At 41.6% G+C, this 121,896-nt stretch overlaps 2 protein-coding genes and 1 non-coding gene across 4 annotated transcripts; 2 read left to right on the top strand and 1 right to left on the bottom strand.

Annotated features, from left to right (window-relative positions):
* The first annotated feature begins 351 nt into the window (after positions 1 to 351).
* THOC7 (THO complex subunit 7) lies at positions 352 to 23,787 on the top strand. 2 transcript variants are annotated; one of them, XM_056128943.1, is made up of 8 exons: positions 352 to 446; positions 15,478 to 15,595; positions 16,307 to 16,434; positions 17,069 to 17,155; positions 18,298 to 18,355; positions 22,507 to 22,573; positions 22,657 to 22,726; positions 23,372 to 23,787. In XM_056128943.1, exons 1-8 carry the CDS (start codon positions 428 to 430, stop codon positions 23,437 to 23,439), a joined length of 615 nt encoding a protein of 204 aa, XP_055984918.1. In that variant the 5' UTR covers positions 352 to 427; the 3' UTR covers positions 23,440 to 23,787. The 2 variants fall into 2 exon arrangements, with proteins under 2 accessions (XP_055984918.1, XP_055984919.1); XM_056128944.1 differs by lacking the exon at positions 352 to 446 and adding an exon at positions 5,901 to 5,925.
* LOC130037992 (small nucleolar RNA U109) lies at positions 13,327 to 13,464 on the top strand. Its single transcript, XR_008794561.1, has one exon. It is a non-coding gene; the product is annotated as a small nucleolar RNA U109 (small nucleolar RNA).
* A 1,137-nt stretch (positions 23,788 to 24,924) lies between the features above and the next one.
* CUNH3orf49 (chromosome unknown C3orf49 homolog) lies at positions 24,925 to 48,557 on the bottom strand. Its single transcript, XM_056128942.1, has 5 exons — positions 48,433 to 48,557; positions 34,088 to 34,407; positions 29,014 to 29,138; positions 25,617 to 25,730; positions 24,925 to 25,166 (listed from the first exon to the last, which is right to left on the bottom strand). The coding sequence occupies exons 1-5, from the start codon at positions 48,555 to 48,557 to the stop codon at positions 24,969 to 24,971; spliced, it is 882 nt and encodes a 293-aa protein (XP_055984917.1). The 3' UTR covers positions 24,925 to 24,968.
* Between the last annotated feature and the right edge of the window lie 73,339 nt (positions 48,558 to 121,896).

Raw genomic sequence — 121,896 nt, 5'->3', positions numbered from 1 at the left:
CACACGAGCCCCTTCCCCCGCCGCTGCGGCAGCCCGCGGTCCCCAGGGTGGGGGGCGTCAGGACCCCCGCCCCGCCCCCACCCGCCCCCCACCCCGGGGGCGCCGCGCGAGCTCACCTGGCGGCCTCCTCCGGGGCGGCCTCCGGCGCGGGCCGTGGCGCGGGCGCTGGCGGCGGGGCCGGGGCTGCTCCCGGGCCGCCGCCGCCGCCCGCCGGGCCTCGCCCCTCGCGTGCCGGCCGCGGCGCCCCCGGGGAGCGCGGGGCGCGCGGGGAGCGCGGGCGGCGCGGCGCGGCTCAGGCGTCGGAGCGGGCGGCCGCGGGCGCCGCCGCAGCCGCCTCCATGGCTGTTTACCCGGCTGCATTCTGGGAGTTTGACCCCCGCCAGCGCCAACGCCGCCAACGCCGCCGCCGCCAACGCCAGCCGCCGCCATGGGCGCCGTGACCGACGGTGAGGCCCGCCCGCCCGCGACCCCCGGGCCCCCTCGGGCCGTCCCCCGGCCTCCCCCGGCCCGCGCGGCTCCTCCGGGGGTCCCGGCACGCGTGGGGCGGGGTGGGGGCGGGGTGGGGGCCCGGCGGGAGGCGCCCGGGGAGGCCCGGGGCGCGCGGGACGGGCTCGCGCCGGGGGCCCGCGGGGGGGGCTCGACGAGGGGCCGCGGGGACCCCGGCCAGGCCGGACGGACGCGGGAAAGCCCCGGTCGGGCCCGACACGCGCGCCGGAGGCCCGGTCCGGGGGGTCGGCACCGACCGGGCGGAAGGGGGGTGGTCCCGGGCCTCAGCCTGCCGCGGGCGACTCCCGCGAGGGCCCTCGGGGCTCAGGGGTGGGGGTGGGGGTGGGGGTGGGGGGACGAGCAGCCCCCAGGACGCCCCGGCCCCGAGGCAGGTCTCGGCCGCGGGAACCGGGAGGAGCGGGGGGGGGAAACCGAGGCGGGCGCGGGAATCGGGAGGGTCGGGGGGGAAACCGAGGCCGGCGCGGGGTCTGGGAACAGGCGCGGGGACGGGGTGGAAGATCGCGGAGCGGGAGCCGGGCCGGGGACGGGACCCGGGCGGAGGCGACCGGCGTCCCGGGGAGGAAGCTGGGCCGCACGGATTGGGGGGGGGTCGGGGGTGGGGGGTGGGGGTCGAGGGTAGGGTCGCGTTGCGGGCGGCTGTGGGGGCAGTGAGTGAGCACCGCCGAGCCTAGGGGCGCCGAGTCGGGTCGGAGGGGGCGGTGGGGGGGCGAGGAGGGGGCGCGCAGGACGGGAAGCGCGGGGGGGGCCCGGTGGAGGGACCACCACCGCGGCTGGGACTCGGAAGTGGAACTGGGACCCCCGCGCGGCGATGGGATGGGAGGGCGGATGCCGGGCCCGGGTTCGTGGGGATTGAGGAAGGTCAAGGCCAGGCCGAGGGGTTCAGGGCATCTTAACTTTGCCTCGTTGAAGTTTTTACCTTGTCTGGATTAAAGCCTGGGATTAGGGTCCGGAAACAGCAGGCAGATCCCGCCCGCGGCCCCCTTCCACCCCCCACAAACACACGCACACAACCCCCACCCGCACCCCCACCCTCGCACTGAGGTTACGGTCTGGGGGTCTGGGGGGGAAACACTCCGGGTGATGAGCGTCCAGGACGGCCCCTCTTAGCCCGGGGAAGGGAGCAGCATCCGATCGCCAGCCTTTCTCCAAGACCAGAAGCCCCCCTGCAGAGTTTCTCCTGATCCTGTTCTTGAAGGGTAGTCAGGTATAATAGGGGGGGTGTTCCAGGTGGGAAACTGTGCAAAGACCCCCCCCAGTTGGAAAAGCTCAGCGATGACAGGCCGTGGCTGGAGTTTAGAAAGTGAGGAGCCAGAGATGTCTGAACGTGTTTGTGGTGGTTCGATGAAGTTTGCCTTGGAGAACAAACATTGTTACTATGTGAAGAAAGTAAGAGGAGCTAAGTGCCCTCTCCTTATTCTTTCATTTGTGCGGAGTTTCTGTAGGTGTTCTCAAGATTGCCCCCACTTTTGAGAATTGAATGCAATGAAGCGACACATGGCTTTTACACTGTTAGTGCCATGCTTTGCATTGCTATATAGACACCGTAGTAAGGTTCACTAAGTATTATGTTAAGAGTTGGTTTGTTTGTCCTTTCACTTTACTCTGATGAGGTCTGTGCCTTCTTTTTTTTTTTTTTCTTTATCGGCATTCCATGTCCTTTTTGCTGGTGTCTGTATTTCTTCTTAATGACCAACCTCAACTTCACCTTCATCTCCTTTGGGCCATTTGGTCGTTAACTTATTATTAGCAGCAGTATTTTGTGCTGCTAGATTTTAATGCTTACTTACTTATATGACAAGTTCCGGGAAGTATTTGAGGCAGTTTACCATAATAAGAAATCAAAAGTAAAACAAGAGTGGGGAGATGGGGCAAAGGAATGTTGAGACAGGGATAGAGACGTGTAGAAGTGAGAATGGAGGGGAAAGCAAGCATCTCTTGTTGCTGCACTAGTCCATGGAGAGATTGGCCATGGTCTCTGTCTCCTCTGGCTCTTCTGTGGTCCAGTATTCATGAAAGAGGCGAACGTAGCATAAGACACTCAGGACAAGAAATTGGTTCTGAGTTAAAAATTAAAAGGGGAAAAAAATCTTTAGAGTTCTCATGAGCAGAAACCAGTGATCCATCCTTGTCTCTTCTCAGCACTGAGGATCATGGGGTGTTTATTCAAGTAGTGTTTATAGTCCTTCCTCGGTCAAATAAAGCTAAAAATTGATAGTAGGCCTTGTGGCTTGTTTGGTAGTGCTGCTGGACTGTTTCAAATCCTAGCAAGGTCTTGCTTGGTTTTTTTGCTTTTGGTTTTGGTTTTGGTTTTTAAGAAACACGTATCGAGGAAAGGATGAAGTATAGCTAAACATGGTCTTTCTTAACTAAATTTTGCTTAAAATCAAGCAAAAGTGAGTGGCAAATGTAATAAGTTAATATGTGTATAGTTTCTAAGCACAGAGCAAGGTGTTGAACAGTAAATTATAGAGGGGGGTGTTCGGTTCCTGCTTCAGTAGCATTATGCAACGAAGTAAATGAAAAAATATCTGAGTAACATAAATTCTGAAATTAAAATAGGGAATAAACTTGATTCAGATGACAAAAAATAATGAGACAGGGCTGCTATCGTTCCCTTAAAATAGGGTGATCAGGTATAGTCTTTGCAAAGTGAGGTATGAAGGAATTAATCGAATGAAGAGCTCAGGAAAGCAGGGCAGATAATGCAGAGGTGAAAACAAGCACTGTTCCCTTTAGGGAAGAAGAGGGGTGTGATGCAGAAGCTCAGTGGGAGCGCTGCTGGCTATGGAAATGGAGATAGTTTTCTGTTAGCACGTGAGAAGGATCGAAAATTTTAAGCAGAATAAGGGATACCTCTTTTGGATAAATCTGAGGTGCTCTGTATAATGAATTCCAGGAAGGCGAGAACAAAAGGAAACGAGGGACGCTAAGGAGAATTCCAAGTGAGAGGTGAGGTGGGTTTGGATGAGTGCGTTGACAGTGAAAAGACTAAGAAGTGGACAGCCCCCATGTCTCAGTTACACTGAAAAGTTTTGGGGCGTACTGGTACCTATAACCAATTAGACGACGCTGATGGTCTCTTACGAATTTGAGGTGCCTTCGAAGATACTGTGCCCTCGTGTATTCTTCATCTGTGGCTCTGCCTGTCCAGTTGGACTGGGAGCTCCTGGAGGAGAAACTCATTATTTGCAAGCAGTGAAATGACACGTTGGTTAATTTGAGGAACTGCCTTATCTCAGGGGGTGGGAGGAAGGCATTGTTACCTATAGATACTCACTCTAACGCCTTTTCAGAATCACTTTTTTGCAGTATAGGGACATTGGATAGATGCAGTGTTATTATCGGAGCAACAGGTAGGGAGGAAAAAGGGGGTATTGAGAAGAAGGCTATGGCTATACATTTCATTCCGTGGAACTTACTGGTCTAAACAGTTTTTTTCCTTTTTTCCTCCAGCATAATGCGTGGATATATGCATTTTTGTCTGTAGACAAAACTCAGAGGCTCACACGTGCAGTTGTTTTGCATCTGAGCTACAATCCCCATCCCAAAATAAAAATCGAAATAATGGCATTTACTATGCCTGTGAACAGTGTGACAATAATGGAACCGTATTATGAATTCTAATAATGAGTGTATTTTCCCTGTGAACAAGAATTGACGGTATTCATTTATAAAAGGAACTTAATATACACTTGATGGGTCTGTTTTTTAAGGGTGAAGTGTAATAATATGTGTAGAGCACTTCAAAAGTTGAGTTACTGCTTGTTTGTCAGGAGACTCAAGAGTGAAAGGAGACTAGCTAGATGGTCACCAAGTAGTAGGTTTAAACACTGTGTAAGTATTGACTGCTGCTGTTACTCTTTCTTGTTTCAACTGCCTTTTGATGAAATCATCCATCGTTAATTGGGTACATTTGTGGGCATAGTTTGCTTGTTGGTGTTTTTGATTTTTGTTTGTTGTTGTTGTTTTAACTAATGCAAATGGAATTAGCCATTCTGTTAACCATGTCAGTTGCCCCAGCAGAGGGGCTGCCAATGCAGTTCAACGATTAAATAATGTTTCTTTAGCCAAGGTAAATGATTTTGCAAAGTAAATTAGTTTCAGCCTTTATTAGAACCTGCATCTAATTTTTAAACCTAAAGAAAAGGAAAGGCTCTCAGTGCTTTTCTTTATTTTTGTTTAAATTTCTAAATTTTGACTTAATTTACCATTATTTCAAAATTTGCCTACACTGGTTCTAAGATCTTTCCAAAAATCAATATTATGTAAAGGAATCAAACTATTTTCTTTTCACTTTTTATGTATCTTAATAGTTCTTTGTTGTTTTAAACTTAATTTGTTTTATTTTGGACTCTCACCTGGCTATACCGGGGCTTATTCCTGGCTCTGTGCTTGGGGATCACTCCTAGTTGGGCTCAGGGGACCATGTGGTACTAGGAATTGAACCTGGTGGTCTCTGTGTAAGGGTAGCACCTTAGCCATTATGCTATGTGGTTTGACTTTTTGGTTTTGGCTAGTTGGTTTTGGGGCCTCACCCAGCTGTTCTTGGGTTACTTATAGCTCTGCACTCAAGAGTTACTCCTGGAGTTACTAGGGGAGGGGGATGCTAAGGGGATTGACCCCAGCTGCTGGCAAGGCAAGCACCATACCCCTGTGGATGTACCTGGCAGTGTTGAGGGATTATGCTGGGTTAGGTGACACTCCTCGTGGTGTCCTGGAGACTATATGTGGTGCAGCAGATCAAACCAGACTCAGCCACATGGTAAGCAAGCACCTTGCCTACTGTAATGTCTTTCCAGCCCCTTGTGTTGTTTTTGTTTGAGGCCATACTTAGCTGTATTGAGGACCTATCCCAGCCTTTCAGCTCAGGGATCACTTTGGTGGGACCCTGGAGACAGTATGTGATGCCAGGGATTGAACCTGGGTAGACAGCATGCAAAGCAAGCACCTTGCCTGTTGTATGATTTTTAACTTTTTAAAGGAGAAGCTAGATGTTATTTCACAGAAAGGACTCTTAAGATGAGGAGATGTATATCATTCTCCTTAGTAACTTATGAGCAGTATTGCCCTAGTGATGAATCTAATATGCAGGAATCTGCATATATGCTATTACTACATACCTTATTCTCACTTCTTCATGGGTCAGGTAAGGCCTATTTCCTCCTGATACATCATAAATTTATTAAAGAACATTTTACTAACATAAAAAGATGTAAAATATCTCAAAACAGCCTACAAACTCTAGCCAGATAATTGCTTTTTAAAAAAGTAATACATGTCAGAGAAAATTAAAGAGACGTACAAAATAACAAGTGAAAACCTCCTCTTACTTGCCATTAGCAATCCCCTTTCCCCACATAGAATTGTAAACTATGTTTTTGTTATTCTCCCAGGATGATTTCTAAATGCCTACATTAGGTAAGAAGCACTTCTTCTACTATCATTTCCACCTTGTATTTCCTGTGATACTCAGTTTCGGGCAAGTAACTTCAGTTATTCCATAAGTAAAATATGGGTAATATCTAATAATCTAACATGTAGCATGTTGTAAGCTTATATATTGATTGGTCTGCCAGTATGTACATAATGCTTAAAATCTGTATACAATTTTATATACTCATGTAATTAATGCTGGATTTTGTAACTATTTTAGTGTATCTTGGAATTCCTCCTATCTTCTTATTTTTTTTTTACCAATGTGGAGTATGCTGGTTATAAAACTAATATACCATCTACTTATTTCAGTTTCTTATTCTCACAGAAAGTGTTACAATGAAGATATTCCACAGATATATTAAACTTTTGTGGGACTGATTTCTAGAAGACAGCCTAAAAGACAATTGGGTCTCAACTTTTGAATACTTCACATGACAGTGGCATAAATTTTTTTTGCTGTTTTTTTTCTACTGTAATCTAGTCATGAATTGTCATTCCTTTCTGTGCTTTTCAATTTGGATCCAGAGTATTAAGGAATATCAAGAAAAAGCCAGTGATGACTTTGAGAAACAACAAATTCTTTTGCTAACCTGATTTTATAGAGGAAATTAAGGTCCTTTTTGGTATATCATAGGATTGCTATCTCGTAAAAGCAGATGAGATTGCAGTGCTATGAAGTCTAGCAGCAGGGGAGGCTTATTTGAAGTAAATCAGCTCTAGGAGAAAGTTATATAACAGGAGGTTCTTGCCACTGGTTGTCAAGCCCTGACCTGTCCCTGAAGTGTTTTAGAAGTTGGTGCCCATAATCTTCCAAATTGCTTTCCTCTTTCCTTTTTTGAATACTTGCTTCAAATGTTCTGAACACTTGTTTTGTAATCAGAGTTTTAATAGCTACTGTGGGAGAATAACAATTACGGGTTTTGAAATAAATGTTCATCTGGTTTATGAGAAGTTGTCCTTTCCATGCTAAAATGAGAACAGAGCAAAACTCACTATGCCATCTGATTAGCGGCTCGAAAATTGAGTTAGCCTAATAAAGATAAAAGTCATTTCTTCCTGTGTTTAGACTTCCTGCACTTCCGGAAAATGAAGTCCTAAAGTCTAATTCCTTAAGAAGCCAGGAAGAGAAGTGGTAGAGCGGATACCTAGCATGTTTGAGGCCCCAAGTTTGATTCCTCGCACAGCAAGGGCTTAACACTGCTGGGCCAAGCACTGTCACTCCGTAGTGGTGCTCATTTGAAACAAAATCTGGGGTCGAAGAGAGATTGCAGGAATGAACACACTTACTTTGCATTCTGTAGACCCCGCTTCGTTTGCTGGTACCGCATCTGGTACCTGAAGCATCAGTAGAGATTATCCTGAGCAAGGAGGTAAGAGTAAGCCCTGAGCACTGACGGGCATGGCTCTCAAACTAAAAATTAAATATAATTCTTTGAAATAACTTACAGAAACTTATTTAGCACCTAATGTCATTTTATGTTTCTTCTAAATACAGGTTTCCATATGAGATAAAAGAGGTGTCTATAATACATCCCAATTTTGAAAAAAATACTAGATTATGAAGCATTAACAGGCCATAACTGATTTTAAAGTGATTTTACTTAGAGGGAAGAGTCACATCCAGAGAGGCTCAGGGGTTACTCCTGGCTCAGTACTCAGGAACTACTCCTGGCAGTATTCGGGGGACCATATGGGTTGCCTGGGATCAAACCTGGGTCAGCTGTATGTGAGGCAAATGCCCTACTCTCTCTACTGTCACTCTGGCTCCTTAAAGGGATTTTGAGTGGCAATTTATGGGCGCAAGGATGGTGTAAGACATAGACTTATAAACCTAAAGTTAGGTAGAAAACCACCATCTGCAGTCCTGGATGTTAAATATTTTAGTTTAAAAACCTGTCCTGGGCCAGGGACATAGTATAAGGATAAGGTATTGCCTTGCATTTAGCCACTGGGCACTGGAAGGTATGACCCAACAATGGACAGAAATACTTTCATGATGGCATTGATGACTAAAGAAAGTAATTATGAATGCTAAGGAATGATGTTAATAACATCAATAAAATAGTATCTAAGCCACCTTTACTATTATTATTTTCGTTTTAGGGCCACACCTGGCAGTGCTCAGGGCTCACTGTGCACTCACAGATCACTTCTGATGGGCATAGGGGACCATATGCAGTGCCACAGATCAAACCTGAGTCAGTGGCATTCAAGGCAAGGGGCCCTACTCACTGTACAATTGTTCTCGCACTGCTCTTACAATTTTTAAGGGTGGACCAGGCCCACTAGAATTATTAATATTAACATTCATATTGCTTACAGAAATCTTAAGGCATGGCAATAATTTATATAATGTTATTTACTACGCAAAAGTATTGTCTGGCTCAACTTAGAGCTAATTGATAAGATGCCGTTAAAAAAAATGCTATGTTGTTCATGTCAGAACTGTCAGCAAGAGGACACCTTTAAACTTAAAAAGAGTGAAGGTTGTTTACAAACTGACAACTTAGCCTTTATTTTGTTGCTATTTGTAGTTATGCTCTGTACTTTGTGTTTGTTATTTCAGTAGTTCTCATCCCTAGTGAACTTTCTAGGCAGCAACTTTGTGCTGTTTAAACTAGAAATACCATGACCTTGAAATGTGAAGTTTGAGACAGGAACAAATTTGAGAAATACCATAACTGGGCAAAACAGCATGGATAGGAGGTATATATTTACCTAGACTTTCAGATTAGAGACATGGCTTCAGTATTCGCTTTTTTAAAGTTTTTGGAATATACAAGTGTGGATTACATTCAGCAGAAAGACAGCTTCGTTTTTTTCTATGAATGGGGATTGTGTTCGTTTGAATACTTTTATTTCCCTACAGTTTCATCGCAGTCGAGCAAAGTAGATAATTTTACTTCCATTTTGTAAATGAAGTTGTTACACGCATATAAACATAAAACACTAAGAAACAACAATAACAGTGGCTCCAGTTTTGCACTTCTGTTCCAGGTTTTATGACTGGCTTGACAGGCAATCCCCTGGCACCAGAGCTAGTCAGACCACACTCCTACATGTGCCATCCAGTGTTGGCATTGGCCTCTGCCTTCTCTGCTCAGTCCTAACCTGCTTTCTAGGACTCTTGAGTCTCACCGCTTAGTCAGTCCATGCTCTTTTATTCCTACTGCTCCACCACAAACATGTCTAACTATCCTCCCTGCCTTTGGGCTGTTCCCAATTGCAATCTATTTTGTTCACTGTCCTCAGTTTATTCCTCCTAGAAAGCCGTGCATGTGTATTCTTAGCAATTCCCAGTAACCTACCAACAAGATCCAAGTCTACTGGTATTGCATTCACTAATGCAGACTTCCACGGTCTCTTATGTTTATTGTCTTTGCTCATTTGACCTTATGATGTACAAATGTTCTCATGTCCCAGATCTGTTCTTTCATTCCTCATTTCTGCTGCTGCCCACAACTTTCTTCCTATCTGAGTATAGGGATAAGTAAAGGACATTATCATTTTTGCTAGTTTCTTCAAAAAAGAGAAACAACTTTCGGGGCTAGTGTGATAGTACAACAGGTAGGGCCTTGCACATGGCCGACCCAGGTTCAATCCCCAGTCTCCTATATGATCCCCCAAGCATCACCAGGAGTACTTCCTGAGTGCAGAGCCAGGAGTAACCCATGAGCATCGCTGAGTGTGACCCAAAAAGCTAAAAAAGAATAAAAACAGAGAGAGAGACAACATGATTGCCACTCAATGCCTCTTTTGCAGACCGCAACACCCAAAAGGAGAGAGAAAACAAAAGGGAATGCCCTGCCACAGAGGCAGGGTGGAATGGGGGGGATGGGGGTGGGAGGGATACTGGGATACATGGTGGTGGAAAATGGGCACTGGTGGAGGGATGGGTATTTGATCATTGTATAATCGAAACCCAAGCACGAAAATTTGTGAGTCTACAACTGTACCTCATGGTGTTTCACTAATAAAAATATATATATAAAAAAAAACAGAGAGAGAGAGAGCAGCTCTATTGAAGTATAATTGATAAAGAACTAAACATTGAATGTTTGCAATTTGATGTTCCCATAATATATGCAAACATCTGTGATACCATCATCATGAACATACCTTTCCTATTCAAATAACAGCAAGTAGGTTAAGTACATATTGTTCAAAAATAAAATAAAAATTTTAAAAAATTACACAACTTTCAGCCTCTTCCCATCTATCTCATTCATACTGCCCTTCTTTCTTAACAACCATTTTGTTGTGCTTTTTATATATGTCATTTGAGGGGATCATGTGAACATAAGCACATGTGAATCTATTGGTTTTATCTCCACCACTTTAATATTTTATCTGAAAGTTAGCATGCCATACACACGTCCTTTTGTTCTTTTAATGAAATATTTTAAATGGTCTCTATGTCAATGCAGAATCTGTTATTATTTTTAATAGCTTCATAGTATTTTATCATATTCTTGTGCCAAAATTTATTTTTCTAGCCATTTATTATAACAGTTTAATAATCTGACGTAATATTACATATGTAAACCTATCCAAAGAAATGGTGAATGAAAAGCTGTTATTTGAATTTTGATAGTTTATCCCTTTCTAAATTGTTGATTATCGTGTATCAAAAGAACTCGAATTCCACTTTCCCTGGTCCCACCCAGTGAAAGGACACTAACCTCTGTGTGTGTCTGTGTGTGGGAGAGGGAGAGAGGGAGAGAGTTAATGTAACAAACGTAATCTGCTCATGTCTCCACCTGGAGCAAACGGTACATCTTTCATACCTTAGATTCATAAATTCCCCTAGTACATTTTGACTACATCTGCTCACTGATCAATGTGCATGTGTTTTGTGCAAATATAAACATCACCGCTCTTGCCCTGGAAGTAAGAGAGTTAGTTGCCTTCTCGTCCTTATTAGGCTTTACTGAGACAAAGCTCTTCGGAAGACAGAGACTCTTGATAAGCACTAAAGGATCCAATTTAAAATTATTCGTTGAGTTTCAGGAACTTTAAGACATAATGAGAGAATTAGAAGGAAACAGAATGAACACAGCATAGGACTAACCATCCTGAACTTTTCCTCCAAATTTATCGGACCTATATAGTATTTTAAACATTTTAGAAAAACATTTTAAGTTGGGATATTGTATATGTTTTATATAAAAGTACTCAAATCTTGCACTTGAGAGATGGTACAGTGAGTAGGGTGCTCACCTTGCATATGTGCAACCTAGACTCAACTGTTGTCACTCTATATGGGCTCCTGAACCCAACTGGAATTATTCCTGCGCACCACTGGATGTGACCCCAAAACAAAACCAGAAAGAGCACATCTAAAGTGTATAGCCTGGCGTTTGCCTTGCCGACCTGGGTTCAATTCCCCGCATCCCATATGGTCCCCTGAGCTACCGCCAGGAGTAATTCCTGAGTGCAGAGCCAGAAGTAACCCCTGTGCAGCACCAGCTGTGACCCAAAAAGCCAAAAAAAAAAAGTGTATAGCCAGAATGATCATAAAATGGTTTGAAGCATTTTCAGTCATTCATCAAACTTTAGAAATCTCTTGAAAAACTAGCTCTAACCTTAGTTAGGTAACTCTGAAGTTTCTCTAGGATGTTATCTGCTTATTCTGTGCATTTATGTTCAGAATTTCTAGACCCCGAGTAGGAAGCACAGGTATCTTGGAGAATAGCGAGGGGTGGGGGGTTCTGTGGTTTGTAGTAACAGAGATTGAAAACAGTAAGGGAATATTAGAGGCCATGCTTGCCAACAGACTGCTCAGCCCCGGGATGTTTACTTTTCTTTTGTTTTGGAACCACACCCTGCTGTGCTCAGGTATCACACCTGTGGGTGTGGGGGTCCAGAAGTGGTTCTGGCAATCAACCTGGGTTGACTGTGTGCAAGGCAGATATCTCACCTGCTGTGAAATCTCTGTGGAACCTAGATGTTTACTTTTAACAAAGCTAAATTATGTTCCTCGTTTTGAAATATTATTTTTCTCTATTTTAATCTCTTCTTAAATTTTTTGTTTGCTCGGGTAACATTATTGGTGGCTTTAAACTGACATTTGTTTGTGTTTTAAATGTATAAAATGAAAATACCTGACGAACCGATAGCTTCAGGAGCCTGTCAGAGCCATGACTGAGGAAAAAGCAGATTCTAAAAATGTCTGTTTGATGTCACAGAATGAATTTCATAACTGGAGCCATCTGCCTTCCAAAGTTTATCTCCGCTGCACCTGCGCTCAAAGATTCTTCTGCCTACACACAGGAACTATTGTTTAAAGATTTTGTTGTTGATTCATCATGCAGGCTCTCCAGGAATTATTCACACTTTAGAATTTGTTTTTAAAAAACAGGCTGAGGAGATAGCTTGGTGTTAGGGTTGCATGCTTTGCATTCACTGTGGTCTGACTTCTAACCCCTCCGCCACTTGTCTCCAATTTTGTCACCACTAAGTGTGACCCCGGATGCCCCTTGAGCACTGCTGGGGTGGCTCTAGTTGTCCCCAGCACTCCAGGACCCAAGCATCTCTCCATTCTCGAACCCCGCATTGAACTGTCCAGGATGGCTGAGAATCACAGGGAATGGTTCCCAGGTCCCCCGAGCATTGCTTGGGAGCCCAAAAATAAATAAACAATGTATATACGTGATTTAAAAAGAAAAAAACCAAAAAACTCCTCTACATTATTTTTTTCTGTCTTGATCTTTAGTCCCTATGACCAGAAACAACCACCATTACCAATTCCGTGGACATCCTTCCGAAAGAATTCTGAAGATACGCGAACATATGTATATGATGTGTTTGCTTGCACTTACACTCAAAAAAGCAGCCTCCCCCTTTTCTACACAAATTATTGTTAATTTTGTGTTTCTTTGTACCTGTTTTGTTTTCATTGACATAACACGACCAAAGAGATTGGAGCAGGGAAGAGAAGGGCAAGGACATCAGTATGTATAGTCTTAACTATTCTCTTGGCTTTGGAGAGATTATATCCCATGGATGTTTCTCTTAAGCGGTCTCTTACTGGTGACTGCTTAGGTTTGCAGTCATTTCTGCTACTAACAGCACTGTTCTGAGTGTCCCCTTAATTTATCCTTTTGTACGGAGTGCAGGTGTATATAGAGAGTTCCTAGAATTAATGGGATTTGAAACCTCCCTGCAGTCCAGTTTGAATATCATTTGCCATTGCCCAGTTGCCCAACAGTGTAGCAGTTTACGTTCCATCTTTGTATATGAGTACAGTGTCTTGCTAGTGCTTTTATTATCAGATCTTTAGATCTTTGCCAGTCTGATGGGTAAAAACGATGTATTTTATATTTTATTTTGCCTTTCTCTTTTATGACCCAGCGTTTTGTTTATCGAAAACACCAGCTTAATTTGCATGTGGAAATGCCTGCTCCTTATTCCTTTAGGGGCCAGGAAACATCTATAACATGCTACATTAAAAATTAAGGAGTTGTCAGGGCTACCAACCTTACAGTAGAGGTTGAGTAGTAGTATATTTCTCCTACAGTCTCTCTTTCTCTCTCTCTCTCTCTCTCATACACACACCAACCCCAGGTTAACACACACCGGGTCAAGGTGCCAGCTAAGCAAATTGAGCCTGATTTATTGTTTGTTGTTGTCTGCATTGCTTTTCTTTTTCTGTTTTTTCTTTACATAAATTAACCCACTTATTATAGACTAGCAGTGCTTCAGATGGCAGATCTATTGGTCTTTCATTTCCTTCAGTCTTCAGATGGTTGATTTGACTGTGACAGCAAAAGTGGTTTGGAGGTCCAGGTGCCCCCTGCTGCAGTTTTCATGCAGGAATCACAGAGCCAAGTGCCCACGGCCGTCTCTTCATCTTGGTCTTGCCGCAGGAGGAGCATGTGTAGTTGGCATACTGGCTGGCTTTGATTTTCTTCATCATCCAGAGGGAGGCGCCATTATCCGTCCCATGTTCCCCACCTTTTCAGTGTATTTAGCCGTCTCGCGGCCAACCAGCTCAGGACGCAGTTAGGATGCAATGCTTTTCTATCCCCTTTGTCCCTTGTAGCAAATATTAAATTAGAGATGTATTTTTTCTTTCCCATCTGATTTCTTCTCTCTCCCCTCCCTGAAACCACCCTCCTTTTGTACTGAGGCTCAGAGCCAGGGCTTTTTGCATGCAAGGTGTGAACTTTACACGGACTTATATCTCCAGCCTTATCTCATTCTTTTTCCTACTCTGGTATATAATTTTTAAATATTTATTTCTATTCCTTCTACTACTACCTCAGTTGTCCAGAGATATGAAAACTTTAGACTCCCTTCTCTCTGGACAGAATTTATTATTTTTCCCCATTTTAAACACTGTGATTTACAAAATTGTTCATGATGATTTATTATAGGCATTCAGTATTTGAACACCAATTCCACCACCACTGTCATCTTCCCCCATTGTCTCCATTTTCCAACCACCCTTCAAACCTACGCCTACATCAGGCCCACAATAATTTATTTTATATTGTTTGTTGACACTAAATGGCTAATGGAATGATCAAAAACTATTTCAGTTGAAGAAATTTCTTGAAAATTGTTGTATCTCGCCATGGGAACATTAAGTCGTTGTCTGAGAGTTTACTAAGCAGTTGTTGTAAGTTTAAGCCATCTGTGTTAATGTTTTTGTTAGTTGAGATTGGTTGACTTCTCTGTTACATCCCATTCAATCTGGTGTGCTACTACTGGGTTGTCAGTATTGTAGAGTTTAGAGATGTCCAGAAGATCCAGAATATTTAACTGGACAGACCGGCCAGGGAAATTTTAAATAAAATTTTTAGTAAAACTTGTTTAAAATAAATAAAAAAATTTAAAAGTTACATAGCAGAATAGGAAAAGGAATGAAATAGAATTGAACATGTAGCTCAGAGGTAAAGCTTTGGTGTGTGGGAGGAGCTTTGATAGGGTGGGAGCTGGCCAGCCCCCCCTCCCAAGATTACTCTGGAGATCTCAGCCAGGAATGGGATCTCTTGAGTTTCATTTATGAGTCTCTAGAACAGGGCGGTAGATGAGTGACAGTTGAGTGGCAGTTACGGTTGCAACAGGATATGGGTGTGGCTACCAGGACCTCTGGAAGTCAGAGGAGAGTGAGTGTGTGTGTGTGTGTGTGTGTGTGTGTGTGTGTGTGTGTGTGTGTTGGGGAGGGGAGTTCATCCTGGTTTCAAGGAGGTCTGAACAGAATTGTAGGGACAATATCTCTTATTTCTGCTAAATAACTCAGTAGAATACCCATTCTGTGAGGCAGAAGATTTTCACAACAGACCTCAGCCTCTTAAAGTGATGCTGAATACACAGTAGAGACTCAATAACTTTATATATGTTAAATAAGTGAAAATATGTATATAAGTGAAATTTGTATAATAAAAATTAATCATTTTTAAGTAGAACTGTGGCATTAAAAGCATTTATTCCTCAATGATTTCTTTGGGTGAATAAATGCATTATATTTTTCCCCTGAGCCAGTTACCAAGAACCAGACAGTCATTTTGATGTTTTCCTTTCCTCCAGACGAAGTCATACGAAAGCGTCTCCTGATTGATGGAGATGGTGCTGGAGATGACCGGAGAATTAATCTGCTTGTGAAAAGTTTCATTAAATGGTGCAATTCTGGATCCCAGGAAGAAGGGTATTTTATTTCCCTGTTGTTTCTAAGCTGATGTCCAGATGTGATTTTAGATTATAATTTATTGTTCTTTTAATATTTATAATATTTACTTACCTTAAATGTCCTATGGAAACATCTCTTTATTAATGAGGAATAGGTACTTCTGGTTTTATTTCTGGCCTTACAAGGCTTGAACATTTAGTAAAATGTTCAGAAGGCCAAATGGCAATGCAGACTGACAATCTGGTCACTTTAAGCAAATAAATCACAAAAAAAAAAAAAAAAGAATCTAAATGAAATTTTCTTTTCTTTAATAAGTAAATAACGTTACTGCAAGGTTTAATATGTTCTCTAATGTTCAAATTTGGACATTTTTCTTCATTTGATTTAGTTTTTCAACTAGAATAGAATGAGCTAATAGAAAATAATTAATGATAAAAATATAAATCAAAACACTTTTAAAAATACCTTAAAATAAAAGTAAATAATTGTTTGAATTGAGTTTACATTAATAAGGACCAGAATTCTGTCTGTAACGGAAGCCATCTATAAATTGAAGTGTTCTGTACAAGGGAAAAGAAAAGGCTATCAAAATTATTTTAAATAAAGGAAATGATTCAGTTAGAAGTTAGTGTAATTGGTATAACTTAATTAGCAAATCTTTTCCTGAACTGTAATTAACTTTGGCATTTCAAAAAAATCTTTAATTTTGTTTCTCTTTTTTTACACTAGATATAGCCAGTATCAACGTATGCTAAGTACATTGTCCCAATGTGAATTTTCAATGGGCAAAACACTGCTGGTATATGATATGAATCTCAGGGAAATGGAAAATTATGAAAAAATTTACAAGGAAATAGGTAAAGCACTAATTATATTTTCTGTAATTTTGTGTAATTTTTATTTATGTAATTTTGTGTAATTTTTATTTATGTAACCAATATCTGCTAACAATTTGGTGGTAAAATAATGGCAATAATATTTATAGAAACCATATAATAAATGTTAGCTAAAAAAATGTATCTCGGGACTGGAGTTAGAGCACAGTGGGTAGGGAGCTGTGCGGTCCACCCAGATTAAATCCCCATTACCTGATTGATATGGTTCCCCCAAGTCCTGCCAGGAGTGAACCCAGGGAGCAGAGCCAGGAATAGGGCTTGGGCACTGGCCAGTGTGACCCACCAAAACAACAACAACAAAAAATGTTTTAAGAACCAAAGAGATAGCACGGAGGGTAATGCCCGTAATGCCCTTGCCTTGCTCCTGGCAGCTCCATTTTAGTTCCTGGTACCACATGAAGGTCCCCTGAGCACAGGGCCAGGATAATATTAAGTACCACCAGGTATGGCCCCAAACAAAGTAACAGTATTCTGTGTTACAACAATTTTATAAATAACTTTTTAATCAGAATTTTAACTTAATTTTCAATTATTTTGTGATGGAAAATGTGTGGGGATTATATAAGTTATAATGATCTTTAAAAATTTTATACAGAATGTAGCATTGCTGGAGCACATGAAAAAATTGCTGAGTGCAAAAAGCAGATTCTTCAAGCAAAACGAATACGGAAAAACCGCCAAGGTAAGGGTTTTGTGGAAGTTACTATGCAAACACTTTATTACTGACCAGTCGTCTCATGCAATATTTAATAATGTGAAGGAAAATCTGCAGCTGTAGTCAACCCAAACTATAAAAAAGAATTAGGAGATAAGCTAATTTTTGAAATTTGTTATTTAACTAGAGAGGGAAGATTCTGCTTAGATTTTTTTTGCTGCAACATGCTGATTTTCTTGAGTATTGACTATTTTATTTTGGATCTTAGGTGTTCTCTTTTATTTTAAGTGTTTTTACTGTACACAGATCTGTTTGTTTCAACAGTTTTATGATTAATCAGCAAAGATGGTTAAATTAACTTAAATTCTCTGAAATTTTTATCATTATAAATGAAAAGTATTAAAAGTATTATTTTTCTGATGTCCAAGATCTTAAATAAATGGAATTATATATTCATACCACACATAGACTTTTTTTTATCCTGTGCAGGTCGCAAATAGGTGCAGTTCACAATTTCTTGGTGATCAATACTAAGAGGGTAGGGCGTTTGCCTTGCATGCGGCTCACCCAGGTTCTATTCCTCGGCCCCTCTTGGAGAGCCCAGCAAGTTGCCAAGAGTATCCCGCCCGCACAGCAGAGCCTGGCAAGCTACCCATGGCGTATTTGATATGCCAAAAATAGTAACAAGTCTCACAGTTTGTTGCGAGACACTACTGGTGCCCGCTTGAGCAAATCGATGAATAACAGGGAGGACAGTGCTACAGTGCTATGCTAATTCTTACTTTTTATTCTGACCAGAGATTAGTAATGGGGGGGGGGGGGGAGGGAGATCTAAAGTCCTCCTTTGGAGCACTTACTGTCTTCAGTGCAGAGACCATACCAGGTGGTGTGAGGGGTTGTGGCTTTGGATTGCTCACTCCTGGTGGTGCTGAGAAACCGTAGGGTGGGGAAAGAATCTGACTCACAAAACATGTTCTCCAGCCCTGTGACCTATGTCCCGTGCTCCCCTGTTCGGATACCTTTCGAATCATATCATTACAGTTGGAGTGAGCGTAATGAAATTGGCAGTGCTCTTTTAATATTTCAATCTATGTCTAGGAGACATTTTGACTTCATAATCCAAGCACGTGGAAAGAAAACCTTAATTTATTTGATTTTTTCTCTTTCAGAATATGATGCTTTGGCGAAAGTGATCCAGCATCACCCAGACAGACATGAAACACTGAAGTAAGTTTGATGGAGACATAATACAAGCCTTGCTTGTGGCCAGTCACTATTCAATTCCTGGCACTGCATATCTGAGCACCCCTGAGCACAGAGCCAGTTGTGGCTCCTGAGAATGGACCTGGCTCCCAAGCAAAAACAAAAGTGTAGATTCAAAGCTTCCTTTTGAAGAAATACTGTGGGGGAGGGGATTGAATAACTTCTGTTTTTGTTCTGTTTTTTTGTTCCTTTGTTTGTTTGTTTGGTAGGTTTTAGGGCCACACCCAGCGATGATCAGGGCTTACTCCTGGCTCTGCACTGAGTAATTATTCCTGGTGGTGCTTAAGGGAAGGGACTATATGGGATGCCAGGAATCCAACCTGGGTGCTCCTACCTGCTGTTTTATCACTCCAGCCCCATGATTAAACAATTTCTTCTTTTTTAAAAAATTTTTACTTTTTAGTGAAGCAAGATAGTTTTTATTGAACAAAACTTAGAAAGATGTGAGGAGAGAAGAAGAGGGAGATATTTGTTCCAGAGAGAACCTGGGCTTTTCCAGAGTTGAAAAAGCGACAGGTAAAGAGACATGGAGACTTGCAAACAAGATTCAAGGGCTTGAAGAGCAGGCCCATGCGCCATATTCTTATGGGAATGCATAGTGTGTTTCAGAAGAAGAGGATATTCAAAATTACCTAATGCATTCAAATATCTTTGAATTTTATCCTAACTCCTCTGTCCCAGACCTTTTTCATTTCTCTACTTGATTCTGACAATTATTATACAGTTCCAACCCTTTTTTAATATATTTTTTTTTTGTATTTTCGAGTAATATATAGTAAAGGCCCCCCCGTTGATCGTTGATTTGCTCGAGCGGGCCCAGTAACGTCTCCATTGGAGACTTTGTTGTTACTGTGTCTGGCATATCGGATACTCTCGGTAGCTTGCCGGGCTCTCCGAGAGGGGCGGAGGAATCGAACTCGGGTCGGCCATGTTGGCTGCGTGCAAGGCAGACGCCCTACCCGCTGTGCTATCGCTCCAGCCCTTAATATATAGTATTAAACATATTAATGTACAACTTTTGTTTATACATACATTTTTTCCTTTTCTATGTGATGTTGAGGGTTTTTTTAATATGCTATGGGTTATTTCTCTTTTTTTTTTTAATTTTTATTAGTGAAACACCATGAGGTACAGTTGTAGACTTACAAATTTTTGTGCTTGGGTTTCAATTATACAGTGATCGAGTACCCATCCCTCCACCACTGCCCATTTTCCACCACCACTTCTCTGTGTTTTTTTGAAAAATGCCTTTTTAGTTCTTGCATCTTTTTTTAGTTGCTGTTATTGTTGACTTTTGTGGTATGACTGCTTATATATGTATCTAAATAAATGTTAGGTATTTACATGCAGAAGTCTCCTAATAGCCACATTGTCCTTTTGTTTTTGTGGTGGATTCTCTTTCGCTTTATAAAAATTTATTAATTTGATGATAGTTCTGTTTGTTTATTCTTGATTTTTTTCCCCCCTTGCCAATGAAGTCTCCAAGACATCTCTGATGTCAAAGCCCAGGAGTGTCACTGTTTTCTTCCACATACTTTGGGAACTTTGGGATCTGCTATCTAAGTCTTTAGTCAATTATGAGTTAACTTTTGTGTATGGTGTTAAATAATAATCAAATTGTTTTCATTCCTCCCCCCCTTTTTGCATGTTTCAGTCCGGTTTTTCTAGCACCATTTGTGCTTTTCTTCCCTGTATTGTATGGATTTGGCTCTTTCATCACAGATGGGATGTGTACATGCATAGGCTTTTTTTCTGGGTCCTATTGCTTTGTTTACCTATTTTGTTTCAGTGTCACACTGTTTTAGTCACTATTTTATAATGTGGCTTGACATCAAGGGCTCATGATGCCTTAAGTTTTCTTTTCTCTCATTTAGCCTTTTGGAATGATTTGTTCTATAAAAAATGGCATTGTTGACTCCAAACCACAGCTTACGCGGCCGCGCGACATCTCCCTACATACAAAGTGATCAATAGAAAGTAAATCATCCAACGTTTCTCCCTGAAAATCAGGCTTAACTCTTGTACGAACCACAACACCCAATAGGGGAGAGAGAACAAAAGGGAATGCCCTGCCACAGAGACGGGGTTGGTGGGAGGGATACTGGGATCTGCGGTGGTGGGAAATGGTCACTGGTGGAGGGGTGGGTATTCAAAATAAATAAATGAATAGAAAAAAATGGCATTGTGATGGGAATCGTATTTAATCTGTAGATTGCATTAGATAAGATGGTGATTTGTAAAATGTTTATTCTTTGCATTCATGAGCATTTCATGTTTTTTATTTTAACTTAAAAAGAAATTAAGAGACTAAGATGGATATTATATATAGATCCAAGAAGAAAATCCAACAAGAAGTGACAACGTTCAGAAATATACAAAGTGCCCTTGGCCTTGGCCTATGGAGCCACTTACAGCTCCTGTTCTTGCAGCAAGACTATGTTAGTGTCATAGTCTCAAGCTGAGTATCAGTGGCTAAACTGCCCATGGTGGAGAGAGGAAAGGACTCAGCAGCTGCACACCAAGATTTCCTTTAATTTGGGGGAGGGAGGAGGGTTAAGTTTTTTTTCCTTCCCCCTTATCCCCCTTTTTTTGAGGGAGCAGCTATATTTTTTGTGATGACCAGGTGTCAGTACATTTGATGATGGTACTTACCAGGGGTCACATTCCTTTAGTCACGATTACACACATACTTTTTGGCGTCCTTGCCGAGGATGCTTTTCTCTCATATATGCTTGCCTAGAATTGTACTCCTAGCCATGGTGCTCACGCATCTTTTTGTTGTGCTTGCGGTGGGTTGCACACTTCAGTTGCTATAGTTCCACACACGCAGTTATAGTATTCTGGAGATTGCATACTAAATTGTGCCCAGGGTCCCAAACCATAGAGTCACCAGGCCAACACTCAGTACATGAAGGTGGCACTAGGAATTAAATTTTTGTCCTCATGCTTGCAGAGTGGACTATGCCACTATGCTCTCCCTTTGTGCCCCCGACTCAGTGATTTATTTTTTTCTTCTGGGCCTTGGGTTGTGCCAGTAGCACAATATTTCACCTGTCTGAATGCTGGACTATTATTTCTGTAGTCTTGCTCTTCCTCCTGTAAAGTCAAGGTCTGCCCATAGTTATAAGAATTGTTGTGTACCTTGGTAATCTGGGTTCATTTCATTAATCAGTTCTGGGTTTCCAGGTTTGGTACTTGAGATATCTGGGTGTATGTGTCTCAGACAAATCTGGCTATGAATGGATTCAGCTCTTTTCGTGTGTTGCTCAGTTGATTTTTTTATTGTACATTAGCAGGAAACTTTGCCATTATCTGGTCTGCCGTTTTGCTTTCCTTACTGTTGTTGTTGTTAAAAAAATAAATAAAAAGGCTTTGTGTATAACAAATTGTTAACAGTTACCAATTTGGGGTTTTGCTGTTCTGCTATCTGTACTTGAAATTTATCTAGGCCAGGTATTACTGGCGCCCACTCGAGCAAATCAATGAGTAACAGGATATCAAGTGATCAAGGCATTATTGAGAGTGGTTCCTGAGTCCATTCAGCAACACTGGGGATAGCCCCTATTTAAAAAAAAAAAAAATCTGAAAACTTTATTTTATTTAAAATAAATATCTTTAGAAATCATGGAATTTTTGTTTGTTTTGTTTTGGGCCACACATGACAGTGCTCAGGGGTTACTCCTGACTCTACACACAGGAATCACTCCTGGTGGGCTCGTTGAACCTGATGGAATGCCAAGAGTCAAAAACTCAAGTAGGCTGCTCACGTGAAAGGCAAGCGCCCTATCCACTGTTCTATCACTCTGCCCCCCCAAAGTTGAAAAATTAGCTTAAAAGACCCACATGGGGTTGATTCCTGGCATGATTTAAGTATAGTTGCTGAGCACTGCCAAGAATGATTCCAGCAGGCAGAGCCAGGAGTAAACTCTCAGCATTGCCAGGTATGGCCCAAAAATCCCAAATGAAAAAAAAAAAAACCTCCATAATGGAGGTTATAACCTTTTTTATTTTAAAAATACCATTTAGTTACTAAGAGTTTATTAAATTTGAGTTTTGTCTCTTTCCCCTTTCCCAGTTTTTGAAAATATAACTTCTACGCACTTTTTTTTTTCCAGGGAACTTGAAGCTCTGGGAAAAGAATTAGAGCATCTTTCACACATTAAAGAAAGTGTTGAAGATAAGGTACTTATATATGTATGTTAGCCTTTTTGTTTTTTAAATATGTTTATAGATTGGTATATATTAATTATTCTTTGTTAATACAGCTGGAATTGAGACGGAAACAATTTCATGTTCTTCTTAGTACCATCCATGAACTGCAGCAAACACTGGAAAGTAAGTAACGGTATTCATAATAAACCTTTTAGAGAAGTTTTAAATGAGAAGCCTGCCTTTTAAAATATATACCTTAAAGAGAGGCTTTCAGCGTCAGAACTGAAGTATGACTGGATGATATAAGAAGGGATTCATTTCCAACTTTATCTGAATTTTTAGTGATATATCAGTGGTTTAAATTACGATAAATTCAAGGGTGATAGATCTGTAATTTTCCAGGGGGAGTATTATTGCTTACTATTATAAATTAACAGTTCAGAATTGAAGTGAAGAGCTTGAAATAATCAGTACATAAGAACATCTGCATACTCCTAATGGTGACTGATTCTTTGGAAAACTGGAGACTTTCTCTTTGTTCTGACCGTATAGTCAGTTGGAAATTTGTGTTACCTCATCTGATTACTTTGAAGAAAGCCATAAGATTTAGAATTCTTAGTGAAATCTATCAAATAAAACTTACATTTTGGTTAAACTAATGAGCAAAAATCAAAGTAGCATGTTTGAAATCAAATATTTATATATGGACTGCATATAACCATAAATTGTCAATTCGCTGTCTTTGTTTTAAGTGTATTGGCTAATAAAACCAAAACTTTCTTAAATATTTTAAGCCACTTGAAGTAAAGCTTTATTTCTCCATTGCAGATGATGAAAAGCTCTCAGAAGTGGAAGAAGCTCAAGGAACAAGCATGGAAACAGATCCTAAACCATGATCATTCACCATTCCCACAAATATTGAAATAGTAATATGATCTTAGTGTGTTAGAATTTGTTGTGCTCTTTTGAGATAGTCTTGGTAGTAAGCTACTTACTTCACTTTTTAATTAATGCACAGGTCATATTCCTTTACATGGAGAAAAATTAGTATAGACGTATTGTTAAGGTACTGCCTTTTTTGTTAAATATGAAGGTTAGAACAGTATTCAAATATAATAAAATACTATCAAATCAAATATCATTGTGCTTATTAGTATTTAAGGTAGTCTTTAATGGGTAGCACTAATTTATTTACAAAATAAGTCGAAGACTAAAGGTGGTATTTTGGGGTATGCATGAGAAAATTAGTCCATTCTGGAAATTATTGTTACCTGTAAAAGTGGAGTCAATAAATGGTTTTCAGGTGAGCTGCAAACTTAGGAAATTATGTGGAAAATGTTTGTGATGTGTACCCGTTATGGAAGAGGTTGCATAATAAAAGCTGTGGAGGTGGGCTGAAGTGATGGTATAGCACTCACCTTGCATAAGACAACTGGGTTTAATCCCCAGCACCTCAGATGATATCCCCCCAGTCCACCAGGGGTGATCCCTGAGCACAGAACTTGGAATAAGCCCTGAGCTCCACTGGGTGCAGCCCAGAAATAAAAAAGAGTTGTAAAAGATGCAAAATGAATCGGTATGCATCACTTTCTAGATTTTTTCTTGATACTTGATCATTGTTAAATGAAAAGATTTATAAAATTAGTGCCGAGTCACTCAGTTTTCATAAGTATTGAATTGCTTGTTGAATACTTGTCAGGTTCTATCCTATCCATTTATTGTAGCCCAGAAATATGACACTTCACACTAATCCTTTACACTTACATTTTTATAATTATAGTAAGAATTCTTTAAAGTATAAAATAAGCTCAATAGTAGTCAAATTAAAAGTGACCTAATAGTTTCCACTATTTCCTCTAATTTCATCTGGCAAGTCATTACAGAAATTTCTTTGCAGAATTGTGATGCGCTAGTAAACATTTCTATTTTTCTTTCATTAGTGGGAATCATAAAGAAAAAATTTTATTTATATTGACAGTTAAAGATCAATTTTTACAAAGGTTATTCTTCTTCCCTACTCAAGGACCATAGACCGAGAGGTGGTCGGGATCACTTCAAGTGCGTGGTTGGCACTGGGGATTAAGCTTAGGGTATGTTCACGTTGCCTTCTGCACTTTCTAAGCCACTGAACCATCTTCTAGGCCCTTTGTTGCTGGGGAATCCCTAACAGCAGGGCCATCAGAACTGCCATGGTGCTGGCAGGGCACTGGAGTTGGAAATCTCAATCTCTGCTTGTTGGGGAAGTATCTTAAGACCTTGAGCCATCTTCCAGGCCCCTTAAAAGTACTTTCTAAGAATTCATTAGGCAGAATACTCTAAAACTTTCTTTCATTCCCCATTAGTTAATTCACTAAAAGATGCATTCAGGATTGAACCAAAAGATAAAAATCCCTCTAAAAGCAACTTTGTGTTATCGGGAGCACAATCAGAAGCAGCAGCAAGTACATGGGAAACATACATTTTTCAATTTATACTTCCTCATAGTTCTTTTGGAGATCCTCTGAAACTGTTTCGAAGACTGAAGAATTTCATCCCCTAGACACTCACACTGTTGAAGCTCAGCATGTCTTTGGGCCAGTAATTTCATGGACTTGTCAGCCACTGTTTCTATGAGATCATCTACCTATAACAGATAAAAAGAAATGAAGCCATGTATTGAAAAGCATTGTCGAAAACAAAAGTGATGGCTGTTAGTTGAGAGCCTGAACTGTTACTTCAGGAATTGGTAGACATTTTGCAAGTCCCAGAGTATTATTCTAATTCAAATCATAGCAAACAGAGCTTGAAAACATACATTTACCACCTAGTGGTAAAGACGATCTCATTTATCCTTAAAAGGACCCTGTGTGCTTGCCTTCATTTTAATTGAATCCACTTAATATTTATTAGGCGCACAGCATTATCCTAGGTGCCCTTCGCAATTCTTTATCTACTCAGAATGCCCCCCACTAATGCTATTTCGTAATGCTAATCATTAATTTTGCCCCACGTCCGTGTTGTCTAGCAGCCATGCATCCAGTTTAGCCTAACCTTTTGCTTCTGAAACACAAAAGTAAAAACCTTTGTCCAGTACCTGCATTTGAAGCTTTCCTACTGTCAAATCAGATTTTTGGAGGATCTTTTCCATGTTACGTTTCTTTTTTTTAAGTGCTGAAAAGTGTGGCCTCTTTTTCGATGCATATGGAACCTAGCATAAGGACAAAAACATCCAATTAGAAAAAAAAAAACATTTTTTCTGTGATAGGGCATCAATAACAGTTCTCACCCTAGGGACGTTTTCTTATAAACTGAACGTTTGCCACCTCACAACAGTCGACTGGAAAGCATATTCACATTATTCTCTACACTGCATGTATTCCTTTGTGCCCAGAACACTCTTTGAAGAGATCTACAGGGTGCAGAGAAATGAGACTGTCTCGTTCAGGGGCGGGGGAGGAGTGGGGGAACCATTAAAAAAGAGAAAAAGCAGGTCATTTTTAAGGGAAGAAATTGCTTCTGGGCTGCTAAGTACAGTGAGAGTAGAGCTGCTGTGGACGAGTGCCCCAGAAATCTCATTACCAGCTTTCCTTATTTTCATGGTAGGCATGTTTCTAAACAAACAAACAAAAAAAATGAAGTCTCTGGGTTCTTTTCACCCAGTGCTCAGTGATTTTCCTTGTCATCCCTGGATTGCTAGGTCTAAGTGCCTATTCTAATAGTGTTGCTATTGGAAATCACTGCTAGGTCATGGCTCCTGGCTAATGTGTCTTTAAGGCTTACTGGGCTCACTCTTCCTTTCCCTTGTGCTCAGGGATTAGCGTGAGGACTATTGTAGGAGCTGCACAAAATAAGGATCCCCAGGCACATCTCCATGGAACTTCCAGCTTGCCTAGAAAGCACTTACTGAATCTCCCCCCAAATCCATCTGAAGTTAGACTTACCTCTCAAACCCAAGGTTTGTTTTTAATCCTACTAAGCAATTGCCAAACTTGATAATTACTACGTGATTTCTGTGGTTGTTGAACAACAATTACAAAGTCAGATGGGTAAGGGCCAGGCCGGCTGTGTGAAAAAGGAATGAATGGTTGCCGTGGAGTATGTGTGGAGGGAAGGGATATGTTTCCTAAAAGAAGACATCCTCTGCTGTTTTGCTGTGGCCCTGGACCTTACAGCCTTAGTGTTTCCAAATTTTATCCTTTTTTTTTTTCCTGAAGAAAACTGAAAATTCTCATTTTTTATTTGAAAGACTTTTTATTCTTGGCTTTTGGGCTACACCTGGCTGTGCTCAGCGCTTTTTCCCTGTTAACTGAAGTTGTGAATCAATCCTAGTGGGGCTCGGGGAACCATATGGGGTGCTGGGGCTTGAACCTGGTCAGCCACATGCAAGGCTTATGATAAATGAAATTTTATAGGGGCCACACCCAACAATACGCAGGATCTGGGAGCCACTCCCAGTGGTTTGAGTGGTACGGTGCTTGGACCTAGTTCCACAGCGCTCCAGATTCAGATACTAGGGGTTACCAGGATTGCAGCGAGCAGTGCTGGGAGGAGGCACACAGTGCCATGCATTGAACTCTGGGTCTATCGCATATGAGACGTGTTCTTAGCACTTTGAGCTGTATCCCCAGCCCTGATGAACTAAAATTATTTATTCATTTATTTTTACGTTTGGACCACACCCCGCTGTGCTCATGGCTTGCTTCTGGCTCTGTGATCAGGGATCACTCCTAGAGGTGCTCGGGGACCAAAGGGGAAGCCGAAGATCAAACCCCGGTCAGCCATATGCAAGGCAAACACCCTGTCTGTTCTACTATCACACCGGCCCCTGGCCTTATTTTACATCTACTCTATTTAAGTTCCACAAAACATGTACATTGGCTACCTTCATAGTCCCCTAACTAGAAATTTCCAAGCACAATAGGAATATAATGAACGTAGCATAGAAGAGGCAAAACCTAAAATATTGGCACCTTCTGACATTGATTTCTGGAGCAGTGCTGTTCAGTATAGCTTTGTGGAAACTGTGGTGTCACGTGGGAGTTTTTTTTTTTCTTTTTTTAATGTTTTTGTTTTGGGAGCCACACCTGGTGGTGCTCAGAGCTTTCCCTTGCTCTGCACTCGGGGATCACTCCTGGCAGGCTTGGCAGCACTCCAGTGTGCTGGAGATGGGACCCAGGCCAGCTGTGGGCAAGGGGAGTACTCTACCAACTATACTATCTCTCCAGCCCTCTGACATGTGGATTTTGAGTTCCCAAAAGGCAGATAGTACAGCAGAGGACTCAATTTAATTTTAATCACCTCAAATAGTTACACGTGGTTATTGGCTATCATGATGGACAATAAAATTAGTATCTTGGTTAAGTCATTTAGAGAAATGAGTCTAGAGTTAGGTGTTCCTGTGTTTGAAGCCTAGCTCTGTCACTCGTCTGGACAGATGACTTAACCTCTCAGTGCCATCCCTGAAATAAGGATAGCGTCGCCACCTACCTCCTTGGGCTATTGTAAGGATTAGCTGGGTTGAGATTTATAGAACACGTACAGGGCCTACAATAGAGCCAGCTTTAGGTAAATGCTTGATAAAGTTAAAATAACGATAGCTTTTTTTTTTAATGTGTGGGCAAGTTAGCCTCATATTTAATGATTACAGATCAGTACAACCTTTGATTTGGAGAGCCCTAGGTCATTTTATGCTGTTCTGTCTATATGATATAGGTGCCTTTGTATTTATGCAGTATTAACATACATGTGTATGACATTAACTATGTTTTAATTTAGACTAAGATGAAATGAAAATGTTAATTCCTCTGCCACAGTGGCCATGATTTAAAGTCTCAAAGCAATTCATAGCTGTTGTATCAGGCGACATATATGCTAGGACCTTCACAGAGGGTGGTGCTGCTGGTCAAGTGAATTCTCCATAAAGCTGGCCTCAAGACCAGATATACCAACTTGATCATTGAACAGTGGACTCCATGGCATGAAACACGGCTGCCCAGATTGTACTAATAACCAATCGTAGCTAGAAGTAATTGAGCAGATTGCAGTGCTAAGTGAATTGCAGCAGTAACGTGTTCAGATTTAGAAACTGAACAATTTGAGCTCAGATACAGAGGGCTGGAGCGATAGCACAGCGGTAGGGCGTTCGCCTTGCACGCAGCCAACATGGCCGACCCGAGTTCGATGCCTCCACCCCTCTCGGAGAGCCCGGCAAGCTACCGAGAGTATTCGATATGCCAGACACAGTAACAACAAAGTCTCCAATGGAGACATTACTGGGCCCGCTCGAGCAAATCGGCGATCAACGGGAGGGCCTTTACCTTTACCTTTTACAGAGAAATCAAATCTGGAAAACCTACTTTTTATGCCTGAAGTTCTCAGAAGACACTCTGCAGATTTTATGGTATTAATGTGAGGAACTTGTGGTAGGAGGGAAGGTATTCCTAACATCCCTGAACGCAGACTTCTGTGTACATCTTTGAGAGCAGGTTTACCTTTTGCAGTCCCGAAGGCAAGGATGTCACAGACAGCCGCCTTGTGGTTCTCCTGGCTTGGAGAAGTGTATTTCCTTGGGTTATTGCCTCTGTCTCTGCTTCTACGACATCAAGTTGTATAGTCGCTTAGAAAGAAAGGGAGAAAGGGAGGGGGGAGAACCTATCAGAACATGATGATAAACATACTTTAGTAGAAAGCACTCCCAAAAGACTGCATCTTCTGCTCCCTCTAGAGCTGTTCCCCTGGACATTGGACACACAAGAGGGATTAACTTTCCCAAATCACACTGCGAATTCCTCACACATTCTGTGAGTATGACCTCAGAGACCTGTGCCAAATGACCTCCCTTTCTTTGATATTTCACTTCTGTCCTCCATGGCTTCTCCTCTTGACTATCAGGCAATCAAAAGTGTATCTAATTTTTAAGATAGTCCTTTGAATATTTGTTGTTGATGGAAAGAAAGTTTCAATCTAGTCTCAAGTCATGACTCCTTGCCTATTCATTCATAAGCCATCTTACACTTTTTCAAATATTCTCAAACTCTTGGGGTACCTGGATTCAATCATTTCCTTTTTTTTTTTAAATTCAGTTCTTAATGTAATGACCTTACTTTTTTTTTTTTTTTTTGCTTTTTGGGTCACACCTGGCTATGCACAGGTTACTCCTGATTCTGCTCTCAGGAATCACCCCTGGCGGTGCTTCCTGAGTGGGACCATACAGGATGCTGGGAATCGAACCCGGGTCGGCCGCATGTAAGGCAAATGCCCTACCCACTATGCTATTGCTCCAGCTCCATGACCTCACTTATAAACTAAACTTGAAAATTCTGCGATGAATCAAAAAACAGTATCACAGATAGAAACTAAAATCAATACAACAGAAAACAAAACCATGTTATTGGTGGCTGAAAGTACTAAACTTCCCTTTCAGTTAAAATTTTTGAAAGCGAAGAAAATGAGGCTTTTTCTTTGATATAGAGGAATTACGGGGCTCTGGGGAAATGGTGTTCGCAATTCTCTTGTTTCAGCATTTCCACGCTGTCTACACAATCATTTTGTATCGCAGGTCAGTGAAAGGGAAAGTGAACAGGACAGACAGGACAGAGATGGCGGGGGGGGGGGGGGGGGGCGGGGGGCTCCAACCAAAGATTTGTTCTTTACCACTCTCCACTATTAGCTTTTATGAAAATCTCATAACTTCTCCTGACCTTCACTGTCATGCTAACCCAAGCTAATATCATCCCTCGCCTGAATAAATGCAGGAACCTATTCAGTTTATCCACTACACATGCATCTGCTCTTGTCTTTCTCCAAGCTAGTCTCAGCTGGAACTCTTTTATTTTTGAATCAAGGTTTGTGTGTGTGTTTTAGGCAACCCCTTGCTGTGTTGTGGGCTAACTCCTGACCTGAGCCCAGGGGTGACTACTGGTGGAGCTCAGGGGTCCATATGGGGTGGCAGGAGTCCAACTGATTTAGTTGTTTGCAAGGCAAGCAACCCGGGTCTCATAAAATTGTAAAGCAGATGGGAAATGACACAGGGATGTGGATGGGAGTTCATGGGCACAATGGTGGGGTAAGGTAAGACCATAGATGCCAACACCACTGTAATCACTTGCGTTACCTTAAGTATGATTTTTTTTAAATGAAGGAAGATGTAGGAGGAAAGGAACCAAAAAAACAAAAAAGTTGCTAGTCAGAGGCCTAAGTGATGGGACTCACTAGCTTTGCCTTGCACAGCATGGACCAGGTTTGATCCCCAACACCCCATATGGTCTCCTGAGCCCCACCAGGAGTGATCTCTGAGCAAAGAGCCCGAAGTAAGCCCTAAACACCACTGGGCGCAGGCCTTTGAAAAAGCAAACAAGCAAACGAACAAAATAGTTGCTACTCAGATTGTATAAACCTGCAGTTTGAACGTTATTCAATGGTTTCTTATCACTTATAGAAGGAAGTTTAAAATTCTTTAAAAAAAAAAACAAACAAACAAACCAGGGTTGCTCCCTACAGAGTCTAGCACACATTAGTCATGCATTCTTAAAAATAATTGTTTCAATTTGGGACCACACCCAGTGATGTTCAAGCTTACTCCTGACTCTGCACTCAGAAATTACTCCTGGCAGTACCTGGGGAACCATCTGGGATACCTGGGAATTGAACCTGTTTCAGCCGTGTGTAAGGCAACCACCCTACCCACAATACTGTCATTGCAGCCTCCAAATTTAAAAAAAAAAAAAAAAAAAAAAGGTTGGGGCTGGAGGGATAGCACAGCGGGCAGGGCGTTGGCCTCAAAAAGAAAAAAATAAAAGTGGACTATATCTGATGATGCTACTTCTAGTTTTGTGTTCAGTTATTGGAGTTTCTTCTTAGTGGTACACGGAGAATCATGTAGTGCTGGGGAGTGAACCAGGGCCTCTAGCATGAAAACCTTCTGAGCTATTTCTCCCAGCCGAAGTTCAAAATTCTTACTGGGCCTTACAACACCCTTACCACCTGTTCACCAACCTTTCTCTACTTCAACGCCCCGGATTACTTCTAGTATTAATTATGCCTAGTGTTATCCTTCCCACTCTTTTGCTCCTGTTGCTCTTCAGATATCAAATGAATTGTCTGTTTTTATTCTCAGAGAACTTTCCTAGGATTCCCCCCCCCCCCCTAAAGTTAGAGCCCTTGTGGTATATTCCCACAGTGCCCTGTGACTAAATGTAATTTTCTGCATACCATTGCAATAGACTAATTAGACTGTAACTCCATGGGTACGAGGCTTGTTCTCTTTGGTACTCCATATCTAATATTGTGGCTGACATCTAATAGGGTGCCAGGAATTGAACATAGGTTAACAATACTTGTTTTAATATGTCAAGTGATCAATACGGAAGAGCACCCATCACTGAGTCACAGTTGAAACAGGATTATGCTGTTTGAGCTGTAGTCTGAAGGACGGGCACAGTTGCCTGGAAAATACTAGCAGAGAAATTTGTTATTCCAACTAAAAATGTATTTATATATTAACCCACAGATTGGGAGGAATTTGGTTCTGTATCCTGCTGATCTCTGCAAGGCTAGCCTGATGAGCATAGAAGACTGTCCTTTCAGTTATTTTCAACAGAAATAGGTCAAGTCATGCCAGGTAATTGCTAGATGCTAGGATGTTTGAAATAGTCACTGCTTTTTAAATTTTTTTCTTTTTCCATAATAGACTTTTTGTTAGAAAGGGCAACCGTTCGTTTAGAAACCCTCAGTTTTGTTAGTTTTCTTTTTTCTTTTCTGAAAAAACCTCACTAGCTTTGCAACCCTATCATGGTGAGAAATAGGTGATTATGTGTGTATTCCTTATCTATTCATAAGACCTGTACATGTTTGGGCTTTTTTTTTTTGCACTGTAAAAGGCGATTAAAGAGATCATTTAAGGCAGTGAGATTATTCGGTATGATAGTATAATGGTTACTACATGATATGATGAGCTGTAAAGGGGAAAGAACAAATCTGGATGAGAGCTATGGACTTTATTTTAATTTTTTGTCTTGGATCCACATCCAGTGGTGCTCAGAGCTTACTCCTTGCTCTGTGCTCAGGGGACCAGATAGGGTGCCAGCAATTGAACATAGGTTGACGGCTACATGTTAGGTGCTCTGGCCTTTAAACTATGTACTTTAATAACAGTATACTGATATTAACTTATAAACTGTAACAAATCTACCACATTAAGGCAGACCTTGGAGTTATTGTGGCTCAACCACTGTGATGTGACTAACACAAATCTTTGGTTTTCCACTGCATAAAGTCACATTATATCATACTATATAATGGGGCTGGAGCGATAGCACAGCGGTAGGGCGTTTGCCTTGCACGCAGCCAACATGGCCAACCCGAGTTCAATTCCTCCGCCCCTCTCGGAGAGCCCGGCAAGCTACCGAGAGTATCTCGCCCTCACGGCAGAGCCTGGCAAGCTCCCCGTGACGTATTCGATATGCCAGACACAGTAACAACAAAGTCTCCAATGGAGACGTTACTGGGCCCGCTCGAGCAAATCGATGATCAACGGGAGGGCCTTTACCTTTACCTTATACTGTCCCCAATAGCGCTGCATCCCCGAAAGATGGAAACACTAAGTAAAATGTGAGCACATGCCATTAGAAAAATGACACAAATAGATTTGGTTGGCACTTGGTAGCCACAAAATTTCCATTTTTTAAAAAAATAAAGTTTAAAAAAGCAAACCTGTTAACACTAAAACAAAATTAAAGGGACAATATCTGCTGAAAGATGTTAATAGTAAGGGAATGTGAGCATAAGGTAAGGATATGAAATGCATGGGTGTTCTGCTCAATTTTCCCAGCAAACCTAACAGTACACTAAAAAACAAGGGGCTTGTTAATTTTTCAAGCTATAAAGAAAAATAACTCAAATATTTGTAATATTGTTAACTATAACTATAACTCATAGGACCACTTCCAAAAAGTTACAAAAAAAAGATTTAAAACTAATAATTCGAACACAGATTCTTTCCAAAGTCAATTGGAAATAGACACAATAAAATAAGATGTCCTTTATAACTTAGCACTAATAAAATTGGGGCAAGGGGGCTTGTGCCCTACTTGGTAGAACTCAGGAGCTATTCCTGTCTCGGTGATCAGGAGTGACCTCTGGCACTTCTCAGGGGACCAGTTGCACTTCTAGATTCAAATAGGGGTTGGCCAATGTATGCATACTATTGAAATTAAAATGTAGGCATACTATTTAAATAAAAAGTATATTTATAAAAAGTATATTTATATTTATTTAAGTTAATATTCCAATGTATGTATACTACTTAAATAAAAAGGGACTTGAGACTGATTACACTGGACTAGACGGGGTTTTAATTGAAAGACAAATTCCCATATGTGCACATACAAATCACCTGGGGGTCTTTCTGAAATGTAGATTCTGACTCACTAAACCTGAATGGGACCTGGGAGTCTGCATTTCAGACAAGCTCCCCCAAAAGTCCTACATTGGACAGCAAGATCATTTGTTTTAATCTTACTATTTCACTTGAATTCAGCACTGAATAAAAAAAATGCCTCTGATTACCATTCTGAGAGTGTTTTCTTATTTTGGGTTTGGTAAATAACTTGGGAGATGGAAGCTCTTTGACAATTCTAGGAAGAAGGTTCTGTGAATCTGAAAGGACAGGTTCCTTGTGCTTCAAACTGTCTCCATTGGTATTTGCAGATTTACTTCTATGTTTGCAGGCCAGCACCTTCCGCCAAACGGTCTTCACTTTCTTCATCAAGTTTTTTTTCTCATTTTGTTGGCTTTCATGGAATTCCATGTCACTATCATTAGACAATTCATCTTTGGGAAATAGTATATTTTTATTTGCCAAATTGGTAGATACAGCTCTATGCCACCTACACAAAATAAAAATAATTTGTGTTAGGAAAATGAAAAGTAAGAAAATAATAACTTGAATCATCAATTTTGAAACAGCAAGTAGAAAAAAATGATGCAATTTTGAAATGGAAAACTGAAGATAAAAAATCAAATAACAGCAAAATAAATCCAAAGTCACTATTTGTCACTGAACTCTGGAGAGTTTAATGACAAAATACCCTGGCCAAGACTCATTTAATCCTCATAGCCCCATGATAAATTATATTGTTTTTATTTTACTAATAGGTGTAATATATTGTTTTAGTTTTACTAAAAATAAAATAGACTACATTGCTTTTACTAAACACTGTTTAGGAACTAAACACTGATAGCAAATATTGTTTAGGGCTGGAGCGATAGCACAGCGGTAGTGCGTTTGCCTTGCACGCAGCCAACATGGCCGACCCGAGTTCGATTCCTCCGCCCCTCTCGGAGAGCCCAGCAATCTACCGAGAGTATCTCGCCTGCACAGCAAAGCCTGGCAAGCTACCCTCGATGTATTCGATATGCCAAACACAGTAACAACAAAGTCTCCAATGGAGACGTTACTGGGCCCGCTCGAGCAAATCGATGAACAACGGGAGGACTTTCACTTACTTTACTTTAAACAGGTGTAGAGAAGATAAAGTGATTGACCAAAGACATAATTCAGATCATAATGCAGGCATAAATCTGTTAGAATAGTACTTCATATTGGCAAATTAACCATCTTGTTTCAATTTTTCAAGCAGGTCCAAGTAATTTCAGGTAGTTTTTGCTAGATTTGGTAGTTCCAAGGCTATGGTAATGAGAAATGAAAACCTACTTGGGTAATCAACAAGAAATGCTCTTTTGAGGGTAGTGGGGATTGGGGCATACCCTGAAGAGCTCATGGCTCTATGCCCAGGGATAACTCCTGGCAGTGCTGGCATGGGATGGGGGTGGGAGATATGTAGTGCCAGGGGTCAAACTGCATGCAAATCAGAGGCCTTGACCCCTGTACTATCTTGTCAGCACAGGAATATTGTTTTATTTTGTTGTTGTTGTTGTTTTTGCTTTTTGCATGAGATCCTGTGATGCTCAGGAGTTAATCTGACTCTGCACTCAGGAATCACTCCTGGCAGTGTTTGGGGTACCATATGGGATGTCAGGGATTGAACCAGGGTCAGCAGCATTCAAGGAAGCAAACACCATACTACGTGGTACTATGTAGTACTATGTAAGTACTATGGAGTACTATCACTCCAGCCCCAGGAATATTGTCTTACAGGTCTCATTTACACAGAGCACTCATTTAGCCTCAACAATCTGAAACATTATTTCCAAAGTTACCATTTTCACCATTTTTAGTAATAAAAAGATTACATTTCTTAAAATCTTTCTAAGAACTAATCTCTCAGTATCTATATTGCAAACCATGATGCCCAAAAGTAGAGAGAGAGAGTGAGGAATATTGTCTGCCATGGAGGCAGTGGGAGGTTGGAAAAGGGGAGGTATACTAGGGATGTTGGTGGTGGGAATGTGCACTGGTGGAGGAATGGGTGTTTGATCATTGTGTGATTGTAACTCGAACATGAAAGTTTATCTCACTGTGATTCAATAAAAATAATTTTTTTAAAAAAGAACTAATCCCTCTAAGTTCTTTAATGTGCACTATCTAATTTAACCATTAAACTGTCATTTCCAATTTACAAGGAAGGAAATCAAAGCTTGGAAAGATTAACTAATTTATGGCCAGGTTGATCTAATCCCAAGGATTACGTTGGTAATCTCTAGAGTGAACATCACATATGCCAGCATCTCTCAACCAGAGCCCATATGACTCCCAAGATACTTGAAGGGGGCTACAGGTGAAAAGGCAATAAACAGAGTTTACTATATGAGAATAAGGGTCCAACTGATAGGACAGAAGGACCGTAGAAAGGAAATAATGTTGAAGGGAGCTTTGGTTGGAAACATTGAAAAACACTAACCCCTGGTGACCATGAGCTTCTACAAGCATGGCTCTAGAGTGCGGGTACCAAGACTGTTTTCTGAACCACCACAGGGCCACCCTGGCTCCCAGGCAACCTCTGATTCTGAAGTCACACCCATAACCCATCCCCAGTGCCATTTTATAGCACACAGCAGCGAAGAAAAAAACTGGCTGGAGAGCTCCACGACTTCTGGAGAATTCTCCAGACCCCATCCAGAGCCGATATCACTGGGAGGACACAGATGGGGTAGGTGCTGTCTCCCCAACCTTCTCCAGATGGAATCCCGGTGACCATGATCTTCCACAATCATGGCTCTGGCATGTGGGTACCTGGACTATTTTCCAAACCGCACAGCTGTGTAAGTGGCCACGTGACATTTCCTGATATGCAAAGTGATCAATGGAAAGTAAATGATCTAGCATTTGTCCCTGAAAAACGGGCTTAAATGGTGATGGGAAAATCTGAGCAAAAGATAATGCCCAACCAAAATGTATCTGGACTGTGTATTTAACTATGGTGCTATGCCATCTTGGGAGGGGAAGGGTGTCTATCCCTCGGCCTGTTCCCCTCTGCAGTGGTGGCATAGTGCCCTTCATCTTTTAGAGTCTAATGAACAGCCAGGTATGAGACTGCATTGACGAGGCACATAGGGCTTCATGGGATGGGGGGTAGAATTGGCTCTGCTCCCTGCCATGACAATGCTCCGGGTTGCCACCCTCAAACACCTCCTTCGGCTCTGACTAACCATGAACCCAGAGGCACACATACCAATCTCGGAAGCCAGGGGCTTCTGGCAGTAATCCCTCTAGGTTTATTACTAAAATATCAGAAATCCAAATTCGCGTGGCCGCTATTGTGGCCACACGACATCATATGCTCTTCATAATCAGCAATAGAAAAAAAATTATCTAATGATGTCTTTGTGGCAGGTCTGAATGTTGGGGAAAATTCCAAATAACAATGTTAGGTCTTTTGTCGTAATATTGAATGCGATCAACAGAGAGAGAGAGAGAGAGAGAGAGAGAGAGAGAGAGAGAGAGAGAGAGAGAGAGAGAAAAGTGGAAATCTGCCACACAGGCAGGCAGTGGTGGTGGGGGCTATACTGGAGTTCTTGGTGGTGGAAAATGTGCACTCATGAAGGGACAGGTGTTTGATCATTGTATGACAGACTGAAAATTGAACTGAAAGGCTTTGTGACTGTTCTCAAGGTGATTCATTAAATAAAAAATAAATAAATAAATAAGAAAAACACTAACCCATACCATGTAATCACTGTTAAAATAATATTCTTTGTATTATTTCTTAAAGGGGCTGGAGTGATAGCACAGCGGGTAGGGCATTTGCCTTGCACACGACCAACCCTGGTTCAATTCCTCCGTCCCTCTTGGAGAGCCCGGCAAGCTACTGAGAGTATCCCACCTGTATGGCAAAGCCTGGCAAGCTACCATGACATATTCGATATGCCAAAAACAATAACAAGTCTCACAATGGAGACGTTACTGGTGCCCACTTGAGCAAATCAATGAACAACAGGAGGACGGTGCTAATAAAAATTATTTCTTAAAATTTAGCATTCTTATCTTTATTTGTTTGGGGTGGGGGAGTTGGGCTACATATATATCCAGCTTTGCTCAGGTCTTGCTCCTGACTTTGTGCTTAAGGATAAGCCCTGTGCTCCAGACAACAGTGCTGGAGATCAAACCAGCCTTGGCCACATGCAAGGCTAGTCTTACCTTCTGTATTCTCTCTCTAGTTAAAGATCCCTTTGAGTATTAATTTTAAGTCATTTTACTTTAGGCACCATGGTTTTCAATACTGTAAATGGTAGGGTTTCTTGCATGAATTATTCTAGCACCACAACCACCACCACAGTATCTGCTGCCCTGGACACCATGCCAGTGTCCCTACCCCATCTGTTTTCCCCCAGATCCCCCACGCATAAGTTTCTTCCTGATGACCAGTTCTCAGTTTCTATTGCCTTTGGGCATTTGTTACTCTCCTACTATACATTTTTATATCCCACATACTAAGGAGATCACTCTGTTCTGTCCCTCTCCTCTGACAAACTTTACTCAACGTGATTTTCTCCAAATCCATTCATGAAGCAGCAAATTGCATGATTTCATCTTTTCAATACGCAGGGGTTACTCCTGGATCTGCACTCAGGAATTACTCTTAGCAGCACTTGGGGGACCATATGGGATGCCAAGGATCAACCCCAGGTTGGCCGCATGCAAGGCAAATGCCCTACCCTCAGTACTATCTCTCTGGCCCCAATTTCATCTTTTTTTTTTTTTATCTCTGAGTCATATTCCATTGTACATATGTACCATAGTTTCTTTATCCATCGTCAGTTCTTGGGTATTTGGTTTGTTTCCAGATTTTGGCTATTGTGAATAGTGCCGCGAAAGTGCTACGAGTGGAATGTCTTTTCTGAATTTGGTTCTTGGGATAGACGCCAAGAAGTGTAATTGCTGGGTCACAGGGGAGTCATTTTCTAGGTTTTTTATTCAGAAGTGTCTGCCTTGTTTTCAGAAAAAGTGGAACCAGTTGATATTCCCAACTGATGAAAAGGGTTGAAGATCCCTTTTCCCCACATCCACTCCAATATTGATTGTTTCTGTTCTTTGTGAAATGCCAGTATCACTGGTGTAAGAAGATATCTTATTGCCGTTTTCATTTGCACTTCCCTGATGGTAGTAACGCTGAGCGTTTTTCACTGTCTCTTCCTGCCATTTGTATGTCTTCTTTGATGAAGTTTCTGTTCTCTTGTCCTCATTTTTTTTGATGCGATTGTTGTTTTAATTTTGTAAAGTTCTAATGCTTTATTTATTTTGGATCTTTAACCTGTTATCAGATAAGTGGTGGGTAAACATTCTCTCCCAGCGTCTTTTTAATTCTGGTCATTATTTGTTTTGTAGTGCAGAAGCCAACATGACCAAGTAGGATGTCTCCATGGGGTGCAAGGATGGTTTAATAAATGCAAGTCAATTAATGTATTACATTATATCTATGAGAGTAAAACTAAAAATCATTCGAGAATATCCATAGGTACAGAGAAAACACATGATAAGATCTAACATCATTCATGATAACACTCTCAATAAAATGGCTGTTGCAGAAACTTTCCCAGCATAGTTAAAACTATTTACCACAACCAAAAGCAAATATCGTACTTAATGGTGAAAAGCTGAAAGCCTTCCCTCTGAGATTAGGCACAGACAAGGTTGTTCACTCTCATCAAAGATATAAAAGGCATTCAGATTCGAAAGAAGTCAAACTCTCAATATTTGCATGTGACATGACACTGTGCTTAGAAAACCCTAAAGATGACAAAAATACAAAGAAATATCCTATAAATAATAGAACTATACAAGAAAATTGGCAAGCTACAAAATCAATGTGAAGAAATTCATGACTTTTCTGGGTACAAATGAAATCAAAGAGAAACTAAATTTTAAAAGGCCCATTCACAATTGTGCTTCAGAAAATAACGTACTTAGGAGTCAGTTTAACAAAAGAGGTAAAAGACTTATGCAAAGAAAACTTTATAAAATACTATCAAAGAAATGAGAGAACAAAAGCAAATGGAAAAAATCCCCATATTCCCTCTTCATGTATTGAAAGGGTTAATATTGTCAAAATGACAATCTTCCCCAAAGCATTAAACAGATTCAGTTCAGTCCCTATAAAATATTGTACATATTTTTATATTTTTTCATTTCATTTCATCATCCTGTCAATCGTCGATTGCCTCGAGCAGGCCCCAGTAACTTCTCTTTCATCCTAGCCCTGAGATTATATTCACGGCTCTTTAGGAGAATGAGACCCATCATTGTTACTGGTATTTGGCATATTTGGTACGCCACGGGGAGTTTGCCAGACTCTGCCCTGTGGGCAGGCTACATTCGATAGCCTGCAAGTTTGTCCAAAGTAGGAATGAGATAATAAGATGTCATAATAAAAAATTCTGATAAGAATTTTATATTATATGAATAATATATAAATGTACACACATACATACATATATACACTTGTATTTATATATAATATATATTATCATATTTAATCACTTCCCGTTAGTCGTCGATTTGCTCGAACGGGCGACAGTAACGTCTCCATTCGTCCCTGTCGCGTGCCAGTGTAGCTCAATGGCATCTGTTCGCTCTGGGAACATGAAGAGCCTCAAACCGATCATTCATGATCTTCACGAAGAAGTCTGACCATCTGGTAGGTGGGCGACCACGCGGTCTTTTGACATCCCATGGGATCCAGTCAGTAACAGCTCTAGTCCAGCGGTCATCTTTAAATCTCATTACGTGACCAGCCCATCTGATTTTTGACACCTTGGCAAACGAGACAGCGTCCCTGATTCTTGATCGTCGACGGAGGTCAGAACTCCGGATTCTTTCTCTCATTTGAGTGAAATGTGATATTCCAAGCATAGCTCTTTCTATTCTTCTTTGGGAGACCTGAATAGCGTTCTAATCTTGTTTGCGTAGGGCCCAGGTTTCTGAGGCATATGATAATGCAGGAAGAACAGTGGAATCAAAGAGATGTGCCCGGAGCCGGAGGTTCTTCGTCCTCTTAGCTATTTCTTCGACGTTCTTGAAGGCGTTCCAAGCCGCTCTCTTCCTCCTGCGCAGCTCGGGTGCCAGGTCATTTGTCATGTTGACCTCTCGACCTAGGTACACATAGCTGTTGCATTCGGAGATGGTCGTTCCATTGAGAGCGAATGGGGCGTCAGGAACAAGGCTGTTTCTCATAAATATTGTCTTCGTAAGATTCAGCTGTAGTCCTACCTTTCCACACTCACGGTCAAAGTCGGCCAGCATTTGTGCCGCTTGGCTGATGTTTGGTGTTATTAAAACAATGTCATCAGCAAAGCGGAGGTGGTGTAGTTGCCGACCATCTATCTTCACTCCCATTCCTTCCCATTCCAGTCGTCGCATGATATTCTTGAGGGTAGCACTGAAGAGTTTCGGTGAAATGGTATCACCCTGCCGCACCCCTCTCTTGACATCAACGATCACTTCTTTGTAGAATGGTGAGATCCTGGTAGTGAATCCGCAATACAGCTCACGGAGGATCCTGATGTATTGGGCTTGAATGCCCTGATTGGCTAGGGCTTCAATGACCGCTTCCGTCTCAACAGAATCAAAGGCCTTCTTTAAATCAATGAACGTTAAACAGAGCGGCATCTTGAACTCCCGAGAAACCTCAATGAGCTTGGTTATCGTGTGGATATGGTCGATGGTGCTGAATCCTTTGTGGAACCCTGCTTGCTCGCATGGTTGTCCTTCATCTAGTGTTCTGCCAATCCTATTTAGGATGACTCGAGTGAACAACTTGTAGATGACAGACAATAGGCAGATTGGGCGATAGTTGCCAATGTCATGGATGTCTCCCTTCTTGAACAGTAGTACGGTCCTGCTGGTTTTCCATTGGGACGGAACCTGCATTCAGACAGGTAGCGTGTGAAGAACCGAGCCAGTGTATTGATGAGTACTGACGGCAGGTTCTTCAGGTGTTCAGGTCTGACCTTGTCTGGGCCGGGTGCTGTTTGTTTCTTTACCAACAAAATGGCGTGTCGGATTTCAGAAGGGAGAACGTTGGGAACGACATATCCATCCTGTGGAATTTGTTATGTCGGCAAGTGGACATGGCTATCGAAGAGATTTGAGTAGAAGTCATGGATAATCTTCTCCATTGCCGTTCTGGAGGATGTGATGGATCCATCAGGACGTCGGAGGGCAGTCATCTTGTTCTTGTAGTTGGCGAAGGACAGGCGGGCGTTACGAATACTTTTCCCGGCTTCTGCTCTTCTCTCTTTGAGGTCTTCCTTGATCGCATCTCTGCACTGCCTTGCGAGCTCGGATGTTAGCTTGCGGTTGTCTGAGTCATGCGCCAAACCACATTGGCGAATAAGCTCAAGAGTTTTCGAAGACAGGCGTTTTTTGTGGCTATCTCTCTCTTGGCGTTCCTTGCACAATCATGGAGGTGCTGAACCAGTAGATCATATTCCTCGTCAATGTTGTCAACAATGGCATCTTCCCATGTTGCCGCAATAGTGCCAAAGAGCTCCCAGTTGGTGGTCGTTCTGGGAGTTCTCTTTTTAAACTTTGCAGCCCTTTCTCCCCGCTCTGTAAAGTAAAATTTTGCATGAAGGAGATGGTGGTCCGATCCCGTTCGGAATTTTGGGACAACAGCGACATCGGTCAGGCAAAACCGTCGATTGAATATGATGTGGTCTATTTCGTTTTGGAATCTCCACCGGGAGACTCCCATGTCCATCGTTTAGATTCTGCCTTCTGGAACTGTGAGTTACCATGGATGGTCTTGGTCGACATGATGAACTCAGACAGTCTCTCACCCTGTTCCTTCCATTCTAGGCCATGGGTCCCGATATGAAGTTCTTCAGCTGATCTTCTCGGTCCTATCTTGGCATTAAAATCACCCACAATGATCTTTTAGAAGGTGTGGACACTACCTCCACTACCCAGCCGCTGCGACACTCCAGGACGCTTTCCGGACCCGCGTGGCCGCTTTTAACTGAATACCCATCTTCCAGAATTGCCGTACCATATTTGATAGGGTTCAAATATGGTAACACCTACGAGGGCGATTAGAGGTCGCCCCAAAAGCCTCTATCCCTCTCGGAAAGACTGGCAAGCTGCCGAGAGTATTCCGCCCACACGGAAGAGCCTGGCAAGCTATCCGTTGTGTATTCGATATGCCAAAACCAGTAATTACAACTGGTCTCATTCACCTGACCCTGAAGGCTTCACCGACATGGCAGCACTGAGAAGGATGAGAAAGGAGAGGCCAATAAAATCTCAAGGCCGAACTAGGCTGCCACAATGAAGGAAGACAAAAATGATCGTCTGTACTTTCAATGCACGTAGGTAGCATCAGATGCATCCATCGAGGACCTGATGGTACAAGCGCCAACGATCAAGTACGACATCTGACGGAGACAAGAAGGCACGAATCTCACCATGCCGTTTTCGACACTGGAGAAGAATTGTTCCTCGGAACATGCGATAAAATAGGTGTCGGAGGCATCGGTGTCCTTGTCAACACAAACTTGGCCATGAGCATTGATTCATTCGAATGCCTAACAACCCGAATCGAACGTTTACATTTGAATAGATATGGCTCACTGCCAGCAGTTTCTATCTCGTTGTCTACACACCAACATCTCATTATGATGAAAGAGAAATCGAGAAGTTCTACATGGAGCTGGAGAAATTCTATAAAGAAAACCACACCTTCTACAAGAACATATATTATAGTATGTGCATATATATATATATATATATATATAGAGAGAGAGAGAGAGAGAGAGAGAGTTTTGGGGTCACACCTGGCAATGTTCAGGCCTTACTCCAGGCTCTGCACAGGGATCACTCCTGGTGGATTCAGGGGACCATATGTAGTGCTGGGGATCAAACCCAGGTCAGCTTCATTTAGTGCAAGCACTCCCATCTGCTATACTATCTATCTGCCTCCTCTCATGATATTTTTAAGAGACATAGAAATTTATTCAGAGTAATTAAAACCCCTCAAAGAGCTAAAGCAATCCTACAGAAAAAAAAAAAAAGATAAGAAGTTCCTCTTTTTCCCAACTTCAAATTATACTAGAAGTTCTAGTAATCAAAACAGTGTGATACTAGAATTAGGACAAACTTTAAGACCAATGTTATAGATTTGAAAGTCCAGAGAGGGCTCTTCAGGTATATGAACAGATAATCTTTGATAAAGGGGCCAAAAATTAAAGTGGAGTAAGGAAAACCTATTCAGCAAATGGTGGTAAGAAAACTAGTGGTGAAATGCAAAATAAGACAAAAAAAAAAAAAACCCAAAAAACGAGCCATGGACTTCTTTCAGCCCTGAGCAATGGTGGGCATGGTCCCAAAATAAAATAAAACAAAGTGACACCACATGCATATGACCCTTTAGGATTTACTTTTCATAGCACTGTAGCACAGTCCTCCTGTTGTTCATCGATTTTCTCGAGCGGGCACCAATAATGTCTCCATTGTGAGACTTGTTACTGTTTTTAGCATATCATATATGACACAGATAGCTTGCCAGGCTCTGCTGTGCGGGCAGGATACTCTGGGTAGCTTGCCGGGCTCTCCAAGAGGGACAGAGGAATCAAACCTGGGTCGGCCGCATGCAAGGCAAACACCCTACCTGCTGTGCTATGGCTCCAACTCTATTCAGCATAATTCTCTGGGGATTAATCTAGACTGTTGGATACACCAACAACGTGATCCTTGTTTTTAATTCATTTCCAAGATGTGATTGTATCACACAGTTTAAACATTCACTCAATGGAAGATATTTAGATTGTTTACAATTTGGGGCTAACATACATAAATCTGTCATAAACATTTGTCCATAGGTTTTTGTTTCATTTTGTTTTTCTACTTGTAGATTTTTTTAAATTTCTAAATTATATAACATTATATACCATATTCACGGCTGCTTCTACTGGAAGGGAGCATAAAAGGAGGTCCCCATAACCATGCCACCAGACTCCACACCAGGCTATTTTCACTCAGAAAGACCGGGAAAGGGGTGCTGGTGAAAGCCCTCCCCACCCCAAGGGACCCACCCTCGACAGCCGACCTCCACTACCCAATTGCTGCCACACTCCGGGCTGCTTTCCACATGCTGGAGCTGAGCCTCACACATGAGTGAACATATTCCTGGACCGCACAGCCGCAAAAGCATCATAAGACACATCATAAGACACTTCCCACCCATTGTCCATAATTACCACACCATATTTGATGGGGTTCAGATAGGGTTCAGATAGTAGGCAACAAATCATAGAGGGAAATATATATATGCCTCTCAGAGAGACTGGAAAACTACCAAGAGTATTCCGCCTGCACGGAAGAGCCTGGCAAGCTACCCATGGTGTATTTGATATGCCAAAAACAGTAAGGAAAGCAGGTCTCATTCCCCTGACCCTGAAAGGGCCTCCAATATGGCAGCATTGGGAAAGACGAATAACGAGAGGCTGCTAAAATTTCAGGGCTGGGACAAATGGAGACTTACTGGCACACACACAAGTAAATCTATGAACAACGGGATGACAGTGATACAGTGATACAGTGATATTCTTTTTTAAGTCTTTGTTTTTATTGAATGACCATGAACTTTAAGTTACAGAGATATTTGTGATCGTTTCAAGTGTACAATGCTTCAACACCAATCCCGTCACCAGTGTCTACTACCCTCCACCAATGTCCCCAGTTTCCCTTCTGCCCCCCCGTCTGCCTCTGTCGTTGGCACATTTCCCCTCCCACGTTGTCCTAGTGTTCCCTCCCCTAATATATCCCCCTCGCCCCTGCCCCACTTCCTACTGAAGACCTGCTCTTCATTTCTATTGCCATTGGGTATTTAATTTTCCCCTGTGAATTTTCTTGTTAGTTCATACATGAGAGAGATCATTCTCAGTCTCTTCCCCTCCCTCTGATTTCATTCAACATGTACTCTCCAGACCCATACATGTAGCAGCAAATTGCATGATTCATTTTTTCTTATGGTCAAGTAATCTTCCATTGTGTATATGTACCATAACTTCTTTATTCAGTTATCTGTTCTTTGACACTTGGGTTATTTTGTCTTTTTGCCACACTAGGCAGTGCTCAAGGTTACTCCTCACTCTCTGATCAGGGATAACTCCTCATAATGCTTGGGGGACCATATATGAGATACTGAGGATTGAATTAGGTCAACCTCATGCAAGGCCAACAACTTATCTGCCATACTCTCCCTCTGCCTCGTGTGCCCAGATGTTTAATAAGAATATAGGTCTTCATTTCTTGGGTGAAAGCTTATGTTTTATATTACTTTATATTATATCCTACGAAAACAGGATGAGAACGCTATTCGGGTCTCCTAAAGAGGAATCGAAAGAGCTATGCTTGGAATATCACGATTCACTCAAATGAGAGATAGAATCCGGAGTTCTGATCTTCGTCAACGCTCAAGAATTGGGGATGCTGTCTCATTTGCCAAGGCATCAAAAATCAGATGGGCTGGACACGTAATGAGGTTTACAGACAACCGCTGGACTAGAGCCATTACTGATTGGATTCCACGGGACATCAAAAGATCACGTGGACACCCACCTACAAGATGGTCAGACTTCTTCGTCAAGACCCTGAATGATCGGTTTGAGGCTCTGCATGTTCCTAGAACCAACAGATACCATTGGGCTACGCTAGCACGCAACAGGGATGAATGGAGACGTTACTGGCACCCGCTCAAGTAAATCGATGAATAACGGGGATTAAGTGATTAAGTGATTATATCCCATTCTATTCCATATTTGTGTTACATATATTTTAATATGGATTAGAATAAATTAATATGCATTAAAATGTTCAAGTACTACCTAAAATAGCTTGATATCTCTAGTAGGACACATAATATTACAGTATAACATATTCTAAACTGTACATTCAGCTTTTCTGTAATCACGATAGGAAATATTTTGTAAGAGACTAACCACCTACTTACACTTATAGTCACTTTCCTCAAAGATCATTAATGAGATAAGATTAATCTCCCATGAATCTTTCTGAGAACCTTTCATCAACCCCTACCATCATAAATACACTGACAAGCAGTTGGAACACAATCCAACTATGGAAACACGCCAGGAGACTGAGAAACTTTAAAGGCCATTTACGCAAGCTCTTAGGTAGAACGGACAGAGGTAAGGAAACTGAGTCTCAGAAATGAATCTACTATTTCCTTCCCCATTCCCAATCTAGTTCTAACGATTCACAATAGTTATTTATGAAGCATATGTAACTTCCACAATTTCTATTCAGAAAAAAAAAAACCCTCCGCTTCTTAAGTCGTTGAAAATCTTGGTAGTAAGTTACTTGATTAAATTGCTTTCCCTTCACCTCAATTTCATACTGGCACTTGAAATCTCTGCAATCTTAATTTTACTCATGGAAATTCAGAAGTTTGATGTTTCAGGTCTCATGAAAACACTTGACTTCAATGTCAAGTTGAAGCTAATGCTGATGAATCTGTTGAGAAGGAAGCTCAAAGACATTTGAGAATGAATCACCACCCCACACTTCCAATTTTAAATATATGTTTTGCGTTTTCATATTTCTATGATTGTTTCCATGGCAAAATGATCAGGTATGGCAGTTTTAACAATATAAGAAAGAACTTGCATATAGTATATATGGAATATGATTGTAGTATGTAGCCTGCCCACACGGCAGAGCCTGCCCACACGGCAGAGTCTGGCAAACTCCCTGTGTCGTACCCAATATGCCAAATACCAGTAACAATGATGGATCTCATTCTCCTAAAGAGCCTTGAATATAATCTCAGGGCTAGGATGAAGGAGACGTTACTGGGGCCTGCTCGAGGCAATCGATGAATAACAGGATGATTTGTGATTTGTGATTGTAATATGTATTTCAGCAGTAAAGATTACTGGCAAAAGGAACAGAAAGCGTTGACCAGAGACTTACCTGAAAGACTGTATTGTTGGATTTTCAAAATGATACTTGAAAGAAATGAACGATATATTAAATACTGAGACCAAATTAATATTAGTCAATATTAATTTATTTCAGTTTCATGCCATATTAAAATAAAAATTAAGAAATTTATTGAAAAGGAGAGATTTTCTCTATTACAATTAAGATTTTTTTCTGATCAGGGTGAGTGGGAGGGCCTTCGGTGGAGGGAGGTTGACACTGATGAAGGAATTAGAGCTGAAACATTTGCATTCCTGAACCCAATAGTGAATAACTTTGTAATTCATGGTGAATTGATAAAAAAAATTTAAACATAGACACAAAGATTTTTCTGAGCATGAAATGAGTCTTTAGTGGTTGCACTAGGCTTCCTGATCCAAAGAATAAATGCAGCCTCCCTGTCTAGCCTTCATTTCTAAATGCGCAATACTAATTTCATCCCAATGAGTATTGATTAATGCAAACTCCAAAGATTCTCATTCAATATAGAATAGGACAAATCCCAGTTACCTACCTTTCAATCCCCTTCCTTTTAAACGAACTGTTTTTCTTTCTTGGTTGCTGGAATCTTCCGTATTGGCCAACTTTTCTGTAAGTAACCCTGAAGGGTTCTGGTAGGCATAGCTGAGGGTGGTCCATTGCTGTCAACTTATAATAAAAGTTTCGGATTGGGTGGATGGTGGGCTTGTTTTAGCTTTTAAGTCCACTGAAAAATCATTCCGTCACTACTGAGGCAGTTTGAACTTACGGGCTGTTTAGGAAAAGCTTGCAGAAAAGATTTGGAACCTCTATTTTATTCCCTTCCAGGTGTGACAGACATCATTTGTGGGGCCCGGCCCTGTTTGCCATTTAACTGTGGGTGCCAATGATGCATTTGACGCAGTGGTGGGAAATTCCATGCCACCATGTGGAACACGTTTGCAGGTTACCAGGCAAGGCAAATGTAGGCTAGATTGCCTAACCACTGGCACAGTAAGAAAATAACCTTCCAACCAATAGATCACCACATTCGGACGTGCATGTTTGAATTCCAAAGAAGAAAAGAATTTATATAAATATCAGTGGTGCCCAATTTAAATTTTTTTTAAATTGAATAACCGTGAGACAAATACTTACAAAGTTGTTCATGATTGAGATTCAGTCTTACAAAGTTTCAACACCCGCCCCTTTCCCAAAGCTTATTTCCTACCATCAGTGTCCCCAGTTCCTCTTCACACTCACCCCATATCCCCCACCCTCACGCCCCCGCCCCGCTGCCTGCCCTGCAGCCTGCCTTCATGATGCCCAACTTTTGTTAGATCTCTCCAATGGAGTTAGTGAATTTTCTCTTGCTTGGGTGCCACAAAAAATTCAATTGTTATTTGATCATCTAACAGTATCCCTGTGTGTGTGTGTGTGTGTGTGTGTGTGTGTGAGGGGGGTATTCTATTTGAATTTGGAATTTTGTAGTGGTGTTTCAAATCACATGAATGAAAAGGTTGAGATAAACCACTTCCAACGACCACTTCCTCTCAAAGAACAAATTTTGTTGAAACTTGTTGAAACTTTCGGACACAAGGTGGCAGCAGACACTAGGATTTATTCCTGGCACTGTCATTGCTACTGAGTTTTTCAAGCTGCTTTAACTGGATTGTAAGAAGGAAGCTCCCATCTCTTGTTTTTTGTTTTATTTGGGGGCCTCACCAGGCGGTGTGCAGGCTTACTCCTGACTCTGCATGCAGGGATCATTACCGGCTGGGTCAGGACTGGGAAAGTCGGCTATGAGCACCAAAAAGGCACAGGTACTCATATCATAAATGACCCCTTGGTGCCACCACGCACGTTCAGACAGACACTGGCAGGGCTTCGATCTGTGATTCCTGGCGCTGCAAGGGATTTCTAGCTCATTGTAGGCAGCTGTGTGAGGGCAGCACTCGAGCCAGAATGTGTGTGAGGACCAGATGGTGGCTGAGTGTGAGAGTCCTTCAAGCTGACGTGACCCCTGATGAACACTGCTACTAAATGTGTGAACACCACAGTCAGGTGTGTAAACACAAAAAGGGCAGCGGTGCTCCATCTCTCCCGCCGCCCGCGTTCGGTAGTCTCAGGCCATATCTCCACCCTGGGGAGGTTGATGGCGATGGGCAGGCAAAGGAAGGAATGAGAGCCAGGCTGGTTGGTCTCAACTGCAGTTTATTCCAATCCCCTCTCCATTCTCCTCTGATTCTCCTGCTTCTTCTTCTCCGTGCTACTTCATTCTTCTCATTCTCCCTTCATTTTCCTTCTGGCTCTGGCTCTGTATTCCCCAACCCCCTCTCAATGCCTAGTTAAATCCCCAGAGCATGAGGGGTTGGGATAACAATTACGCATAGGTATCATCCTACAATCAGCAGATGAAGGTCCTTCCCTTAGGAAAAGCTACTTTCAGGACAGATTCTTATCCAGCAAGACGACTGGCCTAAAGGTAAATATGGGTGTGTTTCTCCTTTCCGGAGCCCAATAAGCATATAAACATTCATAATATTAATCATTTTGTATGGACACAGAGATACATTAAGCTCACAGAATTGCTCTCCTGGGGCCATCTTGATCTCAGACTACAGTGCTCAGGCCTGATTAGTCTTTCCTATCCCTAGCAAGGTTCTAATCTCGTCGTTACTTTTTGGATCATGACAGTGTTTGTCCATGACCAAGCTCTCAACTTATAGTTGAGTATCGTGGCACTTTGGCCTGGCTCATTTTGGTGCCAGGATAGCCCACAGCTTGCCCTGGGTCCATTCAGTCCCTTGTTGGTACCCTGCTTTTGGGGTGCTAGGAACTAAGGACAACTGAGGCTTACGTCGAGAAAGCAGATGCCCGGGAGTGAATAATATTCGAAGCCAATTAAATCCTAAATTACAAACCATCCATCCTTCCATTGTTCATGGATTTGCTCGTGCGGGCCCAGTAACATCTCCATTTTGAGACTTGTTACTGTGTTTGGCATATTGAATATATGCGGGTGAGATACTCTAAGTAGCTTGCCGGGCTCTCGGAGAGGGGTGGAGGAATCGAACCCAGCTCTGCTGGGCCGGCTGCGCGCAAGGCAAATGCCCTACCGCTGTGCTATCGCTCCAGCCCAGAAATCCTAAGTTACAAGAGCATAATAATAACAACTTGTTTTCTTGTGTCTATACAAAAAGGACATTGCTTTAAAGTAAACTATTCAAAACACATAAGGAGAGGAGAGAGGCAATATTTCATTCACATATATAAAATCATAGATTTCTGAGGAATCTGATCTTACAAGTTAACAGAGTCTGATTAGGGGGAAAAGCTGATTAATTGGTTGGGGAGGAGAGCATAGAGAAGAGTTGACAGATAAACACAATGGAATGGAAGTGCCTCAGGAGCACTGTGATAAACCTGAACTCCCAGTGGCAAGGGAAACAGACATACCAGTGTAATCCTAAAATGTTTAGAGCTACATTTAAATAAACACCGAGGAATGGAGGTGCTTCAGGAGCACTGGTGGGCATCACCTGAAAAACCTAAGCTCTCTGTAGCAAGGGAGAAAGGACAACCAATGTTATCCTACAGTCAGGTATGTGTGTGAACCCCCAGTCACAGGAACAACATTAACAAGATCCACAAGAATGAAAATGAAGAAAGGAAGAACTCTTAATGAGTTGATACTTGGTTTTGTTTTTAATTAAATAACTGTGAGATACACAGTTACAAAATGCTCAGGGTTTACTCCTACTTCTGCACTCAGGCACTTCTCCTGGGGGCAGGGGTGAGGTGATGAGATGCTGGGCATGGAACCTGGGTAGCCTGCATGCCAGGCAAGTGTCTTACCTCTGTACTTTTACGCTGGTCCCAGTGAGTTGGTACTAGTGAGGTGAGATCTTTTTTCGTGCTGGAAAGGTTATTATCGATGATAAGAGCTGAGAAAAAAATATATTAAAAAATGTATTCTAGGGGCTGGAGCGATAGCACAGCGGGTAGGGTGTTTGCCTTGCACGAAGCCAACCTGAGTTTGATTCCCAGCGTCCCACGTGGTCCCCCGAGTACCGCCAGGAATGATTCCTGTGTGCATGAGTCAGGAGTAATCCCCGTGCATCACTGGTGTTACCCAAAAGCAATAAATAAATAAAGTATTCTAAAGATGGAAAATAAGGACACGCAGAAAGGAAACCAAGTGGTGACAAACTAGATGATGAGGCAAAGCTCTGCTTTGTGTTTTAAAAAGGTAGCTGTGTGGAGTTTGGGAAAATGCATGGGCGCAGGGGGAAGATGCGATTCTTAAAAAGACATTAGGGAATTTCATTTGATTTCTATGGGAATATCAATCTTTTGAAAATTGTCATCAAGCCTTTTCCAAACTTAGGGGAAATGTGTTAAACCGTGGGTAAAACCCATTGCTGTCGAGCAAAAGAGAACTGTTTTTGTTTTTTAATTGATTAAAACTTGTAGCAGCTCATTGGAATCAAAATAAAAGCTGTAATTACAGTATTTAAGAATTTGATTGAGCATTATGAAATTCCTGTATTTTTAATTTTTTGTTAAAAACATTAGGAAGGCTGGAGGCGATGGTGGTTTAGAGTAATGAGCAGTTTTAGGAAATATTTAGAGGCTATAACATAGAAAAGAACTGGCTTTGAGAGGTGAGAGGTCAGAGAGATTTTGTCAAATGTGAGATTGTGGTAGTTTAAAGTACCAGAAGGCCCCCCATTTGTCTACTTTCTGTTTCCATCTTTCATGGGCGTGATTTAGAGCAGTTCTCTTGAAATCATTTCCTGAACATTGTTAAAAATTCTTCGGAAAAGTTAAAAAGCCGAAGCAGGGCAAAGTTGGGTCAAAACACAATTGTTTTTTTGTGCTCAACCTTATCCTGTTGAACACGTCTTAGTATCATAATCCCATGTCAGTAACCATAACAACAGTTGACTCCTATCGAGATAATCAGTGGGTTGAAAGCACTAAGCTAGGGACAGCGAGTAGGAAGGTAGGTAAATGTGAGAAGCTTGTAGGGTATAAGAGGGAGAGGTGGGAACTGTGGTAAATTGTAGACTATTGGATCTATCAGAGGCTATTGAACTTCCCAATTTTAAAGTTTTAAGAAGCTTCATGCTTTAAAAAATGTGGTGTATGAAAAATGCAGGTCATGGGATTGGAGTAGAGTGAGTAGAGAGTTTGTCTTGCATGCGGCCGACCCGGGTTCGATTCCTACATTTTATATGGTCCCCCGACCACCACCAGGAGTAATTCAGGAAATAAAAGAGGACATGAGGAAATGGAAAGATATCCCCTGCTCATGGGTCGGGAGACTTAACATTGTCAAAATGGCAATACTACCGAAAGCATTGTATAAATTCAATGCAATCCCTATAAGGATACCCATGACATTCTTCAAAGAAATGGAGCAAACACTCTTGAAATTTATATGGAACAATAAGCCCCCACGAATAGCTAAAGCTTTTGCCCTTTTGAGAGAAGAAGGTGTCATCTTACAGGTCACTTAGAGAGAGAGAACTGTGTCGTGAGGAGGTGTATGAAAAGTGCCTCGAGACAAAATGTTTCTCCAGAGAAGACTTGTCACCAAGAAGAGGCTATCCCCTAGAAGTGAGCAAAGGGGGCTGGAAGAGAGGGTCTCACGTGGCAAGAGAGCTTCAACTAAAAGATGTGTTCATTTCATTTGTTTTCTGTGTTGGATGCTGCTTCCGGTTGGTATCTATTACTTTGGACAGGTATAATCGAGCTTTGAAATTGTCACTTAAGTTGCTTTTAGTTTCTTCAGTAGCTTCTCAAAGTTGATCTTAAGCTGTTAGGTGCTCTGGACCACACCTGCTTTGAAAGCCTGCATTTTAATTCAGTTGTCCTGTCAGATGTAGGTGCTATGTTCATAAACTGGTCTAAGTCTTAGAGAAGTCATTTGGCATAGTTACTGGCTTGTGAAACCTGTGTGGTTTCTAAATCAGCGTTGTGCCTCTGGGAACCCAGTCTTACAAAATATCCTAATGGCAGGATTATTTGTAAGAGAAAATTTAGAATCAAACTGCACATCCAGATATGATTAAGTCAATGGCTCCACATATATACTATGGATACCAGAGTCATAAAAAAAAGAGGCAGATCTGTGTGAGATATGATACAGGTAGAAAGGTAATCCATAACAATCTTTATCAGTTCATGAATGTCTCTACAATGTAGCAGAAACAAAATGTATATACTATGGATGCAAAAGGATGTTACAAAAAATGTATATTTACATGTAAAGTTATAGCAAGGTCTGGAACAATGTGATCTAGAGATTTAAAAGGAGGTATTTTGAGTGATGAGGGGTGAAAACAGTTGCCGCACAGCAGCCATGGGGAGGAATAGGTCGATGATTTATTAGGAAGGAAAGACTTTATATCCAGTACTTTATATTGTTTGATTTAAAAAAAAATGAGTAAAGGGACTGGAGGCGATAACACAGTGGGTAGGGCCTTTGCCTTGCACGCATCAGACCCAGGTTCAATTCCCAGCAACCAATATGGTCCTCCGAGCACCACCAAGAGTAAGAGAGAGAGAACTGTTCATTCCTGAGTGCAGAGCCAGGAGTAACCCCTGAGCATTGCTGGGTGTGACCTAAAAAGCGAAAACAAAAAATTAAAATTAAAAAATTAAAAATGAGCAAAGGGGCTGAAGAGACAGTATAGGGGTTAAGGCAAATGCCTAGCATCAAGCTGGCCTGGGGTAGATTGATGGCACTGCATAGTACCATCAATGTACCACCAGGAGTGATCCCTGATAATAGCACTAGGGATAAGCTCTGTATAACTCCTGGTGTGTCTATCACTACAAAACAGTCTAAATTACATTTTTTCTGACATTTAATAATTTTTTTAAAATTACCTTTTTTGGGGGGGATGTTGAGAACAGTAGTACTACTCTTGCCTTGTTGCTCAGGGTCCCTGAGAAATAACCAGGCAGTATTCAAGGACCATATGGCGCCAGGAATGGAATCAGACCTGCATGCAAAGCATGCACTCTAGTCTGTTGAGTCCGTTCCAGCTCAGTTGCCTAAATTTTGAATATGAAATAACAAGACATTGGTTCAGTGATATTTTCATTGTCACATTGGTTGATTTCATAAAAGAACTCAGTTAATGAATTTAGCTACTTTAGAATCAGTCACTTCTAGAATTAGGTAAAATCCAAGCTATTGTGTATTATTAAAAAATAATAATATGTTTGGGCTGGAGCGATAGCACAGCGGGTAGGGCGTTCGCCTTACAAGCGGCCAACATGGCCGACCCGAGTTCGATTCCTCCGCCCCTCTCGGAGAGCCCGGCCAGCTACCGAGAGTATTTCGCCTGCACAGTAGAGCCTGGCAAGCTCCCCGTGAGGTATTGGATATGCCAGACACAGTAACAACAAAGTCTCCAATGGAGACGTTACTGGGCCCGCTCGAGCAAATCGATGATCAACGGGAGGGCCTTTACCTTTTAATAATATGTTTAATATTTTATGAATAAATGATGGGGGCTGGAGTGATAGCACAGCTGGTAGGGTTTTTGCCTAGCACGTGGCTGACCCTGGCTTGATTCCCAGGATCCCATATGGTCCCTGAGTACCGCCAGGAGTAATTCCTGAATGCAGAGCCAGGAGTAACCCCTATGCATTGCTGGGTGTGATCCAAAAAGCAAAAATAAATAAATAAATAAATAAAATGATGGGTTTTAATAAATGTCAGTTATGGGCACTAGCGATAGTATAGAACTTGTCTTGCACACGGCCCACTCAGGTTCCATATAGTCATTGGCGCCCCACCAGAAGTGATCACTGAGCACAGAGCCAGGAGTAAACCTTGAGCACCGTCAGGTCTGGCTCAACGAAAAAAAGATCAAATTTCAATTGTAGCATACTAAAACTGAGAAAGCTTTCTGAAACAACTTTCAACGTCTTACGTTTAACTATATTATGTTTTCAATGAGAATAAACAATTATATTTACAATTCTAATGAGGAAGTGCTATGACTTTGCTGCCTAGTTTGTAAGTAATCACCATCTACTTACTTCCCATCTACTTCCATGTCTGGTCTGAATTGAGATGCACAGTAGTGAAATTCTTATATAAATAATTGGATATAAAATATTAGAATTTTGATATGTTGCTAAAATGTTGAGTTGATATTTTAAATATATTGGATTAAAGAACAATAGTAGAATTAGTTTTACTGTTTTGTGGTCGTGGGGAGCCTACGAAGCAGTGTGCAGAGGAGGGGCAACTTTTGGTGATACTTGGCCAAGTGAACCAGATGATTTAATGTTCAGGAATGACTGGGTGCTCAGAGTGTCATAGGGGCACCAGATATTAATCACCAGTAGAGTCCAGGGTCCACGATGCCAGGGATGAAATTCAAGTTCCTGTGGACACCAGGACTGCACCCCCAACCACTGAGTCATCTCCTGACACCAAATTCCACCTTTTTTTCCAAGGAGATTTTAGGATTTTATTAAAGGTAAAGGCCCTCCCGTTGATCGTCGATTTGCTCGAGCGGGCCCAGTAACGTCTCCATTGGAGACTCTGTTGTTACTGTGTCTGGCATATCGAATACTCTCGGTAGCTTGCCGGGCTCTCCGAGAGGGGCGGAGGAATCGAACTCGGGTCGGCCATGTTGGCCGCTTATAAGGCGAACGCCCTACCCGTTGTGCTATCGCTCCAGCGATAGCACAGCGGGTAGGGAGTTCGCCTTACAAGGATTTTATTATTTATTATTATTATTAGGAGCGATAGCACAGCAGGTAGGGCGTTCGCCTTACAAGCGGCCAACATGGCCGACCCGAGTTCGATTCCTCCGCCCCTCTCGGAGAGCCTGGCAAGCTACCGAGAGTATCTTGCCCACACGGCAGAGCCTGGCAAGCTTCCCGTGACGTATTCGATATGCCAAACTCAGTAACAACAAAGTCTCCAATGGAGACGTTACTGGGCCTGCTCGAGCAAATCGACGATCAACGGGAGGGCCTTTACCTTTACCTTTACCTTTACCTATTATTTTTATTATTACTATAGTACAAGTTAGTGGATTCTTGGATCATTCTCGACAGCAGTGTTTAAAGAGGAGACAGAGAAGAAAAGAAATCAAGGGGAGTTGGGAAGAAGAGAACAAGAAGTAATGGGTGAACAGGCCTCAGAGTTTCAGTTATACCAGTGATATGAGTGAGGGGCATCACCATATACCCCAAACACAGATTCAACAGAACTGAAAATGGGAGGCGGCAACCACTGAAACCTTATAACGTGCCTCTCAAGTTGACAGGCAGGGGTAGAGCGAGGGTTGGGATAGGAAGGGAATCTGGGAACTCTGGTGGAGGGAAGTTGACACTGGTGGAGGGGCTGGTGTTGAATTATTGTATGCCTGAAACTCAGCTATTGGTAACTTTGTAAATCATGGCTCTTTAATAAAATTTTTTTAAAAAAATAACTAAATGGCCAAAAAAAAGTATTGAATCATCATGAATTACAAAGTTATGAAATGTTTCATGATTGAGTTCCAGGGGTATAATATTCTGGCACCAATTCCTTCACCAATGCCCGTTCCCCTCTGTCCCTGTCCCCAGCTTCCCACCCCTCCCCCAGTCTGCCTCTCTGCCAGGAAATTTTGTTTTCCCCTTCAGACACTGTGATTATGATATCTTTACATTCGTCCCAGCCCCGAGATTTTAACAGCCTTTCCTTACTCGTCTTTCCCCAACACTGCCGTATTGGAGACTCTTTCAGGGTCAGGGGAATGAGGCCCGTTATTGTTACTGTTTTTGGCATATCGAATACGCCACAGGTAGCTTGCCTGGCTCTGCAGAAAGATCTGTTGGAAAGAGAGAGAAAAGTATGTGCTCAGGAGAGAACACAGCTTCTCCAGAGCGGAAATAAGCAAATAAAGGGACATAGAGAAGCAAGTGATATGCGTGTTCAGGGAAGGGCAGAGGCTTGGAGAGCAAACCCATTCTACCTTTTAGTTTAATTTTGTTTTTGTCTTTGGTCCACACACAGTGATGCTCAGGGGTTACTAATGGGTTTTGCACTCAGAAATTCTTCTGGTGGCAGACTGCAAGGCAAATGCCCTACCCACTGGACTATTGCTCTGGCCCCAGTTATACCTCCTTATAATTTTTTTTTCTTTTTGGATCACACCCAGCAATGCACAGGGGTTACTTCTGGTTCTGGAGCAAAGAATTACTCTGGGCAGTGCTCAGGAGACCATATGGCATGCTGGGGATGGAACTCGGGTAGGCCGAGTGCAAGGCCAAAGTCCTACCCACTATACTATCGCTCCAACCCCTGAAAACATTTTAAAACAATACTTGCGATTTTTATTTAATGAACACAGTATTTTAAATTCTACATCCATATACCCTCTAATTTTGCTAACTACTCTTACAACAAAATATTAATAAATACGGGATAGTTATTCATGCCACTGGAGGGGAAACATACATATGCTTAAATGTGATAACTACAGAAATCAAGATCTAGGTACGCCATTTGCATGCTTACTATATTTACTGTAAATGGAAATATTTTCTAAGAAAAAAATAAAACAATGATAAATGAAGACATATAGGTCGGCCTAATCTCAGCAAAGCACCCACGTAGATGTCTATGTGTCAGCTTAAGTCAAAGTGTTGCAGCTACCAGCAAGAGCATTGACTTTGACTCTGTTTGGTACCAGGACACAGTTCAAAACCTTCAGGTCCTGGAACCGGAGGGATAGTTTAGTGGATATTCTGACACCAATTCCTTCACCGATGCCCGTTTCCCTCTGCCCCTGTACCCAGCTTCCCTCCCCTCCCCCAGCCTGTCTCTCTGCCAGGAACTTTTGTTTTCCACTTGACTTACATGCAACTAACCTGATTCGACCCCAACAGTTCTTATGGTTCCCCAAGCCCACAGGGAGTGATTCCTGTGCGCAGAGCCAGGAGTCATGCCTGACTATCACTGGTTGTGGCCCAAAACAAAACAAAACCAAACCCTTCAGATCCTAGAGATTGGCTTGAGGTCCTAGGGTCCTATAAACTCACATGTTTTCAGGGATGAGGGGTTGTCACTCCCACACATCACTATATTCTGTTTGCTTGTTTTTTTGGGGGGCCCACATTTAGTAATGTTCAGGTTACTCCTGGTTCTGTGCTCAGGAATCACTTCTGTCAGACTAGGCGGGACCATATCAGGTGCTGGGGATTGAGCCTGGGTTGATCTCATGCAAGATAAGCACCTTACCCACTGTATTATGGCACCAGTCCCAAAATTCTTTTTTTATTTTTGGTGGTAGTGGGGAAGGGAAACACACGCAGAGATGCTCCACCTGGCTTTGTGCTCAAGAACAACTCCTGGCATGATGCTGGAGATCAAACTGAGGTTTGCCACGTGTAAGGCAAATGTCCTATCCTCTGTACAATAACAGCTCAAGCCTCCCCACGTTTCCCTATAGAGAAAGCTGTCCCAGGCCAGATACAAATTTTTCCCTTCCTTCCTTCCTTCCTTCCTTCCTTCCTTCCTTCCTTCCTTCCTTCCTTCCTTCCTTCTTTTCTTCCTTCTTGCCTTCCTGCCTTCCTTCTCTCTGTTCCTCTCTCTTTCTTTCTCTATTCCTATTCCTTTCTTTCTTTCTTTCTTTCTTTCTTTCTTTCTTTCTTTCTTTCTTTCCTTCCTTCCTTCCTTCCTTCCTTCCTTCCTTCCTTCCTTCCTTTCTCTCTCTCTCTCTTTCTTTTTATGAGATTACTAAGAAACTTTAAATCACATATTGGACAAGACTATTCTATAATTCTATAAATGCTGTGTAAATAAACTTTCTCTTCTCAGGTTGCTTCTATTTTCCAGGATTGGGAGATTTATTTTTTAAATTAACTATTATTATTTTTTATTAGTGAAACACCAAGAGGTACAGTTGTAGACTTACAAACTTTCGTGCTTGGTTTCCGTTATACAATGATTGAGTACCCACCCCTCCACCAGTACCCAATCTCCATGACCAGTGATCTCAGTAGCCTCCCCCTCACCCCGACACCTCTATGGCAGGGCATACACTTTTGCTCTCTCTTTAGGATGTTGTGGTTTGTAATAGAGGTATTGAGTGGCCATCACGTTCAGTCTATAGTCTACTTTCAGCACGCATCTCGCATCCTGAGCGAAACCTCCAAACATCCTTTGCTTGGTGTTTCCTTCTCTATTTGAGCTGCCTTTCCCCCTCGCACGTGCTGCTGGTTTCTAAGCCCTGGAGAAATCTCCTGGCACTTATCTCAACGATTCTTGGGTGTTCACCTCCCATTCTGTTATTTTATATTCCCCAGATGAGTGTATTTTTTCTATGTCTGTCCCTCTCTTTCTGGATCATATCACTTAGCATGATACTTTCCATGTAGAACTACTTGTATGTAAATTTCATGACTTCATCTTTTCTAACAACTGAATAGTATTCCATTGTGTAGATGTATCAAAGTTTCTTTAACCAGTTCTCTGTTCTGGGCACTCAGGTTTTTTCCAGATTTTGACTATTGTGAACAGTACAGCAATGAACATAGAAGTACAGATGTCATTTCAACTGTACTTTTTTGCCTCTCTGGGATTTATTCCCAGGAGTGGTATTGCTGGGTCAAACGGGAGCTCAATTTGTAATTTTTTGAGAATCGTCCTTACTGTTTTCCAGAAGGGCTGAACCAGTTGGCATTCCCACCAGAAGTGAAGGAGGGTTCCTTTCTCGCCACATCCGCACCAACACTGGTTGCTTTTGTTCTTTTGGATGTGGGCCAGTTTCTATGGTGTAAGATGATATCTCATTGTTGTTTTGATCTGCATCTCCCTGATGATTAATGATGTAGAGCATTTCCTCATGTGCCTTTTAGCCATTTGGATTTCTTCTTTGAGAAAGTTTCTGTTCATTTCGTCACCTTATTTTTTTTGATGGGGTTGGATGTTTTCTTCTTGTGGAGTTCAACCAGTACTTTGTATATCCTTGATATCAACCCCTTATTGGATGGGTATTGGGTGAATATCCTTTCCCATTCTGTAGACTGTCTTTGTATTTTGGCCACTGTTTCTTTTGAGGTGTAGAAGCTTCTTTGTTTAAAATAGTCCCATTTGGACACCCTACCGAGGTTACAAGTTGTCCCCCACTAGTGGCTCTCCAGCACGGCCATGGCTCCAGAGGCAAGAGAACTTAATCTAGAGCCCAGAAACTTGCAGCAGAAAAGTGAATGGACTATGTGTTAAACTACGGTGCCATGCCTCCGCGGGAGGGAAAGGATGTCTCTCCCTTCCTCCTTCCCCCCCTAACCCAACCCCCTGGCAGCAAGGTGGCTGCTGCCTCAGAGCTTATTGGAAAGCCAGGTATGAGCTGGTGGTGACGGGGCAACTGCAGCCGCATGGGAAGTGGAGGGTGGTACCAGCTGGTCCTTCATGCCCTACCGCGGTCAAGAGTTACGCCCCATGAGTGGCTCTCCAGCACAGCCATGGCTTCAGACGCACAGAAACCAATCTCGCAATTATCTGGTTCTTGGCAGAAATCCCTCCGGACTTAATTAGTAAAATGTCAGAAATCCAAAATCGCACGGCCGCGATCATTTGGTTCTCATAACCAACTATAGAAAACAAATTATTTCACAATGCCTCTTCAGCAGTTCTGATTGTTGGGTGGAAACTCTCAACAATAATGGTGCATCTTTTGTCGAAGTGATGAATGTGATCAAAGTAGAGAGAGAGTTAAGTAGAAATCATCTGCCTCACAGGCATTGGGAGGACTGGGAGGGGGATATATTGGGGTTCTTGGTGGTGGAAAAATAAGTACTGGTGTAGGGAAAGGTGTTTGATCATTGTATGACCGAGACTTAAACCTGAAAGCTTTGTAACTTTTCCCACAGTGATTCAATAAACAAATATAACAACAACAAAAAGAATAGATGTGGAAGGAAATAAATATTTTAAGTGTGGTTAAAAAATAATAAAATAGTCCCATTTGTCTATCTCTGTTTTCATTTGGTTGGCCAGTGGCATGCCATCTTTGAAGATACAGTTAGCTTCAATATCGTGGAGGGTTTTGCCAACCTTGTCTTCAATGTACGTTATGGATTCTGGTCTGATGTTGAGGTTTTTAAACCATTTTGATCTTACCTTTGTACATGTGTTAGGTAGAGATCTGAGCCCATTTTTTTTTTTGCATGTAGCTGTCCAGTTTTGGCAGAATAATTTGTTAAAGAGGCATTCCTTGCTCCACTTCACATTTCTTGTTTCCTAATCAAAGATTAGCTGATCATATATTTGAGAGGGGGTGTCAGTATATTCAACCCTGTTCCATTGGTTTGCAGCTCTGCCTTTGTTCCAGTACCATGGTGTTTTAATTATTACTGCTTTGTAGTTGAGTTTGAGGTTGGGGAGGTTGATTCTGGAATGGGAGATTTCTTTTTGCCTCCCTCTCTATCTCCAATTTATCTATTCACCCATCCATTTGGTTAATAAAGGCTGGATGGGGAGAGTAAGAAGTTAGTATGTTTTTGTCTGGTTTTGTTCTGTGGTGCCAGGAATCAAAACCATGACTTTAAGACACTCTACCATTGAACCATCACTGTCACTATCGCTGTCCTCCCATTGTTCATCAATTTGCTCAAGCGGGCCCAGTAACATTGTGAGACTTGTTACTGTGTTTGGCGTTATAGAATACGTCACGGGTAGCTTGCCAGGCTTTGCCATGCGGGTGAGATACTCTCAGTAGCTTAGTGGGCTCTCCAAGAGGAGCAGAGGAATCGAACTCGGGTCGATCGTATTGGCCACATGCAAGGCAAACGCCCTATCCACTGTGCTATCACTCCAGCCCCTCACCATATATTCTAGATTCACTCATCTGTTGTTGGTACTTGGTTGTTTCCAATTCTTAACTATTATAAATAATGCCACAATGAGCACTGAACTGGAATTTCTGGATTCTAAGTTAGGATCACTGAAAATTGTTTGATAAATCTACTTTTCTTTATAGAGAACAAAATTGACTATATTCCTACCAACAGTAAATGAAGGTCTCTTTTCATTATGCCCTAAGCAGCACTTATTGTTCTTGTTCTTATTGTTGTAGGATATTCTCATAGAAGTCAGGTGATAAATAGCTTATTGTTGTTTGACTTGTATGTTTTGGTAAGCAGTAATGATGAACATTTTCTTATGCCCATTGGCCTTCTTTGTTTCTTTTTTTTTTTTGAGAAAATGCCTGATTTTTTTTTTATCTCCTCCATTTTTAATGGGGCTGTTTATTTGTTTTCGTTCTTATTTTGTCAGTGCTTTATATACTTTAGATATTAGTCCTTCATCAAAAGTATGGTGTGTTAATATTTACTCCCATCAGCAGAATTTTTGTTTGTTTTAGTGATACGTTTTGTACTTCATAAGTTTTTTTAGATGTAATTGCATTTGTTTATTTTGTTTTTATTTTATATTTTGCTTTTTAGATCACACCTGGCGATACACAGGGGTTACTCCTGGCTCTGCACTCAGGAATTGCCCCTAGTGGTGCTCAGGGGACCATATGTGATGCTGGGAATTGAACCCGGGTTGGCCGGGTTGCAAGGCAAACACCTTACGCGCTGTGCTATTGCTCCAGTCCTTTATTTTTATTTTACTTGCTAATGGAGTTGGGTTACTAAATACACCTCTGAAGTCCGTATCATGGAACATCTTGCCTTTGTTTTCTTCATTGTATTTTGTAGACTCAGCAGTACAGAGCTTGCTTTGCATGTGTAAGGCACTGGGATTGATTCCTAGTAATACACACACACACACACACACACACACACACACACACACACACACACACGCATGAACACACATTGTAGAATTGCCCCTGTTTTGTATGTGCATACACTTTTCTACAATGAAGTAGGTAAAGGTAAAGGTAAAGACCCTCCCGTTGTTCGTTGATTTGCTCAAGCGGGCCCAGTAACGTCTCCATTGGAGACTTTGTTGTTACTGTGTTTGGCATATCAAATACTCTCCGTAACTTGCCGGGCTCTCCGAGAGGGGCGGAGGAATCGAACTCGGGTCGGCCATGTTGGCTGCATGCAAGGCGAACGCCCTACTGCTGTGCTATCGCTCCAGCCCCACAATGAAGTAATGAATGAAATTATCATTCAACTCAGCAAGTAGATATTTATTAAAGTAAGGCTATAATGAAGTCTATAAATTTTTATTTCATTTTTTTATGTAGATTTTATTGTCTGTTGGTTTAATGTTATTTTCTGAAACCTGTGGTTTCAAACTAAAAGGTGCTCTTGGTATATAAGATGCTTTGGTTATTAAATGTTTTTTCATAAACACTTTCATGTTAGTTTCTTCCCAGTAAGATCTGGTCACTTAGCTCACATTCCTATAGAGGTTGAGTAGTTGCCGTTTCTATTAGATGGGAGCAAGCTCTCTTTTTCACACATATCCCACTACGTCCCAATGTCCTACACCTATTGATTGGGCATTTTACTATCCCTAGTAAAGGAGTATAGTACTAGTTTTTCAAAACCTCCTCTTATCTTTTTCTATAAAGACATACTTTCTCAGTCCTATCATTCTTACATTCTGAGTTACATGCCAGCATTATATATATATATATATATATATATATATATATATATATATATATGGAGCAATAGCACAGCGGGTAGGCTGTTTGCCTTGCACACAGCCAACTCGGGTTTGATTCCTCCACTCCTCCGCCCCTCTCGGAGATCCCGCAAGCTAATGAGAGTATCCCGCTCACATGGAGGGATATATATATATAATATTATATATATATTATATATATATATATATAGAGAGAGAGAGAGGCTTTTGGGGTCACCATTGGCGATGCATAGCAGTTACTCCTGGTTTTGCACTCAAGAATTACTCTTGGCGGTGCTTAGGAGATCCTATGGGATGCTGGGAATTGAACTCAGGTTGGCTGCAAGCAAGGCAAACACCCTACCTGCTGTACTATCATTCCAGCCCCTAGAATTTTTTATTTAAAAATTTTCTTTCTAATATCATCGAACTATTAGCCAACTATCATTCTAATCCTTTTTACTTTTTTGATTTTTGGGTCACACCCGGCATTGCACAGGCATCACACCTGGCTCTACACTCAGAAATTACTCCTGGTGGTGCTCAGGGGACGATATGGGATGCTGGGAATCAAACCCAGGTTGGCTGCGTGCAAGGCAAACGCCCTACCCGCTGTGCTATCACTCCAGCTCCTCTGGTCTTTTTTATTTTGGCATAGCACATTAATTTCTGAAAGTAAGGAATTTATTATGGAGCTATTCTGACAGTAAATGCATAACAAAATGACAACTCTGCTTAACCATGTGGTGAGTGGATTGAGATGCTCTGGAAATTACTGCCCTCTTAGAGATTTTTATATGTTTGAGGTATTGAGGTATTTTCACAATTATACCTGTAGCACCATAGTACTGTCCTCCCGTTGTTCAACGATTTGCTCAAGCGGGCACCAGTAATGTCTCCATTGTGAGTCTGTTTTTGGCATATCGAATGGGGAGCTTTCCAGAGTCTGCCATGTGGGCAGGATACTCTTGGTAGCTTGCTGGGCTCTCAGAGAGAGGCAGGGGAATTGAACCCAGGTCAGCCTAGTGCAAGATAAACACGCTACCCACTGTGCTATCGTTCCTAGTAGAAAATTAAGTGTTCTCAATTTTTTTTCAACTTTCCCAGGACATAAAAAATATACAGAAGGAAACCTAAAATCAAAGCGTTCCTTACTGTAGTAGCAATAAGCCATCCTCAAATGCAGAAGTCGCTGTAGTCATGGCACAGCCTGAAGAACTGGATAGAAAGTTTGAACCGGATTGGAGGGCATATATTCGGCAAAGTAAGTGGTAGGGAGGAGGGCAAATACTGGATGATTTTACTCATCTGTGGTAAATAGAGAGAGACAAAACAAGGGAAATCTTGGGTCTTGAATTACAGAACTGAGAATGGCAAGTGGGGGAGTTGGTGAAGTTGGTAAATGATGCAGTGGACAGGAAGACACTGGTGCATGGGCTGTGGGTCTTGCACACTGGTGATGGAGAGGTGAGGTGACTATGTACATCAAAACGTAAGTGTTAACAGTACCGGAAATACATGACCCAGTCTAAATTAGTTTTATTTTTTTTTAAAGTTTTTTAAAAAAAAGGGGGTGAGGTGGTTTTTGGGGGTGTGTTGGGGACATCAGGGCATTGATGGATGGAAGCTTGATCCCCTGTGAAAATACCTCAATATCTCAAACATATAAAAATCTCTAAGAGGGCAGTAATTTCCAGAGCATCTCAATCCACTCACCACATGGTTAAGCAGAGTTGTCATTTTGTTATGCATTTACTGTCAGAATAGCTCCATAATAAATTCCAGGGTATGTGTTGAAACATTGTAAAGCTCTATTATATACACTATTGTAAGTTGTAAACAAAAGCTGGAAATAAAAAAAATGTAAATCTGAATACAATGTATTTCATTCAACTACTAATGAAATACAGGTGGTTGTCTGCTTTCAAATGCTTATGGTGTCACAAAATAATAAGACCTGGATGACTTGATCAACAATGCCTAATGGATGTGCTTCACTTTGCCCCTCCCCCAAATCTTTTCATTCATTTATTTATTCATGTATTTGTTAAACAAATATTTATTAGAAGCTTACCAGTTTCTGTTTTTCGTTATTGTTTTTTGTTTGGGACCACACCCAGTGGTGCTCAGTGTTTACTCCTGACTTGCACTCAGGAATCACTCCTGGTGGAGCCCGGGGGATCATCTAAGGTGCCCAGGATAGAACCCAGATTAGGCACTTTTTTTTTTTCTTTTTGGGTCACACCCGGCAACGCACAGGGGTTACTCCTGACTCTGCATTCAGGTCTTACTCCTGGCGGTGATCGGGGAACCATATGGGAGGCTGGGAATAGAATTCCGGTTGGCCGCGTGCAAGGGAAATGTTCTACCCACTGTGCTATCACTCCATCCCCAAGGCTGGACACTTTCAAGACAAGGGTCTTACCTGCTGTACTATCCCTCCCACCACCAGACACATTCTTGATAACAGGATACAAATCACAATCACAAATCATTCTGTTAATCGTCGATTGCCTCGAGCAGGCCCCAGTAACGTCTCCTTCATCCTAGCCCTGAGATTATATTCAAGGCTCTTTAGGAGAATGAGACCCATCATTGTTACTGGTATTTGGCATATTGGGTACGCCACAGAGAGTTTGCCAAACTCTGCCGTGTGGGCAGGCTACATTCGGTAGCCTGCCAGTTTGTCCAAAGTAGGAATGAGATAACAAGATGTCATAATAAGATGTCGCGCGGCCGCAAATGCAGGCGCGGGGGCAGGAGACTGCACTGTTCTTCTTCCGGGAGCTGGTTTTTATAGTCTCTGAGTCTTGGCCGCTGATGGGATTACACGGCGCCAGGGGGCCAGTTGGTGGGTGTGACCCCCGCCTACTGGAATTTGGAGGATCTGGGTGGAGGATGCTCGGCCCAAATCCGAGTAGGCTTGGAGATCTCGGCCCCGGAATCCGCGTGACTTTGTCCCTCTGCCAGTACCTTCAGGTGTCCGGAGAGTGGTCTCAGCATGGTGGTGGCTGGTCCTGGAGGTCTTTGGCTGCCGGAGCCCTAGTCGGGGCGGGGAGGAAAGCTCAACCCGCTACCCTCCAAGGGGCCCCGGCGGCGAGGACAGTCAGGCGCGGGGGCAGGAGACTGCACTGTTCTTCTTCCGGGAGCTGGTTTTTATAGTCTTTGAGTCTAACAGGATACAGCAGGGCACAAATAAAGAAAAAAATGCCAATTTTATGAAGCTTGTATTTGGAATGAAAGAGAGGAGGCAGAAAGCAAACAATCTGTGTAGATTAAATAATAAAAAGAAGCAAATAAAGTATGAATCATTATGATTTTTTACCTTGGGGAGAGGATGTTGATATTTTACATAAGAGTGTTCTGGAAAAACTTCTCTGATACAGGAATATTGTGTAGGATCTACAAGAAGTGAGTAAAAGAAATGGGTAGACACAGGAAAATGCATTTTAGACCCTGAGAATAGTTAGACAAAGGCCCAGAGGTGGAACTTGCTTTCTCCAAGGAACAGAAAAGCTTGTGGGGTGGGAGCAGAAAAAGTGGGAGTATAATTGGTAGAGCATGAGGGGTAGGTAAAGGGTGACCTATCGGGACCGAGTGATAGCACAGCGGGTAGGGCATTTGCCTTGCACGTGTTCAACCTAATTTCGATCCCTGGCATCCCATATGGTTCCCAAGCACCGCTAGGAGTAACTCCTGAGTGCAGAGTCAGGAGTAACTCCCGAGCATTGCTGGGTGTGATCCCAAAAGAAAACAAAAAGGGTGACCTCTCACATGTGGTCTGGAGGTCAACATGGTCACAGGAACTTTGCTCTATATAGTAAAAACTGTGAGAAGATTTTGAGGGTGGGGGAAAGTGTTGTTCCCCCAATACCTGACCATTGGGTGGCACCACAGGGCCACGTATTGCTGAAAGTGGCTCTCTGGTTCACACAAGAAACTGGCGAATCCTCTGCACCCACCAACCGATAAGGAATCGTGTTTTCTGGTTTTAGTTTTAGCACATTGTCGCGTCTATGGTAGATAGGAAATCATTTCAATGCGCTTATGGATATGTTCCTATATAATCTATATAATCCCTGTACTGGTTTTCTTTTGCTATCCTAACAAACCACCACAAAACTTGATGATGTCTTAAGACAGCATACATTTATTATCTTCTGTTTGTTCAGTTAGGAGCCTGATACCAAAAGCTAAAATCAAAGAACGGGCAAGGCTGCATTTTTTCCCAGAGTTTCTAGAGATGAATACATTTCCTTGCCTTTTCCAGCATCTAGATGTCACAAACACTCCTTTGGTTATACCCTCTGACCCCACCTGAAAAGCTGGCATCTTTCTTCACATTTTCTTTTTCTTTTGTTCCAGACAGTCCTGTTTTTTCTAGTGCAACCTTAAAGCGCAACCATTTTCTTCACATTTTCTTCTTCCTTCCTTCTCCACTTTGAAGGAGGACTCTGTTACTATAATGAGTTTATACAGAGAACCCAGGATAATCTCTTCTTCACCAATTTTTATTCATGTTTGCTAATTCCTTTTTTGCTATGTAATGTAAATACTCAGAGTTTCAGAGGGCTAGGAATTAGATCACGATCACGATCACGACCATCCTGTTATTCGTCGATTGCCTCGAGCAGGCCCCAGTAACGTCTCCTTCGTCCTAGCCCTGAGATTTTTTAAAAAGTGCCATATTCAAGGCTCTTTCAGGGTTAGGAGAATGAGACCCATCATTGTTACTGGTATTTGGCGTATTGGGTACGCCACGGGGAGTTTGCCAGACTCTGCCGCGTGGGCAGGTTACATTCGGTAGCCTGCCAGTTTGTCCAAAGTAGGAATGAGATAATAAGATGTCGCTTCCAGGACCTGGGTTTTATAGTCTCTGAGTCTTGGCTGTTGATGGGATTACATGGCGCCAGGGGGCCAGTTGGTGGGTGTGACCTCAACCTACTGGAATTTGTAGGATCTGGGTGGAGGATGCTCAGCCCCGATCCGAGTAGGCTTGGAGATCTCAGCCCCGGGACCCGCATGCCTTTGTACCTGTGCCGGTACCTTCATGTGTGCGGAGAGTGGTCTCAGCATGGTGGTGGCTGGTTCTGGAGGTCTTCAGCTGCGGAGCTCTGGTCGGGGCGGGGAGGGAAACTCAACCTGCTCCCCTCCAAGGGGCCCCCGGCAAGGACAGCCAGGCGCGGGGGCAGGAGACTCTGCCTGATATTGGATATATGTATATATATATATAAGCGATAGCACAGCGGGTAGGGCGTCTGCCTTGCACGCAGCCAACATGGCCGACCCGAGTTCGATTCCTCCGCCCCTCTCGGAGAGCCCGGCAAGCTACCGAGAGTATTCGATATGCCAGACACAGTAACAACAAAGTCTCCAATGGAGACGTTACTGGGCCCGCTCGAGCAAATCGATGATCAACGGGAGGGCCTCTACTCTACATATATATATAGAAATTGGATATATATATCTACACACACACACACACACACACACACACATATATATATATAGTGGTGGAGCCATTATTCCATACATCTTCTAAGTCTCTTTACTAAATCTCTTTAATCTCTAGTCCCCCCAACAGCTACCCAAATAGAATGTAAATTTCAGCTTTGGAGGAAAAAAAGTTCTGATTAAGACTTTGAAAAGCTGTTTCAAGGGGGAATCAATGTGTAGAAATTTAAAATTTCCAGTAAAAAATTTCATGGTTCAGAAATTTCTATGTCACTTATTTTTTGGGTGTGGGGAAGACTCACTCAGCAGTGCTCAGATCTCACTCCTGTCTTTCTCTGTGCTCAGGGATGACTTCTGGTGGAACTCAGGGACCCAGATGTGTTGCTAGGGATTGAATCCAGGTTGACTGTGTGCAACTTACTTACTGTAAAATCTCTCTGGCCCTTCCAAATCACTTCTTAAACAGGACTGTGAACAAAAGCATTTTGTTAGAAGTAACAGAGTCTGGGCTGGAGTGATAGCACAGCTGGTAGGGGTCCCCTACCTGTGTTTGCCTTGCACGCAGCCAACTGGGCTGACCCGAGTTCAATTCCTCTGCCCCTCTCACAGAGCCCAGCAAGCTACTGAGAGCATCTCGCCTGCACAACCTGGACATATTCGATATGCCAAACACAGTAACAAGTCTCATAATGTTACTGGGCCCGCTCGAGCAAATTGCTGAACAATGGGAGGGTGGTGAATCAGAGTCTATGTACTTTTTTTGATGTAGGAAAAAGGATGGTGAAAGTATCTATGACTAGAGAGAGGCTTGCAGAAATTTTTAGAAAGAGATTCAAGAAATAACTGATTGTCAAAGAAACCTTGTGGGGCCAGAGTAATAGTACAATGGGTAGGGCTCTTGTCTTGCGCATGGCTGATCTGGTTTCAATCTCTGGTGTCTCATGTAATCCCCTGAGCAAACCAGGAGTAATTCCTGAGTGTAGAGCCAAGAGTATTTCCAGGTGTGACCCCAAAACAAAAAAACCAAAAGAAAGAAAGAAAGAAAGAAAGAAAGAAAAAGAAGGAAAGAAAGAAAGAAAGAAAGGAAGGAAGGAAGGAAGGAAGGAAGGAAGGAAGGAAGGAAAGAAAGCTTAGATGAAGGGCCAAGAAAAAAGGAAAGTTAAAATTTTCCAGTAAAAATATACAGAGGCAAACTAGGCCCAAATGGTCCAAGGGGGGGGCGGGGTAAGGGGAGGGGAATATGAGTGTATCTTTTCTCTTCCTAAGTACATCATACCTCCTATTGGGCTAATAATGACTGAGGAATGAGGAGAAGCAGTTATGAAGCCCTGATCACATTTTATTTTCTTTTGGGATCATACCTGGCAATGCTCAGGGCTTCCTCTTGGCTCTGCACTTAGGAATTACTCCTGGGGTTGCTCGGGGCACCATATAGGATGCTGGGGATTGAAGCCTGGTTGTCTGTGTGCAAGGTAAACACCCTACCTGCTTTATTATAGCCCTGGCCTCCTAATCATCATATTTTAGAAGCACACTCATTTTCTCTTTAGTGATTGGCCATAGAAAAAGTCTTTATGTTTTGTTGTCCATTGCAAAAAAAAATTTGTAACCAAAGCTGGCTTGGTTTAGCACTCAGTAACTGATGAGCTAAACAGTAACGGTTTTTCTTTGTGAGAATGGAGAAGCAGAATTCAGGGCATTGTTTTAATCTTTGATTTTCCCCCCCGAATTTTAAATTTAGCATTAATCCGCCTTACCAGAAATCTTCACCATAAATAAAAAGTTTAGATGAGATAATGGGAAAGAGAATGAAAAAGAGGAAATGAAGGAAAGAAAAAGAGAGTCAACGTAGGCCAGCTCAGTAGGGTGTATAATGGCTTTTGTCTCTAATGCTCTGTGACTTCCAACACTGAGTAATTTCCTGACTCTGCAGGGCTAGACAGAAGTTGTATGAAATGATGTCATAATGTCATTCAGAGGATTATTTTTACCCACACTTTGTGCTTCATGTCTAATAAAACAAAGTGAATTGATGTAACAGGAAATCCTACGTTTCCTATGAGAGTGAAAGAAAAAAATCAATAAAATGATGGCCAGTAATCCAAATCACTTACCTCGTAAATACTATGATCTACTCCCTACAGAATTTTCTTATCAAGCAGTATCTGACTTCTGTCACCTGAGAAGATGTGTTGCTTACCCAAGTGGACATATGATAAGCAAAGGGCAGAATTCAGACTCGAATCAAGGTGGACTTGATTCAAAAGTCCATTTCAGATGTGTTTTCTCTCCTTGCTTCTTAGAATTGCTGTCCATAGTTGGGTGTGGTCTTCTCAGAACGGGAAGTTCTGAAAAGTTTTGCGTTTTTCCTTTCTATCTTGAACTTCCCTACAAATCACAAAGCCTTTTTTTTTTTTCATTACACAGTGGAATACTATTCAGCTATGAGAAAAGAGCAAAGTTTGCAGTTTGCTGCACCTTGGTTGAGAAACGGAAATACCATGCTAAGTGAAAAAATTCAGAAAGTAGAAGATAAAGACCCGATGATCGTGCTTATATAACATAAAGAAAGGGAGTAGACAACCAAATGAAAGCAAATCATTATCAATAGAATTGGGAACTGAGGTGGTACTGGGGGCTGCAGGTGAAGGACAGTAGAATAATGGAAGATCTTGAAACAAGTGGAAGTATTTGTGTATTAGCTCTGCAACTATAAAATAATGACTTCAATACATCAAACTGTGATACCTCAGAAAAGTGATTTGGGCCTAGCAGTTATCTCAAAGGCTAAAACGCATGTCTAGTATGCAGAGACCCTAGGAGTTGAGTCCCTGGCATCACATGGTCCCTTGGTGCATTTTCCAGTGTGTTCCTGGTGGCTCCTACACTGTTGAGCCTGACTGATGAAACTTCAGACCCGCACAGCTGGGTCAAGTATCACCAGAAGTGAGTCCTGGCTCCTTAAGCATTGCTTGGGAAGGTCCATTCTACCAAAAAAGTATACGTGACTGGAATCCAGCAAGTTAGTACCCCATCACCCCAGAGTTTTTGAGAGGAATCAAAGAAAAAAAAACCCACATGAATGAATGCATGGTCATTAAATGGCTCTATAAATATCATTAAAATGATTTATTAGTTATTCAGAAACACATTCTCAGTGCTTTTACTTAGTATTCAACATAAACACACTCCTTGCAGTTAGTGTTTATGGTTTCCTGGGGAGTTACACAGATGACAGTCATTATGATATGATGTGACAGGTCAAGTGTTCCGGGAGGAGACGGGGCACTCTGAGAAGGAGAATCTAATCTAATCTGGGCAGGTCAGGGAGCTTTTGGCAAAAGTTATATATAAGGGGCAGCAGAGGACGGGTAGAATTTTTGAAAGTAAAACATATTTTAGATGCAATATATAACTGTCCAATCACCTTTAGATTTTTATAGTGGGCAATATAATACCCTCTCTCCTCCCATTGCCAGTCTGTAGCCTCCTGGTAGAAGGATCTAGGAGATAGTAGTAGCCTGTTGTGTTATTGCAGGTTTGTTTTTCTTCTGTTTGTTCACTTTAAAAAGACAGATTTCAGAGGAGATGGAATGTTACTAATTGATTTTTTTTTAAAAGGAAGTGACAGTTTAAATAAATTTGTGACCTTCTTGGCTAGAGCAATAAAAAAGTTAGGATAACTGCACTAGAATATGATGAGGTAAGTACAGAAGTGAGGTCAGACCAGAGAAGCAAGCAGGGATTGTATCTCCAGAGAGTTTAGTACTGACGATATGCAGTTGCCTGAATTTCCTGAGAAGTTGCTCTGAATGTGAGTGGCCACAGCTATGCTCTTTTTATTTTATTGTAGACTCCAAAAGAGTAGTTATGTTCTATATCACTATTTGGATTCTTCTGGAAGTGAAAGCCAAGATTCAAGTGAATTTATTTGTGCGGCCAACCCCAGAAGCATAGGAAGAATAGGAAAATGAGACTAACAGTTGGAGAGCAGTTAGGAAAGGGGGTGCTGTCAAGCCTGTTAGGATCAAGGGCACTAAATAGAGCTGGATTCTTCTGGGGGAGCTTGGCACTAGGGCAGGAGCATGTCCTGAGCTGGGTTTTCTACACTGACACACAGGAGGTTGAGGTGCTTAATCTTCAGATATCTATTTATTTGTGGACGGGGGCAGTTTCCAGGCACATAAACTCCCTGGGATTCTGGCTGCCCTGTATACCGACCAAACTGAGGATCGTTCATGATCTCAGGAATTTTCTGAACACAGAGATGAGTATGAAGGAAGTTAGGGTGGGATATAACACCTGCTACACATTTCTAAACATGAAGGAGAAAGAAAGCAAGAAAGAAAGAAAGAAAGAAGAGGAGGAAAAGGAGGCAAAGGAAGAGAAGGAGGAGAGGAAGAAGAGGATGGAGAGGTGGAGGAAGAGGAGAAGGAGGAGGAAGAGGGGAAGGGGAAAGCGAAGGGGAAGGGAAAGATAATGGGAAAGAGAAGGAGAAGGATAAAAGGAAGGTAAAGGAAGAAGAGAAGGAGGAGAAGGGGAAGAAGAAGGGAAAGAAAGAGGAGGAGGATAAGGAGAAAGGGAAAGGGAAGATTGAGGGGAAGGGAAAGAGGAAGAAGAGGAAGAGAAAGACGAAGGAGAGGAAGAGGAAGAAGTGGAAGAGGAGGAAAATGATGAGAAAGAAAAAGAAAGAAGGAAGAAGAAGAAAGAAGGAAGAAGAAGGAAGAAGAAGGAGAAGGAGGAGGAGAAGAAGGAGGAGGAGTAAAAGAAGGAGAAGGTGAAGGAGAAGAAGAAGAAGAAGAAGAAGAAGAAGAAGAAGAAGAAGAAGAAGAAGACAAAAGAAGAAGAAAGAAGAAAGAAGAAGAAAGAAGAAGAAGACTAGAGATCAGCTCATCCAGGACAGTTTTGGTTTCTTTTTCTTTCTCTTTTTTACTACTTTGCATTTTCACATGTCTCATGAGGAGACATTGGCTGCAGAAGTTCTAGGCTCACCTTTCAAGGACATTTATGTAGTGATTGAGATAGTGTCTTTCTTCAGAAGCAGTTCGTTTTCCATACACTAAAGTATGCATACAAAAATATAAATATAATATAAAGCTATTTTATAACATACATATATAAGACTTTTTGCTTCAAGAACAAAGTATCAGGTTAGCTGATGGCTCATATGAAAACAGTTTTGATTTTGGAGCCAGAGAGATAGTTAAATGGGTAAGGCACTGACTGGCTTTGTATGCAGCTGATGGAGTTGGATTCCTGGCATCCCATAAGCACCACTAGAACTGATTTCTTAATGCAGACCCAGGAGTGAACCTGACCAGAAGTAAAAACCAAACCCAAAATAAAATTTCAATCAGGGTTTCCCAACTGTGATGCGAGCTGTGTAGATGCACAGTGTCTACTGGGGCCCCACTGTGCAGTCCCCAAGGGGCTTCAGGAGCACTGGAACTCAGGGAGAACTTGGTGATCCTTATTGTTTCGTCAACAATAAAGTTTTTTGTCTTAGTTTGGGCACAGTGCTATAGACTGGGAGGTACAATCAGAGTTTTCGTTTATTTTTAGTTTCAGACACTACAAGTATGAATGAGGATGCAAACATCTCAGTTCTGCTCAGTGTCTTTTCATGACCTTGCTGTGTCCTCAGAAGTCTCATAAGAGAAAGAGAAGATGGACGGAGTGAATATGGGAATAAAAGGGAGAGGGAGAGAGAGGTGTCTTTTTTCTTTTTCTTTACTTTTATCTAAAGAATGAAACAGTCCCACCATGTTAGGGCCTTAACTTAAAAGCCTCATTTAGCCTTAATTACTTTCTAAAGATACTATTTCCAGAAATAGTCACCATGGAGATTAGCTTCAATATAAGAAGGAGGGGGCACCATTTGGTTCATAGCAATTTTCACTGAACTAAATCTCAATCTCATTTAAATACATAGGCACAGACACATCCACATATTTGGCTAAAGATTGGGCACCTAGTCAAAATGACACAGAAAATTAACCATCACAGTCTCTCATGCAAGAACCTTGGACTCTGCTGTCTCTGAAATTCTAGCAGCCTAAACTGTTAGCTTGAAAGTACAGTAAGTTCTCAGATGTTTTACTGTTTTTGATGAACCCACCAAGGGAACTCTAACAGACTTTAAACCTTATTGAGAAAGTAACTATGTATTATGCTATTTCTGTTCTGGTTTTAAAATACAAAATTGATAAGAAAGCAATGCCAAATATTTAAAATAAACATCTTTTGTTTGCTCTAAGGTGTTCTAGCTTTTCCCAATTTTGTCATTGAAAAACCTGACTTCCTTCTGGAAAATGCCTCCATTCACACATTGGTTGCCATAGTTACTGTGTCTGTCTCACCTCATGCTTCCCTGATTGGAGATCCTGTCATCATTAACATGAATCCTGTTGTCCATCCCTTTGTGCTGTCTCGTAAATCCTCACATCAGTGAGAAGTAAGTATATTTGGAGACAAACAGTATCACTTCTACCATAGATATTCTAAAGTAAAATTAGCATCTCCTCTCTTCCCTGAAAGGCCCTGGGTCTAAGAGAATATTTAAAGAGACATTTGACTTAATCAGCTTTCCTGAAGAAAAAGTTACATGATATTCTTCAGAATAAATAAGAATTAAAGTGATGAGAGGGAAATGGGACTTCCTCAGACAAAAGATATAGCTAGTTATGAAATCCCTGTGGTAAGATGAAGGGTGGTTTAGGAGATAACATCACTGAAAGGAGCTAAAGGACAGAGTGAGGGATCAGACTTGAGAGGGAGATTGTGTGTTTGTGTGTGTGTTGTGGGGATTGAGTGGTAAAGGAGAGAAAGAATTTCAGGACTTGAGAATCATATTAGGAAGTTCTGACTGGAGTGGGTAGGGTTCTTTTCTTGCATGTGGCCAACCCAGGTTTGATCTCTCGCATCCCAGGTGCTCCAGGGCCCTGTCAGGAGTGACCTGTAGCATAGAAAGTTCTATTTACTATTAAGTATATGATATAATATAGTTTCATGAGAAATGGACTAGTTCGTTCCTGATGTTTCATTTAATCTCAATGGAATGAACATCTCCGAATGCAGCAGTTATGTGCACCTAGGTTGAGAACTCAACATTACAAATGACCTGGCACCTGAACTGTGCAGGAGGAAGAGAGTGGTGTGGAATGCCTTCAAGAGTGTCAAAGAAGTTGTTAAGAGGACAAAGAACCTCCGGCTCCAGGCACATCTCTTCAACTCCACCATTCTTCCTGCACTAACATATGCCTCAGAGACCTGGGCCCTATGAAAACAGGATGAGAACGCTATTCAGGTATCCCAAAGAGGAATCGAAAGAGCTATGCTTGGAGTATCACGCTTCGCTCAAGTCAGAGAAGGAATCTGGAGTTCCGACCTCAGTCGACTATCAAGAATTAGGGACACTTGCCAAGGTGTCGAAAATCAGATGGACCAGACACATAATGCGATTTAGAGATGACCTCTGGACTGGAGCTGTTACCGACTGGATTCCACAGGATGTCAAAAGTACGTGTGACTGCCCACCTATGAGGTGGTCAGAATTCTTCATCAAAACCCTGAGCAAACGTTTTGAGGCTCTTCATGTTCCTGCAGCAAACAGATGCCATTAGGCCACACTAGGACATGACAGGGGCGAATGGAGGCATTACTGGAGACTGCTCGAGCAAATCGATGATCAACGGCATAACAAGTGATATATGATGTAATATAGCTTATTTCTTTTTCTTGGGAAAAATTTAGTCAAGCTTACTGCTCAGTTGGGCTGGAGATATAACACAACGAGCAGGGCGTTTGCCTTGCAAGTGGCCAATATGGCCGAGTTCAATTCCTCCACCCCTCTCGGAGAGCCCAGCAAGCTACCGAGAATATCTCGCCCGCATGGCAAAGTCTGGCAAGTTACCTGTGACATATTTGATATGCCAAACACAGTAATAATTGTCACAATGGAGATGTTACTGGGCCCGCTGGAGCAAATTGATGAACAATAGGAGGACAGTGACAGTGACAATGACTGCTCAGTTAGAATGATTTTGTTTCCTAAACTCAGAGTTTTTTAAAAATCAGGTGCACTGTTTACACGGGCCCCTTCTATATTATCCATGAGAACAAGGGGGACCAATTTGACTATGAAGCCCCGGTTGGTGTCTGTGCTTTGGGGAAATGTGCAGTTTCCACATAAGAGAGAGAACGATGAACTGGTTTCTGATTTAAAAATAAAATTCTAAATACCCCTGACAGTGAACAAAGTTACACCCCATTGTAGCATTGCTCTTTTATCAGTTAGAGGCAAAGAAGATGGTCCTTCATTCATCCTAACTTGATGCCCGTGTTGGTGATCAGAGCTATTTTATACTTGGGGCACATGTAAAAAAAAAAAGGAAGAAATCCCAAAACTCACAGGTTGGACAAATAATCACAACAACCATTTATGACTTATGAGGGGCATTTAAAGAATGTGTAGTAGCAGGGATGATGGAGAAACATTGCCTGGGTTCAAACCCTGACTATTTTACATAAGTTACTTGACCTCTGTGTTCTAATTTTTGTCATGTATATAAAATGGGGATAAGAATAACAGCTTTCTAGATGACAATAATAAGTAAATCTAGTACTTAGAACATTTTAGTGGCATTCATCAGCCAGGGGTCAGTCAGTACTATCATGATGCCGCTATGTTAGTTCAAAGATGCTCTAGGCTAGAAAGAGTTTGGCTTAGCACAAGGAATAATTGTATGCTGGAGAAATCCGAACCAAGAAGCATGGGAAAGACTGTGTCAGGGAATTTACATCCTTTCAAGATATCATAGGAAAGAACACAGAGAAAGAATATCAATAATAGCCTAAAAAGACAGCATTTCATAAAAACCAAGTAGATTTTCCTTTGATATCCAAAAGTAGAGTGTTCCTTTGCTAAGTCAAAATGGTGTCATTCAAAAAAAAAGTTACAATTAACATATATGAAAAACTTTGTGGGTATTCTGAGTCCCCCAAATCTCCCACATACCAAATAACACATAAAGTCTCAAATATCATTGCCATGTAATAAAAAACAGAAATGATGTCCTTCATATTCAGCTTATATATAGCAGGTTGGTGAAATAATTCTGGATGCTCATCTCAGTCACCATCACTATAACAACTGCCTCCAAACCAATGCCAAATGCTATTTCTTCCTCTCAACTTCATCTTCTGTCATAAAAATAAAAATCTTCTTCAAAATTCTTTTAATTAGTAAAATATGTACTAATATATGTGTTTCATAAAAGTGCAGTGATACAATTCAACTTTTTTTTTTCTTTTTGGGTCACACCTGGCGATGCACTGCGCAAGGGTTATTCCTGGCTCATGCACTCAGGAATTACTCCTGGTGATGCTCGGAGACTTGGGGAACCATATGGGATACTAGGAATCAAACCTGGGTCAGCCACATGAAAGGCAAATGCCCTATGTGATGTGCTGTCTCGCTCCAGCCCCACAATCCAACTTTTTTAAAAGGAGGGAATGCCTGCATCAGTACGACTGGTAGAGAGTATCAAGGAGGAATTGGCCACTGAGTCGAGGAGAGGATGTGGAATCATATTCTGAAGGGGCTGAGTATTTCAAACCTTATCTCCCAGCAAGCAGTTTCTTGGGTACGGTGTCTCCTTGGTTTGGAAAACCTGATTCAAAACTTTTTTTTTTGTTTAATTAAAGAAACACAATTTATAAAATTATTGATAGTTGAATATAAGGCATACAATATTTTGACACCAATTTCATGACTAGTGTCAATTTTTCTCCATCTTACCCCCCCTGTCTCCACCTGCCTGCCACCTTATCAGGCACATTTTCAAAGTTCAGTGATTTGTAGTTTAGATCTCATATTTTTGGTATTGTGTCTGTGCTTGGATATAACTATACCACTTTTCCATATCACCATAATAACCAAGGTCCCTGACTGAAACTGTTTCCCTGTTTCCCCATTACTTCTCATCTTCTACCTTTCTCCCTTGATTTCTTTCTTGTTTTGTCCTTCTCCCTTTTATACTCTGGGTCAAGGCTGATATAGGCATCCCCCCTTTACTTCATTTCCTTTTCCTGTTATTCTATATACAGAAATAAGTGAGATCATCCTGTGTTTGTCCTTCTTCTTTTCTCTTACTTCACTCAACATGATAACATCTGGTTTGAACAAGATTGGAGCAAATTGCATGATTTCATTGTTCTTTGCAGCTGCATAGTAGCCCATTGTATATATACATATGTATATATATATATATATATATATATATATACACACACACACACATATATTATACTCTCATAATCCCTTCATCTGTTTTTGGATACCAAGGATGATTCCATATCTTAGCTATTATACTAAGTGCACCAATGAATATTGGTGTGCATATATCCTTTCAAATGAATGGGATTAGATGCTCAACAATGAAATTACTGGGTCATATGACAACTCAATTCTAAGTTCACTGAGAACTCTCCATACTTGGAAAACCTGATTTTATTTACCTCCCAACACAGAAGCTTCAACTGGAGTTTCCTCTACAGTTTGCCATACTTAAGTTTCTATGCAGTGTTAGTTTCTTTCCCTCTTTGAATAAGTTACAGTTTTTTTCACTTGTCTACAGAGCAAAATGGAGTAAATGGTATTCAGTTGTTAGATCCACTGTTTCTGTGTGTGTGTGTGTGTGTGTGTGTGTGTGCGCGTGCATGCATTCATGTGTGCGTATAATATAGTGAATCAGCTGTTCTGAGCACAGTTGAGGAGGTCTGACATATAGCTTCACTCTTCTCAATATGATCTTGAGAAAGTTACTTGGTTTTTCTGAATTTTTGTTTTCTTTCTTATGTAAAAATAGATTACAATGATGATACTACTACCACTACTAATACAATGTCACTGAGGTTGGAAAGGAGGGCCTATAAAATAGAGTGCCAGCTTAATTTAGCACATGATGGTGCTGCTATTATAAATATAGTTATACTTTAATATTTGTCACTGCTCTAATAAAATTACAGATAATAGCAAACTATTAAAAAAAGCCATATTATCAAAACTATCATACTGCTGCTTTAGATAATTTTGGAAATAGCTCAAATATGAAACATTTTCACATCATTGTAATAAATCTGCAGAAAGGCAAAACCAAATGAGTTATTATCTTTTTCTACAATCTTGCAGTATGATAAGCCATACACTTTTCCATTTGGGGTTAAGCATATTATCATTCTTTTTGAAAACTTCTGGCTTTGCAGGATATATGTTTGTTTATTTTGTAAAAGACTGAGTTTAGGACAGGTGATTGGGTAGACTGTCAAATAAATAAATAACCCAAACAGTCAAAACCAGAGCTTACAGTGAACCGATTATACAGATGAATCAAGGAAAATGAGACAAGGTGTGCTCCAGTTATGTAATTTTCAAATTGCTACCTGTCACTGAGCATCATAAATGGGATTGCACAGGCAGGATGGCAAAAAGATTTCAAGTGAGCATTTGCATGTGCAAGTGCATCTGTTCCCTGGATGGATGGAAGCAGTCAACCAGAGGGGGACTTAACCTTCTTCCTGTCTTCTTCCGGGATGAAGAACACCATTTGCATCTTAAAAAATTCAATTGCTTAAGAGCCTTGTGCTACTTTAAAGAGGTAGGGAACAAGAAGGATGTACTTGCTGCTACTTAAGGGGCCCACAGCTGGTAGGGCCAGCCTGGACCTTGGGTGCCTTTTGGTTAGGAAATCACTGAGAACAATGCGGGGCTTAATTGCAGTTGAAAATCCTCTGCTTGTTTAAAGCAGACCATAACATTACCTTATCTTATCAGAAAGCCTCTGGGTGTGATGCAAAGGAAAGGTTTACAGTCAAGGAATCCTGACTTTAAACCTCAGCCTTGTCACTGCCTAGCTGTGTTATTTAGGTTTCTACAGTTGTACCTCATTTTCATGATTTTCCTCGGGGTTGATAATATTACTTACCTCATGAGCCAGAAAGATAAAGTGTAATACCTGTGTTGTGTTTGGTAGTGGAAATCTGTCAAATATAATGTATTGCTGATAGTTCATGTTCATGGGAGGAAAATACTCAGATTTATATACTGTTATAGTATTGGTCCAATAAAAGATCCTGGGACAGATGAGCAGGGGTCAGGTTCTGATTCTGTCTCTGGCAGCAAGACTCTGCTAGTTGTTTTATATAATCTCAATTGCAGTTTCGTCATTTAGGAAAAAAAGGGATTATAGTAGTATTTACTTCACAGATTTATTTTGATGTTTTAATGAGGTTTTGAAAATGGAAAGCAGCACCTGCCACATCGAAAGAACTCAGTGAAAGTTATTCTTGTGAGCAGAGGTTGGCAGGGTGGCCTTATTAGCCATTGTTCTGAGACTCAGTGAATCTATTACTTGGAAAGGCAGACATGTTGGTAGGCAATTTGTGGAATTGAAGGGTTGGACTCTGGTATCAAAGCCTGAAATTTTATCCTACTCTCTGTTCCTTCCTTCTGGTCTCTGTAAGCCTGCTAAATTTATTTGCAAAATAGGCATTTAACCAGTCACACTTTTTTTCAGAATTAAATATATAATTTTAATCATGTGCAGCTGGAGGGATAGCACAGTCGGTAGGGCATTTGCCTTGCATGAGGCCTACCCGGGTTCAGTTCCTCCGTCCCTCTCATGTTGGGGACAGGAGTTCCCTAGCCCTGGGAGGCACGGAGAGACCAGACAGACAACGTTCCTGCAGGAATTCAAGTGGGATTTTGTTCAAGCCAGCATGCTGGGGCTCTGCAACATACCCAAGAGCGGGCAGAGTCTGAGAGCTCTGAACTCAGAAACAGGTCATCTTTTATACAGTTTGAGAACAAAGACCACATATTTTTCACACATATTTTTCACATACATGCTTTGCTAGGTTCCTTACGGTTTTTCTTGCAGTATCTCGACTCAAACACCTTGACCCGGTCACATAGTTTCAGTTTCCAGAATGGTCAAAACACTCTATCTATCTTTAAATAGTTATGTCTAACTCATACCTTACACATCTACTGGGTTCAATCCAATTTTGCATCTCAAGGCTGCTGAACCGTTTACAGAAAGCAATTTTGCAAGTTAATTAACTCCTTCCTAGCCTTCCTAGCTCCTTTCACTCAGAGAGTTTGGCTACTGAGAGTATCCCGCCCACACGGCAGAGCCAGGCAAGCTCCCTGTGACGTATTCAATATGCCAAACACAGTAACAAGAAGTCTCACAATGGAGACGTTACTGATGCCCACTCGAGCAAATCGGTGAACAATGGGAGGACAGTGCAGTTGGTACATGATAAGTACATGTGAGCTAATATTATTATTTTAGGATCATTATTGTAGACAAGGAGTTCAAGGTATGATGTATATCCAAAAACATGTATTCAGCCTTTCCAGTTAGTTTCATTATCCAATAAAATTTTAGTTTATTGTTACTATTTCAATGTTGAAGCCTTGGAATGAACTTTTTCTAAATTGCCTGCATCAAGCTAGGGCTGGAAAGGAAAAGAACATTCCAGGCTCTATGTCAGGGTAAAGATATGCAAGTTGGTTACCTAAAAGGTCTTAGTCAAAGTTTGGAGACACTTCATATTAGAGATAGAGCTTGTGTCCAGTTATCTTAAGATTCGACAGTTGAGGATTCTTAAAGAAAGCCGTTCAAAACCCAGCATTAAACCAAGGGGAAACATATATGGTGGTGTGAGGAGTCTGGTTGGAGAGGAACGGAAGAGACTTGTATGCTTCCTTTTCTTTCATTTTTTCAGTGCTAGCAGTTTAGGTTTCTGAGTGTGAAATCAGATGGAATCCAGAGCCTTTGTATTTCAAGCTGATAACTTGATCATTGATAACTTGATCATTGTCAAATCTGTACAGCCTTCAATTTCTGTATCTGTAAAATCACTATCATTATCACTACCACCCTGTTGCTCATCGATTTGCTCACGCGGGCCCAGTAACATCTCCATTCGTCGCTGTAGCCCGATGACATATTGGGGGCTCCTTCAGGGTCAGGGGAATAAGGACCATTCATTGTTACTGTTTTTGGCATATCGAATAGGCCACAGGTAGCTTGCCAGGCTCTTCCTGTAAAAATAGTAAAATAGTACTGTATAAATCTATAAAGTCAATAGTAGTACTCACTTGCAATAGCAAGGACAGAAGATATTTGTAAAGTATTTATGATAATTCTGACAGATCATAGTTGGAAGAGGGACTCAGTACACAGTTTTTTAAAGGCCCTCCCGTTGATCATCGATTTGCTCGAGCGGGCCCAGTAACGTCTCCATTGGAGACTTTGTTGTTACTGTGTCTGGCATATCGAATACTCTCGGTAGCTTGCCGGGCTCTCCGAGAGGGGCGGAGGAATCGAACTCGGGTCCGCCATGTTGGCTGCGTGCAAGGCAAATGCCCTAACGCTGTGCTATCGCTCCAACCCAGTTATTAGGAAGAATAACATAGAAAGGTGGGAAGGTTGAAGGGGACCTATTTGATGTAAAATACATGATGTCTCTACTCATGGAGATTTTAAAAGTAAACCATATCACCTGACTTACACATTTTGAATACCAGCTTTTTATGTCTTAAAAGGTGTTTATTCAGATTGAAAATGGTAAATTTAAACTTTTCTGGTTCTATTCATCTAAAACTTGTCATTTACTTGTATTTTTTTTCTTTTTATCTTTAAAAACAGTTATACACCACTGGAGAACCCAAGCTGGACTATGAGACAGTGTCACTCTATTCCCTGGTTCTCTATGCCAAAGATGACCAAGGGGCTACAGCATCCCAGACCATTGAAATCCAGATTGCAGATGTGAATGAGCCACCCATCTTCATTGGTTCGCTTGCTCAGGAAGACCAAGGTGCAGATCTCTTTTGTTGGGGGAGAAAGGATCCAGTGGACAGACTCTGATGCCCTGTGTGCTCGTATGCTTAAATGATTTAAGAGTGCTACAAATAACAGAGCTAGTGATTACTGGCTTCTCTTGACTAGACACCTGTAGCAGGAAGTCTAAAGGGCTTCAGATAAATGAACCTATTTAATGCAACCGCTGAGGGGAGAGACTTACTTGTATTTATATTTTATAAATATAGAATTTATATTTTATAGACTCAGAAAGGTAAAGTAACATGCTCAGTATTAAGACTTATTTTATTCTTTTTTATAATTGTGTATGAAAATCATTCCTATATTTGTGGGATTAATTAACTAATAGTGTACCTGTATATCCTCCGGGCAGCTAGGGAAGGCTCTGCCGGTCCTCCCCTAGCCTCTCCCGTCGCCTCCTGGGTTGGGAGGTCTCGGGCTGCTCCCCGGAAGCCTGTGCCGAGGGGCAGACAAAGGAGGAAACGAGAGCCACGCCGATTGGTTGGTCGGTTGCTGCTTATTCCATTCTCTCCACATGCCTGTTCCAGTTTCTCTCAGCCCCCATTCTAGTCTCAGGCTGCCCCTCATTCCTGTCTCCTCCTGTCTCTCCTGCTCATCCCTGCGTGCTCCATCTCGCAGCCTGATCTCTCTCCACATGCTTGCTCTTCATTCTTCCCGTGCATTCTTCTCCCACTGTCCCCCTTACTAATCCCACCATGCTCCATCTCGCTGCCCTGCTCTCTCTCTCTCTCATCTCTCTCCAGCCCTCTCATCTCTCCAACTCCCTTGCACTGGGGGATAGATGCTACACCCAGTCAGGTAGCAAAATCAACATATGAAAGGCCTTCCTGACCACCCATCTCGCTCAAGGGCGGAAACTCTACCTAGCGGCTGGTCCTCTTCTTAGTCCAATAACTTTATTAATATTCTGTTTAACATCTTAATTCTACTTCTTAATATTTTTTATTTTTTATTGGTATTTATTATTTGTAAGAGATACGTTGAGCTTGTAGGGTGGCTCTCTCGGGAACATCTCACCATGGACTCAGACTACAGTGCTCAGGCCAGATTCATCATTCCTAACCCTAGCAGGGTACGAATCTAGTTATTGCTCTTTGAATCATGACAACATTTGTTCATGACCAAGCTCTTAACTTATAGTTAAGCATTATGGCACTTTGGCCAGGCCCATTTCAATGCCAGGGTAGCACATAACTCACCACTCACCCTGGGTCCATCCAGTCCCTTGTCGTGACCCTGCCCTGGAGGTGCTAGGAAGTAAGGGCAACTGATTAGGTTGGGAGAACAGATATCTGGGAGGTCAATATCATTCAGAGTCAATCAACTCCCAAATTAAGAAAGCATAGCATTTACTGTCTTCTTGTGTCCGTGCAAAAAACATTGCTCTGAATTAACTATGCAAAGGACTTAAGGAGAAGAGAGAAACAATATTTACAAGACAACAGAGCACAAAGAAAGACATTACAAATAAACACAAGGGAATGGGAGCATTGTGTTGGGAGTAACCCAATAAACCCTGTAGCAAGGCACTACAAAGGAAAAACCATCCTATATCCTACATGTATCTATATAACATGTATCCTACATGTATCTATATAATTAAGTTAGAAGGCTCATAAGGGCAGTAATCATGTAATTTTTTTCTATTAGATTTCACTAGGTATGAATCTCTTTTTCTTGTGTCTCATTCTTTCTCTGTTTCTTTTGTGTCTAATCAAATAGTACTATGGGCACAGTCTATATTCTCTTAACTTTTTTAGTAGAATTGTTATATTATTTCTTTCCTATTCCTTCTCTTTGTTGTCATTGTTGTTATGGATATTTCTAGGGGTTACACACTTGTTTGTAGTCCTTGCGTACTTGATCATGGTGCCTCTGTTGCAGTGTTTGCATACTTGGCGATAAAGTTCACATCATTTGATTGTTAGTTGGTGGTACTGGGTAATGACAAGGATCAAACCTGTGGCCTTCATAAGCTAGGTACGGTATTGACCTCTGAACCATAACCTTGGTCCCTCCATGATTTCATCTGAAAACACAAACTATTGGGAGTTAGACAATGAAATCATCACTAACTGGGGAGCATTACTAATTTTGTCCAAGCATCAGTTTCTTGGTTAAATTGAATTACTAATCCATTCTCGGTGAAGCTTACCTGAGATAGTGTGTTAATAGTTGCCAACTATAGTACCAGACAAGTATATGATGAATAAATATCAGTCTTTCCAATCTCTTACCAAATAAGATGATGAATCCTTCAAGGGAAGATTCAGGGTCAAATTATGCTCTTTTGACTTCTAAAACAGTGAGCCAAGTGCCAGGTTGCTTGCAAACTCCCCAGAAGCCTTTGTTTGTGGGACAGCATGGTTAAGTGTCCTTATAAGAGTCCAAATTGGTCTTGGATTCCGTTGCTTTCTGTGTAAACTCAAGAAGGGGCACAGCACACAGTGGCGGTGGCTCTATCTCTCCCGCCACCCGCATTCGATAGTCTCGCCCTTCTTCCCCCACCCCAGGGAGGTCGATGGCGATGGGCAGGCAAAGGAAGGAACGAGGGCCAGACTGGTTGGTCTTGGTAGCAGTTTATTCCAATCCCCTCTCCATCCACACCAGTCTCTCTTCTCTTCCTCTGCCACCCTTTGCCCATTCTATAGTCTCATTATATCTCTCTCCATGAGGGATTGGGGGAACAATTACAGATAGGTGCGGTCACAATAAATAGGGGTAGAATTCTTAGCCTCAGGGCTAGGACAGATCCTCTCTCAGCAGGATGACCCACCCTAGAGCAGAATCCCATGGGTGTGTCTCTCCTCTCCTTGTCCAACAAGCATATAAGAATATATAATATAAATCATTTTGTATGGATACAGTAAGGAAGATCTTAAACTTATAGAATTGTTCTCCTAGGGCCATCTTGATCTCAGACTACAGTGCTCAGGCCAGATAGTCTTTCCCACCCCTAGTAGGATCCTAGTCTTGATGTTACTTTTGGATCATGACAGCATTTGTCTATGATCAAATTCTTAAATTATAGTTAAGAATCGTGGCACTTTGACCTGGCCCATTTCGATGCCAGGGTAGCTCACCGCTTGCCCTAGGTCCATTCAGTCCCTCCTTGGGACCCTGCTTTTGGGGTGTTAGGAACTAAGGGCAACTGAGGCTTAAGTCGAGAAAGCAGATGCCCGGGAGTGAATAATATTCAAAGCCAATCAAATCTTAAGTTACAAAGCATAATGTTAACGGTCTTCCTGGATCCATACAAAAAGGGCATTGCTTTAAAGTAAACTGTTCATAAGGCATAAGGAGAGGAGAAAGGCAATATTTCAAATTAGATTTCTGAGGAATCTAACCTTACAAATTAAGAGAGTCTGATTAGGGGGAAAGCTGATTAACTGGTTGGGGAGGAGAGCATAGAGAAGAATGTTTACAGATAAACACAGTGGAATAGAAGTGCCTCGGGAGCACTGTGATGGGTGTAACCTGATAAACCTAAGCTCCTTGTGGAGGAAGGACAAAGCAGAGAGAACTTCCACTGCTTCAGTGTAACTGACCCTGAAAGAGTGGCTTAACCAGTGCATGTCAAGTTTGTGCTCCTTATTTTATTTGTTTTTGCCCCACACCTAGTGGTGTCAGAGAGAGTTTTATGTGTCATGTTTAGGGGCTCAAGGGTTTATGGTGTTACTCCAGGTACTATGCTCAGGGAAATCTTATGGTGCAGGGTTTGAACCTGGAACTCCCACATGAGAACACGTGCTCCAATCCTTTGAGCCATCTCTCCAAGTCTTGTCCCCACTACTTAAAAAATTGATAGAAGTAACAACATAAGAAATAAACACTAATAAAATAATCAGACAATATAGCACAGTGGGTAGGGCATTTGCCTTGCACATGGCCGACCCGGGTTCGATTCCTCTGCTCCTCTCAGAGAGCCTGGCAAGGTACTGAGTGTATCTTGCCCACATGGCAAAGCCTGGCAATCTACCCGTGACATATTTGATATGCCAAAAACAGTAACAACAAGTTTCACAATTTGTTGTGAGACTTTACTGGTGCCCAATCGAACAAATAGATGAACAACGGGAGGACAGTGCTATAGTGCTATTAATGTATTAGCTGTGTGACCTGGAGTCCATTAGTTAACCTTTCTAAAGGACAGTGAGATGGAAATAGCAATCTGGTTGCCAGTGACTTAAGTGCTTACCAATTAATAAGCTTTTGAATGATGTTCAACATCAATATTGTTTCAATTTGTAAAATATTTGCTCTATATTGATACTTAATAGACACTCCATAAATAGATCCTATTGCTATTATATTAGTGTTATTATTATTGTTATTGTGTTTATAGTAATCAACAAATCATAGAGGGAAATATATGTATATATGTATATATAGATATATATATATACATACCTCAGAGTTCCTGGCAAGCTACCGAGAGTATGCCTGCCTGCATGCCGAAACCAGTAACAATAATAGATCTCGTTCCCCCGAGCTTGAAAGAGCCTTCAATACAGCAGCATTGGAAAAGGCGTGTAAGGAGAGGTTGCTAAAATATCAGGGCTGGGACGAATGGAGACGTTACTGGCACCAGCTCGAGCAAATCAACGGGATGACAGTGATACAGTGATTATTACTGATAATGGGATCACACCACAAGAACATAGTGTTGAACAAGTAAAGTGCCTGTCTTACATAAATCTAAGTCTAGAATTGTATGAGATGCTTTGGTACTTATAATAGTGATGTTCGTTCAAACAAATCTATTTTATATTTTCTTTCAGCTACTGAGATTTACATCCAGGAAGATACTGTGCTAGGCACAATCATTTATAGAACAGTGGCCAAAGATCCGGAGGATGCTGTTTTGGAGGTAATTTATAGTTCAGGGCAGATATTATGAGTGTCCAGTGTTCTTATGTGCGACTTCATTCACATATAGAGCAATGGAAATGACCAGGTCAATTATGCCCTCGGGGCTGGAGTGATAGCACAGCAGGTAGGGCATTTGCCTTGCACACAGCCGACCTGGGTTTGATTCCCAGCATCCCATATGGTCCCCTGAGCCAGGAGTAATTCCTGAGTGCAGAGCCAGGAGTAACTCCTGTGCATCGCCAGGTGTGATCCCAAAAAACAAAAAAAGCAAAAAACAAAACAAAACAAAACAAAAAAGAATTATACCCTCAATTCAGTTTCCAAAGAGAGCTTTCTTCAATTATTGGGATATTTCAGGTAAAAATGATTGAAAACTAAGTTGTCTGCATAGTTTTTCTCTCTCTTGTGCTTTTTTATTCTTTGGATGCAGGCTGAATGTATTCCTTAGGTAACTTTTGGCAAATTATGCCAAAATATTTTATTTCACTCAGGTGTGTAGGCCATACTTGCTTTCATAAAGCAATAAAGTTTTCTGGAAGAATTAATTTGTATTTCAAATGCTAGATCTTATCCAAAGCTGTTATAATGCTCAGAATGCACTTGTTTTCAGAAAAGTGTGTTCCAATTATAGATGCCATGGAATGAGACCAGACTATATGCTTCGTACTAAGATATTTAGGTAAAAGTACTAACTTGAGCAAGTCATTTAGCATTTCTTCTTTTTCTGTTCCAATATAAAGTAGAGAAAAATGTATCTTCTCTCTCTTCTCCCACATTCTCTAACATTATGATAAAAATTAAAGTACTTTTACAAATATCACAAATCACAAATCATCCTGTTATTCGTCGATTGCCTCGAGCAGGCCCCAGTAACGTCTCCTTCATCCTAGCCCTGAGATTATATTCAAGGCTCTTTAGGAGAATGAGACCCGTCATTGTTACTGGTATTTGGCATATTGGGTACGCCACGGGGAGTTTGCCAGACTCTGCCATGTGGGCAGGCTACATTTGGTAACCTGCCAGTTTGTCCAAAGTAGGAGTGAGATAATAAGATGTCATAATAAGGTGTCGCATGGCTGCGAATGCAGCCACGCGGTTCTGGGAGCTGGTTTTTATAGTCTTTGAGTCTTAGCCGTTGATGGGATTACACGGCGCCAGGGGGCCAGTTGGTGTGACTGGAATTTGGAGGATCTGGGTGGAGGATGCTCGGCCCAAATCCGAGTAGGCTTGGAGATCTCGGCCCCGGAACCCGCGTGACTTTGTCCCTCTGCCAGTACCTTCATGTGTGCGGAGAGTGGTCTCAGCATGGTAATACATTTTTATATATTTTAAATATTTTATATATTTTAAAATGCAAATGAGAATATTTTTATTATTATCTCAGGTTTTGATGCAACATGACATGATTATAGCCTTATTAAGCTGTTGTAATTTTAGTGAGTCGATTGTAGATAAGAATATCATATTTTTAATTGATAATATTGTATTGTTTTCCCAAATTGGCTGAAAATTAGAATTTTCTAATTCTTGATTTAGTGGCAATGATACTAAATCCTTGCTCGGGGCAACGTGATTTTTAGAAAAATCTCTTTAAATAAGAGGTGGCCACTAATATCTGAGGTACCGTCCACATGGTTTTTAAAGGTATTGATTACACTTGAGTAATTGCACATGGGAACACTGATGTCACGACTCCCACACACATTTGTCTCATCTTCTTCCCAATAGCACCATGCCACATCCAGGCTGGCGCTAGAAAGGTCACAGCTTCCTCTGAAACATACAATTAACCTACCTAATCATGCATATTGCTCCAATCAACATGTTCAAGATTATAGTATTGAGCCCAGCACTGAGCAACTGTGAGAGCACAGGAATCCAATATCATATCTCAATTGCTTCCTTGGTGTTTTTCCTGGCAGCTCACCCACCATGTTGACATTTTCGGGTAGAAAACATAGCACAGTCCATTAGGGTTTGCTTGTGAGTCTAACATGCAATAACAATGACTTAGCAGCCAATTAATGCAAGTAATTCATTTCAAATGAAAGACTCTCTAATGCTTGCTCGCACAGATTAAACACTTAAGGCGCTGGCCCTATACTTTTCTTTGAACAGAATTGGTTTCTAGACCATATTTGGAAGGCTCATTCTATGTTCTTTGCAACTATACCAAACGTGGAATGACATTTCAGTGTTGACATAAGCTGTGGAAACTTTTAGATACACTCCTACACACATCCTCTGACACAGTAGGTCACACCAGATGTGTTCTTCAACTATTTATGACTGGGCAACAACTTTTATTTATTAGAGCCTTAACATTGACTCACAGAAACACTAATCTAGGAATGAGATTACCACTCTTTTGGAGTCTAATGTCTGACGGTAATAATAATGATGTCAATAACAGTGTTTTATCATGTGACAGGCATATACTGATATCACTGACTTTCTGTGCTAAATCCTAAAATAGATGCAGTTAACTAGTATGATATTAACTAAAGGATTAATAGGTGTATTGTGTTTTTTATTTATAGATGAGGTACGCTGAATTAATAGGATCAAGAGATTTGACTAAAGAATAAGTAGTGGAACTGAACTTTAAACTCAAGTATTTTTTAAAGTCTAAGGATTCCTTGTCATACCAACAAAGTCTATTATACAGAGTCCAAATTCCAACAAATATGCCTTGAAAAAAGACAAAGATTTTGTGCTTTAAATAATTTTGCAAATTTATGTCTACATACTTCCTCGGATTTCACAGTAAACAACATATTAAAAAATGCCCTGAGTGTTTTTCAAAAGTAGTTGGTTTAACTAGATGTTTTTACTGCAATACATTTTAATGAAATGTAGATTGTTAAGATTTTATGTTGTACTTGTTTTTTTTTTTGTCTTTTTTTTTTTTTTTTTTTTTTTTTTTGCTTTTTGGGTCACACCTGACAAGGCACAGGGGTTACTCCTGGCAGTGCTCAGGGAACCATGTGGGATGCTGGGAATTGAACTCGGGTCGTCAGTTGCATGCAAGTGCCCTACCTGCTGTGCTATCTCTCCAGCTCCAATGTTGTACTTGTTAATAGGCCACAAAGTCTGAAATTTTTGCTAGCTACCTCTCTGATACTGACGTAATGTGAAAATACGGGTTGTTATAATGATGAAAGGTGATAATAATGGTGAATTAATAGTTATTAATGGAATGAAATTGGATTTCATCCATATACAGATATCTAAGTTCTAGGACTGACTTTGTATTGTATTCCATGTTATTGAACCTATTTCCAAATATCTGGCATTCTGTTTTAAGTGGTATTCTGTTGTAAGTGGTAGACAGAAGACCCTTTATCCTTGTAAGGTAAAGGTAAAGGTAAAGGCCCTCCCGTTGTTCGTCGATTTGCTCGAGCGGGCCCAGTAACGTCTCCATTGGAGACTTTGTTGTTACTGTGTCTGGCATATCGAATACGTCACGGGGAGCTTGCCAGGCTCTGCCGTGCGGGCGAGATACTCTCAGTAGCTTGCCGGGCTCTCCAAGAGGGGCGGAGGAATTGAACTTGGGTCGGCCAAGTTGGCAAAGTAATCAAATTTTTGAGGTCCACCAGGGCAATCCAGCTCCCCAACAACTGGGATCTACGTTATTCCAGAGGTTCATAATCATAATAGCAGACACTAATAGCATAATCTAACAGCAGAACGATTAGAACCATAAAGTGTATAGAGACGTTGGTGGTAATTTTGATGGATTGCTAGAATGAGGGTAGGAAAAATGCAAGGGCAGGGATCCCACTTCTTCATCAGTTTTACCACCAGGAACTCCATTAGATTCTCAGTGAAGATGAAAGCAAGATCACCTCATGTCTCTGAGAGAGAAAGAAACAACGTGAAATAACCTCAACATTTTTTGATAATAATGGCTCTCTCTGCAAGGAAAGAAACACCCCACATTTTATATCATTTTGGACACACACACACGTACACACACATGCACACACACACACACACTCCTAGTCAAATCATTTTTTGTTTCAAGTCATACAGGTCAGAAATTTAGATTATCAAGATGAAGTATCTGAGAGAATAAATGAAGATGAAATCATTTATTTTGATTTATATAAAAGAAAGCTTTTGGATAAGTATAAGTTTTTAGGCTACCTCTGACAGTGCTCAAGGGTTACTCCTGGCTCTGCACTCTGGAATCACTCCTGGTGGTGCTTGGGGGGCCATCTGGGATGCTGGGGATAGAATATGGACCAATCATGTGCAAGAGAAATGCCTTCCCTTCTGTACCATTTCTCCAGCCTCCATCCTAGGCAAATGTTCAAGGTTCAGAAAAACCACACAAAGAAAAAAAAATCTTGAGAGACCTAGGAAATAGAACACCTTACATATAAAAGAATAATAATAAGAAATACAGCAGACTTTTGTTAAAAATCACATGAGGATGCAGGAGAATAGCATATTTCAATCAACTGAGAATTCATACCCAGTAATAATAATTTTTAAAAGTCAAAGAAAAGACTTTCTCAGTAAAACAAAAACTGAAGAAATTTATTATAAGCATACCTGTCCTGTAGGCAATTCTTGAGGAAGCTTATCAACAAGAAGGAAAGTCATACAGGTCAGAAATTTAGACTATCAAAATGAAGTATATGAGAGAATAAATGAAGATGAAATAATTTATTTTGATTTATATAAAAGAAAGCTTTTAGATAAGTATTATAAGATATTATTATAATACATTATGCAAAACTGTGTTCTAAGTGGGATTGGAGAGATGGTAGCACTGTAGCACTGCCCTCCCGTTGTTCATCGATTTGCTTGAGTGGGCACCAGTAACGTCTCCGTTGTGAGACTTGTTGTTACTGTTTTTGATATATCAAATACATCATAGGTAGCTTGCCAGGCTTTGCTGTGCGGGTGGAATACTCTCGGTAGCTTGCAGGACTTTCCAAGGGGGGCGGGGGGAGAAATCAAATCCAGTCGACTTCGTGCAAGGCAAACGCCCTACCCACTATGCTACCTGGCCCTGCATGCGACCGACCCGGGTTTGATTCCTCCATCCCTCTTGAGAGCCTAGCAAGCTACTGAGAATATCCTGCCCACATGGCAGAGACTGGGAAGCTCCCTGTGGCGTATTCGGTATGCCAAAAACAGTAACAAGTCTCACAATGGAGATTTACTGGTGCCCACTCAAGCAAATCGATGAACAACAGGAGGACAGTGCTAGAGTGACAGTGTTATAAAATTGTGCCGTATTGATAAGTGAAATTAATGAAATTAGCCACAAAAGGAAGGAATTGGGATTACTCTGCTATACATTAATGATAAAGTGACAGAGTATCACTGAAGCTACTTAATCACTTAATCACTTAACTTCCCGTTAGTCGTCGATTTGCTCGAGCGGGCGCCAGTAACGTCTCCATTTGTCCCTGTCGCGTGCTAGTGTAGCCCAATGGCATCTCTTCGCTCCGGGAACATGAAGGGCCTCAAACCGATCGTTCATGATCTTGACGAAGAAGTCTGACCATCTGGTAGGTGGGCGGCCACGCGGTCTCTTGACATCCCGTGGAATCCAATCAGTAACAGCTCTAGTCCAACGGTCGTCTTTAAATCTCATTACATGACCAGCCCATCTGATTTTCGACACCTTGGCAAAAGAGACAGCGTCCCTGATCCTTGATCGTCGACGGATGTCAGAACTCTGGATTCGTTCTCTCATTTGAGTGAAACGTGATATTCCAAGCATAGCTCTTTCTATTCTTCTTTGGGAGACCTGAATAGCGTTCTCATCTTGTTTGCGTAGGACCCAGGTCTCTTGACCACATCATATTCAATCGACGGTTTTGCCTGACTGATGTCGCTGTTGTCCCAAATTTCGAACTGAAGCCACACTTAGCTAAAAATGTTGGAACTGAAAAGATAGTACAATGGGTACACTTGCCTTGCATGCAGCTGACCCAGGTTCAAGCCCTAACAACCCATGTAGGAAATATCGCTGAGCGCAGAGCTAGGAATAAGCCCTGAGCACAGCAGGATGTGACTCAAAAACAAAACAGATAACAGTATACTGGAAAAAATCTGATACAATAGCAAAATTTTTTAAAAGTAAAATTGATAAAATGAGAAAAATATGGAATCATATAAAGCATTCAGCTAAAATAAAAAGGGAGGAAAAAAAGATGAATACCCTAAATAGAAAACAATTTCAAATATCATCTATTTTATTCATTAGTTTAAATGTGGGCTGGAGCGACAGCACATTAGCCTTGCATTTGGCTGACCAGGTCAGCCCAGGTTCGATTCCTCCGCCCCTCTCGGAGAGCCCGGCAAGCTACCGAGAGTATCTCGCCCGCACGGCAGAGCCTGGCAAGCTCCCCGTGACGTATTCGATATGCCAGACACAGTAACAACAAGTCTCACAATAGAGACGTTACTGGGCCCGCTCGAGCAAATCGATGAACAACAGGAGGACAGTGACAGTGACAGTGAATTTAAATGTATGGCTTCAGAGAGATTTTCAGGGCAGACAAAAAAGGCTTGATTGTATGTCGTCCGCGAGAAATATATTTTAAATACAAAACTTTAGATTATAAATAGACTGGGAAATATATATACCATGTTAACTCTGATCCAGGAAGGCTTGTGTAGCATTTCAGACAAAAATTGGAGAGTTGGTGGAAAAACATATCCTGAGACTAATATCTAAGGACAGTAGAAACAAGAGCCTGGAGGATTGGTCCATGGTTGGAAGCCTGCTTCAAGTGCTAAGGGGAGAAAGCACGAAAACACTTGGGATAGAGAAGACCTCTATGATAAAGAAAGTTGGAAATGGTCACTCTGGATAAGAACTGGGTGCTGAAAGCAGGTAAAGCACCAAACATGATACACTCTCAGTATCTGTGTTGCAAACCACAATGCCATAAAGGAGGAGGGGCGGGGGAGAGACAGAGACAGAGAGAGGCAGAAACAGAGACACAGAAAGAGAGACAGAGAGAGAGGAGAGAGAGAGACAGAGAGACAGAGAGAGGACAGAGTGTGCTTGCCATAGAAGCAGACTGGGAGGGGGTGGCAGGAGGGAAACTGGGGACAGTGGTGGTGGGAAATGTGTACTGATGGAGGGCTGGGTGTTGGAACATTGTATGACTGAAACCGAGATATAACTGTGCATCTCACAGTGATTCAGTTAAAAACAAACAAACAAACAAACACTGGAGAAACTGGAGAGTTTGCAGTAGAGACTGTCCAGAAAGGACGAGTCAGCAATGTGTAGAGGCTAACAAGGATTGATTAAAACACGACGGCAGATAAAAAATCTTTCTCCATGCTCATACCCTAATGATGAGATTTCTTGAAGACTTAAGCCTTTCCCTAAAGTGGCCTTTCAGACGCTTGCCTGATTCTTTTCTCCAGCTCTTCGTATCACACTCCATACCTATTTTAAAATCCAGACATTACCACTCACATGCCATAGTGGTTCAGAGATGGTGGGAATAGTTTTGACTTTCTCTGTTATTTATTCTATCAAATGTCAGCGTGGGAAGTTTAAGTATTCCGTAGACCATATTTTTTTTTTAAATTTTATTTTTTTATTTATTTATTGAATCACCGTGGGAAAGGTTACAAAGCTTTCAGGTTTAGGTCTCAGTCATGCAAATATCAAACACATATCCCTTTACCAATGCTTATTTTTTACCATGAAGAACCCCAATAAACCCCCACCCCCCACCCCTCCCAGTCCCTGTGGGGCAGATGAATTCTAGTTAACACTCTATCTGCTTTGATTAGATTCATTGTTTCAATAAAAGATTCACCACTATTATTTAGAGTTTACCACCCCCCCCAAATCAGACATGCTGAAAAAGCATTGTGAAGTGATTTGCTTTCTACAGCTGGGTTCAAGAATTATATGTTGGTTTTGGATTTCTGCTATTTTACTTATTGACCCTGGAAGTATTTCTACTGAAAGTCAGATAGTTAAGAAATTGGTTTCTGTGCTCTGGAGTCGTGGCCGTGCTGGAGAGTCGCTAGTGGGGGGCAACTGGTGGCCTTGGTAGGGCATGAAGGACGGACCGGAACGCCCCCCTTCCCATGAGGTTTTAGTCACACCCCCCCCCCCCCCCCCGGCTCATACCTGCTGTCCACAAGGCTCCCATGCGGCCGCCATCCTTCTTTCCAGAGAAGAGGGCGAATGGGGCAACACCCTTTCCCCTCCGGGCAGACATGATGGCCTGGATTAACGCATAGTCCTTTCACTTTTCTGCTCCAAGCTGCTGGGTTCTGCATTAAGTCCTTGTGTTTCTGGGGCTGTGGCCGTGCTGGAGAGCCGCTCGCCCTACTGAGGCCACCAGTTGCCCACCACGAGCGGCTCTCCAGCACGGCCACAGCCCCAGAAACACAAGGATTTAATGCAGAATCCAGCAGCTTGGAGCAGAAAAGTGAAAGGACTATGTGTAGACCATATTTGGAAGCCACTTCGCTTCTAGTCTGAAAACCCTACTTCGAGACAGCATGGATAACTCTGTCTGTCAAAAACAACAAATGAAAGAGCTTGTCTTTCTAGAGCTAAGTTTTTTTTTCTTTATTTTCAAAATTAAATTTTTATATGGTAGCACTGTAGCACTGTCCTCCCATTGTTCATCAATTTGCTCAAGCGGGCACCAGTAACGTCTCCATTGTGAGACTTGTTACTGTTTTTGGCACATCGAATATGCCACAGGGAGCTTCCCAGGCTCTGCCATGCCAGAGGAATACCCTCAGTAGTTTGCTGGGCTCTCCAAGAGGGACAAAGGAATCGAATCCAGCTTGGCCACGTGTAAGGCAAACATCCTACCCTCTGTGGTATCGCTCCAGCCTTTATTGTGGTATATTTGAAAAAAATTGTACATCATGTATGATTTTTGTGTTTTGTGTGTGTGTTGCATGATCATACAACACACAAATATATTATGAAAGAACTACCCTATCTGGTTAATTAATACATTCTCCACCTCACCTATTTTATCCTTTTAATTTTGGTGAAAATAACTTTTTTCCAGGAAAAAAAAATCAGACACCCAGTGCTATCAAACATAGTTACCATGCTTTTCATATGATCCTCTGAACTTTTAAATTTCATAGCTATAAATTTGTATTCTTTTATGTAATACTTTATTTTTCTCTACCCTCCCAACCCTGGGTAATTATGTTCTATGTTTTGTTTCTATTTGCTTGACTTAAAATAAGGCTTCCACATATGAGTGACATTACATAGTATTTGTCTCCTTATATCTTATAATGCCTTTAAGATCCACTCTTGGCCATCTTTGAAACGTTCAGAATAAGAGAAGGAACACATGGAGGGTGCGGGATCCCGGAGGAAAAGAAAAAAGAAAAAACAGGTTCCAAAAAGAGTCGAGAGCACCGGGAAGTTCCAGATGGAGTAGGCGCCGCATCCCGCCTCCCCCAGATGGAACCCTGGTGACCAGAAGCCTCTACAAACACAGCTCGAGTATGCGGGAACGAGGACTTTTTCTCAAAACCGCGCGGCCGCTTACGCGGCCGCGCGACATCTCTCTATATACAAAGTAATCAATGAGAAGTAAACCACCCAATCTTTCTCCCTGAAAATCAGAGTTAAGTTTGGAGCATGGCCACAGCCCCAGAAACACAAGGACTTAATGCAGAAACCAGCAGCTTAGAGCAGAAAAGTGAACGGACGATGCGTTAACCCAGGCCATCATTTCTGCCCAGAGGGGAAAAGGGTGTTGCCCCATTCGCCCTCTCTTCTCTGGAAAGAAGGATGGCAGCCGCATGGGAGCCTTGTGGACAGCAGGTATGAGCCGGGGGTGTGGGGGCGACTAAAACCTCATGGGAAGGGGGGCGTTCCGGTCCGTCCTTCACGCCCTACCGAGGTCACCAGTTGCCCCCCACGAGCGGCTCTCCAGCACGGCCACAGCCCCAGAAGCACAAGGGCTTAATGCAGAACCCAGCAGCTTGGAGCAGAAAAGTGAAAGGACTATGCGTTAATCCAGGCAATCATTTCTGCCCAGAGGGGAAAGGGTGTTGCTCCCTTCCGCCCTCCTCCCTCTGGAAAGAAAGATGGCGGCCACATGGGAGCCTTGTGGACAGCAGGTATGAGCCGGGGGTGTGGGGGCGACTAAAACCTCATGGGAAGGGGGGCGTTCTGGTCCGTCCTTCACGCCCTACCGAGGTCACCAGTTGCCCCCCACGAGCGGCTCTCCAGCACAGCCACGGCCCCAGAAGCACAAGGACTTAATGCAGAACCCAGCAGCTTGGAGCAGAAAAGTGAACGGACTCTGCATTGATCCAGGCCATCAAGTCTGCCGGAGGGGAAAGGGTGTTGCCCCATTCGCCCTCTCCTCTCTGGAAAGAAAGATGGCGGCCACATGGGAGCCTTGTGGACAGCAGGTATGAGCCGGGAGTGTGGGGGCGACTAAAACCTCATGGGAAGGGGGGCGTTTCGGTCCGCCCTTCACGCCCTACCGAGGCCACCAGTTGCCCCCACGAGCGGCTCTCCAGCACGGCCACAGCCCCAGAAGCACAATGACCTAATGCAGAACCCAGCAGCTTGGAGCAGAAAAGTGAAAGGACTATGCGTTGATCCAGGCAATCATTTCTGCCCAGAGGGGAAAGGGTGTTGCTCCCTTCCGCCCTCCTCCCTCTGGAAAGAAAGATGGCGGCCACATGGGAGCCTTGTGGACAGCAGGTATGAGCCGGGGGTGTGGGGGCGACTAAAACCTCATGGGAAGGGGGGCGTTCTGGTCCGTCCTTCACGCCCTACCGAGGTCACCAGTTGCCCCCCGCGAGCGGCTCTCCAGCACGGCCACGGCCCCAGAAGCACAAGGACTTAATGCAGAACCCAGCAGCTTGGAGCAGAAAAGTGAACGGACTCTGCATTGATCCAGGCCATCAAGTCTGCCGGAGGGGAAAGGGTGTTGCCCCATTCGCCCTCTCCTCTTTGGAAAGAAAGATGGCGGCCACATGGGAGCCTTGTGGACAGCAGGTATGAGCCGGGAGTGTGGGGGCGACTAAAACCTCATGGGAAGGGGGGCGTTTCGGTCCGCCCTTCACGCCCTACCGAGGCCACCGGTTGCCCCCCGCGAGCGGCTCTCCAGCACGGCCAGGACTCCAGAACACAGAAACCAATTTCTTAACTATCTGACTTTCAGTAGAAATACTTCCAGGGTCAATAGGTAAAAGAGCAGAAATCCAAAACCAACATTTAATTCTTGAACCCAGCCGTAGAAAGCAAATCACTTCACAATGCTTTTTCAGCATGTCTGATTTGGGGGGGGGGGTAAACTCTAAATAATAGTGGTGAATCTTTTATTGAAACAATGAATCTAATCAAAGCAGATAGAGTGTTAACTAGAATTCATCTGCTTCACAGGGACTGGGAGGGGTGGGGGGTGGGGTTTTATTGGGGTTCTTCATGGTAAAAAATAAGTATTGGTAAAGGGAAATGTGTTTGATATTTGCATGACTGAGACATAAACCTGAAAGCTTTGTAACCTTTCCCACAGTGATTCAATAAATAAATTAAAAAAAAAAAAAAAAAAAGATCCACTCTTGTTACTACTCATGGCAGAATTTTCTCCTTTTTCATGACTGAATAATGGTCAGTTTCATTTATATTCCACATCTATACCCACTCCTTAGCCAATAAACACTCAGGTTGTTTCTTTATTTTGTCTATTGCCAATAATATTGCAATAAACATGGAAGTATAGATATTGCTTTGAAATTTTGTTTTAGTTTCCTTTGAATATAGATAATATTGTTGAATCATATGACAGTTCTAGTCTTAAATTTTTGATAAATCTGTATGTTATTTTCTACAGAAGTTGCAACAATTTACATTCCCATCATGACGATCACGACCATCCTGCTACTCATCAATTGCCTCGAGCAGGCCCCAGTAACATCTCCTTCGTCCTAGCCCTGAGATTTTTTAAAAAAGTGCCATATTCAAGGCTCTTTCAGAGTTAGGAGAATGAGACCCATCATTGTTACTGGTATTTGGCATATTGGGTTTGCCAGACTCTGCCGTGTGGGTAGGCTACATTCGGTAGCCTGTCAGTTTGTCCAAAGTAGGAATGAGATAATAAGATGTCGCTTCCGGGAGCTGGGAGTCTTGGCCCTTATAGTCTCTGAGTCTTGGCTCTTGATGGGATTTCACGGCGCCAGGGGGCCAGCTGGTGGGTACGACCCCCGCCTACTGGAATTTGGAGGATCTGGGTGGAGGATGCTTAGCCCCGATCCGAGTAGGCTTGGAGATCTCAGCCCTGAGACCCACATACCTTTGTTCCTGTGCCAGTATCTTCATGTGTGCGGAGAGTGGTCTCAGCACGGTGGTGGCTGGTTCTGGAGGTCTTCGGCTGCCGGAGACCTGGTTGGGGCGGGGAGGGAAACTCAATCCGTTCCCTTCCAAGTGGCCCCGGTGAGGAAACACAGGCACGGGGGCAGGAGACTCTGCGCTGTTCTCTTCAGGGAGCTGGGTTTTATACATTCGGATAAACAGTGCAAAAAGCTTCCCTTTCCCCACGTCCTTGATAATACTTGTATCTCTTATTTGACAAGGGCTGGAGCGATAGCACAGTGGTAGGGCGTTTGCCTTACAAGCGGCCAACATGGCTGATCAGAGTTCGATTCCTCCGCCCCTCTCGGAGAGCCCAGGAAGCTACTGAGAGTATCTCGCCCACACTGCAGAGCCTGGCAAACACAGTAACAACAAGTCTCATGATGGAGACGTTACTGGGCCCGCTTGAGCAAATCAATGAACAAGGGGAGGATCGTGACCGTGACTTATTTGACAATAGCTATTCTAATAAATATGAGGTAATATCTAAATGTGCAGTTTCTCAATCCGAAAGATCAATGAAACCAAGAGCTGGTTCTTCGAGAAAATAAACAAGATAGATAAACCACTAGCAACACTCAACAAAGAAACAGAGAGAGAGAACCCTAATAAACCGAATCAGAAATGAGAAGGGGGATATCACAACAGAAACCAAAGAAATCCAAAAGATCATCAGAGACTACTTTGAAAGTCTCTATGCCACGAAATAAGAGACCCTAGAAGAAATGGACAAATTCCTGGACTCCTATAATCTCCCAAAGCTGAATCAAGAAGATCTGGAGTATCTGAATAGACCTATTAACATCAACGAAATAGAAACTGTAATCAAAAGTCTTCCCAAAAACAAAAGCCCAGGTCCAGATGGATTCACTAGCGAATTTTTCCAAACATTAAAAGAGGACCTGCTGCCAGTCCTTCTCAAGCTTTTCCAGGAAATTGAAAAAACGGAAACTCTCCCAAACAGTTTCTATGAAGCCCATGTCTCTCTAATACCAAAAGGAAACAAAGGCACCACAAGAAAAGAAAACTACAGGCCGATATCCCTGATGAACACGGATGCGAAGATTCTCAACAGAATACTAGCAAATAGAATTCAACTACTCATCAAAAAGATTATACACCATGACCAAGTAGGATTCATCCTGGGGATGCAAGTTTGGTTTAACACTCGGAAATCAATCAACATAATCCACCATATCAACAAAAAAAGATAAAAATCATATGATCATATCAATAGATGCAGAGAAAGCATTTGACAAGATCCAGCACTCATTTATGATGAAAACCCTAGCCAAAATGGGGATAGAGGGGACTTTTCTCAATATAGTTAAAGCCATCTACCACAAGCCTACAGCAAGCATCGTCCTCAATGGGGAAAAACTGAGAGCCTTCCTTCTAAGATCAGGGATGAGACTAGGATGTCCACTCTCTCCACTGCTGTTCAATATAGTACTGGAAGTACTTGCAATAGCGATTAGGCAAGAAAAAGATATTAGGGGCCTCCAGGTAGGAAAGGAAGAAATCAAGCTCTCACTATTCGCAGATGATATGATACTATACTTAGAGAATCCTAAAACGTCTACCAAGAAACTTCTAGAAACAATAGGCTTATATAGTAAGGTGGCAGGTTATAAAATCAATACCCAAAAGTCCATGGCTTTCCTATATGCAAATAGTGAAAGAGAAGAAAGTGACATGAAGAAAACAATCCCATTTACAATTATGCCCCAGAAAATCAAGTACCTAGGAATCACCTTAACTAAGGAAGTAAAAGACCTGTACAAAGAAAACTACAAAACGCTACTTCAGGAAATAAAAGAGGATACGAGGAAATGGAAAAATATCCCCTGTTCATGGATCGGGACAATTAACACTGTCAAAATGGCAATACTTCCCAAAGCACTGTATAAATTCAACGCAATCCCGATTAGGATACCCATGACATTCTTCAAAGAAGTGGAGCAAACACTCCTGAAATTTATATGGAACAATAAGCCCCCACGAATAGCTAAAGAAATTCTTGGGAAAAAGAAAATGGGAGGAATCAACCTCCCTAACTTCAAACTCTACTACAAGGCAGTAATAATTAAAACAGCATGGTACTTGAACAATGGCAGAGCTGTAGACCAATGGAACAGGGTTGAATATACTGACATCTCCCCCCAAGCATACGAGCATATAATCTTCGATAAGGAGGCAAGAAAAGTGAAGTGGAGCAGGGAAAGCCTTTTTAACAAATTATGCTGGCAAAACTGGATGGCTATATGCAAAAAAAAATGGGCTCAGATCTCTGCCTAACTCCATGTACAAAAGTAAGATCTAAGTGGATTAAAGACCTCAACATCAGACCGGAATCTATAAGGTACATTGAGGAAAAAGTTGGCAAAACCCTCCATGACATAGAAACTAATGGTGTCTTCAAAGATGTCACACCGCTGGCCAAGCAAGTGAAAACAGAGATAGACAAATGGGACTATCTTAAACTAAGAAGCTTCTGCACCTCAAAAGAAACAGTGACCAAAATACAAAGACAGTCTACAGAATGGGAAAGGATATTCGCCAACTACACATCTGATAATGGGTTAATTTCAAGGATATACAAAGTACTGGTTGAACTCCACAAAAAGAAAACATTCAACCCCATCAAAAAATGGGGAGATGAAATGAATAGAAACTTTCACAAAGAAGAAATTCGAATGGCTAAAAGGCACATGAGAAAATGCTCCATATCATTAATCATCAGGGAGATGCAGATCAAAACCACAATGAGATATCACTTCACACCACAGAGACTGGCCCATATCCTCAAGAACAAAAGCAAACGATGCTGGCGCGGATGTGGTGAGAAAGGGACACTCCTTCACTGTTGGTGAGAATGCCGACTGGTTCAACGCTTTTGGAAAACAGTATGGACGATTCTCAAAAAATTAGAAATTGAGCTCCCATTTGACCCAGCAATACCACTCCTGGGAATATATCCCAGAGAGGCAAAAATGTATAGTCGAAGTGACATCTGCACTTGTTTGTTCATTGCAGCATTCTTTACAATAGCCAGAATCTGGAAGAAACCTGAATGCCCACGAACAGATGACTAGTTAAAGAAACTTTGGTACATTTACACAATGGAGTACTATGTAGCTGTTAGAAAAGACGAAGTCACTAAATTTACATACAAGTGGTACTACATGGAAAGTATCATGTTAAGTGAAATGACTCAGAAAGAAAGGGATAGACATAGAAAGATTGCATTCATAAAGTAACAAAATAGGAGGGAGACTAACACCCAAGAATGGCCAAGGTTAGTACCAGGAATTTTGCCCCATGGTTTGGAGGCCAACCACACATACTAGGGAAAAAGGGAGCTCAGATAAAGAGGGGAACACCAAATAAAGGTGTTGGGAGGATCCTCCCAGGATGGGAGAAGCATGAGGAAAGTAGACTATAGACTAAACATGATTGTCACCCATTGCCTCTTTTGCAAACCACAACACCCAATAAGAGAGAGAGAGAACAAAAGGGAATGCCCTGCCACAGAGGCAGGGTGGGTTGGGGGGGATGAGGGGTGGGAGGGATACTGGGATCCGTGGTGGTGGAAAATGGGCACTGGTGGAGGGATGGGCATTTGATCATTGTATAATTGAAACCCAAGCACAAAAATGTGTAAGTCTACTACTGTACCTCATTATGTCTCACTATTAAAAATTTTTTTAATAAAAAAATAAATGTGCAGTTTCTTTTCTTAATGGTTAGATAAAACATTACCTAAAGTTATCTTTTAAAGCAATGTGTCCATAGAACAGTATATTAGCATCTTGAGGAAATAAAACCAATTTTTTAAAAAGCAAAACAGATTTTTTTGTTTAAAAATAAAATTTCTGCAGAGCACCAGAGTGATAGTATAGTGGGTAAGATGCTTGCCTTGTATTGCTGGGTGTGGGCCCCCCTCAAACTTTCATGAATTTAATCAAGATCCAAGGCTTCATATGTGTTAAGATATCCACAAATTAAAAATAATGTCATATAAAGCCAGAAAAATATCAATTTACAGGAAAAATTGAAATAGAGAGCAACAATGAGACAACTGTTACTCTAAGTATGTTAAAAAAATTGTAGCTGCATATTTATTTACCCAAATATAGACAGACAGCATTATAGGATAGTAGTGAAGAATGAGAATTGGTTAGGACGAAGGTAGGAAAGATGAAATTAGGATGATATCGGAATATTTTCATGAAGTAAGTTTTAATAGTTCCATATTAAGGCAAAATTTTATTTCATATTTTCCCAGTTAGTAACAAACCTTTGAATAAAGAGTTTTGCTAATCATTGTCATTTCATTAATAAATGCATATTTTCATTTGGACAGTTTAAGTAGAATAAGGAAGTTATCAGATAAACCAACATTCTAATAATTTATTGAAAAGATTTTTAAAAATTCCAGTAGTAATAATCCAGTAGTAAAAAATCTTGTAACAATAAATAAAATTCCAGTAGATTTTGATAGAAAAAAATACACTATTAAAAAATATATAAATCTATTTCTATGTTTTCATTGTTTTTTCCTTTTTGAGAAAATAAGTCCAATGAATCAATGTAGGCCACAGATTATATATCGGAATAAACAATATATATATATTTTAATTTTATTGATTCACCGCGAGATATAGTCACAAGCTTTCATGTTTGGGTTACAATCACACAATGATCAAACACCCATCCCTCCACCAGTGCACATTCCCCACCACCAATATCCCCAGTATACCCCACCTTTCCCACCCTCCCACTGCCTCCATGACTTACAAAATTCCCCATGCTCTCTCTCTACTTTTGGGCATTATGGTTTGCAATACAGATATTGAGAGGTTATCATGTTTGGTCCTTTATCTACTTTCGGCACACATCTCCCATCCCGACCAGAAATAAACAATATTTTTATTTATTTTTATTCAGTATATTGGGGCTGGAATGATAGCACAGGGGGTAGGGCGTTTGTCTTGCATGTGGCTGACCTGGCTGACCCAAGTTCAATTCCTCGGCCCCTCTCAGAGATCCTGGCAAGCTACCGAGAATACCTTGCCCCCATGGCAAAGCCTGGCAAGCTACCTGTGACGTATTCAATATACCAAACACAGTAACAAGTTGAAGGAGACGTTACTGGGCCCACTCGAGCAAATCGATGAACAACGGGAGGACAGTGCTACAGTACTACATGTATATTGACTGAAGGCTGACTATGATCGGATTTTTATGGTGAAGTGACATTTAGAAATTCTAAGGGGCATAATTAGTGATGGACTCATCAAAAGACAACAATTATACTGCAGTAAAGCTTATAATTATAGATCTGAGGATTTTAATTACATACTCCTATTTTATAACTCAGCTGTAAAACAAACATTAAAGTGGAGAAAAAAATGAGGCTATTGAATTAGAAATCTGAATATGTAAATTTTGCTTTACAGTTTGAGCTGGCAATTTTGGTCTTAATGAATTTTTTTTTTAATATAATCACTTTAGGGAGAAAGTCATGTTATCTTTGACTAGCATCTACATTCTCTATTTTTAAGCTTCTATATGGGTAGAAAACACAACATGTAAGTATGGTGTATCTAACTGTTTTAAGTGTCGTTGTGTCACTTATGTATATTTTATATAGTTGATAAATAGTATCTATCTCATCCTCTTGGAAGCCAAATTCCTGGGTTGCAAGTAAGAAAACTTGACCTGAATAAAATTTTAAATAGAAATTGTTCAAAATAATTAGCCTGTTAGAGTGGAATATTTGACAAAAATGTTATTTCTCCTTTTTTTTTTCTTTTTTTGCTTTTTGTGTCACACCTGGCGATGCACAGGGGGTTACTCCTGGCTTTGCAGTCAGGAATTACTCCTGGCAGTGCTCGCAGGAACAGAGGGGATGCTGGGGATTGAACCCGGGTCAGCTGCGTGCAAGGCAAATGCCCTACCCGCTGTGCTATCACTCTGGCCCCTCTCCTTGCTTTTTTTATAACACCAATCATGCTTTGTAATTGAAAAAAATCTTTATCATAAAACTGTAGGTCCCATAAAAATGAGGGTTGTCTGGCTTTTTTTAAAGTAATGTGGTGTCTATGATGTGCTTAATAAATAAAAACTAAACTCAATGGGAAAGACCACAAAACAAAACATTTTCAGAGAAGATAGGTAATACGTTTTGGTATTGAATATAGTTTCACATATAAAGAGTTTACTTCAAAGCAGTTACAAATGTTTTGAAACCCTAATTTATTCTTTGAATGAATAGTTTTTGAGTGCCAATTTTGTAACTACTGCTTTAGATATCAAAAGATAACATTGAATTAAGAAAAGGATAAGCCATATGCATTCCTGGAGTTCAGAGTCTGGTGCGAAAAAATTGACACCAACCACAAAAACAAATAAATACCATCACATCGGCTAGTAATTGGTGTGGAAAATATTTATGTAGGGAAAGGAAAAGGAAGTGATGAGAAGAATAAGAAGTGAGCGATAGTGTGTGTTATTTTGAATTTTTATGTCCAGTAAGGCCTTTCTGAGGATTCCCTCAGAGACGCGAATGAAGTAAGGAAGGAAATTGCATCTGTATCTTTGGGTACCACTTAACAGTCACAGATAGTAGATTCTGCAGACACAAGCATAGCTACAAAGATACTTGGACTTAGCATATTTAAAATTATAAAGTTATAAAGTTATTAAAATTATAAAGTTATTTAAAATTATAAAATTATAAAATCAAGGTGACTGAAAAGAAAGTGAGAGATGAAAGGTTAGCAAGATAACTGCCAATGTAGCCAGCAACTACATACATACATTCTTTAAATGTATGTGTGGAGCCCAGGGCTTGAAGCAAGGGGTCCACATGTACTGTAAGATTTATACTCTACCTCTGAATCCCTATGTTGTTTCTTTTAAACATTGTTAAGTACTGTAGATTTTATTTTAATTAATTTTCTTGGAAGTTTTGGATAGGGGAATAAACAATATTAGTTACATTTTTAAAAAATTTTTATTAGTGAGACACCATGAGGTACAGTTGTAGACTTGCAAATTTTGTGCTTGGGTTTCAATTATACAATGATCAAAGGAGTGGGTCACATCTAGTGGGGTGCAAGTGCTGTTCCTAGCTTTGTGCCAAGTAATGAAACCTGGTGGTTCTTGGGGAACCATTTGTGGTGCTGGGATCAATTGGATGGAAGGGAAGTACTTGATTTCTGTACTATGTCTCTGGCCCTGATATCAGCTATATTTTCCAAAGATAATACTGGTTTTGTGTGTGGGGAAAAAGCTAATTATAAAGAGGCAAAACTGGAAGCAGGGAGACCATTTAGAATGATGTTTCTCGAAGTGGATGATACTGCAATGGGGTTAGTGGTGGTGGTGGTAGTAGTAGTCCCAGGTACAACTAAAGTTGCCTTCCTGTCTTTTCACTTAGAGAAAATAGATTTCAAGGGGTGCTGAATAATTATTTTTTACTAAAAAAATATGGTGGTAGGTCAAATAATTTTGGGATCCTCTGATTTGGGGGTGGATGCAATAATCCAAATGAAAAAGAATGATGGACATTGGTCTATGATGGAGGTAACTGGAAGGGTAAAAATTCACTAAGTTTTGTCAATATTTGTTATATATATAATTATGAAAAAATTCAAAGATACAGAAAAGATGAGTTAAAAGTTGAGAGTAAGGGACCACAGAGAAAGTATAGGGGTTACCGCACATCTTTTGTCAGAGTTGACTCTGATTTGATCTGTAACATTACATGGATCTCTAAGTGCCACTGGGTGTGGTTTTTGAGTTCTCTGAGCACAATCAGGAGGGCCTGAAAACCCCCTGTGCTCAGGGCCTGAGTAACACCACATCCCTGCATTGAAGTGTTTGTTGGTCCAGTTGTATGAGAGTGGCCAAAAGGGCCCCTTAGGTCTCTCAAGCACTGTTGAAACAGTCCCCTTCCCCACAAAAAATGAGAGTGAACATCCATAAACTTGTTCCTTCTTACCATATGCATTATGGCATTATGGCATTATGCACCAGTCCTATTTTTTCTCAGACATTATCCTTCACTCTGAAACATGGAAATTATTTTCAAGTCATGGTGACAGACTTGTAGACAAACTGAATGCAGAATATGAAGATAAGAGTCAAAATAGTTGCAAGAACTTTGGTTTGAGCAACTTGTTGAAAAGAAGTGAGTTGAGAGGGAAAAGAAATGTTTGGTTTGGGACTCAATGAGAGCGAGAAGCCAATTAGACATCTAGGATGAGCAGGTCACTTAATCACTTAATCACTTAACTTCCCGTTAGTCGTCAATTTGCTCGAGCGGGCGCCAGTAACGTCTCCATTTGTCCCTGTCGCGTGCTAGTGTAGCCCAATGGCATCTCTTCGCTCCGGGAACATGGAGGGCCTCAAACCGATCGTTCATGACCTTGACAAAGAAGTCTGACCATCTGGTAGGTGGGCGGCCACGCGGTCTCTTGACATCCCGTGGAATCCAATCAGTAACAGCTCTAGTCCAACGGTCGTCTTTAAATCTCATTACGTGACCAGCCCATCTGATTTTCGACACCTTGGCAAAAGAGACAGCGTCCCTGATCCTTGATCGTCGACGGATGTTAGAACTCCGGATTCGTTCTCTCATTTGAGTGAAACGTGATATTCCAAGCATAGCTCTTTCTATTCTTCTTTGGGAGACCTGAATAGCGTTCTCATCTTGTTTGCGTAGGGCCCAGGTCTCTGAGGCATATGTTAATGCAGGAAGAACAGTGGAATCAAAGAGATGTGCCCGGAGCCGGAGGTTCTTCGTCCTCTTAGCTATTTCTTCGACGTTCTTGAAGGCGTTCCAAGCCGCTCTCTTCCTCCTGCGCAGCTCGGGTGCCAGGTCATTTGTCATGTTGACCTCTCGACCTAGGTACACATAGCTGTTGCATTCGGAGATGGTCGTTCCATTGAGAGCGAATGGGGCGTCAGGAACAAGGCTATTTCTCATAAACATTGTCTTCGTAAGATTCAGCTGTAGTCCTACCTTTCCACACTCACGGTCAAAGTCGGCCAGCATTTGTGCCGCTTGGCTGATGTTTGGTGTTATTAAAACAATGTCATCAGCAAAGCGGAGGTGGTGTAGTTGCCGACCATCTATCTTCACTCCCATTCCTTCCCATTCCAGTCGTCGCATGATGTTCTCGAGGGTGGCACTGAAGAGTTTTGGTGAAATGGTATCACCCTGCCGCACCCCTCTCTTGACATCAACGATCACTTCTTTGTAGAATGGTGAGATCCTGGTAGTGAATCCGCAATACAGCTCACGGAGGATCCTGATGTATTGGGCTTGTATGCCCTGATTGGCTAGGGCTTCAATGACCGCTTCCGTCTCAACAGAATCAAAGGCCTTCTTTAAATCAATGAACGTTAAGCAGAGCGGCATCTTGAACTCCCGAGAAACCTCAATGAGTTTGGTTATCGTGTGGATATGGTCGATGGTGCTGAATCCTTTGCGGAACCCTGCTTGCTCACATGGTTGTCCTTCATCTAGTGTTCTGCCAATCCTATTCAGGATGACTCGAGTGAACAACTTGTAGATGACAGACAATAGGCAGATCGGGCGATAGTTGCCAATGTCATGGATGTCTCCCTTCTTGAACAGTAGTACGGTCCTGCTGGTTTTCCATTGAGATGGAACCTTGCATTCAGACAGGTAGCGAGTGAAGAGCCGAGCCAGTGTATTGATGAGTACTGACGGCAGGTTCTTCAGGTGTTCAGGTCTGACCTTGTCTGGGCCGGGTGCTGTTTGCTTCTTTACTGACGAAATGGCGTGTCGGATTTCGGAAGGGAGAACGTTGGGAACGACATACCCATCCTGTGGAATTTGGTATGTCGGCAAGTGGACATGGCTATCGAAGAGATTTGAGTAGAAGTCATGGATAATCTTCTCCATTGCCGTTCTGGAGGATGTGATGGATCCATCAGGACGTCGGAGGGCAGTCATCTTGGTCTTATAGTTGGCGAAGGACAGGCGGGCGTTACGAATACTTTTCCTGGCTTCTGCCGCATCTACCAGTACTTCTGCTCTTCTCTCTTTGAGGTCTTCCTTGATCGCATCTCTGCACTGCTTTGCAAGCTCGGACGTTAGCTTGCGGTTGCCTGAGGCATGCGCCAAACCACGCTGGCGAATTAGCTCAAGAGTTTTCGAAGATAGGCGACTTTTTGTGGCTATCTCTCTCTTGGCGTTCCTCGCACATTCATGGAGGTGCTGAACCAGTCGATCGTATTCCTCGTCAATGTTGTCAACAATGGCATCTTCCCATGTTGCCGCAATAGTACCAAAGAGTTCCCAGTTGGTGGTCGTTCTGGGAGTTCTCTTTTTGAACTTTGCAGCCCTTTCTCCCCGCTCTGTGAAGTAGAATTTTGCACGAAGGAGACGGTGGTCCGATCCCGTTCGAAATTTTGGGACAACAGCGACATCAGTCAGGCAAAACCGTCGATTGAATATGATGTGGTCTATTTCGTTGTGGAATCGTCCACCGGGAGACTCCCATGTCCATCGTTTAGATTCTGCCTTCTGGAACTGTGAGTTACCATGAATGGTCTTGGTCGACATGATGAACTCAGACAGTCTCTCACCCTGTTCGTTCCATTCTAGGCCATGGGTTCCGATGTGAAGTTCTTCAGCTGATCTTCTCGGTCCTAAGATGAGCAGGTAACTAGATTAAAATATTCATAGACCAGCCAAGACATGTAGGCTAGAGCGTTAATTTAGTTTTAGCTGCTAAGGCACTGTATTTATAACTTGGGATGAAATGATTTTCCAGAGAGTAAGTGTGGATATAAGAGAAAAAAAAATTCATGAACTGAGCCTTGATGGATTCCCCACCATTTGAAAGTTAGAAAGAGGAAGAAACTTGAGAAAATGAGTTTGCGGGATGAGTAAGGTAAAAGAAAAACCAGGAAATTCAAGAAGCTCCCAGAAGGACTTTATCTCAAGAAGGAGAATAGAGCAAGTGTGAAGCTGTTGAGATAGATAAGAACTGAAATGACTGATCACTGATGGGGGCAAAATGTTAATAGACAGAACTCAGACCTATACCCAACATAGTGGTGTTCAAAGTGAGTTAATCAATGGAGATCTCTGGTGACCTTGATAAGTGCAGTAGCTCCATGGAGTTGTGATAATGATGCTTGGGAGATATTTCAAGAAACTGAAAGCTGGGGAAAGTAATGGAGATAATGACAAGAGACAAACTTCAAAGAAGTTTTCTAAACTGCAGAGCAGAGAAATTGTTCAAGGATGTAGAGTTAAGGGAAACTTTCGTATTTGAATGATGAGAGATTATGTCATAATTTATGCTGATATATAGAGGAGAAAATGGATGTTGGACATAGTAGCAATACTTGCTGGAATCATGACTTTGGGTAGTCTGGAGGAGATAGCATTGGGAGGGAGCTTGACAATAAGAAATGTTAGAAACAGGGAGGGATGTGGGATGTAAGAGGACATATAGAGGGGCTGGAGTGATGATAGATAGCACAGCTGGCAGGGCGTTTGCCTTGCACGCGGCCGACCCAGGTTCGATCCCCAGCACCCCATATGGTCCCCTGAGCACCGCCAGCAGTAATTCCTGAGTGCAGAGCCAGGAGTAACCCCTGTGCATCACTGGGTGTGACCCAAAAAGAAAGAAAAAAGAGGACATATAGATTAGAAGAAATATTAGTAGAAATCTTGGTTTTATTTTTATTCTATTACTGCTTCATATTGATTATTTACTGAGTCCAAGTGGTGTTCTAGGAAGAATAATGGTGAGAAAACGGACAATAATTTCTGACTTCATGGAGTTTATATTTAATTAGGAAAAAGATTGACTATATTTCTTTATATGGGATGTCACCAAATGTTGCGGGGGCAAAATAAACAAGAAAGGTTGTAAAGCATTCTGTAAAGGAAATAGTTTGAAATTTTAAAAAGGTTCATAAACTTTAATAAAGTAATGTCCAGTGGACATTTTTCTTTTGATTGCTTCTACGTTTCTCAGAGAATTAGTAAGCCTGGTGAGCAGCAGAGTGTGGGGAGAGGGGAGAGGCTATAGGTTGTGTAGTTTTCTCTTTCCTGAGAGTGCATGAATTTGCTAGCCTCAAGAAAGGAGTAGTGAATTATTTAGAGAAGGGATACAAGATATCAGGGTGTTTGTTGATGAGAAACAAACTGGATAACCTGCACCTATTAGAACTATGGTGTGAAATGGGTATCTTAGGAAGTTTAGTGTGTTGGTGAAGTTGATGCAGAACCTGTTGCTGAGGGAAGAATAATAGTCATCATCCTGTTGGGAGCAGCAAACTCTCTTCTCAATTTCCTAAAAACCTCCCTTGGTGGCTTCAAGCCCATGTTCTCCCTTGAACACGTTTCTCACTTGCTTGTCTCTATGTTCTTCTTTGCTTGCTTATTTCCACTCTGGAGAAGCCCATGTTCTCTCTTGAGCACATTTCCTCTTTTTCTCTCCTCACATATTCCTAAGCAACTTTTGTTTAATAAAAACTACCTTGAGGCAGTAGAAAGATGGGCCAAGGGGACTGGTCCACTGTTGGAAGCCTGCCTCAGGTGCTGGGGGAGAAGGCAATTGGGATAGAGAAGGAATCACTATGGGAATGATAGTTGGAAATGATCACTCTGTGTTAGAGCTGCGTGCTGAAAGTACATCATGGAACAAACATGATAATTTGTCAGTATGTGTATGACAAAGCATAATGCCCAAAAGAGGGAGGGGGAGAGAGAGAGAGAGAGAGAGAGAGAGAGAGAGAGAGAGAGAGAGAAGGGATCAAGGGAGGGAGGGAGCGAGGGAGGTAGGGAAGGAAGGAAGGAGGGAGGGAGGAAGGGATGGAGGGAGGAGAGGGAGAGACAAAGAGACAGAGAGCCTGCTATAAAGGCAGGCTGTGAGGGAGGGTGAAGAGAAACTAAGGTCACCGGTGTTGTGAATTATGCGCTGGTGGAGTGATGGGTGTTGGAACATTGTATCACTGAAGCCCAATCATGAACTGCTTTGCAATTGTGAATCTCATAACGACTCAATAAAAAGAAGCAAACAAACGAAATACAAGAACACTACCTTGATCCACAACCCTTCCTGCAAAAAGAAATATCAAATGAAAACAAAAAATCTGCCTTGGTGAGTGTCAAAAAGTTGAGGAGGGGCAACCCAGGAGTCATTTTGTAGGTATTATTATTCACAAAAGAGAAAATGAGGATTCAGCTATGATTATTCTGTTCAAACTCAATAACTGTGTTGCAGATTTAACCAAACAAAACAATCAAAAATGTTTTGCATTTCGTGCTTGAAAAGCTAATCAGAAATTGACTTTGCATAACTTGGATACTCACCACCTATACAAATCATTGTCTAAATTCATTACAAGGATAGGCTTTTGTAACAATTAGAAAAATAAACTTTTAAAAAACTTCATTCTAAAATTAACATAAGAAAAGAAATAACTTGTTTTTATTTGATTTTGGTAGGGTAGAAGTATAAATGCTCTTCTTTTTCCCCACCCCCCCTCCAGTTTTATTTTATTAAAAATTCCATAATTTACAAAGTTATTCACAGTTGGGTTTTTCCTGCTCCTTCTTCCCTAGCCTGCCATCTCAACAGTCACGATTTTTTTCCCTTTTTGGGTCACACCCGGCCAGTTAGAGGTTACTCCTAGCTGTGCACTCAAGAATTACTCCTGGCGGTGCTCAAGGGGACCATATGGGATGCTGGGAATCGAACCCGGTTGGTTGCGTGCAAGGCAAACACCCTACCCGCTATGCTATCACTCCAGCCCCAACAGTCACTTTTTTAAGTTTGGTTATTGAAGTTTCAGTCTCATGATTTCAGTGTTGTTGACTCCGTGGTTTGGATATTTCGCCCTGTCGCTCTTTAACCCCATTGGCGTATGTCGCCCCTTGATTCCTTTTGCTTCTCATCTGTCTCTCCCTCCACCCTCCACTCACTCTCTTCCTGTTTCCTTCTCTGGACACCCCTCTTCAATTCATTACATTCCCTCATCCAGTTACTATAAATATCACATAAAAGTGATACCATCCCGTGTTTATCCGCCTTCTGGTTTTCTTCTTCATTTAACATGATATTGTCCAGTTCAATCCATGTTGCAGCAAATTGCATGATTTCATCATTCCTTACAGTTTAATCGATGTTCTTCTGAAGCTGTACCATCTGCAGTTGCATCTTTTCTTTACCCAAACAGGTCTTGTTTTTTCTGATTCTGGTATGTGGTGAAATGCCATTTAGTTGAGACTTATATACTAGTCAAATGAATTTGAGAATTGAGGCAATTATCTGTGTTATTCAAGCTAAAGAGCGATTTTGCTTGAAATAGTATGTAATTGGCAAAATGATTTTAAGAAAAGCTTTAATTGCTTAGAAAAAAATCTTTAATTCTCCACACGAAAGGCAGATGTTTGGAGAAAAACCACAATCATATTTTTAATAAACATTTGTGTATGATTTACTTTTTCCCTGTACAACTTGCACCATCCTCCACAAGATGGCATGCAAGTTTGTAACATACGTTAGCCAGGAGCCGCTATTTCTAAACCACGTTGTACTAAGCAGTAACAAAAAACTCTTATTTTTGCCTTACAAATTGCAAGTATAAACCTTCTGTATTTTTATAGATAAGGGCTATTGTGAAGATATGAATTTTGAAATGTAACTATGTGGAAAAAGATCAGTAACTTATTCACACAAGACAAAGGGCATGTTGGCAATGATTAGCTTACTCAAAGATGACCCCATATTGAAGGGCCAATTAAACAAAAATGTTCAGCTGTTTGCATATGAAGACACATATTTTTATGATACAGAGGAAGAAATTATGAATACAACTTACATTTGAGGAAGATTTATTTCTTCATTTGAAAGTATCCCTAAAACATTTCCTGAGACAACTGGGAAATATCATGGTAATTCATACTAAATATTACTGTGGTTCTTTATATTTGAGGCAATACTCGAATCACCTGGGATTCAAACAAAACACAGATGTCAGGATCCTTTTACAGACTAAATCAGAATCGCTGCAGATGTGACCCTGGAATCAGGAATTAGTATTAAAATGGCCTAGAGGAATTAAGGGCTAGACTCACAATTAAAACTAGTGAACTCCTCTGGACTTTAGTCAATGAAGATGTAAAGAATGTTTTGCTTACCTTGTCCTTCTCCTAGAAAAACACAGTAAAGGAAAACTACATGTAGGACAAACACTTGATCATAAATATTTCTTAAATTTATGAATACATTAGAGTATGTCTCAGATTAGAGTATGTCTCAGATCAGTCCACAAGAGATTTTATTAACGACCCTAACAGGAGTCTGCAATTTGACCTTCCTAAGAATAAACTTTCTTCTCTATTAAAGCTATTTCTATTTTTGGCCTCGGGGGTGCCATCACACTTGGCAGTTCTCAGGGTTTACTCCTGGCTCTTCTGTCAGGAATCACTCTTGGTTAGTTCAGGGAAACTTATAGGGTGCTGGGTATTGAGCCAGCATGCAAGGCAAGCATGCTACCTGTCTAAAACAGTTATTTAGTTTAGTTTGGGCCATACCCAGTGCTCAGGGATTACTCCTGGTTCTGTGCTCAGGTATTGCTCTTGGTAGGGCTCATGGGACCATATAGGGTGCTGAGAATCGCTGAACCTGGGTTGACTGCCCCCAAAGCAAGTGCCCTACCCACTGTATTATTGCTCCAGCCCATTTATTACAATTACTTTTTTATAATGTAGGAGTACTGCTATTTATTCAGCCATTGAGTAAGCTGATTGAATTGGGCATGAACTCCACATTATTTTTAAAATACAGAATGTTAATTTTATTTTATTATTTTATTACTATTCTCCCCCCACCCCCACTCCCCATTTTGATTCTCCGTGAGATACAATTACAAAGCTTTCATGTTTGAGCTTCGGTTATACAATCATCAACCACCCATCCCTTCACCAGTGCACATTTTCTACCACCAAAATTCCAGTATTCCCCCCAACCCCATTCCAACCCTTCCCCTGCCTGTGTGGCAGACAGTTTCCCCCATACTCTCTCTCTACTTTGGTAACATTTGATATTTCAACACCAGTCCCACAACCACTCAAACCTGTTGAGAAGGGAATGCTAGACCATTTGTTTTGTATTGCTTGTCATAGATAGAATATAATGTCCAGGAAATTCTGTGGTGTTTTCTTCAGGGAGCTTTAGTTTATAGTCTCTGGGTCTTGGCCGTTGATGAGATTACATGGTGCTGGGGGCAGTTCATGGGTGTGACTGCTAAGCTACGGGAAAACTGGGGACCTGGGAGGAGGAGGTCCAGTCCTGATGGGAGTGGGCTTGGAGATCTCAGTCATGGGTTCCCGAATATCTGTGTCTTCCTGCTGATCCGCTCTCTGGTGACGTCCTGTCTTGGGTTATTACAACTATCACAACTATTTTTGAATACAATGAAGTTCATATGATTATCTAGAACATAAGTTCTGCCCTCTTTCTACCTGTTGGCATGTTATTACATAAAGCACTTTCTCAACCCGTCAGCTTACCTTGCCGTTGACTGGGCCCCTCTCGTAGTAGGGAGCACCTCTGGGTGTGGCTCCAAAACAAATGACCAACAAATGCCAGGCATTCTAAACTTCCCTCGGACATCAAAATACTCATTTGCTTGCAGGCATCAATAATCAATCCTGGCACTTTTTCAACTCGAGTTGACATATAATCCTCTGAGTATACTTAGAGTTGAAGTGAGTCAACCTGTTTTCAGAGTTATCAAACAATAGAGGCAGAATAAAGTATAATTCCAATATAAAGAAGCTTCTTTCCCCCCTCCTTCTATATCCCTTTTTTTTCTTTCTCTTTCTTTGTCATGGTGATGTCAAGGCTTGTTTTTATTTATTTGTTTAAAGTAAAGTATTTTAGATGACATGATTAGAATAGTTCCCTCTTGGAGAGCCTGGCAAGCTACTGAGAGTATCCCGTCGCGTGGCAAAGCCTGGCAAGCTCCCCATGGTGTATTCAATATGACAAAAACAGTAACAACAAGTCTCACAGTTTATTGTGAGACATTACTGGTGTCCGCTAGAACAAATCGATGAACAACGGGAGGACAGTGCTACAGTGCTACAGATTAAAATAGTGTTAGTGCTTATGGTTTTAATGTATAATTGCAGTGTTACTGATGACCTCTTAGTACCTGTATTGCAAACCATAATGCACAAAAGGAAAAGGAGAGAGAGAGAAAGCAAGAAGGAAACTGCCTCCCATAGAGGGAGGCTGGGGGGTGGGGTCTGTGTTGTCGGGGATGGTGGGAGGAAAATGGGACATTGGTGGTGGGAAATGTACACTGGTGGAGGGATGGGTGCTGGATCATTGTGTGACTGAAACCCAATTATGAACAGCTTTGTAATGGTCTATCTCATGGATATTCAATTAAAAACATTTTTTAAAAAAGTAATGTGGAGTTCATGCCAACGTCGATCAGCTTAATCAGTGGCTAAATAAATAGCAGTCTTCCTACATGAAAAAAAAAGTTACAGTGTTATGCAACCCTTTGTCCAGGACCCCTTCCACCACTGTCCTTCAGTCACTTCTTCATTCCCTACCTTCTCTCCCCCCACCCTCTTTTTCCCCACTTTCTCTTCCCACATTGCTTAGTAATATGATTTTTTTCCCATCCAAGGCCAAAGGTCTTCTTTTTATGTTGGTCACACCCAGCAGTGCTTCGGGGGCTATGCAGGAGTCATTGTCACTATGTGTAAGATAAGCACCTAAATAAATCCCTGCATTATCTCTCTGACCCCCAAGGTAGAATATTAAATGAATTTATCTGGAGTCTCAAGATCTGTATTAGTGAAGTAGTTTTGTTTCATAAGACCCAATTTACCGTTCTCTAATAGAAGGTGGCTTTTCTTGAAACAATCAAAACCTTGTATTTTGTAGAATTTCTTACAGAGCTTTTATACCTGCCAGAAGGAATGCTGTCCCATTCAAAAAATAATTAATATAGACAATTAGGTCTTTAAAATGAACTCTGCTGGATTTTGTTATGTAACTTGATTTCTTCTTGGATGAGAATGACTCTGAGACATAAGGCTCCTGTACTGAGCTTGTCCGTGGGATCAGGCTGAAGGTGCTGCTGTGAGCTTCTGAGTTTAAGTGTCTGCCTCCTCTTCCCTGTCCAAATCCCCCAACTCCCCAGTTTACACCCTCATTCTCCTGGAACACTTAATAGATCACATTATTTACAGTTTTCTCTCTCTCTCTTTTTTATCTCAGAATCTCTTCCTGGGGACCCCGTAAGGTAAACGCTAAAACCCAAGGATACTGGGCTGCAGGAGCATCTATGGAAACTAAGATTGGAATCTTATATTGTTCCACTGGATGAGAACATGATAAAGAATGTATGACAATGCCTTTTTCCAATCTATGACAAATGGGGGACCTACATGGACTGCTGCATTGATGTGTGAGAAAAGCAGGTTATGCTATATCAGTGTATCTCAGCGCGCTTGGAAATTACGCAGTTTTAAAAAATTATAGATGCCAGCTTCTACCTTATGAGATTCTAAATTCATTATCCTAGAGGTTTCTGAACATTAGCATCTTTAAACCCCCTCCCCAAGTAAATGTGTTGCATAGCTAAAATGATAATCACTTTAAGAGAATCATCTTTATTATTAGTATATATTATATAAACATTATTATTGATATTAGGCTAAGTAAATAAACTCTTGGTTTTCGTACCTTCTCTACTTTTTTTTTCTCTGAATTGTCTTCTGTTGGATTTTCAAGGGCTGGAGTGATAGCACAGTGGTAGGGCGTTTGCCTTGCACATGGCTGGCCCAGCTGACCTGGGTTTGATTCTTCTGCCCCTCTCGGAGAGCCCAGCAAGCTACTGAGAGTATCTTGCCCGCACGGCAAAGCCTGGCAATCTACCCATGACGTATATGATATGCCAAAAACAGTAACAACAAGTTTCACAATTTGTTGTGAGACTTTACTGGTGCCCAATCGAACAAATAGATGAACAACGGGAGGACAGTGCTATAGTGCTATTAATGTATTAGCTGTGTGACCTGGAGTCCATTAGTTAACCTTTCTAAAGGACAGTGAGATGGAAATAGCAATCAGGTTGCCAGTGACTTAAGTGCTTACCAATTAATAAGCTTTTGAATGATGTGCAACATCAATATTGATTCAATTTGTAAAATAATTGCTCTATATTGATACTTAATAGACACTTCATAAATAGATCCTATTGTTATTATGTTATTGTTATTATTATTATTGTGTTTATAGTAGTCAACAAATCATAGAGGGAAATTATATATATATGTATATATATATACATATATATATGCCAAACACAGTAAAAACAAGTCTCGCAATGGAGACATTACTGGCACCCGCTTGAGCAAATCAATGAACAATGGGCGGAGAGTGCTACAGTAGATTTTCAAATTTTGAAAGTTATTCAGGGCTCCATCTTAGGCTTCCTTTCCCTTTTTTCTTCCCATTCTTTCTCACCTTTTATTCCCCCCTCCTTTTCTTTCTTTCCTTCCCCTTCTCTCCCCATTTCCTCTGTAAATCATAAGACTGAATTGCTCAGTCACTTTGTTTTCTTACACCTAGATTCTTTATTTCTCAACCAAAAGAGATCAATAGTTAAACAGTTAAAACTATAACATATTGGACTCTCTCTCTCTCTCTCTCTCTCTCTCTCTCTCTCTCTCTCTCTCTCTCTCTTTCTCTCCCTCTCCTTCCCACAAGACTTTCC

This window comes from Sorex fumeus, unplaced genomic scaffold, assembly GCF_029834395.1.
Source record: "Sorex fumeus unplaced genomic scaffold, SorFum_2.1 ptg000072l, whole genome shotgun sequence".
In the NCBI taxonomy this organism is placed as follows: domain Eukaryota; kingdom Metazoa; phylum Chordata; class Mammalia; order Eulipotyphla; family Soricidae; genus Sorex; species Sorex fumeus.
This window is presented reverse-complemented; position numbering and strand designations above follow the sequence as displayed.

Bases quoted from the DNA above. Each gene is read 5' to 3' on its own strand.
- CUNH3orf49 (XM_056128942.1), bottom strand. From the start codon at position 48,557: ATGGACCACCCTCAGCTATGCCTACCAGAACCCTTCAGGGTTACTTAC. The intron at 29,139-34,087 runs GTAATCAGAGGC...TTTCTTTCTAAG, and splicing joins AAGAAAACACTCTCAGAATG to CGACTATACAACTTGATGTC. The intron at 25,731-29,013 runs GTAAACCTGCTC...TCCTTATGCTAG, and splicing joins TGCCTTCGGGACTGCAAAAG to GTTCCATATGCATCGAAAAA.
- THOC7 (XM_056128943.1), top strand. The intron at 17,156-18,297 runs GTAAGGGTTTTG...TTTCTCTTTCAG, and splicing joins AATACGGAAAAACCGCCAAG to AATATGATGCTTTGGCGAAA. The intron at 22,727-23,371 runs GTAAGTAACGGT...TCTCCATTGCAG, and splicing joins ACTGCAGCAAACACTGGAAA to ATGATGAAAAGCTCTCAGAA.